This window comes from Haliotis rubra, unplaced genomic scaffold, assembly GCF_003918875.1.
Source record: "Haliotis rubra isolate DU_JTF1 unplaced genomic scaffold, ASM391887v1 Scf120, whole genome shotgun sequence".
Classification (NCBI taxonomy): Eukaryota; Metazoa; Mollusca; class Gastropoda; order Lepetellida; family Haliotidae; genus Haliotis; species Haliotis rubra.
This window is the reverse complement of record NW_025765115.1, coordinates 1,404,710-1,540,089: the sequence shown is the minus strand read 5'-3', so window position 1 is coordinate 1,540,089 and position 135,380 is coordinate 1,404,710. Positions and strand designations below refer to the sequence as shown.

Genomic DNA, 135,380 nt, shown 5'->3' with positions numbered 1-135,380 from the left:
GCTGTATAGAGAATATGAACGGAACTTCACTGTTTCAAAATAATGCGTACACTTATGGACTCACTTCAGCAGTACCACTACATGCTCAGTAGACTCACTTCAGCAGTACCGCTACATGATCAGTAGACTCACTTCAGCAGTACCACTACATGATCAGTGGGCTCACTTCAGCAGTACGGCTACATGATCAGTGGGCTCACTTCAGCAGTATCACTACATGCCCAGTAGACTCACTTCAGCAGTACCACTACATGATCAGTAGACTCACTTCACCAGTACCACTACATGATCAGTAGACTCACTTCACCAGTATCACTACATGATCAGTAGACTCACTTCACCAGTACCACTACATGATCAGTAGACTCACTTCACCAGTACCACTACATGATCAGTGGACTCACTTCACCAGTACCGCTACATGATCAGTGGACCCACTTCAGCAGTACCACTACATGATCAGTGGACTCACTTCAGCAGTACCATTACATTGTCAGTGGGCTCACTTCAGCAGTATCACTACATGATCAGTGAACTCACTTCAGCAGTACCACTACATGCTCAGTGGACTCACTTCAGCAGTACCACTACATGCTCAGTAGACTCACTTCAGCAGTACCACTACATGATCAGTAGACTCACTTCAGCAGTTCCACTACATGATCAGTGGGCTCACTTCAGCAGTACGGCTACATGATCAGTGGGCTCACTTCAGCAGTATCACTACATTGTCAGTGGACACACTTCAGCAGTATCACTATATTATCAGTATACCCGCTTCAGCAGTACCGCTACATGATCAGTAGACCCGCTTCAGCAGTACCACTACATTGTCAGTGGACTCGCTTCAGCAGCACCACTACATGATCAGTGGACTCACTTCAGCAGTACCACTACATGATCAGTGGACTCACTTCAGCAGTACCGCTACATTATTAGTGGACTCACTTCAGCAGTACCACTACATGATCAGTAGACTCACTTCAGCAGTACCACTACATGATCAGTGGACTCACTTCAGCAGTTCCACTGCATGATCAGTAGACTCACTCACTTCTAAGCTCAGTACCACTACATGCTCAGTAGACTCACTTCAGCAGTGGACTCACTTCAGCAGTACCACTACATGATCAGTAGACTCACTTCAGCAGTACCACTACATGATCAGTGGACACACTTCAGCAGTATCACTATATTATCAGTAGACCCGCTTCAGCAGTACCACTACATTGTCAGTAGACTCACTTCAGCAGTACCGCTACATTATTAGTTGACCCTCTCAAGCACTTCAGCGGTACCACTATATTTCATAAACCCTAACGGCAGTTCCCACAAAACAACCAAACAATATTTGATCAGGAACAAATTTTAATCACAGTAAGACCAAAGTCTTGCTTCACAAATATTTAGTGTCCATCTCATAAAGAATGTTCTGGTCATCAAACAAAAACTGGAATTTGTATGAACACACTCAATTATTCTTCAACAATCACATAACAATCTCTAAATGTCGTAGTGCATCTGGCGAACTCTTCTTGAGTATCTGAGTGACTGTTTGGTGAGATTTTGATCACTCTTAATGTCCTTCGTTCTGAGTTCTTTCCCAGGAGTCACCTTGGTCTTTCTCTCATCCATGGTCTTCTTCACACTATCCCCACAACCAGAGGGTGTGCTCCTGTTGTTCTGTGCAGGCTGGATCTTGGCCGGTACTCTGCTTTTGGTTTTTCCTGTATAGGGTCTTTGTGCCTTCTTCGGGTAGGCTGGAGGAGCTACCACTGGGAGACTGGCTTGTGCCTTGACTGGAGTTTGGCAGGTCAGAGATAGAGCCTGACGCCGGATGGATTTCAGCTGCCTGAGCTCTTGCTCCAGCTTCTTCTTCTGCTCTGCCTCCGCCTGTTTCTCATTCTCCCAGCTATTGGTGAGCTCCTCCAGCGTCTGTTTTAGTTCCTGCAGTTCGGCATGCTCCATTGTCAAACTGAGCTTGAAATTTAGATATTCTACTCTGAACTCCGCCCTCTCTTTTTCTGCTTTACGTCTCAGTTCCTGTTCACGTCGGAGCTCGCGGCTCTGTTGCTCATTCACCTGGCGCAGGTTCTCGTTTTCTTGGAGAAGATGGTCAAGAAGGCTGCGGAAAGAGACATAAATTGCTTCAAAACACATGTGTTATGATTATACAAGAGTATGCAACAACTGTCCTCAAAATGCCTTTCATATGATTGAATATATAATTTCATACTTCTGTTTGTAATATCTCCCCACAACACAGTTTATTCTCAGATTCAGGAGTACTGACGGTATATTTTCGGGCCCCTTTTGGATATGTTTTGCCACCGGAAAACAGAAATAATATCTAGTCGTTCAGCTTCTGCTTACCTCTCTTCCATATCTCCAACTTGAGCTTTTAAGTCCATGTATTGGGCTAAAAACAAAAAACACGAACTGTGTTAAACAAGTCCAACATCAGGACGTGATCAGTGACCTGAACGCAGATTCTCTTCAGATGTTTAGCATATTGATAAAGATTCCGCATCCACTTGAAACATTAGATTTGTAAATCTATGTGACTTACAAAAACGCATTCCAATTTATCTATTTGTGTTGTCACTCTTAAATAAATAATATAAAAAAACTTCAAATAGAGTAGACCGATGACCTACCAAGTAATTCAGTGTTTAGTTCCTTTGATCTAGGGCTAGACAAGGTAGAGGCCGCCTCGTCTTCCATCTCGAGGATGGGAGAGAGAAGTTTTCGTTGCTTCAAACGACCTTCCGTGCACAAAGCCATCTGTTTGATAGAAAAAAAATACATATTCTTTTTAAATTTCGAAATTTGAAGAATTTCCGTATAGATTGCTAAATGATATCTTTTGCACTTGTTATATGAAATTCCGTTTTTGGCACTTTCGGAAATGCCTCTCCCGACGAATGAGGTCAAGATTATTTAATGGCGTGTTTTTATTTTGGAAATGCAAGATAAAAAGCACATAAATAGTATAGTCTTTTCAACAGACTTGCTTACCTCGTCTGCAGCAGATGAAGCTCACAGGTATGAAATATCAGCAATCTTCAACAGTAATAGGCTGATGTTTATGACAAGCAACAAATGTACGTCTGAGCACAAAGACAATGCGCTTAGAACTGAGAACTTGGACTAGGAACGTCGTCATGGAACCATTCTATGACGTCATTGCTATTGTGACGTCACACACACTGTTTGCTTATCATGGACAACTCATTTTGAATGTAATGTTTCGGTTCCTGAAGTTCGGCATGCTCACACCATAGTTAAACGATCCATGAAAACACGGGTTAGAATTGTCCTCGGCAGCTCGTGCCTGTAAGAGGCGACTAACGGAATCGGCTGATCAGGCTCGCTAACTTGGGTGATACATGTCATCGTATCCCAACTGCATTGATCGATGCTCATGCGTTTGATCACTGGATTGTCTGGTCCATACTCGATTATTTACACACCGTCGTCATAAAGCTAAAATATTGCTGAGTGCGGCGTTAAACGACCAACAAACCAAAACCACGTGTCCCCCAGAGGATCCGACCCGTAGGCAATGCGTCATACGCGTATAGGGAAGTATAACTACTCAGGTCTGTGTGGTAACCCTATGGTAAAAGCGTTTGTTCATCACGCCGATGACCCCTTGTTCTATTCCCCATATGGGTACTATGTATGAAGGCCATTTCTGGTGTCCCGAGCCGCAATATTGCTGGGATATTGCTTAGAGCGGCGTAAAACCATAGGGAAGTATAACTAAGAGGCCTGCGGGGTAACCCCATGGTTAAAGCGTTTGCTCGTCACGCCGAAGACCTCTTGTTCGATTTCCCACATGGGTACAATTAGTGAAGCCCATTTCTCCTGTCCCGAGCCGCAATATTGCTGGAATATTGCTAACAGCAACATAAAACCATACTCATTCACACACTCATTATAACTACTACTTTCGTTTAGGTAAATGTGCAGTTCTAATTATGAACAAGTTTAGTTTGCTTACATGGCAGTCTATATCAAAACCAGAGGCCGTTCCCAGACTGTCTTTAATTAATTATACCCTGTCTCACAGTGCCTAATCCACAATATTTTCCTTAACGCCCAGCGGTTTCTGTAATGGGAGAGTTCTAAATGAAGCAAGTCTAGATCTCCTCAGGTTCAGGAATCTACGAGCTCACTGGCATCCTTGTCAGTGTAAACAGAGTTATTTGTTTCTTTCAAAATTATTGTTTTCAGAGACTAAGCTTTTGTCTAAAATAATTAGTGCATTGGTCGTTCTGATAAAACTGACAGTTAACTATCCCAGGCTTTGAAAAAGACAGCTTCAATGTATGTAAATATACGTGGCAGCCATCATATATGTGTACTTGAACACTGAGAAGGTCACACACTTTTTAATATGGATCTCCGAATGTAAGAGTTCGTAAAAATCTACCTTAGAGGACTTTGTACTTTAGACAATGGATATGAATGTCAGATAAAAGTCTCACTTTCATCATTATCGCTATGAAAACTGTCTAAAAATCCTTTAACGGCATGATACAAATGTTTGGTTCTCGACTAACACGCAACACAATAAGGGACCGTTCATAATAATTTATGGCTAGTGTGTGTGTGTGGGTGGTGGTGGTGGTGGTTTTGATGTGATGATTTTAACGAGAAGCATGTTCAATGTGAATTACCCCTAAAATGTATGTACAGAATATGTGACCCCCCTGCATGTCATGTACAAAATCAATGAACCCCCTCCCCTTCCCATACTTTCTAAGCATAATTTTAAACATGCTTTTATGAACAAAACTGCTGAACCCCCACCCACCCCTAGTACGTGTGTACAAAATTGATGACCCCCTTAAAATCATCATCACCACCACCAAACACATACACACCCAAAAAAACCCCAAAACCCAAACCCACCCACCACCACCACCCCACCACCCCAACCCCCACCCATTAATTATGAACGGTCCCTAAACACAAAAATATATTATTGCTCTGTGTGGAACATAATAAAAATGAAAGTTCAAGTTTAAAGGAAAAGCTAAGATATATGAAAAACCAAAGACATAATGAAAATATGAATGTCATATAGTTAGCTATCGTTTAAGCGACTCTTGAAGCCGTGGTATAAAGAGTAGTATTTGGATATTGGGTGCGCTTGCACCAAGGAGAGAGTGCCCATTTGAGACGGCAAAGAATGGGGGGAGTTATTTCCCTTTTACGGAAGTGTTGTAATCCGACAGGTGGCGCTTGCCGGAAGCACATGTGCAATAGTTGTTATTGCCACTCGTAATGACATATTGTGTAAATTAATACTTATATGAAGTTGATCTTTCACATATTGAAACAGAAATGATATAGCAATATGTAAGTATTACCTTCGTAGTTATGTTATTAATATCCTGTGGATATAATTAGTAATATTCTTATTTTCACCAACCGATATTGTTGAAATTCTGACAGCCTTCCATCGCAATACCGCGTGAGCCCGTTTTGATTACCTTCATTTAAAGCACAAGACTGTGTTATCTGTCCATAACTACTGCTGCTGTAACTGTAATGTAGTTGTACAACAACAGCGCTACAACTGCTACCCTTAGACACTCACATGCCCCCGAACAGAAGTCCGTAAATTACGTTGTATGTTTTGATGATATTCTACCCTTTCATATATATTAGAGACCAGCCTATTTCATTTATATTTATCAGTATTCCGATTGACCTCTGTACTGACACAAAATCTGACCAAAAATACAGATGCTCACTGAACACATGATTACTGGTTATGCAGCTTTTCACTTTGTATAAACCATTCTAACATTTTTATTCCAATTAAATATGTAAGGTAAATTGTGTTTATCATCTGTTTCAGTTCTAGAGTATTTTAATTTGGAAGTATACATCATCAATATGAGGACCAAGACACTGGATCAGTTAGCAGCGCTTCAGAAAACTCCCAGCAATGTTCGCAACATATGTATTCTGGCTCATGTAGATCATGGTAAGTATTGAGTTGGATACCTTGTTACATCTGTGTTCATGAATAGATGTAATGCAGTAGCATGTTCACCTGTTATATGGCAGCATTCTGTAACAGTGTAAATAATCTAGTCTGGACCAGACAATCCAGTGATCAACAGCATGAGCATTGATCTATGCAATTGGGACACTATGGCATTTGTCATCCAAGTCAATGAGCCTGACCACCCGATCCCGTTAGTCGCCTTTTACAGGGGTGGAAATAACCCATTGCCCGACGTCCCAGTCTAGTGTTTTTTCTGTCGGGCAAGCAAATTTGCATATCATGCTGTACCTGTGTCCATTTGACTTTCCAATGTTAATTATGTTGTTTACTTAAAAAATCAAGAAGAAAATAGGCCGGTATAGTGGAAAAATTATCAGGGCAAGTGATTTTACACGTGCCATTGTACCGGAGTACATCAGCAATTTTAAAGTTAATTCCACCCCTGCCTTTTGGAATTTATGACAAGCATTGGTTGCTGATTCTACCCCAGATCTTCGTGGTTGCTTACTTCAGAAGTACCCTTGCTTCTCAGATCATATTAGAAATACGTCTGTTGAACAAAAAAAATTTTTTGATCATGTCAAGTGAAGTTTATGAACTGTGATAAACAGCTGATTCGCATTGGCAGCAACTTAAGTCTTGGCATAATTTATCTCAGAGACCTGTGAAGGTCCGGGTTAGAATATTGATCTGATAACCCCAGTAAGCCCGGGATGCAGGCTTGCTGACTTGTTGATACATGAGGCCCAATTGCTAATGCTCATGCTGTTGATCACTGGTGTCTGGTCCAGACTCAGTTATTTACCGACTTATTGCTGAGTTGTAAAACTAAACTAACTTCGCTATATATCTCAGAAACATGTGGCAACAGACATTAATCACTACAGGATTTGATATATATATGCTTTCATGCTGTTGATCACTGGACAAAGTCTGCAATAGTCTCACCAAATGAATCTCAAGCCTTTCTATGTTTTGTGGTATTCACAGGAAGACAACTCTGGCTGCGCCCTGGTATAGCAATGGCATCATCTCCCATTGGCTGGGAGTGCGGACAGTGGAGGATGAAGGAGAGAGGCATCACCATGAAGTCGTGCCATTTCTCTCTTCTATCTCACAAAAGGTGGGTGTTGGTCATGTGTATATTTCTTTAATTAATCAATAATATGGATGTGATAAAAATCAATATACATCGACACATTTTGCTGCAATAGATCTCACCAAACATGCTTGCGTGTCCTATTTCTAAAACTTTATCGATTCAAAGGATGCTATATCCATCTCCGTCAAAGTCTTGATAGTAAAATTAGACCAGATGGCTGGATAAATAGATGTAGCTAGCTTTACTTAAAAATAAGAAACAGCTTTTGTGATTGGCTACACTATTTTGATGGACCAATCACCATGAAGTAATGCTATGAAAAGGCTGATAATTATATCTCGCTATCACAAAGGTTATCAATGTATATTTCTTTGGTGTATCGTGACACCAATAATATATATTCTACAATTAAAGTATTCATATGATTCATTTACCTATTACAGTGAATATGTGAATGTCTTGATTGTAAAATCAACCAACATGATGATTTCTGTATTGAATGACTAGAGTATTGAGTTCCATATCTTCTTGACTGTAGTGCATGCCTAAGTATAATGTGCACCTCTCAGGGATTCAGTATTTTTATCCCCCGGCGCACGTTTAGCACAAAGCAGGGGATATGGTATTACGCTCCGTCCGTTCGTACGTACGCATCGGTTCGTACGTACGAATTGAAATATCTTAAGAACCGTTGACTAGATTCTTTTCATATTTGGTACCTAGGTACATCACAGTATAAAAAAGGTCCCAGTCGGGTTTAGTGACCGTGACCTTCATTTCAAGGTCACACGGGCACTTTAACGTTTTACCTTTGCCAGCAAGATATCTCAAGAACCGTTTTCTGGATTTTCTTCATATTCAACACAAAGCTTTTCCTAGGGAAGACACAGGGCCCAGTCGATTTTGGTCACCTTCACTTAATTTTCAAGGTCATGGCGACACTTTGAAGATTTCAGCATGTTAACCTGCATGTAAAGATTGTCAGCGAGATGTTTCAAGAACAGTTCACTGGATTTTCTCCATAGAGAGGAACACCCAGGTGTACTCGGAGCACGTGCACAAGTGCCGAAAAAGTTATTGAATCATTTACCTGTGCTGTCTCCATCCTTTCTGTCACACCTGGCTGTTCCTTTCTTTGCACCCCTCCCTCGTAACAAATAGTGAACTGTGTCAAACTTTTAATGATAGTTTGTTAAACAACTTTTTTATTTTTAGGACATAGATTCTGCAAAAAAATCACAGAGTTGGTCTGATGTTTTGATTATGATCAGTGTTTCATTTCATCAGTGTTTTATATGTTTGGCAGTTTTCGAGTTAGATTGCACTTCATCGGACTGATTTTGAGCCAAACGGACTATAATGGCATGGCACAAGGATGATCTGTAGCATAAATTATGATTATGTTTTCTTTTTTCTATCATAGACTTGGGTGGTGGGGTAGCCTAGTGGTTAAAGCGTTTGCTCATCACGCCGAAGACCCGGGTTCGAGTCCCCACATGGGTACAATGTGTGAAGCCCATTTCTGGTGTCCCCGCCGTGATATTGCTGGAATATTGCTAAAAGCGGCTTACTCACTCACTCACTCTAACATAGACTGTTCACACAGTTACTAAGAAAACTATAAAACATTATGGGAAATAAAGTCGAACAATTCAATGATTGTTGAAAAATTGAACACATTTTTTACATGGGTATATGATATTGGGTCCCTTGTGTGATAGTCTAACCCTAGTTTACAAATTTGGTTGTATTTGTTACAGATGGCAAAAGTGTTGAGTCAGCGATGAATTTTCTAATGATTTAACTTCCTTGACCATGCTGACCACTAGTGAGGGACATAGTTTAGCTGTAGTAGTCCTGGTTGTAATCTGGCAATGCTTGCCACCATTACCTGTTCTGGACCTGTAAACTCCAGCATTTTGGAACCTGGCAAACTGTGTTCGGCTGTTGTTAAAAGCCACATTGAACATTCAAAGCCTCATTGTGACACCCTTGGTTGTGTTGCAGATGAGGACAAGTACCTGATTAACCTGATTGATTCACCAGGCCATGTAGACTTCTCCAGCGAGGTGTCGACGGCGGTGCGGCTTTGTGATGGGGCTGTGGTGCTTGTGGATGTTGTAGAGGGAGTTTGTCCGCAGGTACCGTCGTAGACCTGTCTTGTACTGTTTCTTATGTTTGCTTGTAGATTAACACAGCACTAAGCAATATTCAAGCTATATGGCAGCGTTTTGTATATAATCGAGTTTGGACCAGAGATTCTAGTGATCAACAGCATGAGTATCGATCTACACAATTGGGATGCAATGACATGTGTCATTAAAGTCAGCAAGTCTGACCACCCAATCCCATTAGCCACCTCTTGAGACAAGCATGGGTTGCTAAGGACCAATTTAACTCAGATCTTCACAGGCTCTGTCTTGTACTGGTATCCTGCGTACATGAGAGAAGACATACTCTCCATAATTATCAAAAACATTTTCCTTTCTTACTCAAACTAGGGGAGCTAACTCTAGTGGGCAGACTCACTAGAAGTAAACACATTTCACTGATTATATGAATGTGTAGTTCCATTTGATTAATGCAAACTAAGGGATGTAACTCTTTAATGTGAGCAGACACACTAAAAATAAACACATCTCGCTGATTATAAATGTATAATTCCATTTGATTATACAAACTAGGGGAGATAACTCTATAAAGTGGACAGACACGCACAAGACACACATATCCCTTGAATTTATATTGTCATTTCATTATTCAACCAGGGGGAGGTAACTCTATAAATTGGGCAGTTTGATATTAGCTACTGGATTGCACTATATGGTGTGATAACTGATCCTGCTGATATTCACTTCAAACAGACCCATGCAGTGCTGCGGCAGGCATGGCTGGAGAATATCAAACCTGTGTTGGTTCTCAACAAGATCGACCGACTTGTGCTGGAGCTGAAGATGTCTCCCCTAGAAGCCCACATACACCTAAAGCAGATACTGGAGCAGGTGAGTCTCAATGTTTGTCTTAAGAAGGAATTTCATTTTTTTTGCAGTATTCGTAGTAGCTGATTTGTACTTAGCCATTGGAACAGATCGTTGCTCCTCGAAAATACTTTCTAAGTATGTCTTGTGATATTTTGTTTCAGGTGAATCTCTTAACCAATGAGCTGTTTACATCCGAGGCCATGGAAAAAACATCTACAGTAAGTTGCATATTTTTCAATGTCAGAGGTCAAGGCCACAATTATTCTGTGATGTTTTTAAGGGTCTATTTTACAAAAGATGAGTGAGTTTGGTTTTACACAACTTTAAGCAATATTCCTGCAATTCTGGGGACACTAGAAATGTGCTTCACTTATTGTGCCCATGTGGGGAATCAAACCTCGGGCCCTCTGCATGATGAGCGAACACTTACAAAAGATGATATGCTGGACAAACGTAATGTGTGATGTCACAGTATTTTTTACATGTTTTTTCCTCAACAGGAAATTGACAAACTACAGCGCTCCACATCCAGAGAGGCTGACCCACAGGTAAGGCAGATTTATCAATGAGCATATCTATTGATGTCTAATGTTCTGCACAGTCTCACAGTTAAAGAATAATTTTTTAAAACCTTTTTTGTTATGGTATAAATATTGAAGGCATTTATATGTTATCTTTCAGAGTTTCTTCAGTGTTAAGTGAAAACGTTTGTTAACGATAGCACAAAGTTACGAGCTACGACTGGACCACCCTTGTTAATGGTCCTTGACATGTTCTCAGAGCTACTACTGGACCACCCTTGTTAACGGTCCTTGATATGTTTTCAGAGCTACGACTGGACCACCCTTGTTAATGGTCCTTGATATGTTTTCAGAGCTACGACTGGACCACCCTTGTTAACGGTCCTTGATATATTTTCAGAGCTACGACTGGACCACCCTTGTTAACAGTCCTGGATATGTTTTCAGAGCTACGACTGGACCACCCTTGTTAACGGTCCTGGATATGTTTTCAGAGCTCCAGAGCTACGACTGGACCACCCTTGTTAACGGTCCTTGATATGTTTTCAGAGCTCTGACTGGACCACCCTTGTTAACGGTCCTGGATATGTTTTTTTCAGAGCTACGACTGGACAACCCTTTGTTATTACCGGACCTGTTAACGGTCATATGTTTTCAGAGCTTTCTCGACTGAACTCACCCTTGTTAATGGTCCTGGATATGTTTTCAGAGCTAACTTGACTATACCACCCTTGTTACTGGTCCTGGATATGTTTTCAGAGCTTTAAATTCTGGACCAAAATGTTAACGGTCCTGGATATGTTTTCAGAGCTACGACTGGACCAACAAGTTTGTTAACGGTCCTGGATATGTTTTCAGAGCTGACTGGACCACCCTTGTTAATGGTCCTGGATATGTTTTCAGAGCTTTTCATGAGCTGAACACTAAAACTTGTTCACTATCCTGGATATGTTTTCAGAGCTACACTGGACTTTAACGGTCACATAGACTAGATCACCCTGTTTTCAGTCTCTTCTTGTTAACGGTCCTGACTACCACCCTGTACTGGATGCCTTTTGGTAGTTTTAACATTTCTGAATAAAATGACTGGACCACCCTTGTTAACGGTCATGGATATGTTTTCAGAGCTACGACTGAACCACCCTACTAGTGGTCCTGGATGGATGTTTTCAGAGCTACTTAAAACCACCCTTGTTAATGGTCATGGATCCACTTTTCACCCTGTTAACGGTCCTAGATATGTTGCTTTCAAGAGCTGAGCTAAATATTTGACATACTAACCACCCTTGTTATAATCATGGATATGTTTTCAGAGCTTCGACTGGACCACCCTGTTAACGGTCCTGGATATGTTTTCAGAGCTACGACTGGACCACCCTTGTTAACGGTCCTGGATATGTTTTCAGAGCTACGACTAGACCACCCTTGTTAACGGTCATGGATATGTTTTCAGAGCTACGACTGGACCACCCTTGTTAACGGTCCTGGATATGTTTTCAGAGCTACGACTGGACCACCCTGGAAGATGAAGATGAGAACATGGAGAACAAGAACATCTACTTCTCTCCGGACCAGGACAACGTTGTGTTTGCCAGCGCACTCGATGGCTGGGGATTTAGGTACAGGAACTTACATTAAGTTGTGGGTTTCAAACTATGCAAATCCTCAAAACTACCAATGGATCTCCTCAAAACTGATTACATTTAGAAGCAGAGTTCATGGTGGCTATTCAAACATGCCTTTTCAAAGATCTTTACCAAAATAGTTTAATCCTGTGGATTGTATTGCACCAGTATTAATGCCACTGGCAGCCTATCTGTTGTCTGTTGACTGTGAGGCTATGGTTTTACAGAATCTCTCACTTTGCTGAGCTGTGGGCCCAGAAGCTGGGGATGAGCAACAAGGTTCTACAGAAGACACTTTGGGGGGACTACTATCTCAATGTGAAGAACAAGAGAGTCATGAAAGGTGCACAGGTATGGGTCCACTTGCAATGTGTTGATGTTTTATGTACTTCCACAAAGGGGATCCCTGTTTACATCAGTCATGGCCACCTAACAAACAAATCTCCATCAGCTAGCCAAAGTTCGACTTGACCTGCAGGGCTGGATGACATAAAATCACCTAGGTCACACATTGTGACAACCACTTCTCTTAGATTAGAGAGGCAGTAGGGTAGCCGAGTGGTAAAAGCATTCACCCTGAATGTGTGAAGCCCATTTCTGGTGTCCCTGCCATGATATTACTGGAATATTGCTAAAAGCGGCGTAAAACTAAACTCACTCACTTTCTGGGTGTCCCTAAAATTGAGTGATATTATTTCAGCTTTAGAATATTGCTAAAAGCCTGTAGTAAAACTAAACTCTCACTCACTCATTATTTGGTTAGAGAGCTAAAATTGACATCATAGGCCTTATTTCAGCCATTTAGTAATCTCATAATGTTTGCTTGAAGCTTAATGTCAGTGATGCCAGTGAGTGAGTGAGTTGGGTTTTACGCCGCCTTTAGCAATATTCCAGCAATATCACGGCAGGGGACACCAGAAATGGGCTTCACACATTGTATACATGTGGGGAATCGAACCGAGGTCTTTGACATGACGAGCGACTGCTTTAACCAGTGGACTACCCCACCGCTCCAGTGATGCCAGTTGCTGTTGTTTGTGAAAACAGACATCAATTGATAAAAACTGATTTTGTTTTGTATTTCAGTCTAAAGGGAAGAAGCCATTGTTTGTACAGTTTGTGTTGGAGCAGATCTGGGCCGTGTATGATGCCATTGTCATATCAAGGTGAGGCATTTAGTGTCAAACACTTCTGTACTCTGTGATCAGATCTGTTAAAGGAAAGTCATCGAGTAGTAATGGATGTGTGTTTTATCCCAGAGACAAGGAGAAGACTGACAAGATAGTGAAGTCTCTGAAACTGAAGGTGTCTGCCCGGGACACCCGACACAACGACCCTCGCATTCAGCTACAGGCAGTCACATCTCAGTGGCTTCCTGTCTCATCAGCCGTTCTAGGTATGTCACAGTCTCCTGTTGCTGGCACCTTGCATGATTCTTTGATTCAAAAATACGGATGGGTCGATATGGATTTGGCTAAGAATATAAATGTCATGCATCATCTATTTGGTTAAATGCAATTCTCATTGTATTTGCACCTTAAGTCATTAAATGACTCTTCTTGACTTGCCAAATGTTCATATCAGTTCTGACAAATTTATTAAACATTTCACCTTCCCACCTGGAAAGCTTGCATTTGTTTTGAGATTACTACATACTTTGCTTGATATGTCTGAAGGTGTACAAGGTCTGTACTCCAATTCTGTTTTAAAACATTTTATAGCTTCACTGGTCGTGGACTCAATCTTACAGTGGTCTGTTTGACAAATATTGTTTTAGGAAAATATATTTCAGTTATACATTTTCCTTGAGGCTTTTAAGAAAATTGTTTTGAATGACTTGTTCCTTGTCAACATTGTACACTAATAAACAGGTTAGATATTTAGCATTGACTGTCTTAAACCAAATGTGCTTCCTGGTTGAGTAGTAGTGATGTCCCTGTTGCAGCTGTTGTTGTGGACACCCTGCCGTCCCCGCTACAGATGACGGAGGAGCGAGTAGAGAAGCTCATGTGCAGCCACATCCAGAGATTTGACTCCCTGCCAGAACAGACTCAACATCTGAAGCAACGTGAGTCATAGGAATATGGAGAGTGCCGTCTGCTCTCAGTCAGCAAAGGGAGACAACTTAATAAATTAGCTCGATCCATCCCGTTGTATTAAAGATTAGGTGGTTACATATAGAGACATTGATGATTGTGTATCATTGTGTACAGTGTGCACTGGTAAGATGGTGTTAGGCTGCTGTAAAAACCTGGAATATTGCAGACCACAGGACTACACAACATTTACACCGAGTTGAATGGGTGGCCACTAGGCAAATGTGCACAGTTGTGTCCCTTAGTCATTCCATTGCCAAGGTCATTGGAGTTTGTGTATTGTTCAGTGGGTGGAAGGGTATCCAAGTGGTTAAAGAATTCACTCGTGAAAACCCAGGTTCAATTCACCACATGGGTGTAATGTGTAATGCCCATTTCTAGAGTCCCCCATCATGATGTTGCTTCGATGTTGGTAATAAATGTGAAAACCATACTTGCTCAATGTACTTGTACTTGTTTGATGGAACCATTTTCTTGGGATTGGTAGTTGTCTGACAAGGTTGAATATGTTTGAATTTGTTGAAAGTTTAGTGTGCTTCTCACAGTGACATTGTTCCCCACATGGAAACTATGTGTGAAGCCCATTTCTGGTGTCCTCTGCTGTGATATTGGTTGAATATTGCTGAGAGCGGCATAAAACTGAACTCACTCACTCACAGTGACATTCATTGTGTACAAATAATGACAATAGAACTCATCTTTCTCTGTCCAGATTTCTTGTCCTGTAACCCTACAACTGACACTCCTGTGATTGTGTTTGTGTCCAAGATGTTCCCAGTAGAGAGATGGCAGCTGCCACAAAACAAACAGAGGTCAGTCATGCAAAGTCTCAATTGATTTATCGTATAATTTACAAAGAACTTGATTGAATGTTATTGGTGGATTTTTTATCCCTCAGGCTTTTTTTTGTACTCACACTGAAGAAAATAAGCAGTGTGTGAATATGAGAGTCTACTGCCCATTTATATATAACCACCCTGTTGGTTTTCCTCCATTGTAAATGTGCAGTGTTATTTCAGACCTCTAACAGAGGAAGAGCTTCAGATTAGGAGAGACATCGCCAGGAAAAGACATGCAGAAAAGATGGCATTCGAAGAAGGGAAGACAGACACCAACACAGAAGATTCGGAGACAGCAGATACTCCTCCAGAGGAAGGTAGAAATTTCAAACTCATTATTGGAGAGTGGGGAGCTATTAGAGAGAATGTTGAAGTTACATGGGGATTTTCTAAAGACATAATGTGCTATATTGTCCAGTAGCCATGTCAAATCTAAGTGTAAACATTGTACATGGTCAACAGAGATGCCAACCACTCCGAATTTGGAGGAGTTACTCCGATTTTTAAATACAAAATCCACACTCCGATTTGTCTATAAAAACTCTGATTTTTAGAAAATACAAATATGTTTATAAATTTAGAATGTTTGAAAGAATTTTTGTAATTTGTTCATTTGAGTTAAGAATTATCTGGTTAAGTATGCCCAGAGATTGTATATTTCCAGGCTAAATCTAAAGATTTCCACAGGGGAAGTCCCCCAGACCCCTACCATCAAACGCTCTCACACCAGAGACCATATAATAGATCTATTATATTATCTCTGCTCACACTCACCCCCACCTTCAGGGCTGGGGAATCGCTTTTAGCAAGGCATGACTCCACTTTCATTTGATTCAGGGTCGGCATCTCTGGTTCAAACATGTTTGTGTGGAAGCTTGTCAAAAATCATTAGGTAATGGTGAATGTATTTGTATTTCCTACGAAGAGATCTGTGAAATAGTCTTCTAAGGTTCTTTTACTGGAACATCTGTTTTTAGTCCCAGAAGCTGCAACAAATGGAGTAGCCATCGAAGCTGGCGAGGCATCAAGTGATCTGGGCGGACACGTGTTCATTGCCTTTGCTCACGTGTTCAGTGGCACAGTGAAGAAAGGCTGTACCTTGTATGTTCTTGGGCCAAAACATGATCCAGGGAAAGTGCTTGACAAGGTATGGAAGTCTGTAGCAAATAGCACATCGTTTTGTAGTTGCTCTTCTTGGGGTCTTGTTAATGTAGACGTTTTACATTTGCTTTGCAAAGGCAGCAATTTTATGGCATTAGGCTTTCTCCTCCAAATGGTACTGCATGAGGTAGTTTGAGGAATTCAGGAAAAAGCCAGGAAGGGAATGCACTTTCTTAGGGAATTAGCTAGAGACAAGCATCTGTTGTGAAGAAAAAAGTGTGAGTGAGAATGGTTTTGCTCCACATTGACCAATATTCCAGCAATATCATGACCATGGACACCAGGAATCGGCTTCACACATTGCATACATGGGGGCAGCATGATGGACGAACATTTTAACCACTGGGCTACCTCTCCACTCAGAGAAAACAGAGCTGATGTTAAAACACTAGAAGTGCCTTGGACTAGGTTGTGCTACATGATCTGTGTGTACTTTATGCTGTATCTAACCTGTTAAGAATATGTATTACAATTACTTGTGTTTTTAGTACTCCCTTGTTTATTATCATGGTGGAACACAAAAGTGCACAAGTCACAAGTTTTCAGCATGCTTCTGTTGTTTCTACAACTCACTACGTTGTACATCAGATAAAACCTGTGGTGTTGAATACATGACCTTTGTGTGTTTGTTGCAGCCTGACCTGGAAGGGGAGATAACCCCGGGGATGACTGTGCGAGACCTATCCAGCAGCCAGCATATCACCAGGTTCACTGTCAAGGACCTCTACCTGTTCATGGGACAACATTCTAGGTCAGTCTGGAGTTACAGGTCATACAAGGTACCCACAGACAACATTCTAGGTCAGTCTGTAGTTACAGGTCATACAAGGTACCCACAGACAACATTCTAGGTCAGTCTGTAGTTACAGGTCATACAAGGTACCCACAGACAACATCCTGGGTCAGTCTGTAGTTACAGGTCATACAAGGTACCCACAGACAACATCCTGGGTCAGTTTGTAGTTACAGGTCATACAAGGTACCCACAGACAACATCCTGGGTCAGTCTGTAGTTACAGGTCATACAAGGTACCCACAGACAACATCCTGGAGGTCAGTCTGTAGTTACAGGTCATACAAGGTACCCACAGACAACATTCTAGGTCAGTCTGTAGTTACAGGTCATACAAGGTACCCACAGACAACATTCTAGGTCAGTCTGTAGTTACAGGTCATACAAGGTACCCACAGACAACATTCTAGGTCAGTCTGTAGTTACAGGTCATACAAGGTACCCACAGACAACATCCTGGGTCAGTCTGTAGTTACAGGTCATACAAGGTACCCACAGACAACATTCTAGGTCAGTCTGTAGTTACAGGTCATACAAGGTACCCACAGACAACATCCTGGCTTAGTTTGTAGTTACAGGTCATACAAGGTACCCACAGACAACATTCTCTAGGTTACAGTTACAGGTCATACAAGGTACCCACAGACAACATCCTGGCTTAGTTTGAAGTTACAGGTCATACAAGGTACCCACAGACAACATCCTGGGTTAGTTTGGAGTTACAGGTCATACAAGGTACCCACAGACAACATCCTGGCTTAGTTTGAAGTTACAGGTCATACAAGGTACCCACAGACAACATCCTGGGTTAGTTTGGAGTTACAGGTCATACAAGGTACCCAAGCAGGGTTAGTTTAAGTTTCTGGTGAGTTGGTGTTTCAGTTGGTGTCTAGGTCTTGAATGGCCTATATGAGTTTCTAACTACATTTCTATTTCAGTTGTTTTCATAATGACATTTTCAACACAATTGTTTTTCTTCCTCTGTGGATTGAAGTTGTATCTGTGTTGCAGGTATTGGGGGCTTGGAGGACCACATCTTGAAGTCCGGCACCATTTCATCGACTGTGGCTTGCCCTGCATTCACAGAAATGTTCTTTGATGCCGACCCCATTGTTAGAGTCGCCATAGAACCAGCACACCCAGGTCAGGTTCTGATTAATGTTCGATCTTAGCCCCAGCTTACATTCAGATAGACCATATAGCTGGAACATTGCTGAGTGCGGCTTAAAACTGAACTCACTCACTCACTCATTCAGATAGAAAAGTAGGTTATAGGAAGGAAGTGTGCATGTGTAGTTGTACCTTGCAGTAGTTGTACCTTGCAGTAGTTGTACCTTGCAGTTGTGTAGTACACAGTAGTATTGTTATATCTGTATTGTGCTGCTGTAGTAGCATGTACCTTGCGTGTAGTTGTACCAATTGTGGCAGTGTAGCTACTGGGATTACATGCGTATTATTGTGCTGCTGTAGGTGACATGACATATGTATTGTGCTGCTGTAGGTGACATGACGTGTGGTGCTGCTGTATGACGTGTATTGTGCTGTTCTAGGTGACATGACATGTGTATTGATGCTGCTGTAGGTGACGTGTGTATTGTGTGCTTAGGTGACATGACGTATTGTGCTGGTGACATGACATGGCATGTGTATTGTGCTGCTGTAGGTGACATGACATGTGTATTGTGCTGCTGTAGGTGACATGTGTATTGTGCTGCTGTAGGTGACATGACATGTGTATTGTGCTGCTGTAGGTGACATGGCATGTATTGTGCTGCTGTAGGTGACATGACATGTGTATTGTGCTGCTGTAGGTGACATGACATGTGTATTGTGCTGCTGTAGGTGACATGTGTATTGTGCTGTTGTATGACGACATGACATGACATGTATTGTGCTGCTGTAGGTGACATGACATGTGTATTGTGCTGCTGTAGTGACATGACATGTGTATTGTGCTGCTGTAGGTGACATGACATGTGTATTGTGCTGCTGTAGGTGACATGTGTATTGTGCTGCTGTAGGTGACATGACATGTGTATTGTGCTGCTGTAGGTGACATGACATGTGTATTGTGCTGTTGTGACATGACATGTATTGGCTGCTGTAGGTGACATGACGTATTGTGCTGCTGTAGGTGACATGACATGCATTGTGCTGCTGTGGGTGACATGATGACGCTGTGCTGCTGTAGGTGACATGTGTATTGTGCTGCTGTAGGTGACATGACATGTGTATTGTGCTGCTGTAGGTGACATGACATGTGTATTGTGCTGCTGTAGGTGACATGACGTACTGTGTAGGTGACATGACGTGTATTGTGCTGCTGTAGGTGACATGACATGTGTATTGTGCTGCTGTAGGTGACATGACATGTGTATTGTGCTGCTGTAGGTGACATGACATGTGTATTGTGCTGCTGTAGGTGACATGACATGTGTATTGTGCTGCTGTAGGTGACATGACATGTGTATTGTGCTGCTGTAGGTGACATGACATGTGTATTGTGCTGCTGTAGGTGACATGACGTGTATTGTGCTGCTGTAGGTGACATGATGTGACGTATTGTGCTGTTGTAGGTGACATGGCATGTGTATTGTGCTGCTGTAGGTGACATGACATGTGTATTGTGCTGCTGTAGGTGACATGACATGTGTATTGTGCTGCTGTAGGTGACATGACATGTGTATTGTGCTGCTGTAGGTGACATGACATGTGTATTGTGCTGCTGTGTGTATTGATGACACATGACATGTATTGTGCTGCTGTTGTAGGTGACATGACATGTGTATTGTGCTGCTGTAGGTGACATGACATGTGTATTGTGCTGCTGTAGGTGACATGACATGTGTATTGTGCTGCTGTAGGTTACATGACATGTATTTTGCTACTGTAGGTGACATATGTATTGTGCTGCTGTAGGTGACGTGTATTGTGCTGCTGTAGATGACATGACATGTGTATTGTGCTGCTGTAGGTGACATGACATGTGTATTGTGCTGCTGTAGGTGACATGACGTGTATTGTGCTGCTGTTGGTGACATGACATGTGTATTGTGCTGCTGTCGGTGACAAGACATGTGTATTGTGCTGCTGTAGGTGACATGACATGTGTATTGTGCTGCTGTAGGTGACATGACATGCATATTGTGCTGCTGTAGGTGACATGACACGTGTATTGTGCTGCTGTACTGACATGACGTGTGTTGTGCTGCTGTAGGTGACATGACAGCTGTGATACAGGGCCTGAAGCTGTTGAACCAGGCCGATCCCTGTGTGCAGGTCCTGGTGCAGGAGACCGGGGAGCATGTCATCATCACTGCTGGGGAGGTGCATCTGCATCGCTGTATCGAGGATCTACAAGAGAGGTGAGACGAAGGGATGCTCAAATGGATATCTGTATCTAGATATCGCTACATTAAAAGTCAAGCTCTTTCATAGGTACAAATGTTACTCTTGGATTATTGTCCCCCGCTGCAACGGGGGACTGTGTATTCAGCAGCGTCTGTACGTATGTCCGTCCGATTCTTGTTAACATGATATCATATGAACTGTTGTATCCAATATCTTCACATTTGGTGACAGCCTACATAGGGGGATTACCCAGACACTAGTCGATTTGGTTGACCTTGACCTTATTATCAAGGTCACCACAAAACTTTGACCACTTTTCAAACTCTTGTTAACGTGATATCTCATGAACTGTTGAACCCAATGTCTTCAATTGTGTCGACAGCCTACACTGGGGGATCATGCAGACACCAGTCATTTCAGGCATCTTTTTTGTATCTATTTTTCAAAATTAATACTTGAAGGCATTGTTCCCTTGTGTGTCACATTTCCTCAAAGACTAGGGCTGAGAGTCTGGGGCAAAACATAGAATAGGTTTTGAGTAGTTTACACATCAGAAGAGACAGCAAAAATGGGATTGAGTGATAACACCATACAGAACCAGTTATTGATAATGCCACTGATCACTGGTTCAGATTGACCCTGTCATAGTGTTGTCTCAGGACAAAATACACATGAATCTACTGTTTGGGATAGAGGTTTGAGTGAAGTCCAGGTATGGGGTGGAAATATTTTATAACTTGCTCAGCATTATGATTTATATCAGAATTAACACAGTCACGCTAACACAAGTCTGGGTGTATGGTTAAGGGGAGGTAACTCATCACAACTGCTTCAAAGTTTCATCACCTCATTCTGAGTGAATGGTTTGGAAACGTTTATTTTATAAATTTTTGACAAAACAGCTGTTTTAGTCCTTTAGGACCTCAGATACCTATTAGTGCAACACTTCTGAGATGCATCTGGTCACTTTCAGATATGCCAAGGTTGAAGTGTCAGCATCGGCCCCTATTGTTCCTTTCCGCGAGACAATAATTGATCCCCCCAAAATCGACAGGGTCAATGAGGCTATTCAGGATCAAAACCAGCCAATCAAAGCAGCTATTACAAGAGAGGGAGAGACAGAGGAGGAAGATGCATTAGAGGAAGGTTTGATAGAGGTGTACACTTCAAACAGGAAGTGTGTGCTTCACGTACGTGCTGCTCCTCTCCCAGAGTCAGTCACCTGTCTCTTGAGTAACCACCCAACCATCATAAAAAGCCTGGAGCAGAACACAACTGCAAGATTCAGTGATAAATCAGAATGTGAAAGTGAAGTAAAAATGAACACAGCAACGATTGAAGCTTTGAAGGATTTGAAGGCAAAGTTGAAAAAAGAATTTGAACATTCTGGAGACTTTTGGAATGATGCTGTTGATCAGATATGGAGTTTTGGACCTCGTCGGAATGGACCAAATATTTTGTTGAACCGAATTCCAGGCTACCAGAGGCCATCGGTGTGGAGCAGCATTGAGAAATCTACATGCTCCATGCAGTGTCAAAACTTTGATAGCTCAGTGGTCAATGGGTTCCAGATGGCGACTCTGTCAGGGCCACTGTGTGACGAACCAATGATAGGTGTGTGTTTCGTGGTGGAGAAGTGGGACTACGTTAATGTAGAGAGTAGCTCAGTGAAATCTAGGACTAAGCGCTCAGGTCAACCTCAGGTCAATGGGGAGGTCAAGGTCAGTTCTAGGTCAAGGACTGCTGCTGACTGTGATGAAAAGCTCGACTGTGATTCACCTGAAGAGGATTCTCATGTGTCTAAACAGAAGCAAGTAGCGTTTGGTCCTTTCTCAGGTCAGCTGATGTCATGCATGAGAGATGGATGCCGTCGGTCGTACCAGGCTCAACCACAGAGGCTGTCAGTTGCCATGTACAAGTGCACAATACAGGCCACAACAGAGGTGCTAGGTAAGTTCAGGCCTAGGAACATACACAAGAACATGCACAGGAACACAGTAAGAAACATATGGAGGAACATGCACAAAAACACATGCAGGAACTTACATGTGAACATGCAAAGCACATACAGGAACATCCACACCTGCTCATCAACCCCTCCCACATCAGCAGAATACCCTGCATCAAATAATTTCCTTATACATTTGGAGATAAAAATGAATATTTAAACTACCAGATTACAGTTTTCTTCATAGTTCACCAGCATATACGAATATGTTCATCATGTCGTAGAAGTAGTAGCATGTTTTGCTGTACTTGTTTTCAACCATAGTCAGTATTATCTGTACTCTACTGGCTGTGGTCCTATCTCCTGTTAACACCTACATGCTGTTGGGCGGTGATGAGCCCAAGTCTGCAGCTGTTGTCAATATCTGGAATATTAACTTGAAGTGCTTGTGCTGTATTTTTTCCATGGCAAGACTGGGAATGTACCAGGAAATATCAATATGGTTGACATTGATAGAAATATTAACATACTGTAAATCATGAAATTAATGCGAGCATTTTATTAATGCAAAAAATGGGTCTGTACTCTTCTCGCATTATTATAATGACGCATTTCAGTCTGACCATGTCTACTTAATAAAAGACAGAAATCATAAATCTGTTGACACTACACATTACACCAACACAGGCCACTTCCTCATTACAGGTATCTCAAACCACATGTAATTATCACTGGTTACAATCACTGGTCATTGTTTAAAGTCACTCAAGCACATCAGCCAGACTGGACATTCTCCAGCCACGTGTACCTGGGTAGATGACTTGTGTCTTTCAAGTCGGATTACGTTTATACATGTTGTCGTAAGACAAGTAGTAGCAAGCAATCACGTGATCAAACATGGCAACGTAATCAAAACATCGTCAGCTTGTTTCCATTCATTGCTTAACAAGCTCAATTCAGGTTATTTGGTAAATAACAAGTGTGAAAAGAAAAAGAACAACACCAAAGATTCAGGGTGTCACATTTTATCATCAACACAGATTCCTGAGCTCGCATTAAGTTCGTGACGCATTTTAGACTAGACCCTCGCACTCACATTAAATTCGTGACGCATTCATTTCATGATTTACAGTATTTAGCATGCTTAGTAAATAGTTGCCCAGATAATATGGGAGAAAGCGTTATGAAAGGAGGCTCTATATAGATCTGATTTATCCTGAAATGGCTATTCTGTCAATACGAGATACCAACATTACAATATGTGTTTACATAATTATTGGCCATTCTTTCAAAACCACATCGTCAAAAATACAAGAAGTGTTGCCGAGATCTCCATGACAACCATTTCTCATCTTCCTTCTCCAGGTAAACTATATGCTGTCCTGGGCAAGAGAAATGGCCGAGTGATCTCTGAAGAGATGAGGGAAGGGACACAGATTTTCAGCGTACAAGCCACGCTTCCCGTCATTGAAAGTTTTGGATTTGCCCAGGACATCCGTAAGAAGACTAGCGGTCTAGCCAGTCCACAGCTGACCTTCAGTCACTGGGAGGTAGGTGCTTCTCTTACAGTCTTCCAATAAACAGGACAGTCTCTTCATCCATGATAGATCAGGAATTATAAAATAGTCGTCTCCCCACTACTTGATTTTCAAAAATTGGAAGCAGGCATTTCGGTGTCAAGTTATGGATTTTTTCATTCTTTATGGGTTCGTTTTATCCTTGAAAGCTTTAGTAATTAACAGGTCAGATGGTCTGGCTTGTTGACTTGGTTGATACATGTTATTGTATCTGAATTGCTTGATGGATCCTCATGATGTCAAGCACTGGATTGTCTAGTCCAGTGGCGTTAAACAACAAATAAACATTGTCAGTAGATGAGCGGAAGTCACCATGGAACACACATTGCGATTTACTTTCGTCTGTTGGCATTTGAGATCATGTGGGGATGAAACTGGGATCGTTTGTTTCTTAAGGCTAATGGAAGATGGAAAGCATGTTTCCATGTTCACTTTCCTTAACAAGGTAGCACTAGTAGTCCTATTATGTTCCTGTACATAAACAATTTAATGTCTTTTGCACACTTTCAGACCCTTGATATTGACCCGTTTTGGACACCTACAACAGAAGAGGAGTATACACACTTCGGGGAGAAAGCAGACTCCGATAACCGAGCTCGCACGTATATGAACAAGGTCCGCAAACGTAAAGGTCTGAAAGTCGATGAGAAGATTGTGGAGCATGGCGAGAAACAGAGAACCCTGACAAAGATGAAATAGTTGCCAACTGCTTACACTTCATGATCATCAAGGGACACGGGTTACATAGTTGTATATTTACATTGTTTAGATATGAAAGAACATATTTAATTGAAGTTGAATCTAAAATCATTGGATTTAGATAAGAGGTATGGGGAAAATGTCACATTTTAGAGTTATCTCCCATGGTTAGCTGCTTGAAACTTGAATGAACAACAATATGATGGCTACTTGAATAGCATAGAATCTTTAGAATCTTTTATTGTTCTATTTCGCAGTTTAAGGAAACAAGATGTTCTACAACTGACTTCATGTGAGTGGAATAACTAGCTAGACTAGTTTGTATCATCTTGTTTCCTTATGTTCCTGTAGATATTTGTAAGTGCTGGAATACAAGTCAACATACTCATGATCTGTTCCCGTAGACCAGCATTGTTGGGGTTTGTTTAAAAGAGAAGGATACAGGCAGTTCACCATTAGTTTCTTCCATCCTTGGAAATTTGGTACTTCAGTGGAGTGCTCATGGTGTCAGAGAACCCAGTACCCAATGCTGGTCATACTATAACCACCTTCTATGTAGAGTGTTCATGGTGTCAGAGAACCCAGTACCCAATGCTGGTCACACTATAACCACCTTCTATGTAGAGTGTTCATGGTGTCAGAGAACCCAGTACCCAATGCTGGTCATACTATAACCACCTTCTATGTAGAGTGTTCATGGTGTCAGAGAACCCAGTACCCAATGCTGGTCACACTATAACCACCTTCTATGTAGAGTGTTCATGGTGTCAGAGAACCCAGTACCCAATGCTGGTCACACTATAACCACCTTCTATGTAGAGTGTTCATGGTGTCAGAGAACCCAGTACCCAATGCTGGTCACACTATAACCACCTTCTATGTAGAGTGTTCATGGTGTCAGAGAACCCAGTACCCAATGCTGGTCACACTATAACCACCTTCTATGTAGAGTGTTCATGGTGTCAGAGAACCCAGTACCCAATGCTGGTCACACTATAACCACCTTCTATGTAGAGTGTTCATGGTGTCAGAGAACCCAGTACCCAATGCTGGTCACACTATAACCACCTTCTATGTAGAGTGTTCATGGTGTCAGAGAACCCAGTACCCAATGCTGGTCACACTATAACCACCTTCTATGTAGAGTGTTCATGGTGTCAGAGAACCCAGTACCCAATGCTGGTCACACTATAACCACCTTCTATGTAGAGTGTTCATGTAGAGTGTGTCAGAGAGGAACCCAGTACCCAATGCTGGTCACACTATAACCACCTTCTATGTAGAGTGTTCATGGTGTCAGAGAACCCAGTACCCAATGCTGGTCACACTATAACCACCTTCTATGTAGAGTGTTCATGATGTCAGAGAACCCAGTACCCAATGCTGGTCACACTATAACCACCTTCTATGTAGAGTGTTCATGGTGTCAGAGAACCCAGTACCCAATGCTGGTCATACTATAACCACCTTCTATGTAGAGTGTTCATGGTGTCAGAGAACCCAGTACCCAATGCTGGTCACACTATAACCACCTTCTATGTAGAGTGTTCATGGTGTCAGAGAACCCAGTACCCAATGCTGGTCATACTATAACCACCTTCTATGTAGAGTGTTCATGGTGTCAGAGAACCCAGTACCCAATGCTGGTCACACTATAACCACCTTCTATGTAGAGTGTTCATGGTGTCAGAGAACCCAGTACCCAATGCTGGTCATACTATAACCACCTTCTATGTAGAGTGTTCATGGTGTCAGAGAACCCAGTACCCAATGCTGGTCATACTATAACCACCTTCTATGTAGAGTGTTCATGGTGTCAGAGAACCCAGTACCCAATGCTGGTCACACTATAATAACCACCTTCTATGTAGAGTGTTCATGGTGTCAGAGAACCCAGTACCCAATGCTGGTCACACTATAACCACCTTCTATGTAGAGTGTTCATGGTGTCAGAGAACCCAGTACCCAATGCTGGTCACACTATAACCACCTTCTATGTAGAGTGTTCATGGTGTCAGAGAACCCAGTACCCAATGCTGGTCACACTATAACCACCTTCTATGTAGAGTGTTCATGGTGTCAGAGAACCCAGTACCCAATGCTGGTCACACTATAACCACCTTCTATGTAGAGTGTTCATGGTGTCAGAGAACCCAGTACCCAATGCTGGTCATACTATAACCACTTTCTATGTAGAGTGTTCATGGTGTCAGAGAACCCAGTACCCAATGCTGGTCATACTATGACTACGATCCTTGTTGAGTGGCCCTGGTGTCGGAGAACATTACATTATAGTTACAGCATTGTTCATTGGTTTTGGAAAAAATGTGAAATATTTAGTGAGGGATGAGCTAGTGGTTTTACATTTTCGACCAAACCGAGGAGCGGCGTTTTAACCAGCTTATGAATGAGTTAAAATGCAAGAAATATGTAACAATATGGAGCACATTGGGTATCTAAATATGAAAGTGAGTGAGTGGATGAGTTAATATTTATCGTCACATCGGCCATATTTCAGCCATATCGTGACGAGAACAATTAATTATTAGAGAACAATAAAAGTAGAAATTAAAAGCCTGCTGACGAAGAACAGTAACACTACCAGTGTATCACAAATATTAAAGTAAAACTAGCATGTTATCATAAAACGATATTATAAATAGAACAATATAATATAAAACATGCTATAGATTGCCAACAACTGAAGGTAGATCACCATACTAGGGACAGTTTGTAACTTATAGTACATTTGCTTCTTGCATGGAGCCTAGCTAGATTTACACCATACCTTCAGCTATTAGCAATTGTAGATAATTTAGCCATTAATTAAAATAACATATATACTACGATTAAAAATAATAGTAGGATTAAATTTACCTTGATTGCTTTGGTACTTGCGTACCCTCTCGGGAGGACAATAATTTTACAATACTTCAACCCCCTTTGAGGGGAAAATGTGAAAGAATGCATCGAATATATTTATGAATAGAATATATTTGATGACAAGTGAAGGACCATATACAACTGACATCATGATATATAAGGACCATATACAACTGACATGATATACATGGTCCAGGTACAACCGACGTCATAATATATAAGGTCTATGTACAACTGACGCCATGATATATAAGGACCATATACAACTGACATGATATATAAGGTCTATGTACAACTGACGCCATGATATATAAGGACCATAAGCAACTGACTTCATGATATATAAGGTCTATGTACAACTGACGCCATGATATATAAGGACCATATGCAACTGACTTCATGATATATAAGGTCTATGTACAACTGACGCCATGATATATAAGGACCATAAGCAACTGACTTCATGATATATAAGGTCTATGTACAACTGACGCCATGATATATAAGGACCATATGCAACTGACTTCATGATATATAAGGACCATATACAACTGACTTCATGATATATAAGGACCATATGCAACTGACTTCATGATATATAAGGTCTATGTACAACTGACGCCATGATATATAAGGACCATAAGCAACTGACTTCATGATATATAAGGACCATATACAACTGACGCCATGATATATAAGGACCATATGCAACTGACTTCATGATATATAAGGACCATATACAACTGACTTCATGATATATAAGGTGAGGTGAAATTGGGTTTAACGTCGTGCTTGAGAATATTTCGCTCATATGACGACGTGCATGCGTGTGGATGTGTATGTGCGGCTGTTTGTACTAGCCCAGACTTCAGCTGGTTTTATAGTGCTAGCCCACTGAGATACCATGCCGCAGTGAAGCATGAATACCCCACTCAGACACATTATACTGACTCCGAGCCGACCAGTCCTTGTTGTACCCATTAATGCCGAGCGCCAGGCAGGGACCAACAAGTACCATATTTTAACGTCTTTTGGTTTGACGCGGTCGGGGATCGAACCCGCGACCTTCCGCTCTCCGGGCGGACGCTCTAACCACTACACCACGGAGGCGGTCTGATATATAAGGACCATATACAACTGACTTCATGATATATAAGGACTATAATACAACTTACGTTATGATATATAAGGCTGAACACCTGTCTATGTGGCTGTGTGGGTTACAATACTGAACATAATATTTAAAGTTAATAGATACGACTCGCGTCTTGAAATTTTCATATGAAAAGAATATAACTGTAAAAATTCAGCAAATGCATATAGAAGGCAGTTTACACAAAGTAACTTGAAAGCCAAAGAGTAAAATCTCTAAGCAGGTGCAACGTGAAAGGGTTACTTCGTCAGTCACTCGCTGTACCACATTAACTTCCCTTCCACAAAGCCCTCACTAAAGAGCCATAATCAAATTATAATTTTCTCAGGTTCGTATCATCCCATCTCATTGTGGCCTCTCTTCAATTTAAATACCTATCTATTAAGTCGACTTCAATCTCCATTGGAACCAAATATGCTCGTTTGGGAATAAACTTGCCGGAGCACCAGTTATGTTAAGCCTGTGTATGAAATAAGGCCCGTCCGACCAACCGAGACGGTCTAGATTTCTGACGGACGGTCTAAATTTACAGCTAGCCAGCCCGAAGGTCTAGTAAAATTTTTAGATGTTCCATACATCTGAATAATTTCACCATATTTGGTCTGGTTAAATCAATTTTGGGCTGGCAACATTTTGAAGTTACCAGCCCTGATGTCTGGCTGGCTTTTTGGCTTATTTTATACACTGGTTAAGCTCATGTACATAAAGATATTTACAATCGCCACGGTGACTTTCAAAGGTTAGATGCAACTTCTCACGGTCTCTGGGGACTAGGACAGTTATCTATATTACGATCCTTTCCTCCAATAACTGGATGTCAAGGTTGAAAACATTGGGTCCGTTGCTCATGTTGCCCACACAATAGTACACCAGCCTGAACAAAGATAGACCAGCAGGACCAGGAAGAAGATGAGTTTCGTCACCTTAAGTAACAATGAAGCGATGACGTAACCAGACAAACATGAGACAATTCATGAATACATCACACGGTTTATGGATAACGACTTCTTTTTATTCTTTATGCAAAAAAAGTTTCAGGGCTAAGTGTTGTTCCTTCATCAGATGAACAGATAGAACATGTTTACACATTGCAAGGTGGGAAAATGTACAAAGATAACAATATAATCTTAATGTCAATTAGGAATAATGTACAAAGATCGCAATGTAAGGGCGAAGTCAGTGAGATTAACGGTATAACACTGCAAAGAAGAATATGAAGAATGAGTTTAGTTTTACGCCGCTTTTAGCAATATTCCAGCAATATTCCAGCAATATCAGGACGAAAGAGACCAGGAATGGGCTTCACACCTTGTACCCATGTAGGGAATCGAACATGGGTCTTCTGCGTGACGAGCGAAGGCGTTAACCTTTGAGCTACCCCACCGCCCCGAATATAAAGAGTATAAAGAATAAAAAGAAGTTGTTTTATAATCCTCACAAAAAATTAAGCAACAAGTAATTTCAGTGTAATATTTTTATCAATCTCGAAAGCGATTTTTGCCGACACGTTACTGAAAGGTAAATATTCAAAGAATATATAACCTTTAGTGACTGTCAAATTGATTTATCGGATAACATTGACAACATCACCCGAACACAACCACCCTCAGAAACAACATGCAAGATGTGTGGCATGAATGTGCTCCACTCTTCACACATGCACCCTGATCGGTGTAAACCTACCTGTAATCATTCCTCTGGTACACCATTCGGGTCCTAACTTTATTTTTATCTATGAAAATGCCAGTCCATGGATGATAATGCCCAAGACTAGAGTTGTTAACGATTTTGTTTAGATCAACGACATCACACATATGGATTGGTCTGCAAGGTCACTTGATCTTAATCCCATTGAACATTATTGGAAGTCGTGTTTACGGTCTCCATGTTCGCCCCCAGACTCTGGATGACCTTGAGCAGGCGTTACAGAGATAATGGCAGAACATTCCACAACAGCAACTTTAAAGGCTCATTTGGTCAATGCAAAGACGAGCAGAAGCTTGCATTTGTGCTCATGGTGATTATACGCGTTACTGAACACTGCTTCACTGTCCAAAACTGACTTGAACCTTAATGTTAACATTTTGCTCTATCAATGCAGCACATTTTGCACGACTGTTTCACGGGTACAAGCTTTTGATGATTTGAAAGTCTATTGTTGCTCACTACCATTTCATTTCATTTTGTTAATCGTGTGTACATATGTTGCACCTTTTCATTGCATCATTCCATGATTTGCAATTTCAATAAATGAAAATGTAATGAGACTACAAATTTGTGTTGCTTAACTTTTTGTGAGGAGTATATATAAAACGTGTCATGTATTCATATTCGTCCAACTTCTATATGCCTTTCAAAAACTTCAAGAGACAGTTCAGGTCAGTAAGTGCTCCGATAGCCAACAACGATTATACAAGAGGATATACATAAACATACAGGATGCTTTCAATAAAGATGAAGACGACCACACCCTCGAATGATTTAGACACTAAGTGGTAATATTATATGGAAATGTGTCCCAAACAATGGACAGATGTTTCAATGGATATATTTTGGTTAAAAATGTTGTACGCAATTTATATCACAGCTTGAAAGAGCATGCTAAACATCTCCACTATACACTTATAACATTTTGTTGTAGGTCAAGGTGACATATGAAACATTCACAGTGTCAATCAGTAATTTTGTCACCAGCTAATGGGATATATTTAAAAAAATAAAGTAGTTCTTTAGGATACGGTTGACGTTACAAAGGGGTAGGATGACTGGTACCTTTTTTCTCCCACACAAATCCTAGCTTCCCCTCCCAGAAATTTAAGCCAGTAGTCCCTTGTTTACAAAGAATGAACAAAAATGGTCTCGGTTTGTGCTGTCAATCATTTAGCTGCACAGAACTGTGAAATTGCTGATGGGAGGCAAAAAATATTAACTCCTTTTGAAAATTGTGTGAATCTTGAGATTTGTAAACTTTGTCCAAGTCAGAGAAAGTTTGGAAGAATTACATATAACACAGCCATGGCAAGAATTCTTACGTAAACACGCATCCTTTTCTTGGATGGCTGAGAAAACACTGCAGGAAAAGAATCCTTGAAAAGTCCCAGGGCAAATACAAGGCGTTCTCATGCACTGTGGAGGTGGATTGTGCAGTGTCGATGTGCCAGTGCTGCACATACGACGGAGGTGCAATTTGTACATATCCAGATCACAATCATATAACCTGCAAAGATCATCAGCTGTGCAACTAAAAAATAGGTCTGTTCTTTACACCAGGGGCACAGTTGTTTTAATGTGCAGCGGGGCGGTGGGGTAGTCTAGTGGTTAAAGCGTTGGTTCGTCACGCCAAAGAACCGGGTTCGATTCCCCACTTGGGTACAATGTGTGAAGTCCATTGCTTGTGTCCCCCGCTGTGATTTGGCGGGAATATTGCTTAAAGCGGAGTAAAATCCAACTCACTCACTGATTTCACTTCTTTTGCTCCAGTGTATCAGACAGATTAAGTAAGATTGCCCTAGTGTATCAGTGAGCTTCATTAGCTATGATAAACAGATTCTACGTATCCACACATTTTATATTACGCAATCAGTTCCTCATCTTTAATTTAACTCTACACCTTCCATGATCGACTTAATCTACGATGTGTAACTGCAACGTTCGTTCAGCATCAACTGACCTAAGTGTGCGTCTACCCAAATCAGTGAGAGAGTGGGGCCATGCGGGGAATCGAACCCGGGGTTTCGGCGTGACGAGCGAACGCTTTAACCACTAGGCTATCCCACCGCCCCTTACCCAAATCAAGTTTCCTCCGTAGCCCGACCCATATGATCGTGTTGATAGCGTCAGTGTTGGGTTGAATGTGGTAGAGAGTGTGGATTACACTTTAGGGGTCTATCCTTATCCCTTTGCCGGGTGAATGCATCTTTATATAATCCTTATTGTCCCCTGTCACGAGTCTGGAAGGGATATGGAATTGGTATGTCCTATTATCCGCTTCGCCCTCCGTCAAAACACAGACGGGGCATAACTAGGCTATATTTATTATATCAAAAATTGCGTATCTGCCTAGTACAGGATCTTGTGTCGTTTTGGATGAAAAAAATTCAATATGGATCAAATAATCCGGGTTTGTTTCCAAAGTGTAACATTAAAAAAATCAACTTGAACATTGCATTTCAGAATTTTCGATTCGTCTATTTTCTCGGTTTCCATGTCAATACATTTAAATCAAATTCAAAGTAGAGAAGTATATATATCTAGTCACGAATCATTGTAATTCGACATATACCGCTCAAATGATCATTTGGTGATTTTCATATTTCTCCAGGGCGGTGGGGCAGCCTAGTTGTTAAAGTGTTCGCTCGTCACGCCGATTCCTCACATGGGTACAATGCGTGAAGCCCATTTCAAGTGCCCCCGCCTTGATATTACCGGTATATTGCTAAAAGCGGCGTAAACCCCAACTCACTCACTCATATTTCTTCATTTTCTGTCTTACATTTGCATTTGTAATTCCCATGTCAAGAAGGGAAGTGGGAAGCCATGCGATCATTTTTCATATGTTATTATATTATTATGTTATATTGTTGGGATATTGCTCACTCCAAACTCTATTCTGATTTTACCCCTGATCTATTCATTGTCTCACTAGTCTACCGTCAAGACTATAAGTACCAGCCAGCCTAGCAGTATACCGATCAGTCTTGGGTTCAGTGTCATGTATTCTAAAGGCGGTCTCTTACACTCAGTGACACATCAAGGCGGGGGTATACGAGACACCGAGTCTTTGAATGACTTACTCTCTCTTTCATACGAAAATAGTATGAAAGTCGATGGAAAGAATATCATATGATTATGATAATGAAAGTCCTGGCCGGGTCGCATGTACGTTATCAGCACAATGTTCCGGCCCGTTAAAGGGTCTGTGGGTTGTCTTTATGACTATCTTAATGCCACGGGCAGTAACACTGATTGTCTGTACTGGCCCAAAACTGCTTCTTTTCAGGGCCGAAATTGTTTGGTCCCGATTTGCCCAATTCTAGATGTGCTCGAAATTAGTATTGTTCCAACAAGGTGCTGATCCCAACGGTATCTACATTTTTTCACTCAAGGATTTAAGCGTGTACTATTATATGTGTGGTATTTTGCATGTGAAATGCTGAGTGAGTGAGTTTGTTTTACGCCGTATTTAGCGATATTCCGGTGGTATCACAGTGGGGGACATTAGAAATGTATCATATCGTATCTAAGAGAGGAATCAGATCTAGGTGTTCCGTGCTTTAAACTCTTTTCTACAGGGTATTGATACTTTGACAGTAGTGTTCTGTTTCTGTCGCTATGTTACTGGAGGCGTAATTTGCATAAGCCGTATGATGCGTGATATTACTCAAATATTTTCCGAAGTCACAAACAGCTGTGAAATGAAATATTTGAAGTGTGTAATGTTCTGAAAGTGGTTGATGTAAACAAATCATTAAGCTCGTGCAGTCCCTCAAAGTTTCTGTGAAGCTCCGGGTTAGAATTGATCTTCAGCAACCCATGGTTGTCGTAAAAGGCGACTAACGGGATCGGGTGGTAAGGCTCGCTGACTTGGTTGACACATGTCATTGTATCCCAATTGCGTAGATCGATGCTCATGCTGTCGATCATGGGATTGTCTGGTCCAGACTCGATGATTTACAGACCGCCGCCACATAGCTGGAATATTGCTGAGTGCGGCGTTTTATAACAAAGCAACGAACTACCAACTGAAATACTTTAAAATCCTTTGTATTCTGCTACTTCCAGTTAGTATGTGTTATATCTCTTCATTAAGTACCAAGCAGCGATAGCTGAGTGCGGCGTTAAACACCAACCAACCAATCAAACTGAATGAACATTTGAATAAAATATTGATAAAATAAATCGCAAAAGTCAATCCACATACACAATGAATACTTGTTTTAACCAGTTTGCGTAAGATAAGTTAAATTTACACTTCGGTCGCATGATACCCGCCCCGTTGATGTTAGTTGCCAGGTGATGACTTGCATATTCAGAAACGAGGCGTTTGTCTACAGGAGCTCTTCATGTTGGTGTGTTTAGGTTGAATGCATCCATTTGATATATTGTGGGGCTAATACACCGACGTGTCAGCGTTCTGCATCTCAGTCCAAGCACAGTGTTTGTTGTCGATAGACAACCGACCGTTACTTTGGGTGGGGCGATATTACTTGCAAGGCCTACACTTAAGGGCTATACAAAAGCATTTATGAACATATGCATTGTCAGTAAATTACTGTTTAAGTCCTTATTGCACAATATCTAAAGCATTAGTATCCTTAGGTGCAGGGAATATGATATATTTATTATTAGACCAATGTCATTATTTATTATTAGACCAATGTCAAACGTAGAAACAGTGAAATATTGACAACGATAATAGTTTGTGGATATTTCCTAAATATTGTATCTTGACATCTTTTTTATACCAAAGGGTGGCCAGTAATTACCATTTTTAACTGCAAGTTGACTGGATTTTCTAAGTTTAATTTCAAACCCGTAAAAGCTGTTTGATTAATGTAAAATTGTCAAGATCCAGTGATAGATTTCTTATTCCTTAACAATGGGGCAGAGTCATCACAAAAAAAACACCCTTCATTTCTTTATTGTCAAATATTAGTCCATTAATTTCTTTTTCACTTCGGACTTTACTGTTTATTAATTCAGCACATCTAATACACAAATGTGGACTTAACTGAAATCCTTGTTTTGTGCCTCGGCTATTAGAAAAACAATTTGTAGAATTTTCTTTATTCATAACACAGGAGGATATATTTGTGAAACAAAGCTAAACATAACTTATAAATTTCTGAGGAAAATCCAAATTTCCTTAAGGAAATTTCTGAAAATGTGGATACCAAAGAATCAAACGCCATTTCAAAATCAAGAAAAATCATAATATGATTCAGTAATATCAGATATAAGTCAGATGTATATTCCAAACCTGTCTGCGACTCATGAATTAAATTATTTATAATCAACTTGAGTCTGTCTATTTTTGTAGTCAGTGTTAAGTAAAGTTATTGGCCTCCAATTCTTTAATAATTTTCCATTTTTATTTGGATTTTCAATCAGAGTAATCACTCCTCTTCTTTGAGAAATACTCAAACAGCCTTGCACTATTGAATGATAAATTGAGGATTTGTAAAATAAATTTATATCAGTCCAAAATTCCGAAGTGAGTCCATCAGAACCTGGGAACTTGTTAGACTTCATTTGTTTAAGTGCTTCAAATAGTTCATTTTCTGTAATGTCATTTTCAAAAACAAATTTATCAATATCACTAAGTTGTTGCAAATCATTATCAAAATAGGTATCAACATCTTCACATGAACTGTTTGTTTTGCTTTTTATAGATGGGAATAAAAGTTTTGAATTTCTTCAAGTATCTCATTTTCTCCAGAAACAGTTTGCCCATTTTCAGTCCATCATGTAACATAAACACTGTTCAAAGCGCCGTTAAAATCCATCTCACTCACTCATTCCCAAACCACTTTCTGGTAGAACAGCCAGGTGTGCGAGTTGCCCGTTTGAAATTGACATGGCTTGTTGATTACCTGGCTGTTCTACCAGCAAGTGGTCACCCATCGTAAAAACTAGTGGTAAATAACAGCAAAATAATGATCGTTTGTTAAAAAACTTAATTCTTTATTCGGGTGTCCAAAATTATGAGACAAATCATCAGAGTTGGTCTGTCGATTTCATGTGACTGTGCAAAATTTGGTTTTGTTACAATAATTAAATTTGAATTAGTGAGCAATTCATCGGTCTTTGAACTTTAGACCCGTGAAGGTCCGGGTAAGAATATTGATCTTCAGTAACCGATGCTTGTCGTACGAGGCTACTAACGGGATCGGACGGTCAGGTTGGTTGACACATGTCATCGGTTCCCAATTGCGCAGATCGATGCTCATGCTGTTGATCACTGGATTGTCTGGTCCAGACTCGATTATTTACATACCGCCGCCATATAGTTGGAATATTGCTGAGTGCGGAGTAAAACTAAACTCACTCACTCACTCTTTGAACTCTGAGATGTAAAAAAATCCTCATAAAACACCTGAGCATCGTAGACACCATGTCTTTGAACAGTAATTTCCAAAATTGCATCTCCAGCATTATAAACACTGTAACGCCAGTCTTCACTGAGTCAAGTAGTGAACTAATAAATTCCTCTCCACAGATTGCGTTTTACAAATTTTTGAATTTGTTTATGGATAAACAGACATAATCAAATTTATCGACATCAGTTTTCAATTACATAAAAAATAGGTTTGTATCTAATCTTGGATGCAACCGTTTTGCCAATTGTAGTTCTCCGTAGGCCAGCAGACCGTCCTCGTTTCTGGATGGGGCCAAGGTAAGTCGGTGTTACAGTACATATTTAATACTTGACAAAGGTTTTAATTGAAAACTCCGCCTGCAGTACCTGATCACCTATCCGTTCCTAAGGTCCTCTCCCAGATAAAAAAACCCACTACCGTTATATATGTGAACTGTTTTATAACTGTTTTGTTTCGGGTCAGTGACAACATTGATACGAAGCACAGACAGAGAAACACCCAATGTATGGGATGGGCAAGTTTAGGCTTGAAAAGACAAGCAAAAAGAAACTTACATTTATTTGCCTATACATTTCAAGAGCTAAAATTATTTGTATGTGTGCACGTACATCTATTGTTCGTCGCTACGAGTACATTCAATAGGAATGTTTAAACACCCTCTGAACCGGATCTGTATGTCTTCTACTCCATATAGCCATGTTATTTTTTACCATTTTTGTCAAGTTGTTAAGTCGATTAAAATATGTAGATTAAAGAATAGATAAAAGAAGCTGCTTGGCAGAATGCCATGTTCATTGTGCTGTATCATACAAAGTTCTATACGGTTAAACACAGAACGTCTGTTTGTCTGTCTGTCTGTCTGTCTGTCTGTCTGTCTGTCTGTTGTTTGTTGTTTGTTTGTTTGTTTGTTTGTTTGTTTGTTTGTTTGTTTGTTTGTTTGTTTTGTAACGTCGCACTCAATAATATTCCAGCTACTTGACGACTGTATTTAACTTATCGAGCCTGGACCAAACAATCCAGTGACTGACGTCACCTGCATCGATCTTCGAAATTATGATGACATGCATCAACCAAGTCAGCGAGCCTGACCACCCGGTCCCGTTAGTCGTCTCTTACGACAAGCATGGGTTACTGAAGGCTAATTCTAACCCGGATATTCACGGGTCTCCAGACGGATAACATTCAGAGTGATACATTCTGGACAACTAACTATTGCTTCAACACAACTATTTGAACTAATCGTAACACAGACAATGTAGTGCCATCACAACATCACCTAAAATGTAGATGTTTCTGTGCGAATTCACATTTTACTACATGTACAGTCAACTTGGCTTCATTGAGTTCTCTAGAAGGCAGGCATCCCCTTCAGGTGTTTGTCTCACTCCATGGAATGACTGATGACATCAGTAACGTAGGCTTCGGCACCCTCCAAGATGGGTTGCAATGCTATTTATGAGGCCGTCGAAGGTGGCTGAAGCTACAAATGGCATGACTTTGCATTAATAAAGTTGTTGGCTGGTAGTCTGACTGCTGACTTGGTTGGCACATGTAATTGCTTCCCAACTGCGTAGATCGATGGCCATGCTGTTGATCACTGCAATATATGGTCCAGCCTCGATTATTTACAGGCCGTCGCCATATACTATGATGTAGCCGGATCTTCACTAGTCGTTGATAAAGTCCACCAGGACTTAAAAACGCAGAAACCCGCTTGGCGCGCCCAGTCGATGAAATCTGCGAGTACCTTATTATTAGGTCGAACTTGCTGACGTACCTTTTTGACAAATTCTGTTGATGCAGTGATCATTCTTGGTATTCGGTAAAAGTCAGTCTTAGAATTCACGTGTTTTTATTCTGTATAGCGTATGTAACTAACATAGGGTGTCGACACAAGAATGCAAGGTGAACTCCAATTACTTACTTTGTTCAAAGATACCATTGTCAAGCATGAAATTATGTATTTACACTCCATAAAACATTTGATAAAGGCCCCGGGATGTGTGTGGGCGTTAACAAGGGGTGTGGTGTAGGCAGAATGAGTTTAATAATGGAACTAGTCTATAACTCCGTTCATACAGACGGTTCAAGAACCATGACGTGGAAGCAGAATGGTATGGTCCTTCCACATTGCCTGTAGACAAAAGGAGTACAGTGTTCATGTTACCGACGAATTGTATGGATAACTTACTGAAGTAAAACTATGCTGAGTCACGTATATTTCGCTTTTCATGTCCGACATCATCTTTATCTCCCTGCATGGCGTCATAATGTTTTCACTATGGGCGCAGCTTCTATGCAAAAGGTCAGCATGATGAGACCGGCTAATGTTCTGCTCACAATGTACATGACTCTGAATGTATTTCCGACTTTAGGCATCAATTCACACAAGACTATTTCCATCTACGTGACATATTTATATTTTATATCAATATATTTCCTCGTTGAAGCAAAATAGACTTACCAACATCTTAACATGTGCATTATTAAACCAACCAACTGTAACTACACCCAACCCTTTCAATTCAGATCAAACCAGATTGTATACGTGACATTCAGTCAACCACTGTTGGGAGATGTAACATTACAAAAGAACCTCAGCCCAATGACTCTCGTAAATCTACGTTAAGGTCTGGGAGTTAAGGTCCCTTTGCAGAACGGCCCTGAGCCCCGAATCAAAAGCGTTCGTAACATTACGACCTGTCGTAACTCTTTGGCTCATTAGTTTATCATTGGCTTACGAATGACGTAGTACTACGAACGTTCTGTTGATCGGGGCCCTGCTGTGCTACCGATCCTAACGTTGAGACGGTCGTACCTCACATACGTTAACATAAGTCTCGAAGACAATCGAAGCATTAAGGTGGCTTTGTGGACCTGGACCCAACTGTTACACCTGGGTGTATACTCAACGTGGATTCCGTAGTTACGCGCTCCCCACAGCCAGTAACACACAGTTAATGCCATTAGACTGCAATTCACACGGCATGTCGATAGAGATGTTTCTCCATCACTTCCACGCGAGTAAGCAGTGATGCTATCGTGCGTGAATCATGTTTATCACGCATGGATGACGGTCATGCCAGAACAATAGGCTCGTAGCCTTTACCTCTTTTTATTACCCACGGATCGCAGGTAGGGCCTGTTGTAATAACAGACAAACTGATAAACAAGAACATCTTACAAGAACGAAGCATGCATCGTACTATCACAAGCATGCATCGTACTAATGCTGGCAACTTTACGTACTGAAATATTTGAAGGGTAATCTTACAAAGAGAACGCACTCACTAACGGGGTTTTCTGCACATCAAGTGAATAAATGTGAGGGTTACTGTGAACCGATTGGGAGTGTATGCTACTGACTGGGTGGGTAAAGTTGATAAATATATTTGAAGTCAGGAGAGAGAGAGGCTCGTTATGGTATGGGCGATGAGGAACCTTCAGTTTATACACACGCGCGGACGCTCGCTCGCACGCACGCATGCACGCACCGGGATATAGCTGCATCACATTCTAAAATTTATATGTTAATGTGAACCCCTCCTTTTATAAGACGTGAGTTTGTTTTGGAGTTGGAAAAGAGTATTGATGCTCAAATAGACTTGCGGGTCTCTGGTGAAAAGTTTTTTGTGTTTAGATAATAATGGCAGTGGGGTAGCCTAGTGGTTAAAGCGTTCGCTCGTCACGCCGAAGACCCGGGTTCGATTCCCCACATTTGTACAATGTGTGAAGCCATTATACTGGTGTCCTCCGCCGTTATGTTGCTGGAATATTTCTAAAAGTGGCGTAAAACTAAATTCACTTACTGATTTTGTATACGCGTGCCAATCATTCCGTACCAATCAATCGTCGGGTCAGGGCCAGGCGTGTTAAATTGCATATCGATTCATTGTCAGAGTTTGATACCGTGAAATATCCAGTTCAAGTGTTCTGTCGTAACTGCGTTCGGGCGTCAGTACACCCTACTAATCGTATTGCCGTTCCATGTTGTCATGGGGCATGGGCGGATCCAGGAATTTTTAAAGCGGGGTGGGGTGGGGGTGGGGGTCGAACCCCTGAACACCCCACCCCACCCACCCCCATTGGCTCCGCCAACGCAAACAAAATCTTAAATGTGGTCTTAAGTCATTTTCGGGTGGGGGTGGGGGTGGGGCAACCAACCACCACCCACCCCGATCCGCCAATGTGGGGAATATAAGCTCGGACTCGACACCCACATGGTCCGTCGAGGGTCGCTAAGTCAAGGAGTGACGGGGCGGGCGACCGTGAATCCCCTAACTAGCCACATCACATTCATACACATATGCACGGTTAGTCAACATGAACAAAAGAAGGATGAATAAACGTGTATTCATCTGAGCTAAGGCTCAGAATATGAACAGAAAGTGCTAGACTTGGCGTGTTACGGAATATCTTAAGGACCATGGAATGGGTCACGTAACAGCCTGTGACACGTTGGAAAGCTGCCTTTTAACTAAGACAGTTGCAAGAATATCTTTTGAAAACTATACGTCGAACTGGAGTGAGAAAAATCAATGCTAATCCTGATATAGCTGGAATATTGCTGAGTGCAGCGTAAAACTAAACTCACTCACCCATTTATACAATGATTAACGCAACACCAGGTTCTATAATCACATAGGTTTACTCAACCCCTCTCTTCATTACATGGTGACTCGGGCTGGACAGGACAGGCTCTATACCAAGTGTTGAACTGCAACGATCGCGATGTGGACTATCTGCTGAAAACCGCTCATCTTTGCCCGTGTCGACGGTGTCTTCAAGTTAAGGTGTTCGAGCCTGCTCCGCCCTTGTCACATGTCACGATACAACATTTCTGATTCGTTCAAAGTTCCGTCATTCCAGGGTCTCGTGTTTTACCTCATGATCGGAGAATTACTGTAAGCTACTCATTCACCGTTAACTAATACTTTGACCCGTGAAGATCCGGGTTAGAGTTGATCATCAGTAACCCATATGGTTGTCGTAAGAGGCGACTAACGGGATCGGGTGGGTCAAGCTCGCTGACTTGATTGACACATGCATCCCATTTGCGTAGATCGGTGCTCATGATGTTGATCACTGGATTGTCTGGTCCAGACTCGATTATTTAAAGACCGTCGCCATATAGCTGAAATATTGCTGAGTGCGTCGTTAAACAAGTAACCAACTAACTAATACTCAAAAACCATTTTGCATTCTGCTACTCCCAGTTATTATGTTCTATATCTCTTCGTTTGATTTATTACCTAGCAGCGATAGCATCCATTCTATCTCGAAAGAGACGCAATTCTTAACAATGGGTTTGTTATACTTTTCTTGCTTAGAAGGAACATGGTCTTACCCTATAATAGTACACTTCAAAAACCACGATAACTCATATAAGTCGAAGCCCTTGCACAAGATCAGTGAACGACCTCCCAAGGGGAGATAACTCTTAGTAAAAGACTACATCGCCGGAAGGAGTTACATCACATGTGACACGCCCTTCCAAATACACCCGTGAACTCAGTATCTTGAACACGCACGTGATATATCCACATGCACGGCTTAACGAAATACAATTGTTGATAGGGTTCAGGTTCACGGTACATGTAATGATAGGATTGTAGTGTATTGTTGAAGATTAAATACATTCTGCATGACTGCCTGTCTTTGGTGAATGGGCATAGGCATGTTTACTTGGGTTATTCCGGTAGGCTACACACGAGCCGATTACTTCCAGCTTCAGTTGGCCGAGCTCAGCAGCGCCACTAGACTTGCACAAGTCTCTAAGGTAATATGTAATAGTTTAAATGCTAATATAAAAGAGATTTAAATGTCCCTCTAACAGACTGGGGTCCTTATTGCAGTGCACTTTCCACTTATCTAGACATGCCTCTTTGAAGGATAGAATTACTAGTCTATACATCCATGGGCTTAGCCTTCAGTACAGCCTTGGAGCAAGCCTACAGCGCCTTCACGAGCAGGTCCCATTAACGTCGTGTTTTGATTTAGGTGTAATTGAATTGTGGAACTGCGCTAGATTTTCATTTTAAGGATTGGTTTACAGCGGATAAATAACCTTCTGACGCCTTGACTGCAGCGTTAGGCTATAAGCCGAGTCACATATTCTTTAAACATCACGATCCCTTGATACAGTCGGTGTCAGTTTCTCCAGCCACGTCATCGTGGAGATGTGTCCTAAGAAGCTGTGCCCAAACGTGGTTGTTTATCTCAACACAGGGACACATAAATAACGCAGATGAAGCTGGAAGTGTGTCTCGTACATCATCTCAAAAACTACATTCTCAAAATATATTTTCCTTGTTCTTATTCATAAAATACGCGTCGACTGCAAAAGCAATAATTTTGTGTAGCCCATGAACGCTGAACCATATGAAATACATTCTCGCGTACACCCACGTACTTTGTCTGTGTGGAACCGGTCCTACCGAATTATTCTTATATGCATGCTCTTAGACCTGTTATCTTAAAGGTATCGTGTTACGAAAACAATAAATCAAATTGATAAACATTGTGTCATGATCCGATAAATATGCAAATGAGGTACCCGACACAAGTACATATTTAATCAGATTTAGTAAGCTTTGAGCATCTGAACAAAGCTCATTAAACGGTTACCGGAGGTGTGTGTGGGTGTTTGGGTACACAAACATCGCTTCCAAACATTTGGCACTGTATGATCAAGTCAGCATGGTATTGTACACAGTTTGTAGTCGTACCTCAGCAATAGACATTATGTCTTAAATATCTATTATCTTAAAATTGTTTTTTATATATACTGTATATAATAGAAATAGTGTTGCACCCTTTGTTTCTGAAGCGTAAATATTATATTCATGTATCAGTGAGTGAATTTAGTTTTACGCCGCTTTTAGCAATATTCCAGCAACATCACGGCGGGGGACACCAGAAATGGGCTTCACACATTGTACCCATGTGGAGAATCGAACCCGGGTCTTCGGCGTGACGAGCGAACGCTTTAACCACTAGGCTACCCCAACGCCCCGCATGCATGTATCAGGAATATAAAGCCAGATCGTCGCATAACTTACCGACTGTTTTGTTATTCCTGAAATGTTTACAACACACGATGGATGAGAGAGAGGAAAGCCTAAAGAGATGGAGGTTTGGGACGTTTATCCTATTCGGTGATTCACCCTGCACGGGTGTGGGTCTGGAAACATAAATTTAGGATTCGAACACCCGATTGGGTATCTCTCGGCCACGCATATGGTACACAACCCCATGCACGGTGAATTTAGGCACTCAGACGACTCCCGTAGCCCCGCCCCATCTATTGCAAAGTAGATATTACGTCATGTAATAAGTTAGTGGGGACTATGTCTGGGGTGTCCTCCCATTACGCAGACAGCCAGTTCGCAGACACCTTAAAACAACAACATTTACGGTTCAGTGAACAGATTATCTACTACCTGTTACCTGCACATTATATTGGAATAGTCCAAATAAAAACACAGGAACAAACTGAAGCTATATTATTTATTTTGAAAGATGGATGAAAAGACAGTAATTTGAACAGTTTATTTTCATAAACATTTCTAGTCTAACGGGAGTCGTCATCATCATATTGAAAAAATTAGCTTCTCTATTAGAAATTACGACACTGTTGTATCATATAAATCAAATAAAGACAAATGTGAACCTAAATATTATTCATATGGAATAAAGAAGTTATATGTTTTGCACACAATATTAAGATATATGACGAGTGCACTTGAGTACGATTTATTTAGAATAATTTTTTTTTAAATTACGCATTATGTCAATGTGGCCATGGATGTGAGAATGTTTTTCATTACTTCCTTGAATGTCCATTGTATACTACGTTATACTCAAAGACATAAACTGTTACAATCTTAAGAAAGTATTGCTAAAATTAGAACACTGATTGGTATTAATCGTATCTTACATGGCAATGCAGGTGTCTCATTTACTACAAATCAGAATGTTTTCAAATATGTACATATCTATATCTCTCCAACAAAACGTTTTCTCAATTAACTTCTGTTGTACATATGCTATTATTGGGAGGGGGCTTTTCTATCAATAAACACAATATAACCTCTCAGTGACAAACCTGTTTTTATATTCGATAGTAATTGATAGTAAAATCAATTTTGAGAAGAGATATCATTTATCATTTAATCGCAACAAAGTTCTATTTACCCACAATCAAACTTCTCAGTAACGAACTTGTTTCAGGCTCACCCTGCTCTACTCACAAGACAGTGGATTGTTCCATTATACCCGTAGGTGTTACCCTAATTAACCTTCTAGTTCAGTGTCTGCCAATTGGGTGTCTGTCAAATGGGTGTCTGTCAAATGGGAGATAACCATGTCTGGAGTTTATGCCTTCGGTTTGATCATTGGTCGTATGTCTGGTGAGGTATGGTCGTGTGGTGGGGTGTGGTCGGCTCTTGTGGTGCGATGTTGTGTGGTGTGGTGTGGTGGGCTCTTGTTATACGATGTTATGTGGTGTGGTGTGGTGGGCTCTTGTTATACGATGTTATGTGGTGTGGTGTGGTGGGCTCTAGTTATACGATGTTATGTTATGTGGTGTGGTGTAGTGCGATATTGTTTTGCGTTGTGGTGTGGTGGGCTCTTGTGCTGCGGTGGTGCGATGTTATGTGGTGTGGTGGGTGTGGTGTAGTGCAATATTGTGTGGTGTGGTGGGTGGGTGTGGTGTAGTGCGATATTGTGTGGTGTGGTGTAGTGCGATATTGTTTTGCGTTGTGGTGTGGTGTGGTGGGCTCTTGTTATACGATGTTATGTGGTGTGGTGTGGTGGGCTCTAGTTATACGATGTTATGTTATGTGGTGTGGTGTGGTGTAGTTTGATCTTGTTTTGCGTTGTGGTGTGGTGGGCTCTTGTGCTGCGGTGGTGCGATGTTATGTGGTGTGGTGGGTGTGGTGTGGTGGGTGTGGTGTAGTGCGATATTGTGTGGTATGGTGGGCACTTGTGGTGTAGTATGATGTGGTGTGGTCGTTTGGCGTGAAGTGGTATGGTGTGTTGGGCTCTTGTGGTGGTGTGTGATGTGGAGTCATTTATGTGCAGTGCGGTGTGCTCTTCTGGTGTGGTCGTGTGGCGTTAAGTGGTATGGTGTGGTCGTGTGGTGTTAAGTGGTGTGGTGTGGTCGTGTGGTGTTAAGGTGGTGTGGTGCGATGTTGTGTGGTCGTGTGGTGTTAAGTACTGTGGTGTGGTATGGTGTGGTCGAGTGGTGTTAAGTGGTGTGGTGCGGTATGGTGTGGTCATGTGGCGTTAAGTGGTGTGGTGAGGTATGGTTTGGTCGTGTGGTGTTAAGTGATGTGGTGCGATGTTGTGTGGTCGTGTGGCGTTAAGAGGTGCGGTATGGTATGGTCGTGTGGCGTCAAATGGTGTGGTGCGGTATGGTGTGGTCGTGTTGTGTTGTGTGGTGTGGTCGTGTGGCGTTAAGCGGTGTGGTGTGGTCGTGTGGCGTTAAGTGGTGTTGTGTGGCCGTGTGGCATTAAGTGGTGTTGTGTGGTCGTGTTGCGTTAAGTGGTGTTGTGCGGAATGGTGTGGTCGTGTGGCGTTAAGTGGTGTGGTGCGGTATGGTGTGGTCGTGTGACGTTTTGTGGTGTGGTGCGGTATGGTGTGGTCGTGGGGCGTTAAGAGGTGTGGTGTGGTGCGGTATGGTTTGGTGTGGTGTGGTGCGATGTTGTGTGGTGTGGTGTGGAGTGGGTGCTATAAGTTTTCACGTCTCCATACATCCAGACCGATCATATGATGTCAGTGTCAAGCGGATACTTTCTCTCCTTCAGACGGATTAGAACTGATTTAACTTAGAGTCTAAGCAGCTTTGGATTAAAATTATTACAATCAAGACTGAAACTGATAACTGATATCTGTTTGTCAATCTTTGTCCACAGGTCACAGGTGGGTCCGATGGGGGCGCCATGCGAGGCCGACATATATAATAGACATGCAGGGAGGTGCGCCAGGCCGAATTGCCGGTGTCCTTTGAAGTAATTCACGAGAATTATCATTGTTTTGACAGTATGGGGTCGGGCCGTCTCACCATTACAGTGAATTTAGTTCATGACGAGTTCACCACTTACTGAATACATTGTGTTTGAGTTTGAGGTCACCACTTAAGTTTATAAAACAAGTTCACCACTTATTGAATTTACTTTGGAAAGTGTTTGAGTTCACCATTTTAACTAATGCTTATTAGTGAACATTTTCCCCAAGAGTATAAATAAAAGAATGATACATTTACTAAACCATGCATTTGCAGTCTTGGCTCACGCACAGATAGATCTTCAGTTTATTCAGTCCCACCGTGGATGAAGAATATTTGTGCATATATTAGTCCTCCCCGGGCCCGATAGACACAACCGCTCACGGTGTCAGCATGGCGTAGGTACAAGTCACACAAGCAAAGCAGTGAAATTGTTACAAATATTCCAGAGGAGATATAGGTCTGAGATAAACGACGCATTTTTGTCTAGAATGTGAAAGAAACCCCAATTCTTTACTATGTTCCCAAACAGCTGTAAAATACTACCCCTTTTTACGTTATTCGAAATACCGGTTGAGTTTCACTATTTCAGTTATGCTCATCTTGTATCAAATTCAGGTTTCAAAAGAAATTCGGTTACTGGATCGTGAGAATATCGTGATTGCCGATAAGATTATATTTCTTTCTCTCACAGAATACCGCACATTCGTGAACCCGGCGAATGAAGCCGCCGTGTCGCGGGCCACATATTAAAGGTATATACAGTACAACACAACATAAGCACAAGAACGAAGAATATTGCTATCGTAGAAGTATCTAGTGCGTACATTCAAGCATCTCCATAGACGTAGCTGGTACGTACATTCAAGCATCTCCATAGACGTAGCTGGTACGTACATTCAAGCATCTCCATAGACGTAGCTGGTGCGTACATTCAAGCATCTCCATAGACGTAGCTGGTGCGTACATTCAAGCATCTCCATAGACGTAGCTGGTGCGTACATTCAAGCATCTCCATAGACGTAGCTGGTGCGTACATTCAAACATCTCCATAGACGTAGCTGGTGCGTACATTCAAGCATCTCCATAGACGTAGCTGGTGCGTACATTCAAACATCTCCATAGACGTAGCTGGTGCGTACATTCAAGCATCTCCATAGACGTAACTGGTGCGTACATTCAAGATTCTCCATAGACGTAGCTGGTGCGTGCATTCACGTATCTGTATAGAAGTGGCTGGTGCCTACATTCACGTACCTATATAGAAGTAGCTGGTGCGTGCATTCACACATCTCTATAGAAGCAGCTGGTGGGTACATTCACGTATCTATATAGACGTAGCTGGTGTGTGCATTCACGTATCTATATAGACGTAGCTGGTGCCTACATTCACGTATCTATATAGACGTAGCTGGTGCCTACATTCACGTATCTATATAGACGTCGCTGGTGCCTACATTCACGTATCTATATAGACGTAGCTGGTGCCTACATTCACGTATCTATATAGACGTAGCTGGTGCCTACATTCACGTATCTATATAGACGTAGCTGGTGCCTACATTCACGTATCTATATAGAAATAGCTTGTGCCTACATTCACGTATCTATATAGACGTAGCTGGTGTGTGCATTCACGTATCTATATAGACGTAGCTGGTGCCTACATTCACGTATCTATATAGACGTAGCTGGTGCCTACATTCACGTATCTATATAGACGTAGCTGGTGCCTACATTCACGTATCTATATAGACGTAGCTGGTGCCTACATTCACGTATCTATATAGACGTAGCTGGTTCCTATATTCACGTATCTATATAGACGTAGCTGGTGCCTACATTCACGTATCTATATAGACGTAGCTGGTGCCTACATTCACGTATCTATATAGACGTAGCTGGTGCGTACATTCACGTATCTATATAGAAGTAGCTGGTGCGTACATTCACGTATCTATATAGACGTAGCTGGTGTGTACATTCACGTATCTATATAGACGTAGCTGGTGCCTACATTCACGTATCTATATAGACGTAGCTGGTGCCTACATTCACGTATCTATATAGACGTCGCTGGTGCCTACATTCACGTATCTATATAGACGTAGCTGGTGCCTACATTCACGTATCTATATAGACGTAGCTGGTCCCTACATTCACGTATCTATATAGACGTAGCTGGTGCCTACATTCACGTATCTATATAGACGTAGCTGGTGCCTACATTCACGTTCCTATATAGAAGTAGCTTGTGCCTACATTCACGTATGTATATAGACGTAGCTGGTGCCTACATTCACGTATCTATATAGACGTAGCTGGTGCCTACATTCACGTATCTATATAGACGTAGCTGGTGCCTACATTCACGTATCTATATAGACGTAGCTGGTGCCTACATTCACGCATCTATATAGACGTAGCTGGTGCCTACATTCACGTATCTCTATAGACGTAACTGGTGGGTATATTCACGTATCTATATAGACGTAGCTGGTGCCTACATTCACGTATCTATATAGACGTAGCTGGTGCCTACATGCTGGTGCCTACATTCACGTATCTATATAGACGTAGCTGGTGCCTACATTCACGTATCTATATAGACGTAGCTGGTCCCTACATTCACGTATCTATATAGACGTAGCTGGTGCCTACATTCACGTATCTATATAGACGTAGCTGGTGCCTACATTCACGTTTCTATATAGAAGTAGCTTGTGCCTACATTCACGTATGTATATAGACGTAGCTGGTGCCTACATTCACGTATCTATATAGACGTAGCTGGTGCCTACATTCACGTATCTATATAGACGTAGCTGGTGCCTACATTCACGTATCTATATAGACGTAGCTGGTGCCATTCACGCATTCTATATAGACGGTGCCTACATTCACGCATCTATATAGACGTAGCTGGTGCCTACATTCACGTATCTCTATAGACGTAACTGGTGGGTATATTCACGTATCTATATAGACGTAGCTGGTGCCTACATTCACGTATCTATATAGACGTAGCTGGTGCCTACATTCACGTATCTATATAGACATAGCTGGTGCCTACATTCACGTATCTATATAGAAGTAGTTGGTGCTTACATTCACGTATCTATATAGATATAGCTGGTGAGTACATTCGAACATTCTTATCGAATATATAAAGGTGAGTGGTTCGTGTTGTAACTGTGTATCTCAGACATGTGACATATCAAATCGTCTAAGTACATTATGATTGTGTGATTGATGGTTGTATTGTTGTCACTTAGGCCGTACGTTTCAACCCATTCTCAGCCTAGAACCAACGACGTAGACACACAATAATAACTGTATGTAAGTTCGGATACTTTCTCACGGACACCGGTGATGTTGATATCACCATTAGGCGCTGATGGGTTTGGATGTTATCATGTGTGCTGTCAAGCTGTCTGCTTGACGCACGTTATAAACTCGAAATATTATTCCGTTGCATTGTGTTCACTTTAACGTTACAAAGATTTAACGTTAACAATGTTTCAAAATGCAATGGTTCAAAATTTTCACTTTCTATTAAAGTGAATAAAAACACATTATATTTGGCACCCTGAAGTTCCATGCCAGTTAAGGAAGCATAATTAGTTGTAGGAAATACTGCTGATATGAGTTGTCTCCCTTTGTGACCCTGTCCTACGAAGTCAACATGGCAGTGATATAAATAACACACCAGTAACGATAATGTTTAAAACATTGTCTCGTAACATGCTGAAACAACTGACACCGGAAAATCCATTAGGAACCACCGAATGTCTGAAATCAATATTGGGAATCATCTTCTCAATAACACTGTCAGTTCCAATGCCAAAATTATCAATTGTGTTCTTGAATCACATTTCTACCTGTACACTCACAGGTTTGAGACAGCCATGACGTCACTCTGGACTTTCATGTACTCATGACACAATTTGAATGAGTGAGTGAGTTTAGTTTTACGCCACACTCAGCAATATTCTAGCTATATGGCGGCGGTCTGTAAATAATCGAGTCTGGACCAGACAATCCAGTGATCAACAGCATGAGCATCGATCTGCGCAATTGGGAACCGATGACATGTGTCAACCAAGCCAGAAAGCCTGACCACCCGATCCCGTTAGTCGCCTCTTACGACAAGCATGGGTTACTGAAGATCAATATTCTAACCTTCGGACCTAATATTCGGACCTTCACGGGTAACACAATTTGACATTGTCAGGGTATTTCCTGAATATCCTCCACTGGATAGTATCCTTTAATATGGATTTGTACTCCTCTTTAGCAATAATTTCCCAAACATAATCCGTGTAATTATCACTCCCTTTTAACAAGGTATTTTCGCTAAACGAATATAAATCGTTTCATGGGAAATGACTTACAATATATACCGTTAGGTCGAAGATTGGACTCTTCTATGGCGAACATTTACTTAACTTTGTACATACATTTCTTACCTGTTTTAACCAAAACAAATGGCGATGAAGAAGCATAACATACAAATATATATGAAACAGAAAATAATATGCTTTGGGGTTTTTTTTCGTAACCGATCGGCAAGACGTGTAAAATCACTATCAACACTGCTTTTGTTCATTATTGTTCAGAACAAACTACAATGTGATCAATGACCCTGATCACTAGAGCACGTGGCCTTAGTACCAGGAAGTATGGCGCGATTGTCGTCCAGGAACCGACCCCAACACCACGATTGATGTCTCGAGTATTCTCAAGTATAGATGACTGAGAGATTAGATTACTTTCTGGTATGTGCTTCTGGTCTTTCGTTTAAGACAATGTGACAAAGAATGTGGGTATATTTAATGACTACTCCTTCCCAATTGTCATTAGCCTGAGAGTTAATTTCTCAACTTCGCGAGACTGCAGCTATATGACGGCGGGATGTGTACATGTATAACAGAATCAATGACCCACGCCGAGCTCAGAGTGAGTGAGTTTAGTTTTACGCCGCTTTTAGCAATATTCCAATAATATTACGGCGGAGGACACCAGAGATGGGCTTCACACATTGTACCCATGTGGGGAATCGAACCGACGAACGAACGTTTTATCCACTAGGCTTCCCCACCGCCCCCGAGGTCAGACTCACTGACTGACTGACTGAGCTTTTAGCAATATTCCAGCAACATCACGCCGCTTTTAGCAATATTCCATCAACATCACGGCGGGGGACACCATAAATGGGCTTCACACATTGTGCCCATGTGTCCCGAGGTCAGAACTATTTAAGCATGACCATCCGATCGATGAAGTCTTTCGACCTGCTTTTGTTGTTGGGGACCCTTTTTTAGCACTGAGTCCCTGCCTGGGCACTCAGTTACTTTTAATGAATCTATGAGTGCAAATTACTTAAAGTATAGTTTTGGTTTAACGCCGCACATAGCAATTCATGTTCCTGCTAAATAAATGACTCTGGTCTGTAAATAATCAAGTCTGTTAATCTAGTGCTTGACATCAAGAGTATCGATATGCGCAGCTGTGACGCGATGACATGCATCAACCAAGTCGGCGAACCTGTTAACCCAATACAGTCAGACCCTTATGACAAGCTTAAGTTGGTTTGTAATTTTACGCCACACTCTGCAATATCCCAGCTATATGGCGGCGGTCTGTAAATAATCGAGTCTGGACCACACAATCCAGTGATCAACAGCATGAACATCGATCTACGCAATTGGGATACGATGATATGTGTCAACCGAGTTAGCGAGCCTGACCTCCCGATCCCGTTAGTCGCATTTTACGACAAGCATGGGTTACTGAAGATCAATTCTAACCCGACTTCATGGGTGACAATGGGCATAGGGTTATCTCACCGAGTCAAGTTGAAGTACAAATATATTTTTAGTGTTCTTTTATGACACCATTGTTCATTGTTTACAGGGGAGACCGAAAGTCATGAGCGGGGAAACAAGCTGGATTCGATCGTCAAGAAGTCCGTAAACATCAAACTGTCTGATATATGGCTATTCTACTAAAACTATCTATGGCTCCTGGAATTAGCATTGGATTTTATTTGGGTTAATGATAAGTGCCTGTTATCTACAAAGAACAGCAATGAGTTTCACTTGACATTGCTTCTGGTCAGATCAGCTGAAGTTTACAGGAAACGGCATGAATCGTTTCAAGCTAACGCATCCACGAGCTCCCATTTTTTCTCATTTGTAACAGCCCTGTACATATCCGTATTGAACAGCTAGGAGACACCACGCTAATGGTCTGTTCTTTAGTGTGGGTGTCAGTTGCTAATCTGAAGCTACTTTCTGTTTTTATTTCTCTCTTTTCATCCCTGGCAAGACGATTGCCTCCTTTAGCTCTGTAGGATGACCTTCAATCGGCAATTGTATGGGATAACCGTACCTCAATCTTCATTAGGAACAACAGGCCAAGACAGTTGATGTATGTAAGGTCAGTCTAATCGTTCACAGGGACGGTGGGGTAGCCTAATTGTTCAAGCGTTCGTTCGTCTTGAAAAAGACCAGGGTTCGATTCCCCAAATGGGCACAATGTGTGAATCTCATTTCTCCTGATGCCCCCCGCCGTAATATTGCTGGATTATTGCCAAAAGCGACGTAAAACTAAACTCACTTAGTCATCTTGCACAACTAATGCTTGTTTTGGCGCGTCCTTGCCAAGGTGACGCAAAACATGTGGAAGCGAGGGCCCCGCGACTTCAGACATCACCTTACGGCACGTGGTTATCCCTATGAGCTGTGCTCGACTCAGCCAGACATCACCACGTTGTACAGTGCCTAAAGTGTGCAAAATGCCAATCGTTCACCATTTCATGTTCACAAAATAACATTTCGATGTAAAACCAATTTGTGTGGTCTGGACAGAATTTTCCCTAATTTTGTTGAAACTTATGCCGATGAAAAATGTGTTAACTTGGATTGCGTTACTCGCAATAGACGCCTGACACCCCGCAAACCTCACAGAGCCATAGGAAAAACAGCCCGCAGACGACATTATGGAGAGCAGACGACAATTTACAGCTTTTCGTCCCAAACGTGCAAGACATCAACTCTGAGCTGGGAAACCAGGATGGTCGCAGAAAAACGGAAGGAAAAGAAAGGGGTTTATGTTTCAGCATTGAATAGCATAATAAGTGTGATTGTAAAAGGTGGGTGGGTTTGATTATTCGCAGAAACCTTCCCATTGCACCACATTTGTTCAGTTCGAGAAAAGGTTACATGTAATCAAAATGTCATCCTGTGTCAATAAACCAGAGGGTTTAAATGTGGGACCGCGTGTCTGTTACATGGCATTATATTTGTGAAACAATTTCTGGCCACTTGGCAAGATAAATGCAGGGTAAAATATACCATTACATAATAACCAACAGTAAATGTGTAAGTAATGGATGTCAGTCCTTGGTACTATTGTGCCGCTTTCCATGGTAGTTGACAATTCTACATCCGTTATTAAAAATAAAATACAATGTGCACGAACTAATATCGGTTGTAGCGGCTAAAATAACAAATGTTTCATTACGAACATTCATGACAGTAATGGCTGTTGGTGAAACACGACACCGGATATAATAGGTTTTTGATCTAAGCAGTGGCCCAATCAGTATATTTCTGTAACATTAGCCAGGGGGTAATACAGTATTGAGCATGTGTGATAACATTTCACATCACACTTCTGACTTTACAGGCTATACAAACTGAAATATGTGTTTCTGATCTCTAATTCCAAAAGATTTATTTGGGGGAGTAACCTCATATTCATGAAGAAATAGCTGCTGCACATTTAGTGACATGTACCCCATCTTGTTATTTGTGGGCTTGGGAATAATGGGTTAGGAGGAAAACTTTTGAATCTGAAACTGATATCATTATCCACCAAAACATTGCACACTTTTAAAACAATACATTTTGGTCAATAAAGCTGGAAATGAGAACTGGAACTGTATTTGCTGAATTAGTCTTCATCGTATAGTTGTTATCCCTTTAGGTCACTAATGCAGGTCCTTGTATCCTGCTGGACACATGGGTCTGTAGGAGATGGTCCCTGTATCAAATGCGTTTGGGCTGACAAGATGGGGCAGATCATCTTCTGTTTGGCCAACACTTGCCTGATGCAGTAAGACTTAAAGTATATTGCATCTGAACTGGCTTAAAAAGTAAACAATTTAACAGTTCTTCTTGTATGTGCTACTTGCAGAAACAAGGCCATGTTTATCAGACTGTCAACAGATCAATAGGATCAAAATCCAAACTGGTGTAAAAGAGTAACTGACCTTGACTTTTGACATGACGTGACCTTGGACATGAGTGACATTAAGATTTTAACCATTTCACTGATTGAAAAGTGTTTTGTTGTTTCATTAATTTAACCAATAGTCTAGATTTGACTTAGACCTCAACTATTAGTTTGCTGAACTGGACTCTTACATCTCCCTGAAGAGATCATATGTATGAAGTTTGGTCAAGGTGTAGTGGCACAAGTTACAATGGCTGTTTTCATGATGGACCTTGACTAAATGTCAGTCTGTACTAGTAGTAACAAACATGAGGTTACTGTAGCTTGTTGGCAATACTTCAACACACACTTTTCATTTCATAACCTACTGTTTGATGTTTATCATTGTAGCTAACAATATTTATGATTTGCTCAGGAGTTCAAGGTAATTTTCCAGAGGTTGTGCAGAGCTTCAATTGCTGCCTGACACACACCTGAAATATTCCTCAGTCACAACGTCTGAGGATAATGAAGGGTTATGGCAAGTTCAAAGGTTTCAAGCAGCCCCTTGTTCATCTTCATACCTTCTTTTCTGGCAACACTAGATTGTTAGGGTAAGGTCTTCTTTTAGTCTTAGACATGGCATTGTCTGGTTGACATTTATGACTGAATTTTGTCCCAGTGTGCCTTTGGTGATGTCATTGAGGCCTTGTTTAGTGTTCTGGAGGCAGTTCTTGTTCCAAGCACCACCAGTTAAGTATTCCAAGAAATTCTTCAGAAGGCTGTGGACAGTCATGAGGATGTTTGTAGCAAGGGCTGTAATGAAGGGTGCTCAAGGGTACCTTTAAGCCTGTACCTTAATTGACCATCCATATGGCATTCAAAACAATGGTAGCAAGTACAGTGTATCCTCGTCATGACCACCCCCATCTGATGAAGTTGAAAATCTTATTTATACTGAGAAATATTTGGGGGATGTTCATTTTGCCTGAAAAATGAGCATGCATTTTCATAAACATTTCCCCTAAAATACTTGTGACCTGTAATTTTTTTTCCAGATTGTTTCAGGAAATGATTAATTTTTATTAAAACATAGTTCACTCTTGGATTTGCTGCAACAAATATTCTGTATCTCCTCAGAATCTGTGATTGTTAAGCAGAACCAACATCGATCTGTTGAATTCCCTTTTCAGCACACTAATCCATTCTCTTTCTAAAATCACAAAAATGACAAAACTCTTCAGTAAATAAATAATTATTTATTTTGACTCTTCATAAGAAATACATTCATTGTCAAAACACCAATGTTACTCTTCGGAAATTCTCCCATGTGGCACATACAATGTAAATCACAAAACATGTATGAATCATATACAAGAATATAACAGTGCAATCATGAGCAGAGTCCAGTGAAAAATGGACCACCATATATGTGATGCTACAAACCCCCAATATATCATCATCCCATGACAACACGGAATCCTACAACACTACATCAACCTTTTGTCACCCTATTATACTAAGTAATGTCCCTCCACGTCTCAATGTGAACTTTAACAAATCGATGACTTAAATGGCTATGTGTTACACATTTGAAGGAAAGGAAAAGAAAGTTTATTATTCAGAAATTATACACCTACAAATCATGGCTATGGACACCAGTTACTTCTAACTTTCCAAGAGTGAGTAAGAGAGTATGATTTTACGCCGCTTTTATCAATATTCCAACTACAATGTATGTCACAGCACGAGACACCTGAAATGGACTCAATGGCACCATGTGGGGAATCAAAACATGGAACTTCAGTATGATGAGCAAATGCTTTATCTACAAGGCTACCCCACTGCCCAAACTTTTCCACAAAGAGTGTTGAATAGGCATTCAAATTAACATGTGATGATAAAAACACTTCAGGTAAAATAATCCTTGATATTTGGCACAATTTCTAACTTCCTGTACATGGAATTCAGTTCAGGAAAATGTACAATTCCACTGACTCATCTAGAATTACTCTAACGACATATACAAAAACTATTGCTCATTCAGTCTATTGAACATCACCAATGTGTAGTAACACTTCCAAGACTATGCTACCCAGAAATACCTTGCTACATCACTTCCCCCTCATTTCTCATACATAAATGTTCTAGTTATTGTCAAAGCGAAGTCTCAACATGCTCAAAACATTCTTGCTATATATATACATATCTTTATACAGAAGATGCTTGGCCTGTGACAAACCACTATCAAGACTTTGGCATCAACAACTAAAGTCCTTCCTAATCAGGCATATAAAAGAAACTGTATCGACAATGAGCGAACCACAGACATTTGACAAATTTGCACACAAAGTATAAATCTTATTTCGCATGAAGATGATAAACAGTGATAACTGTGACTTGTATGACACGGGGTCTATTTCCTCCACAACCCAGTAACCAGCAGAGTTAACTGTGCACACAGGCCAGCAGTGGTATGAGGAAACTACAACTGGCCAACACTTCTATCATCAGATACCAGTCTGAAACCAGTCTGAAACAGGGAGATATCTTCCCTACAAGACACACTGGTGGCAATCATCTTTAATATTAGTACTAGTTAAACCTGACAAGAACAACCTCCTGTACATATTTGAAACCAGAAGAAATCCTAGCAGAGCAGACCCATGTTTTATAACTGCTACATAATGCTACATTGTGAAACGAATCTCATGCTAACTTAAAGAATGGCTGGGTCCTTGAAAAATTAAACACATGTCTGCCATAGCGTTAAGAATGAAAGACGACAAGAAGTTACCATGCCACAGTTTAACATATTCCAGTGAGCTTCATGTCACAGTTGTTCATCTGAAGCCATTACTGCTGTGTATGTAAGAGGCATGGCTACAGGTTGAGACTCTTGTTGACCTGTACTATAACATGAATCTGGGATAAAAGCTCATTTCCACTCAATATTTACACCCTCAGAGAAACCCTTGTTTGGTTTACAAGGAAGACTAAGTAATCATTTGTGACACTTTCATAGAGACTGTTTTAAAAATACTTCACACACCTCTTGACCGTCAATTATTCACAACCAAAACCGACACAAATGGATGGCACTGTAAGCTTCTCAAGATAAATTATGAAAAGAAAGAGTCAGAAATTCTATTACATGAAATGGAAGTGTGACCTAGCTGCTATGGATTAGTCATTTTGACAAGTATAGATCTTTGGAGAAATTATGATAAACTGGTGGCGAGGCCTTTCAGAAGTTGAGCAAGAGTACTCATATCGTAAAGAAAATACTTAACTGTACTATGCAAATATATTACAACTGCATGCTTGTTTCAATGGAACCATTGATACAAGATTATTTTCTGTTTTAGTGAAATCCAGATTTTAGACTGACTGACTGACTTAGTTTTACACCGCTTTTAGCAATATTCCAGCAACATCACGGCGGGGGACACCAGAAATGGGCTTCACACATTGTACCCATGTGGGGATTCGAACCCGGGTCTTCGGCGTGACGAGCCAACGCTTTAACCACTAGGCTACCCCACAGCCCCTCCACATTTTAGAAATGCTGACAAGGCCTTATGTAATGATGTGTGTCTGATACATGCTACTGATGTAATGAGAAGATACATTGATAAACATTTAGACAGAAACATCCCACTCTGAGACATTCATGTGTATATGATTGATGCTAGAGATGAATAACATTGCTTAAAGTGATTGAGACACAACTATGAATTGATGCACAACCAAGAATTAACTTGCATGAAGTTCATGCTTTTGCAGTTCATGCTGGACCCCCAAATAATATTTGGCTTATCTTTCAAGTACTTTAGACATATGCACATGAAAGTATGTCATTTTTTCAGCCTAAAAAACACATAACCATACTAACTACAACATATGAATCTGGGTATACAAACTTCATCAAATGAAAACTGAGACAGAAAAAATCTTTGTCACCTAAAAAAAATGCTTTTGCAACTTAAGGCCAGTCCAATTTTATTTCTTGTTTTACGGATCCACGGGTCGTATTTCTTAAGGATAAGAAAAAAAATGGGAATTAATTTTCCCCGCTCAAAATATAAAATCCTTATGTTTTTATTGGCCAAAAATGTAAACTTACAAGAAATTCTTTTTTGATTGTTTTTTGCCCCATAAACACTTCATACATTGCCAGAAGCAAAAATACTTTTAATATTTAGAAGGAATTTTTCTTTGACTGGTGATTTTATTATTATTTTTTTCCCCTCCTGCCTTTAGGTTTTCTGAGGACAAAATCTGTAAAACAAGAAATAAAATTGGTCTGGTTTAACCTTATAACAAATTTCTCTACAGGTTGTAATATGGAAGGAACAGTAAGTATGGTTCCTATGTATTTCTGCTTCCCTATGTCTACGTAATGCTGAGCAACACTAAAGCTGCCCATAGGCAACATGTACAGTATGGTATGGACTCAGAGAGTGAAGTACTCTTATTTACATCACATCCCATTCTGCTGGGTGTGTGCCATTAAAAAAAACACAACTCAAAATTATACCTGTGCCATAAATTGGAAAAAATACTTTCTTTATCCAATAGTTTTGTACCCAAAAGAAGGCATCTTTAATACCATATTCATACAATGGAGACAAGCTAGTGTCTCTCTTACTTGGTACTATTAATTCTGAGAATCTTCAAGAAAGAATGAACTTTAAACAGATTATTCTCTCCGAACATGCCAAATGTATATGTAGGTTATTTCATGCTTCTCTCTCAATGCTTCTTTTCATGAAAATCACATGGCTATCATCAACATTATAACATTAAAAGACTGACATTTAAAAATAATATGAATGCATTTCAATAATGTCAACCATTTGCTGCCTTATCATGTAAAGAGAAGCGTATACCAAATTGATGTCTTGATGAAACTTTAGCCTCGACTATCCATGGCGTTCTGATACTAAATACACCTTCAAGAGCAAGTTAATAACATTTGTAAATTAAAAATGGAATATGAGCACTTCATAATTTTCTCAATAAAAAAGCTTCAAATGAAGTATTTATGAAGTGACATGATTCTGATGTTGAAGTGGTTGGATGGATGGATTTAACATGTGCAGAGGTCTAGAGCTGTGCTAATTATGTACACATGTAAGCTGTGAGAATTCTCGAGGCAATTTACACTACAAAAGCCTACATAATGGACGTCTACATCTATGTCGTTCCCAGAGGCACACCATTCCAGTCATTCAAAGCTTTCGGTTCATCAAGAAATACTACATTCACAAAGCATAACATCGTGCACATTAATCACACATGAATGAAGATAACAAATAAACATCTTCCAGCATTTCATATTTTGTTCTGTAAATAACATTTGTTCCCCTTTTGTGGTAGCTCTACCACTCCCTATCATGGTAATGGATACACGATGTAACATTCTTGAGCAAAACGGGACAAAGCAGCATATGAACAAAATTCTACACTTTTACAAACATAAAAAACATCCATCAATATATCAACAGGCATGTATGGTCTTTAGTAGATGAACACTGAAGTTTGTGATGCCTGTAAAACGTCCACCTGTAAAACATCCCCTGTACAACCCCGCCAGAATCTGTAGAATACATGCAGAGCAAATTGCAATTAAGTCCCCAGTGAGATCCTAAGTTGGATGTTCATTAGGATCGCACATCCAGTGAATGCTTCTCGTGGCGCCGCATGATGTCGTCTTCATTGTACACTGTTTCAGCCATTTGCCACACTGACCCATAGCTCTGGGCTTTGGAGTTGATACACATGGTCATCTGGTTTGTCTCGAGACTAGCATCACACTCTATTGGGTGGAAAGCATGTGTCATTCCTGGGTCTATAGAGCGAAACACTGTGATATTGCTTTCAATGAATTTAGTGTAGAGGTCCACATCCTCTTTCCCCCAGCCCTCTATGCTGAGATCGAAGCCCCCTACTGACAGCATGTCACTGCGATACATGGCAGCAATGCCGAAGCCAAACTGTCTCCAGTAGCCTGTGTCATGATGGAAGTCATATGGCTTGATCAAACAGTTGTTGGGGCTGGGGCACGCACAGTGCTGACTGTCGTCCTGGCACACTGTCGTTGGGTCGAACTGGCTGAACACAATGGGGAAGTACACTTGGAAGCCTTGTTTAGTGTTCAGGCGAATTCGATTCAGGGCATCTTTCCTCAGAACAATATCCACATCTATGAAATACAACAATGCATCACTTTTGCATTTTGAAGCTCCCAACTCCAATCCCCTACCACGATTGAAAGCACCGTTTGCTTGTATGATCTCAATGTTATTGCCACCGTAATTCCTCTGATACTTCTGAAGCAGATCAATGCTCCGCTCCAAAGCCATGTCTTCCTTTTCACTGTTGAACAACACCACATGAAGACGCACATTTTCACCAGATTTAAAACACACATCCTCAATGTTTCGCATAAAGCGCTGAAATATTTTTAATCGTCCAGCAAGAGGCATTATAAAATGAATTGTTTCTTTTCTTTTGTCTAAAGCTTTCTGATCATCTGATCCACCAGCTATTTGCCTGAACAAGTTTATCACTTGCCCCCCAACACTTGGCCTCGGATGATATTTGGGAATCTCCTCAGTGAACAAAACATTCATAAAGGATTGCTGCAAATAAGCATGGCGACGCACAGGCACTGTCATTTTGCGGCCTTTGTGTTTGCGATATATGAGCAATAAGTCAAGAATGTAATCTGCCCCAAATAAAGGGTTAGTCCTCCTATAACCATACAGAATTTCTTTAAAATCTATAGTCCTCCCCCTCTGACGGGCGTTTTTATTCACTAACTGCATGACTTGCATGACAACATCATCCAAAGCCCCGGACAAGGATGCCTCCATTCCCCGCTTTGGATTCAAATGATTATGAGAATATATAGGCTTTTTCAAAAAGTCCCAAGTGAGCACCTCCTCCTCTGATTTTGGTGGGTATTTATTGAGCGAGGGCAAGATGCCCAGCTTGTTGTCCACGATGTTGGACTTCTGTAGTCCAAGCAGCTGCTCCATCATGGTCACCTCCCGGACGAGCCGCAGCTCCTTCTGATGCAGGTTCATGATGATGGTGGACTGGATATGGTTGTAGATACGGTACTGATACACTGGGTCCTTCACTGGGTGCAGGGTCACAGCCTTCTCAACCTCCTTGCTCTTCAGTGTCTTTTTGAACGATCCTTTGTCCTCTTTGTAGTTCTGGTATAGAATTTGTTGCATCTGAAACAAATGAAATTGGTTCATGTATACATAGCTGAACAGAAATACTGAAAGCCATTAATCTAAAATAGAAGACTAAAATTCCACTTTGAACAGCAAAGCATGCATCAGGATTTAAAACAACAACCAGCCTAAACCTCTTCACCATCTCTAACTACTGGGGTTCCTACAGTGTTTAAGTAAATAAGATATATCAAACAGCAGTTGTAAACATGTCTAGATTCACCTATTTTCAGTGCTGCATGTCGCCATATTCTAACAAATATTGGTGAATGGAGATGTAAGCTATTCTGCAGTCAAGCCTGTAAATCAGGTTCTTGTGACTTTGCATTGTATCGAATATCCGAGGCTTGGACTTCGCTGTGACCAGAACAATGAACACTTGACCTTGGGTCAGTCACTGAGGATAATCTGGCCTGTATGACAACAACTGTAGTCTGGTAAACACAAACCGTTGGACTGTTCAACAGTGGTTGGACATAAGTCTTGCTTCTTCATGACCAGGTATGCAACAAGTGAACATTGTGACAGAGCAACTCTTGCAGCAGGGAACATCCATCATAGGGAAAAATACTTTGGTTTCAGACACTAGGTATGTGGAGAGAAGAAATTGTCTCAAAACCATGGACCACCCTTTGCAATATGTGAGGAGGAGCAGAGCAGGAAAAGGGTTGTCTTCAAGCATATCTAAACAGGCCCTAACCAAATGCATTGGAAGTTGAAATAAACTTTTAGTCGAGGATAACCAAAAGCAGCTGAATTTCAAACTGCAATCAATATGTTGTGCAAGAGATGCTTACACACACGTACAGTGGTATACACGCAGAATTACTAAGCATGACTGAGTGAAATCAAAGTCCTATCTAAACATTTGATATTACGGTGAATGATGAGATGTAGATGATGGGAGCTGTATGAATGTTTTATTTGATGGTGTTGACAACATATCTTTCCCCTATCTTCAGAATTCACTTCAAGTTGTACAAGTCCATAACCACTAACTGAAGTCATTGACAAATTTCAATGAAGAAAAAATTCTCATTAAGAAAACAAAACATCTTCAGTATGTAAAATTTCCCTTGAAACCCCATGCTGTATCTACTGACACTGTATCCATAACATGTGAAACTGATCAGTTCTTCCCGTTTGTTTAAGGCTGTTAGCTACAGCTACACCAAGTATTGCTGACTGGGGACCTGTCTGTTGCATTTCTTTCCGAGCAATCACTCCAACAAAGCTGGCAATGTTTTCATTACAACCCTTGCCTCCTCACTTGACCTATGTTGGAAGGAATCCATGCCATAAGTTGTCTTGTGCCTACATGTGCTGTGTACAAAGGTTAGATGTCTTACACGTGGACACTGTATACAGGATCTCCACCATTCACCCACTTTCTTCCCCTGGGTCCAGATCCATAAAGCGTTTGTAGTGTAAAGAGCTACTGTACTATAGCATTTATCATAGGCTTACATATGACAGAGCGCAACAAACTGTGGATCAGGCCAGTGGTTACCATGCAAGTACTACCACACTTGTGTGTATCAAACTTAGGAATGATATCATGTCTTATGTAAATTGATGTAAAATACCAAAACTAATCATAGCCTAACACAACAACATGAATACTACTGAAAACAGTTTGTATACCCACTAGCTATGACAGGCAAACTGTAGACATGAAAAATTGGGTGCCTCTGAATAATATACATATGCAAAAAGCTTTTTCCGGTCTGTACATAATTCTTGCTAAAATCTTAAATATCTCATTAGGGCCAGTCAGTCTGTATAGAAGTACATCATTTATTAGAAAGATCACCCAGTTGAGTTAAAATACAATTCTTCATGATTTTGTTATCCGACACTATTTTCTCAAAGCCAACCATAACATGTCCAGTGCTGAATTCCTGGCCTAATGAGGAGCAGTCCAGCCCTTTAAATGTTGGGATAAGCAAAACTTGTGTAGAACTGTGTCCACTCAAGTCAACAATGCTGGCAAATGTGCAGCACATTGACGTCTGCTGGAAACACTTGGCCGTCTGCTCCTGGCCTACATCTCGGTGACTGAGGCACGGTACAATCCTGGCGATGTGATAGAAAACAGTAAAGAGAGCCCTAAAACTGGAGTGGGAGGCAAGTGACAAAGAATGCCTTTACTATTACATGGAAGCACATGGCCAACCCTTGCACTATCCACATGTGTGATCCACCTTCTGTTTGGCCTGGCCATTTGCTGCTTCCCTTCCACACAAACAGGATGGCCTACTTCAGACCCCTGCTGACAAGATGACCAACTACAGAACTGCACAGCTTAGAAGTCTCAAAGATAAATGGCAGATTCACCATGCCAGAGTATACTTATCTTCTCTGATGGAGTTAACAATACAACACTAGAAACACTGCCTTCAACACCTTCCATATATGGAACACATGGCATACAGAGCATTTCATCAGACATCCTCAAGCATTCAACACAAGTCTGTTTCTCCATACAAGTAACATTAGCTGCTACAATAGTCCTCACAGTCCTTGTACCATTTTATTTCCCCTTCCACCCAGCCCTTACAGTAATGTTAAAGCCATAGATGAAGTACTTCCAGATATAAAACTCCCTTCCCACTGTAGCTCCTTTTCAATTTAAATGTAGCTGCTTGTTGCATTAGTCTGCTACTTTTGTTGTTAAATACCTCACTCAGCAATTTTCTGGCTAATAATAATCAAATCTGGACCAGACAATCCAGTGATTTGACATCATGAGCATTGATCCCTACAAGTAGGATACAATGATGTGTCAACCAAGTCAGCAAGCCTGACCACCTGATCCTGATAGTCACCTCTTACAGCAAGCTTCGGTTGCTGAAGACCAATGCTACCCCTGTGAGTGAATGAGTTTTATGACACTTTTAGCAATATTCCAGCAATATCACGTCAGTGGACACCAGAAATGGGCTTCACACATTGTACCCATACAGGGAATCGAACCCGGGTCTTCAACATGACAAGCGAACGCTTTAACCACAAGGCTACCCCACCACTCCAATTCTAACCTGGAGGTTCACAAGAGCATTAGTCAGCTGTTTGACAGACACATCTCATACCACTTCCTTGTTATTCAACATTGTACAACACAGCCTTTGCTGTATATCCTGACATCAATCCAATCAGCAACCACCAAACACAGAGACTTATGATCACATATATCATACACCTGATAAGGCATCAGATTTATCTTTATAATACATGTACTGATAATGTTTTCAACCTTAAACACTGAGAGACAACCTGTCGAATCATGAATGGTTCCACATGTTAGGTAATAACTTATCGCATGAGAACATCACAAAACAAGCTCTTGATCATAATGTGCAACCTTCTAATACGGTGCATATTAGAACATCGTTCATAGCTTGACACAGGCCCTCTGTCTGCAAACTTAAAGAATATTCTTTTCACATTTTACACATTTTGGAGAGTTAGGGGTATTTCTTCCTCACCAAATGTGTATGTATCATTTTGCTTATCTCAACATGAAAGGCGTTAGACTTATGGCAAGCATAGACTTCTGCAACAAGGAAAACATAAAATTTCATTTCAATTTCTTCTGGGTCGGCCACTGCCCCTAAAACAATTATTTAGAGTTTACTAGAAAATTATGGAAGTAATGGAAAGTTCATATCATGGACATGTGCTTTTAATGTGATTACTTCAAAAGATTACTCACTTATTGCAGTGTTTGGAGATTGTTAAACTTACTTGATAGATAGGTTTTCCATCCGGTCTTAATTAGGGAACACTATTTCTTTAATGATTTCAAGGTTTTCTTGAGCTTAGCACACATGTTCCCTGATAAATACAGCTGTGTAGAGAGGGAGGTGCAGAATACATGCACACAATGAGTTTTGATGAGAACAAGGACCAAAGAAAATATCATGTCAGCGAATCTGTACTGAAGTATGCAAGTTACTCCTGTTATTATACTATCTGGTTAGAGAGAGGGAGTGAGTGAGTTTAGTTTTACACCGCACTCAGCAATATTCCAGCTATATGGAGGCGGTCTGTAAATAATCGACAATCCAGTGATCAACAGCTTGAGCATCTATCTACTTATCTGGTTAGAATGAGTTAGTGAGTGAGTGAGTATGGTTTTACGGTGCTTTTAGCAATATTCCAGCAAAATGGGGTGGGGGAGAGAGAGAGAGAGAGAGAGAGAGAGAGAGGTGAAGACACACCAGAAATAGGCTTCACATATTGTACCCATGTAGGGTGTTGAACCCGGGCCTTCGGCGTGATGAGCGAACACTTTAGTAAACCTATACTTAACAGAGTTGATACCAGGTTGTTGCTAAGAGTGGTGTAAACCTATACTCATAGGTTTACTCATTCTTAGCAATATTCCAGCAATATCACAGAGGGGGACGTTGGATATAGGCTTCACACATTGTACCGATGTGGAAAATCAGACCCGTGTCTTTGGCGAGACCAACAAACGCTTTGATCACTAGGCTCACTCCCTCACTATTACATAATGTTTTTGTGTTTTAAACTGCAACCCTTAAACGGTGACACCGGAAATGTTTCTTCAATAACATATATCCAGCAATAAAACACTATGCTTTTCTTTAAAACTGTTTTACATGCTAGTATATAGAATATAAGCTACAACTGAAATAACAAGTGACTAGAATATATCATGCCTGTTAAAACAAGCTTCAGATACAAATTCTTCGGATGACTGCCTCACAATATTTTGTCAGTTAAATGTCTATATAGATCCAAGTACACATGGTAAACTTAACTTCCGAACATAACACAATGAAGTACAAGTGGAACTGCAAATTATCATCTCTAGTGATGCTTCACTGCAAATTTCACAATCTCACTTACAAAAGTTGCTACCTCTTGTCTGTTCTCCTAAACAATGTATGTTTTTGACAGCACACAACATACAAACAGGAACTCAAAACTTGAACCCTACAATAGGGGTGGCTGACTATTAACAAAAAAAGGTTCATCAATTAGATGAACAATGTCAAAATATGAATGTTTATGAAGCACAATATTCCTTTTTTGTGAGTCAAGTTGAATAGGTTAACTGTGGCAACAATCAATGATAAATTACAGCAGGATGTGAACTATGTTTAACATTGTTCAGTAAGTATTTCCTACATTAGTAGAAGCTCTGCTCTATGTATTAGGCGGTTGCAGTGGAGTGAAGCCGCACCTGGTCAGCTATTATCTGGAAGGTTGACAGTTACATGTAACCATCCATCTTACCAGAGAATTGAGGCAACAACCTGGTATCAAGTCTGTGTCTGAGACATGGCAGAGACCTTTTGAGGTCACCTTGTCCTGCCAAGTCTGTGTGGAGCCATGACAGTGACGTTGTTTCGAGGTCACCCTGTCCTGTCAGGTCTGTGTGGAGCCATGACACTGACGTTGTTTCGAGTCACCCTGTCCTGTCAGGTATTTGTGGAGCCATGACACTGACGTTGTTTCGAGGTCACCCTGTCCTGTCAGGTCTGTGTGGAGCCATGACACTGACGTTGTTTTGAGGTCACCCTGTCCTGTCAGGTCTGTGTATGAGCCATGACAGTGACGTTGTTTGGAGGTCACCCTGTCCTGTCAGGTCTGTGTATGAGCCATGACAGTGACGTTGTTTGAGGTCACCCTGTCCTGTCAGGTCTGTGTGGAGCCATGACAGTGACGTTGTTTGGCGGTCACCCTGTCCTGTCAGGTCTGTGTGGAGCCATGACAGTGACGTTGTTTGGAGGTCACCCTGTCCTGTCAGGTCTGTGTGGAACCATGACAGTGACGTTGTTTCGAGGTCACCCTGTCCTGTCAGGTCTATGTGTGAGCCATGAAAGTGATGTTGTTTTGAGGTAACACTGTCCTGTCAGGTCCATGAAAGTGATGCTGTTTGGAGGTCACATAGTACTGAAAGGTCAGGAAGTGCACTTGCTGCCATGTTGTACCCGACCCTCAGCCTTTGGGAGCACCTGACACCAATGGAGAAGCCTACACAAAACATTCCAATAGAAACTTCTAAGAAACATTTTCTTTCAATGCCCTATTATCAGCATGTAAATCTGTATTATGTGCATGAAATGAGTGGATCTGTCGTTGGTAAGCACAACCACGCGCCCATGAGCACTCATTGTGTTAAGCTGGTCACTAAGTAGCTTCTACGACATGGCTTAGTTTGAAATGGTTCTGATCATTATTGAATACTAAGCAATAACTTGTTATTAATGGCTCTCGATACTGCTCTTGGTCAACACTCTCTTTAATAGTTGGCACCATTTCAAGCAAACATTCTGAAGTATATACCAATCCACAAGTATATACCACTTGAATTTTACACTACAGCAGGTACACGAAAGTCATGAACTCTAACAGTGCAGAACTACACCACCATACGTAATAAACTTGGAACCTTGAGTCTCATGTACTGCAACAGTGGCATGTGTTTGCAAGGAATGTGCAGAGCTTCATAAAGACAAAAGTCGCTTCACCAATTGTCCTGATGTACACATGCTCTTTATTGTAGATGAATATATCAAGATTCAGGATCTAACCTGTCCAAGGAGAAAGTTGATAACTTACAAGAAGCAGACTCTACCTGACATAACATTGTCTCCTGCCAAACATATTCAAAATAATAATCTTGCACTGACAACAAAATATCAGATTTGATATGAATACACCATGCCATTTAGCAAGTTGTCAAATATAATATGTTATATTGGGATTACCCTTTCTCAGTAAACTACATGTTCTAGTACTTTTGTCACATGTTATCAAGATCACTTACTTTGTACTCAAAGTCAGCCATTTAGCTTTCAGCCATTTTTGTGGAAGTAACGGTGGCTGATTAGGTTAGATTTCTGACATTGTGTGCTTGCAATTAAGTGCCTGACTCTGAAAGTGTGGGTTTGAATCCTTGATGGGTCTCAGCCTAACAAAAGTTCTAGAAGCAGTTCTTTACTGAGAAAGCATAATCCCAAATATAACATCTTATATTAAATTTTATGCACACTAATTCAACATGTGGATCCATGAGTCAGACTGGCTGACTGAGGCTGTAAGATCCAAAGCCTGCTTACTGCTAACAGATCACAGGTTTCACTTGTAACAACAATATGTGTAACACAGAAGGTGTCTGTACCCCTGGGCTGATTGTAGCTGCACTGTATACACTGTGAACAATTGGCCATGCAAGGAAATGCGTTAGACACCGGTGGAGTGACAGACAGTTGTTTGTCCTGTGCTTACTGCAGGTAAATCTAGACTTGCTACCAAGTTCATACATGTAGTGCACATGCTATCCTGGGCCTAGATTTTCGAAGCTCTCTTAGAGCTAAGATAGTCGTAAGTTAATGTTAATGAATGGCACTTACGACTTCTTAGCTCTAAGAGAGCTAAATCTAGGCCCTAAATCTAGACTTCCTGACTCCTACATATTGGGAGTGTACAATACTTACCCAAAATTTCAATCCCAGTATATATTCTCACAAAAGTCCATGCAAACACACAAAAAAATTACCCAAGAGACTTGAAAAATCATTTCGAAAAATTGTGAGAATCCTCTACACAACATGGCTCTGGACACAAAAGGTATGATGAACATGCCTGAAGTGATAAATGCAATTCACTCACAGCTGCTGGATCAATACTAAAACTGTTCATGCTCCACTGGAAAAGTCAGTTGAAGGGTCGTATCCATGCATCTTACACAATCAGATTTTTTACCTGCTTCCAAACAATTACAGGTAATTGATAGAAAGGTTTCCCAGGTGAGATTTTCGGCAGTGATGTGAAACAGGTCATGATAAGCAGGATGAGATGTGCAAGAGGATCTAACATCAGGAATAAATGCATGTATTAGGGATTAACATTAGATTGTGAATACACAATGTCATTTAGAAAGTGGTCAAATGTAACACATGTTACATATGTTACATTTGGGATTACACTTTCTTAGTAAAGTACAGATTCTAGTACTTTTGTTGGGTTGAGTCCCATTTGGGATTCGAACCCACACCCTCAGAGTCAGGCAACTAATCACCAGCATACAAAGTCAGCCGCCTAACCTGCTCAGCCAACACAGCTTCCAGATTGATATTTGATAATTTCATATTACTACATGGGAAGGGTTGTGTACGTCTCTTGACATGCTGATAACATGGAGCGAGGGTTGCTAGTATATACAAGTTTGCTATATACAAGTGGATATATACATGAAGCAGTATGTGCCTGGGGTCAGCACATACTAATGGTGGCTGTGCTCGTGCCCCGGAGCACCAAGTCTAACCCAAGCTAGGAGTGAGTGAGTGAGTTTGGCTTTATGCCGCTTTTAGCAATATTCCAGCAACACCACAGCGGGGGACACCAGAAATGTTCTTCACACATCGTACCTATGTGGGGAATAAAAAAAACAAAAAAACAAAAAAACAACCACACACCCCCACCCCGACCCCCCCCACACAAAATTTAGTTCCACAAACACCTGCAGGGGTGGAAATAACATTAAAATTGCTAGTGTCCTCCGGAACATTAGCACATGTAAAATCACTTGCCCTGATAATTATTCTTGTTGATTTTTTACAATAAACAACATAGTTAACATTGGAAAGTCAACTGGACACCGGTACAGTGTGATATACAAATTTGCTTGCCCGACAGAAAAAAAACACTGGACTGGGACGTCGGCAATGGGTTATTTCCACCCCTGACCCGGGTGAACATCTTCTACATATATCTTTGAATGAAACTGCTGCTAATTCTGCAATTCCCAGGATGTACCTACCCACCAGAGTGGGACCTCTTCCACATCCTATCCAATCCATCTTACCATCTATACTTTACCCTTTACACTGCAACAATGACAAATAACCCTCATCAAACAATTAACTTTTTAAAATGCCATCATGTTATGGGATAATGTCAACTCCCTAATGCATGGGGGCCACAGACATCATATGTTACACTTAGGTTAGACTTTGCAGCAAAAAATGCCGTAACTCAGTAATGTCATGCTGATCCATTGCAACTCTCAAACATGGGAGCAAGCCAGTCGGAGTGAGTGGGTGGTTGAGGGAGGGAGCCTGTGAGGTCATGTCTGAAAGTCTGTCTTCTCTAGCTATCATTTACTTTGCTACTATTCACTTTCAGCAGCCCTGACCCCATTATAATACATCCCCCTACCATCTCCAGATCGAAACTCATGGATTGTGTCAAGTCAGCCTTTTCAGTCCCTGAATACACTAGGGGCACATTAAACCATTGGGGATGACAGTCTCCTACTCCGACAAGAGCCTGGTAACCTACAGATCTACATTCCTAATTGTCACTGGGTTCTTAATGAATCACAATACTTTTATGTATGTCACACACTTCCACTGAAAGGAAGACTCATCATCAAAGGGGCAGTCGTCTCATGGCTTAATTTGCAATACCACAGCACTGTGCAACGTTTTTTAATGCTTTTATGTTTTTTTATTGTTAAATGGTCCGTTGATACACTGAAGTCAGAACTTTTCATGTGTATGGATCTTGGGTACGTACAGTTTCAAAGGATCTAATGAGCTGGAAGTCTTCCATCACTTGATTATGATTATTGTAACAGTTTTCCACAGTCTGTCCTTGACATGTGTTTGTTCAGTGTTCAGTGACAGACACAGAGACAGAGCTGGTTAGTTTCTTTCTATACTCACCTCTTCACAACATAAGACAACCAGAGACATAAATTTGTTTGTGATGCAGAGAAGGTACAGTATCATGTTTACTTCAAGCATGTCACGCGATAGAAATTTAATCAACCTTTTTTCAAAGAATAAATCTGATCTACACCGAGCATATGTATAAAACTGCTCCTTGTTGTAAGTATCCCACTTAGGACTGTGCCCAATACTTCCTCCACTTACAGGCTACATATACACATAGCATTGGTCTAAATCTCCAGTCCTGCCATGTCACTGTGCACACCCTGGCTAACGTGTGTTCTACACTGTCATATATACATCCATGGTTGTCTGACTAAACAATCTGACATGGTCGACTCTACTGGTACACAGCGAAACAGTCTGCTTATCAGTCATAACATCTGTAGACTGGTCCAGAGTCCTTTCAAAATTCATCTGTACACTAAGTCAGTCAGTTTGTCAGTCACCTGTTCACTGGTCAAGAGTCAGTTCGTCAGTCACCTGTTCATTTGTCCAGAGTCGGTTCGTCAGTCACCTGTTCACTGGTCAAGAGTCAGTTTGTCAGTCACCTGTTCATTTGTCCAGAGTCAGTTCATCAGTCACCTGTTCACTGGTCCTGAGTCAGTTCGTCAGTCACCTATTCAATTCACAACTATTATTAAAACAACAAGAAGACAAAGTCATCAATATCCCCTGCAATGGCAAAATACTCTTCATGATTATGTCTACGAGTTATGCTTATGTCAAATAATTAGGTGTGTATATAGAAAAGTGGAAGGAGAGTATTGAAAGGTTTTTAAAGTTCTGCTCCAGAAAGGAGCACTATCACCAATTTCAGTCTATGTCAAACTTGTTGCCCTGGAAATGCCAAAAATATTTTATTCAAAATTCTAAAACTACCAAAAAGGAACCAGGACACCACCAGACCAATCTATGTGCCAAGTTTGGTATAGAAATAGTGAACAGTTTTAGAGTTCAGCTCCGGAAAAGAGTACTACCACCAATTTCAGGCTAAGTCAAACTTGTTGCCACGGAAAAGCCAAAACTATTTTATTTAGAATTCCAAAACTACCAAAAGGCAACAGTACACCACCAGATCTATGTATGTGCCAAGATTGGTGAAGAAATGGTGAACGGTTTTAGAGTTCTGCTCCGGAAAAGAGCACTATCACCAATTTCAGGCTAAGTCAAACTTGTTGCCATGGAAACGCCAAAAATATTTTATTCAGAATTCCAAAACTACCAAAAGGCACCAGTACACCACCAGACCAATCTATGTGCCAAGTTTGGTGAAGAAATAGTTTAGGATTTAGTGTTCAGCTCCGGAAAAGAGCACAACCACCAATTTCAGGCTAAGTCAAACTTGTTGCCATGGAAATGCCAAAAATATTTTATTCAGAATTCCAAAACTACCAATACACCAGTACACTACCAGATCTATCTATGTGCCAAGTTTGGTGAAGAAATAGTGAACGGTTTTAGAGTTCTGCTCCGGAAAAGACAAATGTGCTCGGAAGGACGGACAGACGGACGAACGCACGCACGACGACTGACGGAGTCCATTTTAATACACCCCCCAAAACGCGTTGCGGGGGATAAAAATCATGCTGAATATTTGCTTTCTAGGTTTGTGCATATTTAAGGGTAGCTGAGAAATGACATGTTTCAGGCTAGTTCATCTGGATTTTAGCGTGTCTGCAACATTACACATAAAATAATAAACAGTCCAGTAATAACCATTCACTGCTTAAATCTAGTAATAGCTTCCAATATAAAGGACAGATTATGTAATATTCTAAGATGCTTTGATAAAAGATCAAAGGCACCAACAGTACTTTATCAGATGATAATGTACACTTTTTGCATTACGTCACAAATGAATAGGCATCACTGCGCCATTCTAATCTGCCCCCTCGTAATCGAACGTACCCTTAGTAACCAATGTCACGATGCATGTCAGTTGTCATCACCTCCTACGGTAAACTACTATCATAGAACCCCGTTCCTTGGTTTGCAGTTGCTTCACTCGGCTAACATCACTGGTGGAAACATTTACGTTTATATTTTTCGATGAACATAATGTCTCAGTTCGACTCACAATTAAACAGTGACATGGCAACATTCGCAATGTTTACAATCCCACAATGCATCCGTGGAGTGTTGCGTGATTGTCAGCTTCATCTGGATGTACTGATCTAAACTTATGTTGGTAGTAGAAATGCGACGCTCTTATTGCCCCATAAGGTTTACGTTAATCACAGGTGTAATTCAAATAATGTATTTAACCCAAACGTAAATCATCATCAAACTGTTTATCATTTGTTTTTCTGGTAACATGAGCCTTAATGTAGGGGGGCAGACGCATCAAAGAACAGCACGTCAGTTAGCCCGACGAGGGTTGTTAACTTAGGTCACAGACAAAGCTCTTCTGTTTGTTTTCTGCCCTTGATTTATCATTGGTTACTATTAAATTTGGCACCTTACAAAAGAAATACAGTTCGCTCTACCACCATGTATAGTGTAATAAAGCCCACTTTCGCCCTGGAAGTAATAAAATGTTAAAGCACTCAGATGCGAGCGTCCTCATGCTTTAACAATAATAATAAAGTGTGCTTTATTACACTATACATGGTGGTAGAGCGATCTGCATTTCTAAAATATAATTTAAAATGTGCTGATAACCTAAACCTTATACCACCACCAGGAGAAAGATTAAATATATCAGCAGGAGTGAATGACCCATGCCTCCTGATTTACTTCCTGAAAGAAATTACAGTGGCATAGGAAAACTGATAAACGGTCAGCCGAGCAGTTGATCATGTGTTTACCTTACATGTATTATGGGAGATAAGACACGCACCCTTTTACCTGTTTAAAAGAGCAACACACAAACCACTTCAGGCTCTGATATTGGCATGTGCAGTACATGTATCTAGGTCAGTACACCAGGGTAGACAGGTAAATACCTCCTACAGCAGCACTACACACACCACTAAAGGCTCTGATGTTGGCATGTACAGTACATGTATCTAGGTCAGTACACCCAGGTAGACAGGTAAATACCTCCTACAGCAGCACTACACACACCACTAAAGGCTCTGATGTTGGCATGTACAGTACATGTATCTAGGTCAGTACACCCAGGTAGACAGGTAAATACCTCCTACAGCAGCACTACACACACCACTAAAGGCTCTGATATTGGCATGTGCAGTACATGTATCTAGGTCAGTACACCCAGGTAGACAGGTAAATACCTCCTACAGCAGCATCACACACACCACTTCAGGCTCTGATGTTGGCATGTGCAGTACATGTAGCTCTGAGGTCAGTACACCCAGGGTAGACAGGTAAATACCTCCTACAGCAGCACTACACACACCACTTCAGGCTCTGATGTTGGCATGTGCAGTACATGTATCTAGGTCAGTACACCCAGGTAGACAGGTAAATACCTCCTACAGCAGCACTACACACACCACTAAAGGCTCTGATATTGGCATGTGCAGTACATGTATCTAGGTCAGTACACCCAGGTAGACAGGTAAATGCCTCCTACAGCAGCATCACACACACCACTTCAGGCTCTGATGTTGGCATGTGCAGTACATGTATCTAGGTCAGTACACCAGGGTAGACAGGTAAATACCTCCTACAGCAGCACTACACACACCACTTCAGGCTCTGATGTTGGCATGTGCAGTACATGTATCTAGGTCAGTACACCCAGGTAGACAGGTAAATACCTCCTACAGCAGCATCACACACACCACTTCAGGCTCTGATGTTGGCATGTGCAGTACATGTATCTAGGTCAGTACACCAGGGTAGACAGGTAAATACCTCCTACAGCAGCATCACACACACCACTTCAGGCTCTGATGTTGGCATGTGCAGTACATGTATCTAGGTCAGTACACCAGGGTAGACAGGTAAATACCTCCTACAGCAGCACTACACACACCACTTCAGGCTCTGATGTTGGCATGTGCAGTACATGTAGCTAGGTCAGTACACCAAGGTAGACAGGTAAATGCCTCCCACTCTGTTAATGAAACATAGATCACAGAATTGTTGATACAAGCTCTAGTTATGCTGAATGAAGCCTTTGAATGTGTGGCTGAAAAGACGGGGTTCACCATGAGAAGGAAAAAGCAAGTGGTTCATTTTGATGCCTATGCTATCTTCATAAATCAATGTTAACATCTTCCAAATAGACAATAACAGCAGAACCTCCAGGATACCTGAGTGCCTGACTGCCTCCCAAAGGCTATATAAGTGGAGGGGGCAAAAGAGAATCTCTACAAGCTCAACCCAACTTACAATGATAGCGTGCTATTAACCTGAATACATTTAGTTAATTTCCTTCAAAGTGGTTAATGGTGAACATCCAGGTGACGGAGCAATTACAGTATTAACTACATACATTGAAGAGACCACCTTCGTCACAACACAGCTGAGTGAATCCCAGAGATGGTTGTCAGCATTAAGATGTGTGAACTGTATCCGTCTTTCCCTCTCAACATCCAAACTCCCTCCACCCACAACCCCACTGGGTCACTACACTGACCCTGCTACATCCAGGAGATTAACTCTCACCCACAGTAACCCCACTATACCCACAGTAACCCCACTATACCACAGTAACCCCACTATACCACAGTAACCCCACTATACCACAGTAACCCCACTGCACCCACAGTAACCCCACTACACACAGTCCCCACTACACCACAGTAACCCCACTACACCACAGTAACCCCACTGTGACTCACAGTAACCCCACTACACACAGTCCCCACTACACCACAGTAACCCCACTACACCACAGTAACCCCACTGCGACTCACAGTAACCCAACTGTACCACAGTCCCCACTACACCACAGTAACCCAACTGCACCCACAGTAACACCACTGCACCACAGTAACACCACTACACCCACAGTAACACCACTGCACCACAGTAACACCACTACACCAACAGTAACCCCACTGCACCACAGTAACCCCACTGCACCACAGTAACCCCACTACACCCACAGTAACCCCACTACACCCACAGTAACCCCACTGCACCACAGTAACACCACTACACCCACAGTAACCCCACTGCACCCACAGTAACCCCACTGCACCACAGTAACCCCACTACACCCACAGTAACCCCACTACACCCACAGTAACCCCACTGTACCACAGTCCCCACTACACCCACAGTAACCCAACTGCACCCACAGTAACACCACTGCACCACAGTAACCCCACTACACCCACAGTAACCCCACTGCACCACAGTAACCCCACTGCACCACAGTAACCCCACTACACCCACAGTAACCCCACTACACCCACAGTAACCCCACTGCACCACAGTAACCCCACTACACCCACAGTAACCCCACTGCACCCACAGTAACCCCACTGCACCACAGTAACACCACTACACCCACAGTAACCCCACTGCACCCACAGTAACCCCACTACACACAGTCCCCACTACACCACAGTAACCCCACTACACCACAGTAACCCCACTACACCCACAGTAACCCCAACTGCACCACAGTAACCCCACTGCACCACAGTAACCCCTACTACACCCACAGTAACCCCACTGCACCACAGTAACCCCACTGCACCACAGTAACCCCACTACACCCACAGTAACCCCACTACACCCACAGTAACCCCACTGCACCACAGTAACCCCACTACACCCACAGTAACCCCACTACACCCACAGTAACCCCACTGCACCACAGTAACTACTACCACTACACTCCACAGTAACCCCACTGCACCCACAGTAACCCCACTACACACAGTCCCCACTTGCACCACAGTACACCACACAGTAACCCCCACTACACCACAGTAACTCCCACTACACCACAGTAACCCCACTTAATTACACAGTAACCCAACTGTACCACAGTCCCCACTACACCACAGTAACACAACTGCACCCACAGTAACACCACTGCACCACAGTAACCCCACTACACCAACAGTAACCCCACTGCACCACAGTAACACCACTACACCCACAGTAACACCACTGCACCACAGTAACCCCACTACACCCACAGTAACCCCACTACACCACAGTAACCCCACTGCACCACAGTAACCCCACTACACCAACAGTAACCCCACTGCACCACAGTAACACCACTACACCCACAGTAACCCCACTACACCCACAGTAACCCCACTGCACCACAGTAACCCCACTACACCAACAGTAACCCCACTGCACCACAGTAACACCACTACACCCACAGTAACCCCACTGCACCCACAGTAACCCCACTACACTCCACAGTAACAATTCCACTACACCCACAGTAACCCCACTACACCCACAGTAACCCCACTGCACCACAGTAACACCACTACACCCACAGTAACACCACTACACCCACAGTAACCCCACTAAACCCACAGTAACCCCACTGCACCACAGTAACACCACTACACCCACAGTAACCCCACTGCACCACAGTAACACCACTACACCCACAGTAACCCCACTACACCCACAGTAACCCCACTGCACCACTACACCAACAGTAACCCCACTGCACCACAGTAACCCCACTACACCAACAGTAACCCCACTGCACCCACAGTAACACCACTGCACCACAGTAACCCCACTGTACCACAGTAACCCCACTACACCCACAGTAACCCCACTACACCCACAGTAACCCCACTGCACCCACAGTAACACCACTGCACCACAGTAACCCCACTACACCCACAGTAACCCCACTACACCCACAGTAACCCCACTACACCCACAGTAACCCCACTGCACCCACAGTAACCCCACTGCACCACAGTAACCCCACTGTACCACAGTAACCCCACTACACCCACAGTAACCCCACTACACCACAGTAACCCCACTACACCCACAGTAACCCCACTACACCCACAGTAACACACACTACACCCACAGTAACCCAACTGTACCACAGTCCCCACTACACCCACAGTAACTCCAACTGCACCCACAGTAACACCACTGCACCACAGTAACCCCACTACACCCACAGTAACCCCACTGCACCACAGTAACCCCACTACACCCACAGTAACCCCACTACACCCACAGTAACCCCACTACACCACAGTAACCCCACTACACCCACAGTAACCCAACTGTACCAGTCCCCTACTGCACCACAGTAACCCCACTGCACCACAGTAACCCCAACTACACCCACAGTAACCCCACTGCACCACAGTAACCCCACTACACCCACAGTAACCCCACTACACCACAGTAACCCCAACTACACCACAGTAACCCCACTACACCCACAGTAACCCCACTACACCCACAGTAACCCCACTACACCACAGTAACCCCACTACACCACAGTAACCCCACTGCACCACAGTAACCCCACTACACCACAGTAACCCCACTACACCACAGTAACCCCACTACACCACAGTAACCCCACTACACCCACAGTAACCCAACTGCACCACAGTAACCCCACTACACCCACAGTAACCCCACTACACCCACAGTAACCCCACTGCACCCACAGTAACCCCACTACACCCACAGTAACCCCACTACACCCACAGTAACCCCACTACACCAACAGTAACCCAACTGCACCACAGTAACCCCACTGCACCACAGTAACCCCACTACACCCACAGTAACCCCACTGCACCCACAGTAACCCCACTACACCCACAGTAACCCCACTGCACCCACAGTAACCCAACTGCACCCACAGTAACCCCACTACACTCCACAGTAACCCCACTTACACCCACACAGTAACCCCACTACACCCACAGTAACCCAACTGTACCACAGTAACCCCACTGCACACACAGTAACCCCACTACACCCACAGTAACCCCACTGCACCCACAGTAACCCCACTACACCCACAGTAACCCAACTGTACCACAGTCCCCACTACACCCACAGTAACCCCACTGCACCACAGTAACCCCACTACACACAGTCCCTACTACACCACAGTAACCCCACTACACCCACAGTCCCCACTACACCCACTGCACCACAGTAACCCCACCACACCCACAGTAACCCCACTACACCCACAGTAACCCTACTACACCACAGTAACCCCACTACACCACAGTAACCCCACTACACCCCCACTACACCACAGTGTAACCCCACTACACCACAGTAACCCCACTACACACAGTCCCCACTACACCCACAGTAACCCCACTACACCCACAGTAACCCCACTACACCACAGTAATCCCACTACACACAGTCCCCACTACACCACAGTAACCCCACTACACCACAGTAACCCCACTACACACAGTCCCCACTACACCACAGTAATCCCACTAACTCTATATAGTGACCCTCAGGAGTTCCAATAATGAGGCCACTCATCTCAAGTTACACCACCAGCCCTGACAAGACAACTTCAGCTGAGGTAACATGCCATCTCTTTCCTTGCCTTCTGACTAAAGAACGTGACAGGTGGTTATTAATGGTAAAAGCTTTCCCAATGCAGAGCCACATGTGACAGTGTGCAGCCCTAGAACAACAATAGTACAAGGTTTCCTCTTGTACTGGGTAACCACTTACAGTGCTATATATAGTGCACATGAAGTGGACCTGCTTCATCATTGCATGGAGGTGAAACATCACAACAATGACCATGCCCCTGTGCTGTGGGCAATGTCAGATTGGAATTGTCTTGTCCTGTTCATGACACAACCAGAAAACTAATTCCCACCTATCTCCTCTACAGAATACGTTTCCACTAAAACAAACAATTTCTTCTCTTAAACAACCTTCTAAAAGTATTGCAAAAACAAACCTCTCCTAAACCACTCTGCAAGAGCTTCCAGTAAGTCCCATATTTCAACAAACAGACACTTTATATGAGTACTGTATTTTAGCCTGAGGGAATTCCATTTCAGGCTACTTCATGTCAAGCTGGCGCTCAGGGACTGTGTGATATACAGTACCTCAGCTACCACTACATACGCACTCTAGATGGCTGTCAGAAGAGTGGCACATGCATTTATTATAGACTTTAAACTAAATATTGCTCATAACACATTCTTAAAAAGCATAGAAGTTCAAATATATCTTGTTAATGATAAATTGTTCATTAATCTGTCTAATTGACAATACACACTTCAAACAAACTGTACTGCAGAATTGATATTTGGACAGTCCTAATAAAATCTATGAATACAAATAGATACTTTCCTCTCAGCATGACACCCCAAATCCCGAAGATCTGGGTATCTACTGAGAACAGTTCGTACATGACATAGCTGTTATATCCAATAATCCATCATACAAACAAAGTTTGGCTATCAATTTCAAGAAAATTCTTGACATTCAACAAAGAAAACTACATCTGTTCCTTTGATATAATAAGTGTACCGAGAAGACACTGATGCGAAAATGATGCTATTTTATGCGTCCATCTGTCAGGATATGTTTTGGGTTTCAACACTATGCGGTTGGTCTTTAACTCAGCTGCTTGAAACAGGTGTCAAGTAGATACCACAGAAATTATCACACTGGCAGAAAAACTACTCTGATATATTTCTCAGCAGAAATCCCAAGCTCATAAATGCTGTCTGCCTTGGTGACCGTGCTATGATTTAAGACAGTCCATACCTGGCTTGTTGGGTTGAATATGACAGTTAAAAATGGTCCAGTTATATTAGGGTAGCCTGTAAATGCTCTAATTCTACCGGTCAATCACAACAGGTCTGTCTTGTTTGGACTATGAATTCATATATGTTTCTTAGTTGAATATAATCATTAGCATTACAGATCATGATTTCGTTCCTATTTTCCTTTACTTTCGTTCCATATTTTACATTCCACAGATGACAGATGAGCACTGAATGTGATCATGGGATCTGTAGTGTGTCAAATGGCATACATCCAGCATATCCACTGACTCTACATCCAACACAACAACAGTTCCCCTACATCCAGCATATCCACTGACTCTACATCCAACACAACAACAGTTCCTCTACATCCAGCATATCCACTGACTCTACATCCAACACAACAACAGTTCCTCTACATCCAGCATATCCACTGACTCTACATCCAACACAACAACAGTTCCTCTACATCCAGCATATCCACTGACTCTACATCCAACACAACAACAGTTCCTCTACATCCAGCATTTCCATTGACTCCACATCCAACACAACAACAGTTCCTCTACATCCAGCATATCCATTGACTCTACATCCAACACAACAACAGTTCCTCTACATCCAGCATATCCACATCCAGACTCTCGACATCCAACACAACAACAGTTCCTCTACATCCAGCATATCCACTGACTCTACATCCAACACAACAACAGTTCCTCTACATCCAGCATATCCATCTGACTCCTACATCCAACACAACAACAGTTCCTCTACATCCAGCATATCCACTTGACTCTACATCCAACACAACAACAGTTCCTCTACATCCAGCATATCCACTGACTCATCGACATCCAACACAACAACAGTTCCTCTCTACATCCAGCATATCCACTGACTCCACATCCAACACAACACAACACATCCAACACAACAAACAGTTCCTCTACATCCAGCATATCCACTGACTCCACATCCAACACAACAACAGTTCCTCTACATCCAGCATATCCATTGACTCCACATCCAACACAACAACAGTTCCTCTACATCCAGCATATCCACTGACTCGACATCCAACACAACAACAGTTCCTCTACATCCAGCATATCCATTGACTCTACATCCAACACAACAACAGTTCCTCTACATCCAGCATATCCATTGACTCTACATCCAACACAACAACAGTTCCTCTACATCCAGCATATCCATTTATCATTAGTTACAACAACAGTTCTAAATCCAGTATATCAACAGTTCCTCCATAGGAAGAATAACAGTATATGGATGAACAACTTTTTCATTACAGCGAGAGCAATGTTTGGGTTTCTAACACCATTATCAATCTACTACAACTAAATGCCTTGCAAACAGGTTCCTCTACATCCAGAATGTCATACACAACAAAACCGTGGTCCTGTTGGAAACAACCATATTTTGACAATCATTACCTTGCAGTGTCATGCTTTGTACAGAAATATCTTCCACAAACCAAGCAATGTTTACACAAAGAAAATGTTAACAGAGACTATAGTATTTTACAGAAAGAGAGAGCATAATCTTTCCCTGCCATCAGACATTCAAACATGGGGAGAATCCATATTTTCCATCTGTTACCGTTTGGGTTGGCACCTACAGCTAGGGTTTTAAATAAGCAAATCAACAGAAACACTGCCCGGGATACCATGGAAAAAAGGCAATGAAATAATGGCTGCCTCTTTTCCAGTGTTACATCTGAGGCTACTATTCCAGATTGTCTGGATCAAATAAAACTTGTTGTGTTTGTGTGTGTATGAGAGCCTGACAACCTTTCGACCTCAAGTTGTGGGCATTTATTAGGCACTTGTTGGCGGTACAGTGCCTCCCAAAACTCCCAGCCAGATTGGTCAGGGTGTAGTAGTTTGCCACGTGGCCATGGTCACAAGGAGGGGGAACCAAGCGATGTGTCTGTAGATATGAGTTATGAATGAGTGTCCTAGAAGACTGGTATTCCACAGTTGGCTTGTTCCACAGGGCTTGGCCTTGCATACATGTTGTCAGAGAGCTTGGGCCTCCTAGTTAACAATCCTACAACTGACACGTGTTGTCACAGAGCTTGGGCCTCCTAGTTAACAACCCTACAACTGATACATGTTGTCACAGAGCTTGGGCCTCCTAGTTAACAACCCTACAACTGATACACATCAGAGAGCTTGGGCCTCCTACTTAAAAACAATACAACTGATACACATTGTCACAGAGCTTGGGCCTCCTAATTAACAACCCTACAACTGATACACATCAGAAAGCTTGGGCCTCCTAGTGAACAATGCTACAACTGATACACGTTGTCACAGAGCCTGGGCCTCCTAATTAACAACCCTACAACTGACACGTTGTCACAGAGCTTGGGCCTCCTAATTAACATCCTACAACTGATACACGTTGTCACAGAGCTTGGGCCTCCTAATTAACATCCTACAACTGATACACGTTGTCACAGAGCCTGGGCCTCCTAGTGAACGATGCTACAACTGATACACATTGTCACAGAGCCTGGGCCTCCTAGATAACAAACCTACAACTGACACATGTTGCAACAGAGCCTATAGTCAGCATTAATTCCACCAATACATTGTTTTCACAGAATTTCAGTCTCCCAGTGGCAAAATTGTGTACAAGTTTCCTACTTCCTTCTATGGCCCTTGGAGAACTTAACCCTTGAACAGGCAAACATTGTTAGACATGATCCTAAACATGGATGAATGGAGCTCACGATTAATCAGTTTCATGGTGTTTCATTTAATAGAAGTGGAAAAAACTGTGTGTTGTCGCAGTGTTCTCACGCAGTGAGTATGTAATATTGTCCATTGAATAGCAAGGGTCTATTAGAAAGTACCCTTAACACAACAAGGGTGTGCCCGGATCTGAGAACACTGAATACACACATAATTATTTTCAGCACACAGTATTTGTGAAGTAAAGTTATCAGGCCAAACATAAAAAGAAATGTTTCCCAAGCACTGGGTTGTAACCATAGTCCTGCAAACTAGTTACGGTTTTTGTGAAAGAAAAAATAGAAATTCAACTATTCTGCATTACATGAAGCTGTCTGCTATGACAACAGCCATTTAAAAGTTCTGTATGGACTCATCATTCGAGTTTTGAAAAATCTCCTCCTTTCTTCTCACTTTTAAGGCAAATGTGACAGAGAAACTGACAAACAAATTTATGCAGCCTTATGAATTTAACATAAACAAGTGTTTGCCACTAATATGGCAATATCCCCCGTCGCTAAAGAAGAACGAAATATTTATAACATATTTATTACTTTTTATTTTTTGGTCACATACAAGATGCCTGAAATGACTGGTGTCTGCATTAATCACCCAATGTAGGCTGTCAACATAACTGAAGACATTGGGTGCAATGTTTTATGAGATTTCGCGTTTACATAAACTTGAAAAGTGGTCCAAGTGACATGGTGACCTTGAAGATAATGAGATATCATGTTAACAAGAGTTTGAAAAGTGGTCAAAGTGTCGTGGCAACCTTCAAGATAAGGTCAAGGTCACCCAAATTGACTGGTGTCTGCGCAATCCCCCCAATGTAGGCTGTCACCACATTTGAAGACATTGGTTATGACAGTTCATGAGATATCACGTTAACAAGAGTTTGAAAAGTGGACAAAGTGTCGTGGTGACCTTGAATATAAGGTCAAGGTGACCAAAATCGACAGGTGTCACTAAATTTGAAGACATTGGGTACAATAGTTCATGAGATACCCCGTTAACAAGAATCGGGACGTACGTACGGACAGACATACAAACGGACGTACAGACGCTGCTGAATACATAGTCCCCCGTTTCGCGTTGCGGCGGGGGACAACTATGTGTTTTCACTGTCCAACTAAAATCTGATGAATGTGGGGTGCCCTCAGATCAATTTAGTTTATTATCAAAATGGTACTCGGCAATGATACGGAGCCAAAATAAACTTTTATTTAACTCTTTCAACACCAGTCAACAAGAGGCATTTACTGCCATGACACCGGTTCCCAGAGACTCTGAGGTCATAGATGAAACCTATGTTTATGAAGGAAATTATAAGCTTGTAAAACGTTATTGCTACTACATCCCATACACCATTTAAAAGATCTAATCCTACTGTTGATAAATATGAAGTTTATTTTATAATATTATTCAAATAATACGACAACTTAAATAAATTTATATTTGAATGAAAATGCAAGCTTACATTTATAACGTCCAGATGAACCACGAAAGGAGCAAAAACTATGGCGATTTTTTTCCATTTGTGACATGTCATAACATGCCCGTGCCTTTTTCTTTAATATTTTCATTTTACGTAATAAGAAAATTATTATAAAAGATTTCTTAAACAATATGTATGGTCATTAGCCTATTTCCCGATATCTGTGGCTTTCCACTCAGTAAAATGACATAACAACTGAAAATACCTCCGTTTTGGAAGCTTCGTATGAATAACATCTTGCCGACAAATCGTTTGATGTCGGGCATCGTTTGAAAGCTCTGAACATCAACAATATCACTGTACCCTTGCGAAGAGTATTTTCAGTTGTAAGAAGCGATTTTATTGGATAAAGATTGGTTTCTAATGGCGCTTTTCGCCAGAGTCTGCTATAAGGGTTGTGATTGGTCAAAATCAGACACGTGACCTAAGGCAGCCAATCATATTCACGGCAATGGATACCGTCCTGAAATAAACGAAAACTTTCAGATTTGGACAAAAGTTTTGGGTAAAATAATGCTATTCTGAACATATTCAGCCTGCGAAATTTGCTACCTATACGTAAATTATGGAACTTATTGGACGTATTGTGCTAGAGTTATGACCTGTGACAAAAATGCTTCAACGTGATGTATTTTCGCATTAAACATCGTGTCCGAGCGTGAAGATTGAGGCGAGCGAGAAAATGTCACTTGTCAGTGACTTGACTTGCATTACATGATGCACAAAAGATGGAAATAGTAATTTTATATGCGTTTGACAACGTTTATGAATGCTGTTGTTGATTTTATTCATTAGTTTATTCAATTTATTTAATAATTTCCTCGAAACATCGTTACTTTGCTCTTTGACAATGTTATTGTGGACCCGCTGCCGAAGCATGTGTCGAGAATCGTTGTTTTCAATAACATTCGCGAAAAATAGTTTATAATTTTAATTCTGCTGATAATATATGATAAATTGAAATTTAATAAGTGTTTTCAGACATTGTGAAATGTGATAGATTTGATATATGAATCAAAAGTCAGGTAGGTTCCTAAAATTATGTCTCATTTTGACGTGACTACTGCCTGGCCGATTAATCGGCCTCCGGTGTCTGGTTACTCATAACGTTGTGGCCGATTATTCGGCCTGCGGTGTTGAATGGGTTAAGATATCTTAAACAATATTTTCTAAAATGCATTTCAGGTATGTCAACATTATTAAAAAATAACTGTCTTCACCGTAAACAACCAGTAAAGTTATTCCACATGACCTAGTTATCAACATACTGTGATGGACAGTCAAGAAGATAATTCATCACTAAAAGCATGACATCACATTTCAAGTCTGCATTTATTATGAAAGTATATGTGAGGATGATTACTTTCATTATGACTAAGCAAAGAACAGAATCACACACAATCAAATCCTGCCTGCTGTGTGTCTGTCTGAAAGCGTCTCTGACTTCTTCAGCCTTTTACCATTTCCATGCACACAGAGAACATGCTTGTACTCCACAGCAAACAGGATTGGGTTTCATTCCAATCATTCAGCCCTAGGCAATTACAAGCAGGTAAAGACCTGTGTTTACAAGTGTGGCTCCATTAAGACAGGTAGCAACTCAATACAAACAGGCCCCCAGTTTGCAGAACAGCAGCTTTCTAAACAGTTTCAGTATAGTGCTGACGTACAGACACTATAGAATTTTGGAAGTCATCAATGTGAACAGCCTCGATCTCCCTCTAAGGACCAAAACAGATAATCAGTTGTCAACAGTTTTCAGTCATTTCATAAAATTACACTGATCATGCGTAACTGCAATGCTGACACGTTACTCTACTCATTACCTTCTTCTCTTGACGTCATTTAAGGGCATTGAGGATCATTGTGTTTGAAAAATGAGCAAAAATGTATTATTGGGAGCATAAACAAGATGACTAAATAAAAACCTTGAACTACATGAAGCTGAATTATGTCTCCACATCAAATGCCACAAAATACCACAAACTATCTCCTTTGTCAACCATTATACCATTGAACCCGGACTCTCTGTGGCTGCCACACCTGTAATTCTTTACACTGAACGAGGAAATAACATTGGGGACCACTCAGCTCATGTGGGTACTGCCCAAACAACACGGCCTAAAAGGAGAAAATGAGAATGAGAAATTCAGTTGACAATGAAAGAGTTCAGCAGGTGCAGGGTAATTGAGCAATTAAGTAGGTTTGGATGAGGACAGATGATGCTGGAGGGGCATGGGTCACGCTGTCCGGGGTGTCAGCCCTGGTGCTGACGGTGAATAGTGACATACAGCCACAACAAATCAGACTGAACTCTGAACTATATCACTGTATCATGTGCAGGGCTACCACTACACCAGTCAGTCTCACAGTCGCTGAACCACATTATTTTCCCTACTACCTAGCCCTCATACAGACCCTGAAGCGAATTTATCCAAGAAAGCCCATGCAAGTCTAGAAAATGTGGCAAGTCTAGATTTCTCAGGGCTCCTTTTCATTATATCTTATATTTGTTACTACGAGCATTTTTTCTGTAAAATATGTTTATTTCAGAGACTTGTTATTACTCTATAGCCCAGGACCACTGTATACACTATACTGTCAAAGCAGGACCACTGTATACGCTATACTGTCAAACCAGGACCACTGTATACACTATACTGTCAGGACCACTGAATATACACTATACTGTCAAACCAGGACCACTGTATACGTATATACTGTCAAACCAGGACCACTGTATACTGTCCGTCAAAGCAGGACCACTGTATACACTATAATGTCAAAGTAGGACCACTGTATACGCTATACTGTCAAACCAGGACCACTGAATACGCTATACTGTCAAAGCAGGACCACTGTATACACTATAATGTCAAAGTAGGACCACTGTATACCATACTGACAAACCAGGACCACTGAATACGCTATACCGTCAAACCAGGACTGTCAGCAGGACCACTGTATACGCTATACTGTCAAACCAGGACCACTGTATACACTATACTGTCAAAGCAGGACCACTGAATACGCTATACTGTCAAACCAGGACCACTGTATATACTATACTGTCAAACCAGGACCACTGTATACACTATACTGTCAAAGCAGGACCACTGTATACACTATAATGTCAAAGTAGGACCACTGTATACGCTATACTGTCAAACCAGGACCACTGAATACGCTATACTGTCAAAGCAGGACCACTGTATACACTATAATGTCAAAGTAAGACCACTGTATACGCTATACTGACAAACCAGGACCACTGAATACGCTATACTGTCAAACCAGGACCACTGTATATACTATACTGACAATGCAGGACCACTGTATACGCTATACTGTCAAACCAGGACCACTGTATACACTATACTGACAATGCAGGACCACTGTATACACTATATACACTATACTGTCGAAGCAGGACCACTGTATACACTATACTGTCGAAGCAGGACCACTGTATACGCTATACTGTCAAACCAGGACCACTGTATACACTATACTGTCGAAGGAGGACCACTGTATACACTATATTGTCAAGCAGGACCACTGTATACACTATAATGTCAAACCAGGACCACTGAATACGCTTATATACTGTCAAACCAGGACCACTGAATACGCTTATACTGTCAAACCAGGACCACTGTATACACTATAATGTCAAAGTAGGACCACTGTATACGCTTATACTGTCAAACCAGGACCACTGAATACTTATACTGTCAAAGCAGGACCACTATATATGTTACATTGTCAAAGCAGGACCACTTTATATGCTATACTGACAAAGCAGGACCACTGTATACACTATATTGTCAAAGCAGGGACCACTTTATATGCCATACTGACAAAGCAGGACCACTGTATACACTATACTGTCAAACCAGGACCACTGTATACACTATACTGTCAAACCAGGACCACTGCATACACTATACTGTCAAAGCAGGACCACTGTATACACTATACTGTCAAAGTAGGACCACTATATATGTTACATTGTCAAAGCAGGACCACTTTATATGCTATACTGACAAAGCAGGACCACTGTATACACTATATTGTCAAAGCAGGACCACTTTATACGCTATACTGACAAAGCAGGACCACTGTATACACTATACTGTCAAACCAGGACCACTGTATACACTATACTGTCAAACCAGGACCACTATATATACTATACTGTCAAACCAGGACCACTGTATACACTATACTGTCAAACCAGGACCACTATATATGCTATACTGACAAAGCAGGACCACTGTATACACTATACTGTCAAACCAGGACCACTATATATGTTACATTGTCAAAGCAGGACCACTGTATACACTAAACTGTCAAACCAGGACCACTGTATACACTATACTGTCAAACCAGGACCACTGAATACGCTACACTGTCAAAGTAGGACCACTGTATACACTATACTGTCAAACCAGGACCACTTTATACACTATACTGTCAAAGTAGGACCACTTTATACACTATACTGACAAACCAGGACCACTGTATACACTATACTGTCAAACCAGGACCACTGTATACGCTATACTGTCAAAACAGGACCACTATATATGTTACATTGTAAAAAAAAGGACCACTTTATATGCTATACTGACAAAGCAGGACCACTGTATACACTATACTGTCAAAGCAGGACCACTGTATACGCTATACTGTCAAACCAGGACCACTTTATATGCCATACTGACAAAGCAGGACCACTGTATACATTATACTGTCAAACCAGGACCACTGTATACACTATACTGTCAAACCAGGACCACTTTATATGCTATACTGACAAAGCAGGACCACTGTATACACTATACTGTCGAAGCAGGACCACTGTATATGCTATACTGTCAAAGTAGGACCACTGTATACACTATACTGTCGAAGCAGGACCACTGTATACACTATACTGTCGAAGCAGGACCACTGTATACACTATACTGTCGAAGCAGGACCACTGTATACACTATACTGTCGAAGTAGGACCACTGTATACACTAAACTGTCGAAGTAGGACCACTGTATACGCTATACTGTCAAACCAGGACCACTGTATACACTATACTGACAATGCAGGACCACTGTATACACTATATACACTATACTGTCGAAGCAGGACCACTGTATACACTATACTGTCGAAGCAGGACCACTGTATACACTATACTGTCGAAGTAGGACCACTGTATACGCTATACTGTCAAACCAGGACCATCGTATACACTATACTGTCGAAGCAGGACCACTGTATACACTATACTGTCGAAGTAGGACCACTGTATACACTATACGTCGAAGCAGGACCACTGTATACACTATAATGTCAAACCAGGACCACTGAATACGCTATACTGTCAAACCAGGACCACTGAATACGCTATACTGTCAAACCAGGACCACTGTATACACTATAATGTCAAAGTAGGACCACTGTATACGCTATACTGTCAAACCAGGACCACTGAATACTCTATACTGTCAAAGCAGGACCACTATATATGTTACATTGTCAAAGCAGGACCACTTTATATGCTATACTGACAAAGCAGGACCACTGTATACACTATATTGTCAAAGCAGGACCACTTTATATGCCATACTGACAAAGCAGGACCACTGTATACACTATACTGTCAAACCAGGACCACTGTATACACTATACTGTCAAACCAGGACCACTGCATACACTATACTGTCAAAGCAGGACCACTGTATACACTATACTGTCAAAGTAGGACCACTATATATGTTACATTGTCAAAGCAGGACCACTTTATATGCTATACTGACAAAGCAGGACCACTGTATACACTATATTGTCAAAGCAGGACCACTTTATACGCTATACTGACAAAGCAGGACCACTGTATACACTATACTGTCAAACCAGGACCACTGTATACACTATACTGTCAAACCAGGACCACTATATATACTATACTGTCAAACCAGGACCACTGTATACACTATACTGTCAAACCAGGACCACTATATATGCTATACTGACAAAGCAGGACCACTGTATACACTATACTGTCAAACCAGGACCACTATATATGTTACATTGTCAAAGCAGGACCACTGTATACACTATACTGTCAAACCAGGACCACTGTATACACTATACTGTCAAACCAGGACCACTGAATACGCTACACTGTCAAAGTAGGACCACTGTATACACTATACTGTCAAACCAGGACCACTTTATACACTATACTGTCAAAGTAGGACCTCTTTATACACTATACTGACAAAGCAGGACCACTGTATACACTATACTGTCAAAGCAGGACCACTGTATACACTATACCACTATATATGTCAAAAAAAGGACCACTTTATATGCTATACTGACAAAGCAGGACCACTGTATACTGTCAAAGCAGGACCACTGTATACTTTATATGTCAAACCAGGACCACTTTATATGCCATACTGACAAAGCAGGACCACTGTATACATTATACTGTCAAACCAGGACCACTGTATACACTATACTGTCAAACCAGGACCACTTTATATGCTATACTGACAAAGCAGGACCACTGTATACACTATACTGACAAAGCAGGACCACTGTATACACTATACTGTCAAAGCAGGACCACTGTATACGCTATACTGTCAAAGCAGGACCACTTTATATGCTATACTGACAAAGCAGGACCACTGTATACACTATACTGTCAAAGCAGGACCACTGTATACACTATACTGTCAAAGCAGGACCACTGTATACACTATACTGTCAAAGCAGGACCACTATATATGTTACATTGTCAAAGCAGGACCACTGTATACACTATACTGTCAAAGCAGGACCACTGTATACACTATACTGTCAAAGCAGGACCAATATATATGTTACATTGTCAAAGCAGGACCACTGTATACACTATACTGTCAAAGCAGGACCACTGTATACGCTATACTGACAAAGCAGGACCACTGTATACACTATATTGTCAAAGCAGGACCACTTTATATGCTATACTGACAAAGCAGGACCACTGTATACACTATATTGTCAAACCAGGACCACTATATATGTTACATTGTCAAAGCAGCCTGCTGTATACACTATAGTGTCAAACCAGGACCACTATATATGTTACATTGTCAAAGCAGCCTGCTGTATACACTATACTGTCAAACCAGGACCACTATATATGTTACATTGTCAAAGCAGCCTGCTGTATACATATCAATAACACAGGGTGAAAAATGTTGAGAAGCGCTAGATTATATTCTATGCCATATTTACTACCTCAATGAATCTCAGAGGGTAAACTGATTTCAGACTAACTGCAAAGGAAGAGGCCCATAAGAAGGTGTTCACAATGAAACCATCCGACTCAACGACACAGGCAATATTCTTTTGTAAGTGAATTTTAAAAACTTTTCGTTACAAAGATTTTTCTAATATGTAACCTGAACAACAGTTTACAATGGCCCATGTGTTAAATAACCATGATTATAGTTGAACATACTCTGTATTGCTGTCTCAGACAGGGTTGCAATCTGCAGTGAATTGAATGACTCACTGTGGAATCTCATGACTTGAATAAGTCCAGCTTAAACTGTTCAGTTTTTGGACAACTGGGGAATTCCTTTGAACATGATATCTAACTAGCAGCCACAATACCAAGGACACGGCATGCTTTGGTTTAACTGACACAGGTAGGTATGCATCTGAAAATAGGATCAAGGAGTGACACACTGTCTTATGCATATTAAAACTGACTTATCAGTATATAACCCACTGTATCATGTGTAAAACACTGTTTTGATCATATATAACACTGAATTATCAGTAAATAACACTGCAGTAATGAGTGAGTGAGTTAGTTGTGTTTTACACTGCTTTTAGCAATATTCCAGCGACACCACGGCGAGGGACACCAGAAATGGGGTTCACACATTTTACCTATGTAAGGGAATCGAACCCGGGCCTTTGGCGTGACAAGCGAATGTTTTAACCACTGGGCAACCTACCACCCTAACACTGCGGCATGTGTCTAAAGACTAACGCTTAGTCTCTGAATATATATATACTGTTGATTGTAACAGATAAGACCCGTGAAGATCCGGGGTAGAATAGGTCTTCAGCAACCCATGTGCTTGCCATAAAAAGGCGACTATCTTGTCGTAAAAGGCGACTAACGGGATCGGGTGGTCAGTTTCGCTGACTTGGTTGACACATGCCATCGGTTCCCAATTGCGCAGATCGATGCTCATGCTGTTGATCACTGGATTGTCTGGTCCAGACTCGATTATTTACAGACCGCCGCCATATAGCTGGAATATTGCTGAGTGCGGCGTAAAACTAAACTCACTCACTCACTCATTGTAACAGATAAGCCCAATTAAATTTAAAAGGAACCCCAGGGAGACCAGAGATCAAGCCTGAACCCAGGGAAATCTAGACTTGCTTCATTTATGGTCTTAGCATTGCAGGGAGGGCTAGACTGTAGGGAAAATAATATGCTTCAGGGGCTGTGAGACGGACTCTATGTATCTACAACGCACTGTCTCTTGAGTAAAAACCACTGTATAGTGTATACAACACGCTGTATTATGGGAATATAAAGCTCCATCATGAGTGTTCTATCAAGACCACTGTCTTCAGCATCTCAAGCAAAAGCTTTGACCACAGGCATACCCGACTATCTTTTTCTCATCAGCATATGATGGTAGTGACTTCTAATTTCACTACCATATTGACATGTAAATGGCATAAAAAACATCAAATATTACATAAAAGGATTTTTAGCACAATGTCACCAATTTCAGAATCGTCATTTGTGTTTAACAAAATAAAAATAAAAATATCACCAACAATGGGGTTATGTTTAATGGTTGTATTATGTTGGGATAACTCACTTTTTAAAAGTTTCCAAATGTTGGTTTCTTCAATGCTTTCAATACATAATGTTGTTAGCAAACTATAACGTTTAGAACAGAGGATGCATTCAGAATATGATCATATACTGTAAATCAATAAAATAATGCGAGCTACTTATTAATGCGAAAAATGCGACTATATCTGAAGCGCATTAATATATCTCGCATTATTATATTGTCTTTTGCACTCGATATCATTATTACTAGTATTTGGGTCACGATAACCCAGTGAACAAAGACGAACGATTGATTCACAAAAATTCCTTTATTGACACAATAACATCGACATTATATTATATCAACAAGTAAAATACATTCTGGGGAAGAAAGATTGAGCACTAATTAGTTAAGTTGTATTACAGTCTTTGAATAAACAGTCTAGTTTACATGGTTTGAACTCACTGGACCACGTCCAGCAGACCTGCCAACTGCCATCCACGTAAGATTACCTCACGATTTCTGCCTACCTTTTCAATTGCTCTCTGCATCCAACGTTTGTTATCGTCTTTTGTCTTGAGATTAGCTGCCACTTTGTCGGCATACCACTCAGTGAATTGTTCCTTCATTATCCCTTTCAACTCTCCGTTCACTGATAGGTCCATCGGCTGTAACTCACCAGTGCACCCAGCCGGAACAAAGCGAACTTCAAAATGTTTCTTTTTCAAAGTTTGAAGAAACGATTCGCAACGATGTGCGGCAAAACAATCGAAAATCAAGAGCGATGGCAACTTCAATTCCTTTTTCACGTTCCTTTTTCACTTTGACGAAACTACTTCCCCTATTTCTGTAATGAACTCTTCCCGTTTTGTGTCATAATCAGATGGTAGTTTCCTGGCAGTAGCTGGATCCGGAAGACCGACAGGTCGACGCTTAGTGACAGTTACGTACTTCAGCATAATTGTTATGTGCAGTATGATGCATGATACATCTTCCAAACGCTTTTGTATGATACTACTATTGACTAGCTGAGTTTGAAATGTCACACACTGAGATCATCCTGTCTACTGTCAATTACTGTAAACGTAGTATATTTCGTGCAGGTTTTATTTTCGCGCAAAACATTTTAGCGCGAAAATTTATACACCGCGAATAAACCATAACACATCAAGTTTGAAGACAGAAATCTACGGGAATCTTAAAATGACGACTGATAGTAGCATAAACAATCATACTTAACTGTCACTGTAATGGATTTCCCAAAACATAATTAAATAATGAGCCAAATCCCATTGCCGAATTAGCGAAAACAGCAATGTGTGTTGTGGCCGCCATGGAAATTGGTCACATGACAGATGGTTTGATACAAAACAGATTACCATGAAACGACTCGAAAGAAATAATACAGCAGTATTTTATTTATTCATTTAGATACAAACGTATCATCATGAAGCTTAATAGTCACTTAACACTCAATCATCTCATTCACAACAACCCGCTTGTTTGAAATCACAAAAGCTTCATATACAGTATAAGTTAATTCACAGATCGTCAGAATTCGAACATAAGACTGATGTGTTTTTCATCTCTTCCGGGAGTAAACGGGTTACTGTGTACTAGTATATCGCACAGATAGGGATTTCCTGTGAGTAAGCAATAAACGCCGCCTGACAGGTTAAGCCACTCTGTTTGTTTTCACTGCTATTAGTGGCGGCCAAAGAGACAGCTGGCAGTTCCGGCAATTACTGATTGCGCGAATAATTGACCGCGCGATGTAGTCTAAACTGTCAATTCCGCGAAAATTGCACCACGCGAAAATAAGTACGTTTACAGTAATAGTACTAACAGTTGAAAGGAAAGCCGTCTTTGATCCAAACGCCCATGTGTTCGTGGAATTAAGATGTTTACACTAGAGTCGGATTAAATACTAGTATAGTATTTCCCAAAGTTGTGAGTGTAGTCATTAGTGAGTATAGTCATTCTGGTCAACCATTTCCTGATTTGCCTCCTCGCATTAATAAATACACGCATTTTCGTTTTGAGGTTTGCACTCGCATTATTTAATACACGCATTAGTTTGTTGATTTACAGTACCCAGTGCTTCAGAAAGGTTCATGAGTTAGGATATTAACTGACTGAAGTTAGGTCTTAATCAGTTTTCCATTTGGTGATCACATAGACAAATGTGCCATTAAAATTTGCTAGTCAAGAAAAAAGTCAACATGACATGTCTCTGGCAAAATCAGTGTCTGGGAATAGCCAACATATCAAAGCATCACTTCTATTAAAGGTCACATAAACCCTAGGGGGTACAAATACATAAATCACTAACTGGCATCGTTATAAATGAAACCCCGTCATTAAAACTACTCATTTCGACCTTTAATTGACTTAAATCGACCTTTTTGACAACAGTGCACAATTCTCACCCGCGAACGAAATTTCAACCAATCAGAGCGGCGCGACTCTGTGACGTCATATGAGGAATAGCTTTGAGGGCCGATGCAGAATTCATCTACATTTTAGGGGTTAAATTATCTTGTTTACAGGCTTGTATAAACCTGAAATCGTGACAATTGTTGTGGAAAATAAAAGCTATATGTTCTCACAATCTACTGTCATTTAATTGTGTCTCCTGCTTTGCCTAGTTTCCGAAGTTACAACTTGTTTTCATAGACGATTCTGTCAAAATCGATCGGTGTCGTTAGGCCCTATTTGTATAATGACTGATCCAAATCGATCCCATTTCTGTGTTTTTTTACCTCGATATTTAATCATGTCATGTAAAAATCTGTTTGTATTCTCAAAACAGTGTCGGCCCATAAGTTTTCACATGCAATACAGCAGTTAATACTCCCTTGTTGTAACTCGTGTTAGGTGGTATAAACCTACACATGTTATTTGTCATCATTCACTTGATGGTCAGTTAATGAATTTATAACAGGTATAATTAGTGGTAACACACTTAGATTACCCGACAAAGGTTCCCATTTGGCATTTCTTGTGTCTGGAGTAAATATTCAACATTATAAACATCGATCAAAGGATTAACCGATAACACGCTGATTGATTAATTACTTTTGTCTTACACAGCCGAATTGTCAAAAGGTAGTGTTTATGTATGTAGATTTACTAATCTATACTGAATACACTCTGTCGTGGTCGGTGTTCGTGTAAAACAACGCCCTTCTTTCAAAGGATTAACCGGCAATACATTGATTGATTGCCCATTATTGGCTAACTAAATTACTGTTTTTAAAGAAAGGCGGACATTATGCAATTAGTTGCCAGGTGTGCTATCTTGGTTGACCAATGAGACTATACACCAATACCTGAAAAGATTTATCACTTTTTCGTGATATTAAACTGTTAAAAGACACATCATTTGGAACAGTTTTGTGGATATTGATGGATACATTCCTCGAACAAGGTAATGGCCTGATATTGTTCCTATAACTTTAATCTGTTTTAATTTTAATATTTGCATTTTGATTTTATTCATTTGTCGTAGCATTCAACAGTATCATTGTTTTCGCCGTGAAGTGTAATGAGTCAGACAACATGCACTAGGGTGTGTGTGCGAATTATGATTCAAATTGGCAAACTATAAAATGTCTAGATATTACAGTTCTGTTATAAATTCACTATAAATATCAGCAGATCGTTTGCTTTTTATTTAGTTTCAAAATGCATACAAGTATGATAATAAACTAATTAGGATTATAAGACCAAATATAAAGACGCACATTGACTAGTATCTACATACTGGTGAGTAGACATTAACCATGGGAATGTAGCAAGAAATTTATCGCTAGTATTGTGACTTCGACCCCACCTCGCTTCCGTGGAAGAAATCGTTATGTTATAAATTGTGTCATGCAAAATCCGCTTTGGTTATGATTCCAATACATATTTAACTACGAGTAGAAAGTAGTCTTGATTATCTAACTTGATGAAAACAAACTATAATCTCATTAATTCTAACAGATTTTTTTATTTTTAAAATGGCGGCTACTCTGTCGGGAACATCCGCCAGTCTGAGGATAAATGGTATTTAGGTTTGTTTTCACCGAAGTTACAAAATCAAAACTACTTTCTACTGGTAGTAAAATATGTATTTTATTGATGGCCAATAGGATTTTGCATGACATAGCGTATAACATAACAATTTCTCTCCTGGCAGCGAGGTGGGTGTCAATATAATACTACTTACAATATTATTGTTACTTCGACCACAACCTCACTTCCGGAAGAAATCGCTATGTTACAAGTTGTGTCATAGAAACTCTTTATGGTCATCAATCATATGCATATTTTACAACAACTAGTAAGTAGTTTTGATTCTTTAACTTCAGTGAAGCGATCTGAACACAAGTAAGATATCGCTTCAGGCTTCCACAACGCCGCCAAGACTCACAAACATAACCGATTTAGCACGAAACCGCGGGTCCTGTGGAAATCTGTGCATGGGGACACCATCGCCCGACCCTAGGAGCAATTGACGACAAAGCAACGATTCGCATGTCATCGCTTGATGTCGAAAATCATCAAAATGATGAGCGTGCTACACATTTTCTATACAACTAACTGAAAATCGTTCCTCATATGACGTCACTGCAGTGCTCTGGCGACAGAGTTACGTAACCTGTCTGTGGTTTCGTTGGCGGGCGAGAGGGAAGCAGGCGACTTTTTGGCCACTTTTAATCGCTCGGTATTAATTAACCACAAGTTTTTAAAGAATAAATTTGGTGTTCCGCATAAGACTAACCACAAATCTTTCATATGTAATGGTTAAAAGAGTAACAAAAAACAAAGTTTAGTGGTTCTTTAACAAAGTCAAGTCCAAACAACTTCAAAGACTGACGTTTATTTAGTCCCAGAACTAAAACTATCTTTTTAAATAAAAAATTAAAAAATCCCAATGGACTCCAGAACAATGCTAAATCCTACAGCTAGGGAATCTAGACTTGCCAAACCATTATCTCTAGACTTGAGTAGGACTCCAATTTAATTCATTCTCTAAGGTGTAGTAGATGTCCTTGCCAACATGCTTACATATATGATGATATACATGTACAATAATATAATATTGTTATTCAAAATACTGATTTCAGTCTTTGTTGGAGAAAATTGGCATCATTGAAAGTCACATGGCCAGACATTGCTTACATTCTTAACGCATAGTTGGTGACTTTATAATGAGCCTGAAACTACATGATCTCTGGTAAACTCTTGTAAGCTTTGCTGCAGTTTTACAGCTTATCACACCCATAATGAACATGACACAATATAGTCCCAGTTGTGTGGACTCAAAACAACAGACAAAAGCACCAAACAGGAGTCAATGTTCATGGACATCAGCTTAAAAAAGTATTTTATTCTTTCCAAATCCCATACCATGTTTTCACAAAGAAAGCTGTGACTTGAACCTTGAAAGCTGCAAAGAAAGTGAAATTCAAACACTCTTTTCTTTACTGGATTAACAAAACAATTCTGCATTAATCTGGACCAAATCACATAAGTCAGATTATGCTTAATAAGATATTCACTTAATGAATATTGCAGTGTCAAATAATTGCTAATCCATCGTTTCCAAACCCCTCCAAAGTGTAAAGTTCCTCATGGATAATGTGTGTAGCTAAGATTAAGTCAGACATACATGGCTGAATGAAAGCACATTATAGGCATCTTAAATGATGCATGGTCTTCCACTGTACTGTTTCCAAACACTGAGAAACATAACAGCTGATGCTGGGATGAGGTGTGAGTGTAATACCCAACCCTAATTCTCACAAATGCAAATCCAGGAGGCAAGATTAAACTGATGAAACGCTGATCTTGACAAACAGGCCGTTTTGGTTGTGGGATTGGTGGAATCCAGAGCCATAGCCTGATGTTCTAAACTAACCGACCAAGAGGAGTGTAATCACAATCCCTGGTATCCCCAATGACACAAAGTTGGACAAAGTTTCCCTCAGGCAAACATTTAACTAGCCATAAGTTCCAATACCTACAACAGACAGGGGAATGGCCTCTTTGATTTGTAGGGTCTAAAGATTACTAGATACTGGAATGCCCATCCATGGGATTTGGCTTTGTGCAGTTTTAGATCTATTTGTTACTGTATCTCAATTCATTTCTGTTGACTTAAAGGATCATTTGAAACAAATGTGAACATATGGTATGTGTCAAGCGGCCTGAATGGAAGTGGCACGGAATGTGTAGGAGTGGGTTTCAGGGAACAGTTCAGTTTCATGAACAATCACAGTAAACTACGCACATGATCAACTCTTAAGCACATGATCAACTCTGAAGGACGGGTAATTTTTGTTCAGTATAACCTTTGTTCATTATTCACATTTTGAATAAAATACACAGTAACTGGCGGTGAAAATAAGAAACAGTTTGTTTTATGTAAGTAATTTTAAGCGTGTTTGTTATGGAAGTTTACTGGATTTAGGTAGCCAATGTAAGTCACTTAACTGACACGGGGTGGAAATAACTTTAAAATTGCTAGTGTACTCCGGTACAGTGGCACAACGTAAAATCCCTTGCCCTGATAATTTTTCCACTTTACCGGCCAATTTCCTTGTTGATTTTCAAATAAACAACATAATTAACATTAGAAAGTCAACTGGACACTGGTACAGAGTGATATACAAATTTGCTTGCCCGACAGAAAAAAACACTGGACTGGGACGTCGGGCAATGGGTTATTTCCACCCCTGACTAATCAGGAAATTACTGACTTTGATGCATAAAACTATAAGATGGTGATAATCCATAATCAAATACGTGACATCTTACATTTGAACAAATGACATCCCAGATATTTGAAAGCAATAACTGATCAAATCTTGTGGAAATGTGTACAGAAAGGAAACTTTTGTCTGGTTAAACCATGTTATTTTAAAAGGTAATTCACAGTTTCCATTAAAATCTAGAGCCTTGGCTCTTGCAATCATATAAACCCTACTGCAAACCCAGTCTCTAACCTGTAAAAAGACAACTTCAGTTTTTCACTGAAGGTTTGAGATAACAAGCATGTCTGGTGTGACTGCCTCCCCTTGTGTAGTTCATCCCTTTCATCTCTGTGTCCTCCTCTCTGCACTAGCAGCGAACCAGGACACAAGGTGATAAATACCGCCTCACTTGCTGTAGAGGTACCACTATCCTACAATGACAATACCTGTAATAGTTGGCCATTGCCACCTTCAAAAAGAAGTGTCCCTAAAAGCTAGACTTAAATATATCCCAAATTTAGGGATTCCAGTCCGGGAGAGGGATTCTCAGGAGAGTCTCCGGAAGTGGCGAGCAGTCGGACATATGCAGGCCATTTGTTCAATCTGGCAAGTGTAGTGATTCATACACACCGCCAGACTTCACCAGGTAACAATGGCGTTCAAATAAACCCACGGTTCCTCTCCCTTCAAGTTGGGGGAAGCTGGGATGTGTCCGGATGGGGTGCAGTCAAGTAATCTGATCTTCTTGTCTTCCAGGCCCCTCGTCCTGATGCACACCCTGAAACCAGGGGTACATGGGCACAAGCACCTGTACAGGTCAGGATCATTACAGCTTATTGACATTCACTTTTTACATTACCCCTCTTGCCAAATCTGGTACATTTGTCTTTTATAACAATGAGAACAAGTCCTATTTCATCCGTGCGGCTGACTCACGTTACCACAGGTGGATAAAAACAAACAATACCAAACACAGGTCAGACATTTTCTACAACTTACACAGACATGTTTCTACAGCTGTGAACACTTTCCTTACAATTTTTCCCAAGGCCAGACTAAGTCTCACAAATGCAAATTATACAAATCAAATTCACAATGAAACTTGTCAGTTCCATTTTCAAAATATGACACTATTCTTTCAGCCCAATGTGATAGTCATCATAATTCCTAGACTTTAAACATAATATCACATCACTTGCCCAGTAATATTGACAGAATTAATCACATTCCATCAAAAACATGCCATACATTTTTGCTGAAGCTTTTCCAATTTGATCCCACTAAATGCGTGAGCCCTGACTTGTGCCAACAAATGTTTTCCCTGTACGATGGTGGCAATAGTGAAGACACGGAGACACGAAGACACAAAGCCACAGATCTGATCAAATACGGGATGTTTGAAACAGACTTTATAAGGTGGGTTATCAGGTACTGTGCGTTTGTTTACAGCCCTCAGAATGGCAGACAAAATAAACATGACATGATCGGTTGAGTTTCAGCTCGTCTGCCTGTCCTACTGCCTTCCTTATAAACGTAGTAACAGACAACTTGGACACTGGATTGATTGTTTGCATTATCCCTCATGCACAGTTCTAACAATTCTACTTAAAAACTGCTCAACTTCAAACATTTGTTTTTCACTAAGTACAACAAACTTGAATGTTGGTTTCCAGGAATTAACGTTTTTAGGTAACAAGATTAATATCAATCTCAATACAAGGGCTGTTTCCCTTGAAATGCTTTCATTGAAGAAAAATATCAAATTAGACTTACTGTAGATATCATATATTTTATGACATAGCTAATCAAGAAATATACCTGAAAAAGAAATGTATCTGACCCCCCCAAACCCACAATTAATACCTTTGTCTGCCTTACATTTGTAATTTGTGGTTTCCTGGGACAAGGCTCTGGGACAACAGTTTTTGGACAGGGAAGTGAACAGTTCTTACAAGTTTTCCATCTGATAAATCAACTTTCCTGAAATTTTACAGCTCCTGCTAATATAGAACAGACATACTCTACTAGACATCAAATGCATACTCCAAAAATAAGCAGCATTACTATCCTGATGAACATTATGAAATACAAAAAACACTGTAAGAGTTGAAAATTCTAAGTGCTGCTGACAGAAGTATAGAGTCTTTTTGTCAAACATTAACATTTGAAACTTCTCTCTTATGAGATCCCAAACTGGACATTCACTAACCCTACATCATATCCTAATTCAAAAATAGCTATGGGATCTTAAGGATGAACAAGTGTTTGAGGAGAAAAAGTCCTCCCCCTCCTTGTGTCCTGAAAGTAACACCTCTTCAATTCCCAGTGAATACTGCCAAACACTGACTGAATCAGGACCTTGGCAGGATTTCATGAACTTTCCAAACTCTATTCTTCTGTAGCATTACCAAAGTTGACTGCACTTGACCAAACTTTTAGAAATTATCTTTGGGCTTCACACATTGTGCCCAATTTGGGTCTTCATGAGTCAGTCTACCCCATGTCCCAGATGAGTCAGTCACTCCATGTCCCAGAACGTGAATGAATCTGAAATCATGCCATCTTGTTGAATGCAGAGGAAGTTAACTTGTCTGTTCATTGAATTCAGATCTATTCTTTCATTCAAGCAGTTGTTATGCAAGTAGACGTTTGAATAATCTCAGACAGCGAGCAGACATTCAATGAGGCAGCACCTTGGGGCAAGCTGCAATCATAAATCTGGAAGCAGAAGGCCACTGCATTGACACAATACATACAAGAAGCCTCGCCAAGTGACTTATAATAGATTGAACTGAAGATAACTATTTACTGCATTTGAACAACGACATGTGCATTAACATGTATGTATGTGGTTACTCTTGGTTGCAATGTTTGAACAACAAGTTACTGATTTATGACAACACAGAAATAGGATGACATACAACTACCCTTGTGGTGATATGGACAATACAACTACCCTTGTGGTGATATGGCCAATACAACTACCCTTGTGGTGATATGAACAATACAACTAACCCTTGTGGTGATATGAACAATACAACTACCCTTGTGGTGATATGAACAATACAACTACCCTTGAGGTGATATGGCTTATACAACTACCCTTGAGGTGATATGAACAATACAACTACCCTTGTGGTGATATGTGGTGATATGAACAATACAACTACCCTTGTGGTGATATGACTAATACAACTACCCTTGTGGTGATATGAACAATACAACTACCCTTGTGGTGATATGAACAATACAACTACCCTTGTGGTGATATGAACAATACAACTACCCTTGAGGTGATATGAACAATACAACTACCCTTGTGGTGATATGGCCAATACAACTACCCTTGTGGTGATATGAACAATACAACTACCCTTGTGGTGATATGGCCAATACAACTACCCTTCTGGTGATATGAACAATACAACTAACCCTTGTGGTGATATGAACAATACAACTAACCCTTTGTGGTGATATGAACAATACAACTACCCTTGTGGTGATATGAACAATACAACTACCCTTGTGGTGATATGAACAATACAACTACCCTTGTGGTGATATGAACAATACAACTACCCTTGTTTATGAACAATGGCTACCCTATGAACAATACAAACTACCCTTGTGGTGATATGAACAATACAACTACCCTTGTGGTGATGCCAATAGAACAATTGTCAATGAACAATACAACTACCTTTGAGGTGATATGAACAATACAACTACCCATTCTGGTGATATGAACAATACAACTACCCTTGTGGTGATATGAACAATACAACTAACCCTTCTGGTGATATGAACAATACAACTACCCTTGTGGTGATATGAACAATACAACTACCCTTGTGGTGATATGAACAATACAACTAACCCTTCTGGTGATATGAACAATACAACTAACCCTTCTGGTGATATGAACAACTACCCTTGTGGTGATATGAACAATACAACTAACCCTTGTGGTGATATGAACAATACAACTAACCCTTGTGGTGATATGAACAATACAACTACCCTTGTGGTGATATGAACAATACAACTACCCTTGTGGTGATATGAACAATACAACTAACCCTTGTGGTGATATGAACAATACAACTAACCCTTCTGGTGATATGAACAATACAACTAACCCTTCTGGTGATATGAACAATACAACTACCCTTGTGGTGATATGAACAATACAACTAACCCTTCTGGTGATATGAACAATACAACTAACCCTTGTGGTGATATGAACAATACAACTAACCCTTGTGGTGATATGAACAATACAACTAACCCTTGTGGTGATATGAACAATACAACTAACCCTTGTGGTGATATGAACAATACAACTACCCTTGTGGTGATGTGAACAATACAACTAACCCTTCTGGTTATATGAACAATACAACTACCCTTGTGGTGATATGAACAATACAACTAACCCTTCTGGTGATATGAACAATACAACTACCCTTGTGGTGATATGAACAATACAACTACCCTTGTGGTGATATGGCCAATACAACTAACCCTTCTGGTGATATAACCAACAGAATTGACCTTGTAGTGTATAGTTTCCACTGCTCATACATCTATCATTACTTTAAATAAAACCATATTGTGATAAAACTCTTAGTACACGTATGTATATATTTCATACTGCTAATTTCCCATAAAAAAAATCCCCAAAACTTTGGATTAAGCTGCAAGCCAATTTAATTATCAGTGGTCCTGGTAAGGTGAAATCACTTAATCTATATATACAAATCTGTTATTTTGGGTTTAATCAAGGAATGTTGAGAATCGTTGCCAAGGTTTCAGAGCACTAAACTCTGCCTTTGATTATGATGGATTAAGTGAATGTTTGATGTGCACGGTATAACGTCAGGATAAGTTGGCAGTTAATATTGCTGCACACTACAACTTATCCAATGTCAGAATCCACTGGCATGTGAAACCAGATTGTCATACCAGAAGATGGGTCAATATTTGCACATATCATTTTCTTGGCCAAGAGCAGTTTCAGCAGGAAGTCAAATTGTCTTCGATTATCATCAGTTCAGTGTGACTGAGAGAAGTATTTGGTCTCGACATTCTAGCCAGCTACTGCTCAAGAAAGCCCCAATTTCATACATCAAGTAAGAAGAGAGTTAACACAACATCCCTTCTGAAACATTAATAAGTTTGCTGAATTAAATTATTTTGTGCTTCCTCTACAATTTCAGACAGTGATTTAGCTGGTGTAGAATTTCTGTCAGCTGTTAAGAAGCTTGTTTATGTTGCAAGTATGTGATATAAAATTCTGTGTTTATGCAAGCACAGAATTGCTTGCTTCCACTTGCACCCCTGTGTTCTATGAATGTTGCTTCCACATGCACACCTGTGTTCTATGAATGTTGCTTCCACATGCACACCTGTGTTCTATGAATGTTGTTTCCACATGCACACCTGTGTTCTATGAATGTTGCTTCCACATGCACACCTGTGTTCTATGAATGTTGTTTCCACATGCACACCTGTGTTCTATGAATGTTGCTTCCACATGCACACCTGTGTTCTATGAATGTTGCACTATGGAGAGTTGAGCCTTGACTGGGACTGGAGACTTGATGAGCTGTACATGCTCCCAGTGAGACTGGGACACACTGGGACACACTGGGACACACTGGGACACTGGTTTGCTCAAGGTTTGGTTTACATGCTGTCCTATTCCCTCCAATACTTTCCACCTGACAGAGAGGGTGGTTTGTCTCCAAGTTACATAAACTTGGTCAGGATAAAAGCAGCAATTTGGACAATATTTGGTGGCAAGGGAACACCGGCACATGGAGCTGAGGCTAACATTGCCAGAATTTCGCTTCTTTCCTTCAAAATTCTGGTAATGTTTTCTGTGTGGAGTTTTTGAACAGGCAGTGCTTTCACCTGTAAAATGTGAAATATGCAGTATTGGAAAGCATTGTTTTCATTGAGGACTTGGTGTTTGGTTGATGCACATTGGAAAATCCATTTTCATTACCATTGCGGATCTTGTAACATTTCTGAATATAAGGGCACAAAAGGCAATCTGGAAGGAAATGATCTTGGAGTTTTAACATTTAACAGACTTCTTTTCATTAAAATTAGGACAAACTTGATATTATTTCAGAAGCAAAGACTTCATCCATTTTCAACACAATGATGCAAGCATTATCCTGAATATTTGTACCTGAGAAGACAAATCTGGTCCAAAAGTAATGAGATATTTTTGGAGGGTGAGGAGATTTTGCTTATTATGAAAAACATTTTGTCTTCAAACAATGGAAAGCATTTTCAAATCACTGATTGTCTTTTCACAAGTGATAAGAAATATGTCTAAAAACTCTGGTGTTGTAAATCACTGTTTTCAAAAGAATAATAATTTTGTCTGGAAAAATTAGTAATTATGTACTATAAGCAAAGTTCATGTTGTCAAAATGGGATTAGCAACACACATCATTATAAGCAGCTGATGCAAAGCTCCATGCAGTGATATAGGAATCAGTTATGTAACATTAGAGAGTGCATGTATGCAACCTGCTGTCCACCTATCTGGTATTGTGTCTTGAGACACAGGCTGCAGTCCAAGTTGTGCCCCATCCACTGTGTCCATCAATCTGGTATTGTGACTTGACACACAGGCTGCAGTACAAGATGTGCCCCATCCACTGTGTCCATGTACAGTACAAGATGTGCCCCATCCACTGTGTCCATCAATCTGTATTGTGACAGGCTGCAGTACAAGATGTGCCCCATCCACTGTGTCCATGTACTATCTGGTATATTGACTTGACACACAGGCTGCAGTACAAGATGTGCCCCATCCACTGTGTCCATGATGTGTGCCCCATCCACTGTGTCCATCTATCTGGTATTGTGACTTGACACACAGGCTGTACAAGATGTATCCATGTGTCCATCAATCTGGTATTGTCTTGACACACAGGCTTGTTGTATGCTACCTACCTAATGTTGTTACTTTATACACACAGGCCCCAGCGAGGTGAGAGTGTCTGTGTATAGCCACCATGTTGTCAATGTCTGGGTGTTGACTGTGTGGGGAGAGATGGACAGCCTATTGATAGAGGCGGGCAGCCACGATAAGAAACAGACTTGTTCAGTTCTAAGGAACCCCGAATTCAGAAGGCCATATTACTGTGAGGTGTGAAAATGGAAAAAGTCAATCGTAATAAGTCCAGTGCTAACCGTCACAGCTCTCTAAAGACTACCCTGATGGCTGGGGAGGTTTTGAAACCATATAGTTACAACCCACAAAACACTTGTATTGAGGGTAGTGGTGGTCCGATAAATTGAAATAATCAAAGATTGGTCACAGTTACTAAACGACCAAGCAATCAAACATGTTTTCTCACAATCGAATGAAAACCAGTCTTGGAACACTTGTTAGCATCAACAATATTTTTCACAAGGTTGATTTTGTCTGTGTCATTAAATTTACATTTCATAAGCACTAGAAGCTTGTTCCAAGTCATGACTGAATATATCTTAAAGAATCCAGGAAATCTGTGTTCCTAACATACTAATCATCCTTTAAATATGCGAAATTGGCAAATAGATTTTGTGCAATTTGCAAAAAACACAAATTACATGCTTTTTCTATATTTTGTGTGTGTGCATTAACAAAGATAACAGGACCATTTGATAAATGACGCTAACCAATTATTTTCGATGATTGATCGGTTGTAATGGACCAATCATCTATTATGAGATTTTAACCAAATCCCAACACTAATTGAGGGCCCCTAAATATATTCTATTGATAGGTACAACATTGACAGACAAAAAGGAATAATATAGTTTTATCAATAAAATCAACTGCATAGGCTATTGAAAACAAACAGCAAGTGCTCCTAGACAGACCATTTTGATTCTCAAGATCAACTCTTTTTCTAATCATGATGATTTCATGAAATGACGGGTGGAGAAAAGTAGCATCAAATACCATCATTGTTTTTTCTTCTGTCACTTCAAAAGATGAAGCCAGCCTTCCAAAGTGATAATGTAATCAGGTACAGACACAATAATGGTACATAACATGATAGAATTAATACAGGCCTACCAAAGAAAACTTTCCCACTGTGCAGAAAAACGCAGAAAAGCCCACATTAATCGTGGAAATAGCAACATAAACATAATACCTCGCTACTGAAACAGTGAAAACGGCAACTTTAAATCGCTAACACTGCATCATAAAACGAGGAGCCCGCAACTTCGATTTTGCGCATGCGCACATGGAAGAGGAAGTCTCGACCGCATGTTGACATTTTCCAGCTTGGACAAAAGTTACATTTCTTTTTAAGTATTTCTGTTGTGTTATTTGTCATTTATCATCATGATACTTGTGTGCACACTTGTATAGTTTACTTTCCATTCGTATGAAACAACTGACAGCCGCATTATTTCACATATTTAATACTTTTTTACGCTGGTATGATTCACGGTTGCTCGGAAATTGGAAAGAAGCCCGGATTATAATGCACATGCGCAGTAGAGGTCAAAGTTCGCTGATTACTATGAAAGCTATGAAAATGTTGCAGTTTCATAGTTTTTCGTTGCAGTTTTTACTGTTTCAGTAGCGAGGTAATGTGTTTATGTTGCTATTTCCACGATTAATGTGCGCTTTTCTGCGTTTTTCTGCACAGTGGGAAAGTTTTCTTTGGTAGGCCTGTAATATATCCTCTCTAAAGTGACTCTTCATGTGCAGTGTCCTCATCCATCTAATTCGGAAGCTGCCCCAGTGTCATCAATGTGGTTAGCCAGAAACAACCACTAACATATGTAGTGGAACATGAAAGGCTCTGCCTGTGAAATGATTCAGGAAACAAACAGTTCATTCAGGAGCCCCTCTCACAACATGGGCAACACTTATCTGGTACTGTGAGGTTGTGATGGCTTAATCTTCCCTTGCTGCCTGACCCAGATAAAAACTTTGGCACTGCCTGCAAACTCGGTCAAAGTGGTGATCACTCCAATGGGGAAGCTAAAGGTGAGGCATCATTTCGTGACTGGAGGTTCACGGGAAGTAGAGATATTACTTATCAATACACACGTTTTCTATTAACAATGCTGTAAACTTAATGACATTAACACCCCAAACAAATCACTGCTCTCCTTAACTTGGGTTGTCATTGGTTACCTGAATAGGATCTTCGGACCATTATCAGTAAGTGCTCAGAAACAGTTCTTGAAAATGAAATGACTTCTTTCACAGCTATTTACTGATTCAAATAGACATATGTGGTGGAGACTATTGATACTGGATATATTTGATAATGTCAATAACACTAACATATGTTCCTGGGAATGTCGTAGAACCTCAGACAATGAACTGATGAGCTGGATGGTACATGTACCACCTCTGGCAAAGAACAGATCACCAGTGTGTGCACTGAAAATAGTTGTACAATGACAGTTCTACTGATAGTTGCCACTCTGTATCAGGTGAGTCTAGGTGTTACCATGTCAACCACCTGTCACTATGTATCAGGTGACTCTAGGTGTTACCATGTCAACCACCTGTCACTATGTATCAGGTGAGTCTAGGTGTTACCATGTCAACCACCTGTCACTATGTATCAGGTGACTCTAGGTGTTACCATGTCAACCACCTGTCACTTTGTATCAGTTGAGTCTAGGTGTTACCATGTCAACCACCTGTCACTTTGCATCAGGTGAGTCTAGGTGTTACCATGTCAACCACCTGCCACTATGTATCAGTGAGTCTAGGTGTTACCATGTCAACCACCTGTCGCTTTGTATCAGGCCAGTCTAGGTGTTACCATGTCAACCACCTGTCACTTTGTATCAGGTGCGTCTAGGTGTTACCATGTCAACCACCTGTCACTATGTATCAGGTGCATATAGGTGTTACCATGTCAACCACCTGTCACTATGTATCAGGTGAGTCTAGGTGTTACCTCGTCAACCAACTGTCGCTCTATGTATCAGCTGAGTCTAGGTGTTACCATGTCAACCACCTGTCACTTTGTATCAGATGAGTCTAGGTGTTACCTCGTCAACCACCTGTCGCTCTATGTGTCAGGTGAGTCTAGGTGTTACCATGTTAACCATGAGTCATGATGTAACCATTCGACCACTGATAATCAGTACAGAGGTTTCTGGACAATGTGTCTTATTTATGTTTTGTGCACTTATCCCTATTTCAGGTTACTTAATCATTCATCGTTCTCATTTGAACCCAAACGGACTGTAGATGTAACCATTGCTCTTTATGTATCATGTGCGAGAAGGTGTGGTCGTGACGCAGAGGGTCCCCAACATGCATAGCAATATTTCTATTGAGCTTTCAACAAGCTCCACTATGGTCAATGTTGGGGTTAAGGTGTGTGAAGCAACGTTGAGTACATCTATAGATAAACCTACCCCGTCCCCCTATAGACAGTCTGACCCACTAGCTGCAGCTGCTGTTGGCTAGACAACTGTCATTAAGTTCAGGGTGGGCGAGGAAATAGCTGCCCTTGTCCTCCCAACCCTTTCATTTCAGTAACCTGATCTGCAGCGTGACAAATCCAGTAGAAAAATGAACAGTTTGGTGATTGAATAAAGCGTTTACCAAATGTCAGAAGTTTTGTGTGTAAGTGCTTCACATGGGGCTGTTGTTGATTACATCAGTGTGTTTTTCCCCTGAAACCCAAGTCCATGTGTGCAGTCTGGAAACATGCCGTCACACACATTAGCAAATAAATCAAGCCAGATTGTCTTCTAAAAGCCCCACATCAAAAGTCTTCTGTGACAAGTTCGCATGATACATTTCAAAAATAATTTTTCTGTCTGTTATTTTCTTTCAGCCAGACATTGTTTTTCAGCATTTCTGATCCTTAACAAATCTTGAGAAAACAGAAAATGGAACACCAGCTTTAATGAGCGGCATATCAGACAATGTCTGCACAAGCAATTTGTGTCCTCACTTCTAAAGGGAGTCATATCAGAGCCTTTTGACTTTCTTCATTCATACATGGTGGAGCCATAATAATCTCAGCAAGATACATCAGAGGAGACAAGTCCCCATGATCCGAGCTGGAGGAGACAAGTCCCCATGATCCGAGCTGGAAGAGACAAGTCTCCATGATCTGAGCTGGAAGAGACAAGTCCCCATGATCTGAGCTGGAAGAGACAAGTCTCCATGATCTGAGCTGGAGGAAACAAGTCCCCATGATCTGAGCTGGAAGAGACAAGTCCCCATGATCTGAGCTGGAAGAGACAAGTCTCCACGATATGAGCTGGAAGAGACAAGAACCCATAATCTGAGCTGGAGGAAACAAGTCCCCATGATCTGAGCTGGAGGAGACAAGTCCCCATGATCCGAGCTGGAGGAGACAAGAACCCCATGATCTGAGCTGGAAGAGACAAATCCCCATGATCTGAGTTGGAAGAGACAAGTCCCCATGATCTGAGCTGGAGGAAACAAGTCCCCATGATCTGAGTTGGAAGAGACAAGTCCCCATGATCTGAGCTGGAGGAGACAAGTCCCCATGATCTGAGCTGGAAGAGACAAGTCCCCATGATCTGAGCTGGAGGAGACAAGTCCCCATGATCTGAGCTGGAGGAATCAAGTCCCCATGATCTGAGCTGGAGACAAGTCTCCATGATCTGAGCTGGAGGAATCAAGTCCCCATGATCTGAGCTGGAAGAGACAAGTCCCCATGATCTGAGCTGGAGGAGACAAGTCCCCATGATCTGAGCTGGAAGAGACAAGTCCCCATGATCTGAGCTGGAAGAGACAAGTCCCCATGATCTGAACTGGAGGAGACAAGTCCCCATGATCTGAGCTGGAGAAGACAAGTCTCCATGATCTGAGCTGGAGAAGACAAGTCCCCATGATCTGAGCTGGAGGAAACAAGTCCCCATGATCTGAGTTGGAAGAGACAAGTCCCCATGATCTGAGCTGGAGGAGACAAGTCCCCATGATCTGAGCTGGAAGAGACAAGTCCCCATGATCTGAGCTGGAGGAGACAAGTCCCCATGATCTGAGCTGGAGGAATCAAGTCCCTATGATCTGAGCTGGAGACAAGTCTCCATGATCTGAGCTGGAGGAATCAAGTCCCCATGATCTGAGCTGGAAGAGACAAGTCCCCATGATCTGAGCTGGAAGAGACAAGTCCCCATGATCTGAACTGGAGGAGACAAGTCCCCATGATCTGAGCTGGAGAAGACAAGTCTCCATGATCTGAGCTGGAGAAGACAAGTCCCCATGATCTGAGCTGGAGAAGAAGACAAGTCCCCATGATCTGAGCTGGAGAAGACAAGTCCCCATGATCTGAGCTGGAGAAGACAAGTCCCCATGATCTGAGCTGGAGAAGACAAGTCCCCATGATCTGAGCTGGAGAAGACAAGTCCCCATGATCTGAGCTGGAGGAGACAAGTCCCCATGATCTGAGCTGGAGGAAACAAGTCCCCATGATCTGAGCTGGAACAGACAAGTCCCCATGATCTGAGCTGGAAAAGACAAGTCCCCATGATCTGAGCTAGAGAAGACAAGTCCCCATGATCTGAGCTGGAGAAAGACAGAATGAGGACATGATCCAGAAAGAAATGATTGAGGATGCACATTAAGATGACCACTGATATATGAAAGCACACATTAGTGTTTGCTAACTCAAAAACAACTTAAGTCCATGTTCTAGACAATCAGACGTACTCAGGTCAGTTAAAATATTTTATCATATTCTGTGCAGTTTGAATATTTGAAGATACATCTATCCACACCAAAATTTCTCAAATAACATAACCATGATAACTGGACTGAATACCTTTGGGTCAGTATTTCTGTATACTCCGAAGGATTAATTTCTTTGTAGATCACCACCACTCTCCCATAGAAGTGTTTGATAATAAGAAAACTGATTCACTAGATATATGCATTCTGTGTTTTGAAATCACTTGACACTCCTGTAGCTCACTTGGTACAAATACATTCACAGGATATACTCAATAAACCATTATTTATTCAAGAATCAGTTTTGTTACTCTTACAATATATCGCAATACGCAGTGGTGATATATATCCCGACAAGTGTGCAATTCCAAATTTTCAATACAGAAGCAGACAGAAGCATTGCACGAATTGAAGCTCATAAATAGAACAAAAAGAAGCTGAGGATCACGACCAACCATGTTACATCTTTGAGACTTGGATGTTGTTGACAGACTTGGACTGTGGAATTACGGAAAAAATTTAAGAATGTTTGGCAATATTTTAATATTAAACACACAATAAATATTGCTGTTTGAAACAACCTGATATACCAAGCATTTAAAAATAATATTTTGATATGTGTCGTGGAAAAAATGAGTGAGAGTGAGTGAGTATGGTTTTACGCTGCTTTTAGCAATATTCCAGCAATATCACGACAGGGAAAACCGGAAATTGGATTCACACATTGTACCCATGAGTGGAATTGAACCCAGGTCTTCGGCGTGACGAGCAAATGCTTTAACCACTGGGCTACCCCACCCTGGATAGAATGAACCTCAATAAACCAATATACCGATAATACCGGAACTAAATACATGCTATGTGTTTCTCTATACCAATAAATTATATTATTGAATGAGTATTGTCTCCATCATTGTATAACATCTGAAAAAACATCAGTGATCATTAACCACACTCAAATATTTTCAAATAGATTTTAGTTCTTGATGTCTGAAACTCAGACATTCATTCTCTGAATTCAACAGGACATTATAGCTGATATATTTGTTATTTTCCTCAAATTAGTCCATCAAATATTATGCATTTCAAATGAACCCCTGACAACAAACTAGAATGCAAATATTATTGCTAACAATATCGGTTTCCTGTACAGGGCAGCTATGGAGTTCACCAAAATTCCTCACACCATTTTGTAAAGATCTCTGTCAACCAGATATTATGTGTCTGTGATGCTTGCTGACAAAGTAGACCGAAGCTGAGACCTGACTAACCAAAAAGTGGGACTTATCATGGCACATTGAGACTTCTCAACAGCGTCAGAAACACCGTTACAAGAAGCAACACAATCTTGTGAGAAAACAACTCATTCAAAACAGCAAAATTCAAATGTTGCTGCTTAAGCTAAAAGCGATCATGAACTCAACTCCACAACAATTCAACATCTAATAAACGTAAATGTGATAACATATCCGACCTAGATATCAACAACAGCAGTCTTCTGGAAATCATATGTTCAGAACACTCTGATGAAACAAATTTTCCCCTTGAATATTTCCCCTGGCCTGAATGCAGCGGATCACATGGTCGTGTTGGGAAGCTGTGCCCCTCTCACCATGGGGCAATGTCAAGAGCCTGCGAGGGGATATCTGACACACAGTTATCAACAAGACAAATAATCCTTCATGTTCCTGGAATAACTTCAGCTTAGTTTTCACCTCCTATATACAAAAAGGTTACTGACGTCTTCAGCATGTGTGAAGATGCACCAAACTTCACCTCGCCAAGTCAGCACTGGTGTTATCATATTGTTCCATTTAACACAGTAAACAGAGCATGTCCTAGATATCCTGCTGAGCTAGTTTTTTCTGAAATCTATCGCTTCATCTCTTCTTCCTTAGAATTACACTACAAACCCATGCAACCTAGTTTCAGAGAATGGACATCCCCCACACTTATACAGACTGTACCACCAGTGTATTGTCAAACTAACTGAACAAACAGCCAATTCAAACACTCAAACATTTCATTTCAAATCCAAACTGAAATGTATGATAAACTCATACAATTTTCTCTACATTAGATATCAATGATTACCTACACAAAGTGGGTCAGACAATTACATGTCGTGTCCATAAACACATGATAAAGTAAAAGAGAGTTAGTATCTGCCAGTGAATGTTTTTGCCACCCTTTCAGGATTTTTTCCCCATTTTGTTTTCTTTGTTGGTTAACACTACACCCAGAAATATTCTAGCTATGACAGGGTTCTTTAAATATTCAAGTGAGGACTGTGAAGTTGGGTAGCCTAGTGGTTAAAGCGTATGCTCGTCACACGTGTTCGATTCCCCACATGGGTACAATTTGTGAATCCAATTTCTGGTGTCACCTGCCATGATATTGCAGGAATATGGCCAAAAGCAGTGTAAAATTAAACTCACTCACTCAATCAAATCTGAACCAGACAGACAATCCAATGATACAAAGGAGGCAATTCAAACAAACAATATCCACAATAAACAAAGTCTTTAATAATTAGCATCAGGTGTCAACTCATTGAACCCCCTGACGTACAGTTAGCCCACCTTATATTTACCACACATAACAACTTCAATGGTGACACTGTTATTGAAGTAATGGGTGTAGAATGGGATCTGTTGACACATGGACATATGAATCTTTTCCCACAGTTAGAACACAATTCACTTGTGGATCTCGGGGGTGAGTGGAGCAGGGGGAAGGGACAGAGACATATTAGCATGTGCCTTTCCTCAGCAAGTATTGCCTGTAACTGAGATAGCAAGAAAGTATTTCCTGCACACGTTCACTTCACAACTATGCTATTTTCCTGGCAGAATGCAAGCATTATATCACATGTCAACTGTTTGAACTGGACAGTTACTGTGACTATCAAGCTGACTGTGCGATAATGATGGGAGTTAACTTTTAATGTGTTCAAGCCAGACTCTCTCTGTGCTCTACCATGTTACATAAGTTAGTTCAGTTGGTCCCAAGAAGTACAGGATTTTCAATCATATTAAGGTTTGACTTGGATCAGGTGATCAAAAAATAAAATGTTGACCTGGCTTGGGTGGTTAGAGTGTGATAAATATAAATTCTAACTTATATTGATAATTTATTGTTTTTGCAGCTTGTGTCATATAAATATCTCTCAGATAATTTTAATTGTCAGCAGAGCAAAAACACTGGCAAAAAACATGTAAGGCCCTAATCCTTTCTTTGATAACGGTGTTAGAACCTACAATGTCGCCTCTAGTGTAATAAAGAAGTTGTTCATCCATATACTGTTATACTGCCCTTCTAAATGCCTGTCAAAGAAGTTACATTGTTGATTCATTACTGACACAAGGAGACAACATAAGTAGTCAAATCATCCTGTTGTGTATGTCTCAAGTATATCCGGGTACTGCTAGTAATCATACTAGTAATAAGTACTAGTATTAGTACTTCCATCTATTCTAACATTTCCAACTGAATAAAACATGTCTTCTGACAATCTAATGGGTTGTTGTCAACTCCTACAGATATCAAGGGCCAACTTGCACAAGATTATTATTTCACATGTATTTCTGCGCAAAATTTTCATTTTGATGGGCTGAATATTTAAAGCTCATGAGTGAGAGAAACTATGTGAGTAGGTTATGTGCGAGTTTGAGCTAGTGACATCATATGGAAGGAATGGGTGCAGGGTACATATATTTATCCACCAACAGAAACTAACATGTTAAATCCACAATAATTACTTTTTACTAGACCCACGATTCCTCCGTAACCATTGGACAACTATAGACACAAGAAAGACAATAGACTGGAAATGTCAATTTTTTACCACAAGTCACTGGACAATACACTGGATGACCACAAGTTACTGGACAATACACTGTGACAACACACTGGATGACCACAATTTACTGGACAATACACTGGATGACCACAAGTTACTGGACAATACACTGGATGACCACAAGTCACTGGACAATACACTGGATGACCACAATTCACTGGACAATACACTGGATGACCACAAGTCACTGGACAATACACTGGATGACCACAAGTCACTGGACAATACACTGGATGACCACAATTCACTGGACAATACACTGGATGACCACAATTGACTGGACAACACTGGATGACAATACACTGGATGACCACAAGTCACTGGACAATACACTGGATGACCACAAGTCACTGGACAATACACTGGATGACCACAAGTCACTGGACAATACACTGGATGACCACAATTCACTGGACAATACACTGGATGACCACAAGTCGCTGGACAATACACTGGATGACCACAAGTCACTGGACAATACACTGGATGACCACAAGTCACTGGACAATACACTGGATGACCACAAGTCACTGGACAATACACTGGATGACCACAAGTCACTGGACAATACACTGGATGACCACAAGTCACTGGACAATACACTGGATGACATGAACATGATGAAACTGCCTTTGTCCAGTACACTGACATGTTACTAGAGGTGTGATGGGGAAGTAACCAGGACCACAATAGTCACACACACTATCTTGAAGAGCTTCTTTGTGTAGAATGCCTTAACTCATCACAAACACGTTAATACATCAGGTATTCATTTGTATAGATTCACTGCACTTACAAAGGCCATCAGGACGTAAAGTCTACTTGGGTAGAGCATCTACATCAACATCTCTGAATGGAAACAGAGAGATACGTGATGTCTTCAATACTCAGATTCATGTCAGAGCTTGAAGCAAATCGCTGTACATGACATCGCTGTACAAACAGAACCACCATTTTCAGCAATAACTTGGGTTCAGCATCCGGTCCTTGACACTGCATCCACAATCACCATTTTCAGCAATAACTTGGGTCTCAGCATGGCATAAAAAATTGCATGCTCAAAAATTCGCATTACAAAGTGGTAACTGTTTCAAAATTAACCTTCATTTTACATTTTGACATTTATGAAGCAATGAAATTAAAATTGTAATTTCTGGATTGTATTAGTAATATGAAACATTTGTCCTAATAAAGGGTGGCATACTGTTAACTCATCTAGACTTGCCCATTGTAAGGATAGAATTGCAATATATTCATGGACCTACTGTTCAACACTGCCCTGGTGAAAGGCTAGTCATAAATCTGTGTTGTAGTATATGAGATTATTATGAAGTGAGTGAGTTTAGTTTTATGCCGTTTTAGCAATATTCCAGCAATTTCATGGCAGGGGTCACCAGAAATGGGCTTCACACAATGTACCTATGTGGGGACTCAAACCCGGGTGTTCGGCATGGCGAGCGAACGCTTTATCAACTAGGTTACCCACTGCCCCTGATCACTATAAAACTGGGTCCTCATACATATGCCTTGATAACAAATGTGTGTATATTTGAACTAAATCTTTCCAAAGTCAATGTGTTGGTTGGTTGGTGTTTCTTTTCAATCTGCTGCCATCACTTGTCTATCTATCATTTGTCACAAATCCTTCAACACCTCTGCATAAAACATGTCTGTCCCAACAATCATCAAAACTAGTACAATGCTCTAAAGTCTCACTGGATGCTTCAATTAACTGCATTTTTGGCAAAAAACACAGATTTTTCCTTTACATGTTTACCATCATGCAGAAAGCTGCCATTGCCACTGTGAGAATGAGACCACTGGCCTATTGCTTGGGTGGGAACTGGGTTCCAGTTGAAACGGTAGCCTGGTTCAAGCTGAGTGCACTGCCCGACAAGTGACAGATATTAAACATCATTGCTGGTGTTTAATTTCCCATGCATGTCACATGTCATGTTTTATCAAAATTCTCCACAAAACTATGTGCCAAACCCTGAAACAAACTTAACGGCCTGGAAAAGTTCACTTTGAAGATATCACTTGGGAAACTTTGTTTCAGGTTTCTTATTTGGATTTTAATGACATAAACATATGGTAATCCTAAAAACCAACAGTCATTGTTCTGTTTCTTGTAAAATGTGAAAATCATTAAGATCTTCTGTAGTTCAGGTAGGAAATATTTTCAACTTACCAAAAAATTCAGACTTCCATGTTCCTGTCTAACCCATGTCTCATTTAACTTTAATCACTTCTAGATTTTTTTTAATAACTCCAAAAATATTTTCCTCAGTTTTACTGTTTTAGCCATATAAAGAATTCATGTACATAGATCAAGGCATCTAAATAATGAAGTTGCGAGATTGCTGAAATTGCACAAAAGATATGATGTTGCAAATCAGAAAACTTGAACCCATCATTATTGTCACTGGTCATGAATAAGCAATTTTAGACTAGAATACTTTGGAAATCAAAATCAAAACATAATTAATATTGCGCTTCCTGACATCAGGGGTTGAAAAATACCATTGCCCGACGCCCGGGTCGAGTGGAATTCTCTGGTCGGTCGAATACGGTAAATATCCACATTAAAATTTACCGTTGTACAGTGGTGCCAAACTACAGAAATGTTTGGATATATGCAATTGCTACCAACTAATGTCTGTGTTTTATTTTCCTAGCGTATTCTTAGAAAAACCTGCATTGTATTTCTTCAACTGCCATTTGCAATGTTTAGATTTATTAGCTGTTATGTTGTTTATAATTGATAAAAATTATTTGCAAAAGAAACTAAATTGTTAATTGGTCAAGTGAAATTAATATTTGATCAAGTGGATTTTGAAAGTTTACTGGACCTGTGTCCAGTGGAGCTTTGAAAAAAATTCAAACCTTGGACATTTTTTGTAAACCTCACTAAGGAATCTTTTCGAAGTCATGAGATTTTTCTTTGCATCAGCATAAAGCACTACATATCCAGACTGTCACCTAACTTTACCGTACATATCCTATGGCTTCATCCTGACCTAATTACTCAGTTTTCTTGCTTCATGTACCCAGTCACCAATCAGACACATCAAACACATAACAGGGTATAAAAACAGTTATCATGTGACACATTATCCCCTACACTGACACTGATGTATTGCTGGTGACTGAGTAACAACACCAGTTTATGGCAGCTCAAATAACACTCCACTCAATATTTAATTACTTACACATGAATAATATTTCCTCTTTTATTGAATCGCACAGTCTGTGTAATTTTCCAGTCTAAATCCTCCAATCCCAGTTCACTCCCTGAACCTAAACATGTCAGAGAAATATGCATCAACAAGATAAGCCTCTACACCATGATCAACATGTGCTGTCACTGCTGCAGCAGCAGCAACCTCATCGGATGCAACAGTTGTGGGACCAGTCACAGTCAGCATACTCTTGTCACATCATGCTTCGTTAGTACATGTAAACACTTGCACAGTACAATGAATTACAGGCTACCTGGTGAATGAGTGAGTTGGGTTTTACGCCTCTTTCAGCAATGTTCTAATCTGTCTCACAGTCCCTGAACCACATTATTTTCCCTACTACCAAGCCCTACCTACAGTGCTAAATCCCTAAATGAAGCAAGTCTATATTTTCTCAGGTTCTGAATCTTTGGTCTCCCTGGGTTCCTTTTCAATTTATATGGGCTTGTTTGTTACTATCAAAATTATATATATTCAGAGACTAAGCGTTAGTCTAGCAATGTTCCAATACTGTCGCAGCGGAGACACCAGAAATGGGATTCACACATTGTGCCAATGAGGGGAATCAAACCGGGCCTTCAGCATGATGAACAAACGCTTTAACCACTAGGCTACCCCACTGTACAAGGTTATACCTGGTGTCAGTGATAATCATTTAGATCATACAACTTGGTAACTGACTTGCAACACAATTTCACATCTGACAGATTCTCCTTTTCCCCATGTGATTCAAAATGCTACTCTTAATCTGGAACCCAGTGCATTTAACATAAAGCTGAGTGAGTTTAGTTTTACGTCGCTTTTAGCAATATTCCCGCAATATGACGACAGCGAAATTGTACCCATGTGAGGAATCGAACCCATGCCTTCGGCATGACAAGCAAACGCTGTAACCACTGGGTGACTGGGTAACACTGCTCCCTTTAACACAAAGGCCTTAACTGCTCAGTAAGATTGAAATATAAACTATTTTATCCTGCACGATAATTAGACAAATGCTACAGTATTCATGTGTTCTGTGCTGGGCAATAAGCAAGTTATAATAATGCGCGTCATCATAATGTTCTAGCCTCCATATGCAGTGTGTACACTGAAAACATTAACACTGTTATTCAGGACATTAGATCAGTGTGCACACGTTTTTCATTTTCAGCTCCCTGAGAGAATCCAACCCAAGCTGCCATGTCAGGTGTGAGAGGTTATATTACAGTTATATTACCATCTCATTTAACAGGGTATCCATTCTTACACCTGGGTGAACAGAAGCAAACTTCAAACAAGTCGCATGCCAAAGAGACACAACATGAACTCTGTGCTTCAGTGTTGGGCAAACCCAGAAACTCAGTGGAGCTGCCAAATGGGTCACCCTCATTCAACTACCAACTGTGACCAACGTTCTTAACTTCCCCTGGTTTGTGGCACACACTGTGCACAGGGCCATGTATCACCAAACTGTGTTATTATTATTATAGTCCATGATTTTACAAAACATAAATGTTACATGTATGAGAGATGTGAAGGTTGAACATTCTATAGTCTCTGGATGCCATGAATAGCAACTTAATCCCTGATAGCGTGATCACTCACTCACTCGATTGATTTCACTGAATCACTCACTCGCTCACTTACTCAATCAAGAACAATAGTTCCGCACCCATCCTGAACTTTTAGGAGCAAGAATAGGCTTCACATACAGCCATACTTGGAACTAAAAGTGGGTGATCATTTTTCACTGCTTGGTCCGCTAGGCTACCCCAGCTAGAGTACATGGGGTCACTACCGTTCATACTGTGTCCCTTTACCACTACATCTCAATGTACCTAGACAACCTATCAAGGACGATGATGTAAAATTACTTCAGGTGGAAGGGAATGCTTGCATTACAGTGTCATTACTGAATAACAGTTTGTACTGCAGTGCATTGAGTTGTGACGTCTAAATACAGGCATATCTTGCCGCTTCATGTATTAACTGTGCTTCCAAGCATGCAAGGAGTATTTCAAATTATGCTTGAATGATTCCATCTTTATATACCCACCGAGACAACAACTGAGACACAATGTAAGGGAGCCTGACCACCCGATCCTGTTAGTCACCTTTTACGACAGGCATGGGTTGCTGGAATGCACTTCTAACCGTGAAGATCACAGATCGAAAGGAAAAAAACTTAATGAGTCAGTCAAACTATGTACATGCAGGTCCCTCACTACTATCTCCCTCACAACTACTGGTAGTAGCAGACTACCCAGGTGCGATCCTATGTTGTTATCAAGCCTGTGGTCATGCTTAGTCATGTATGCTTCTCCTCTCCAGGCACAACATGGTACAGTGGCACATGTAAAATCACTTGACCTGACAATTTTTCCACTGTACCGGACGTTTTCTTGTTGATTTTTTAAATAAACAACATAATTAACATTGGAATATCAACTGATATCAACAGAAACAAGTGTAGAAGTGAGCACAACTCACATACCCCCTCTTCCCACTTTGGGACATGGAAATGATTGCTATTGATATATATAATGTGACATGGATCAGCAGCTCACAAGACTTTTTCCTTGACTCTACTAAACTTTATATACATGTTAGATAATAGTTTTGCCATGTACTGATTACAGTAATAATTTATGGAAACATTATTTTTTTGTGTTTTCCGTGGAAACCTGACATACAATTGAACTTGACTGTCTCATGTTGCACACAATGAAGTGGACGTAGATGAAGATTTGTTATCTTTTAGCACATGGCATATCTGTGGGTCATGATTAACTTGTGTATTAAGTTTGGTGAACCTAGCATGTATTGTTTCGATGATATGCTGTGGCCAGGTAACCATCAAACACATTTTGCACCAGGTCATGTTTCCATGGAAACAACAACAAAACAAATTCTGAAAAAAATTAAAATAGCAAAAGGCACATCAATTGGTAATGATTAACATGTGTGTGAAGTTTGGTGAACCTAGCATGTAAACTTTAAGAGATATGCTCTGGACAAAACCATCAAACACATTTGGCACTAAGTCGTGTTTCCATGGAAACAGCAAAAAAAAAAAATTCTGAAAAAAAATTTTAAAATAGCAAAAGGCACATCAGTTGGTAATGATTGACATGTGTGTGAAGTTTGGTGAACCTAACATGTAAACTTTAAGAGATATGCTCCGGACAAACTTTCGGGAAGGAAGGACGGACTGACGGACAGAATGAAGGACAGAATGAACGCTATATAACCCCGTTGCTTCGTAGCAGGGGTATAATTACTTCAAACTTATATTTACATCTAGAGTTGTTATAATTCAATGCATGAGCTGACATGAATTTCAAGTAGGCTTATGTAATTGTGTAGGTCCTGTAAGGCTTCAACATCCATTACATCTTGTTTTTCATAATATGAGTGAGTGAGTGAGTGAGTGAGTGAGTGAGTGAGTGAGTGAGTGAGTGAGTGAGTGAGTGAGGTTAAAACTGTTTTGAAGAATTTTACCACTTTGGTTGAACCCACTTACAAAATATATGGTGTTGACAAATAGTCAGTAGGATTAACTGTGGTTCCTTTGAGTATTTAAACTGTACACCCTGTGAAATATGGTGAGGAGGATAAGCATTTTACACAGAACTTTGTATCAATATACACACAAAATTCCTTCTGTACAGAAAAGTGAGTGAGTGAGTGAAAGAAAAAATATTTCCCCCATATCGTAACATGATCAAAGTTACATGTATATAATTTTTTAAGAAACAAACTAAATGCCAAAGAACTACTATATCCCAGATATACAAAAATAGGTGGTGAAATTTCAAAATATACTACTAGTCGACAACTATAATGTCTATCAGCAGCTACAAAAGTCAGACCCTATACAAGAGACTATGGGGACCTTAGAAGGAGTTACACCATATCTCAGGCTTCAGGCGACAGTCAGCAAGATTATGAGTGTGTCAGTATGGTTTTACGCCACTTTTAGCAAAATTCCAACAAAATCATGTCGGGGGACACCAGAAATGGGCTTTACACGTTGTACCCATGTGGGGAATAGAACCTGGGTACTGAGCGTGATGAGCAGACACTTTAACCAGAGGGCTACCCCACTGCCCCGTCAACAAGATATGACAAAAGTTAACTCAACAAGTATACTGAGAACAAAAGTATTGCAACATTAATTTGCAAAAATGATCATAAATGTCTTTAATGACTTTTCAGGGGAAAATGGAGAGGAGTAATTGAATAAAGTGATTAATACAAATATCATCCCTGTGATGGTGTTAATCCTGGGTGATAAACCTTTATAAACTAAACTTTATATACATATGGGTAAAAAGGAAAATTTACAGTATGCCTTTTTGTAACTATTATACCAAATGTTATGCAATGTTTCAAAAGCCACCAGAGCCATTAGATTAACCTGTTTTAGTGATTCATGCAGCGTACAATATATCACATATGTTTACATTGTATTGTGTTGTGTGCAACTATGTGCACACTCTGTGCAGTCAGAAATGTAGGGAGAATATAATTATAATGCAGGCTGACTCACATAATAAAGTAAGACTATTTGAAAATAGGAACACAAGGTTTATACAAGCTAACCTACATACAATGTTAAAAAACAATGACGATTAAAGTGCTCCTCTTCATAGCTCCAGAAATATTTGGGACACTTTTTCAAAAGATGAAAGATTGATTAAACATCAAGTTTATCCTTTAGGCTAGTCTGTCTCACAGTCCCTGAACCACATCATTTTCCCTACTGCCTAGCCCACCCTGCAATGCTAAAGCCCTAAATGAAGCAAGTCCCCAGGTTCTCCCAACTTTCTGGGGCTCCTTTTCAATTTAAATAGGTTTATTTGTTACTATCAATATTATATATATATTCAGGGACTAAACATTAGTCTACCTTCAGGCATGAAATTGACAGGTGTTCCTCATAAAATATCACCAAATATCATTGCATCAAACTGCCATAATCCTTCACACTGTAGAATGCTATCATCCTGAACACAGCAGATATAATGGATGGCTCCACTGGTGATTAACCTGCCACTGGGGAATAAGCAAGAAACAGCATGCCGTAGTGTAAGCTTTATCACAACCCCTGTCTACTTTACAGAAAATATACTGCCTATTAGGAGAATGGGATTTCAAATCCTAGCATTGTTAGGCTGGTCTCTGTAGCATTTCACACAAAGGCTGGTGTGTCATCCTCATTCAGTAACTTCTTCCAAGAACTACAATGGGTTTATCAAGATCTGCTCAGCATCTGATGTCCGGCCTAAGCCAGCAGTATTTCATCTGATATATGCAATTTGAATTCAAATTTTATCAATTCTTCCAAACTTGACATAAGAACAGTAAAGAGCACAAAAATACCAATTTGTTTTTTGCACAATCTGTATTACAATTTACTCGTGAAGGTCCGGTTAGAATATTGATCTTCAGTAATCCATGCTTGTCGTAAGAGGCGACTAACGGGATCGGGTGGTCAGGCTCGCTGACTTGGTTGACACATGTCATCGGTTCCCAATTACGCAGATCGATGCACATGCTGTTGATCACTGGATTGTCTGGTCCAGACTCGATTATTTACAGACCGCCGCCATATAATTGGAATATTGCTGAGTGTGGCATAAAACTAAACTCACTCACTCACTGTATTACAATTGCACTTATTTAGCAATCCTAACTAGATCCCTGGAAAGAGGTGGTTGGGTGGTTGAATGTTATTTTGGGACAACATGTATATAATTTCTGACTAGAAAAGGGAACTCTGAAGACAATGAACAACCAAAACAACCCTGGAATGTTCAAATGTAGACATTGGTAGCCTTGCTCCAAGGCTGTACTGAATGCTGAGCCCATGGATGTATAGTAATTCAATACTCCAGAGAGCCAAGTCTAGATAAGTGGACACCAGTCTGTCAAAGGAACATTTATATTTTTAGAAATTATCAGGCCAAATAAAAAAAGTGTTGTGGTTCCGATTACACCTCTTTAAAATTTAGGGTAGGTAGGTCGGAATTATTTTTTTTTACACTTTTTTTTTAGAAGTAAAGTACAGACTAATAACACTTTTATCAATGTGTAATTGTTTATTCAATCAAGCTTGTGGCCATCATATTGACTTTCTCTATCAGAATGACAGATATTTGTCGGTGCTGGCAAAAAAAAAAGGTATCCGAAAGCTTATTTCATTCATTCCGCTTAAATTAGGGTCGGCACCAGAATTCAAAGGTCGGTCGGGTAATCGAAACCACAACATTTTTTTTAGGCCTCATTTAAACTATTAATGATTCCCTTAGAGACTTGTGCAAGTCTAAGATACTGGGAGCAGTCACATATATCTCTGAGATGACCTACAGAAAATTTGGTGTTTGATACAAAACCACAACAAATAATACATCATGATTAGACCTCCACTACAAGCCCCACGACAGCATGTTCAGGTGACCTGTGCTGACCCACAAAGCAATTAACTCTATTATATTATCATACTGTTATCAAGGTAGTTATTTCAGGCCCTGGGCCCAAGACAGTTATTTCACAGTTGACTGCCCTGTAATTGCAGACAGACACATGCATGCTGGAATGCTTATCAGCTATTGATGTGTGATGTTCCAAACTTTCTTCCACAGCAACTGAACAGTGTATGATTCCTGTACCCTCATGCCAGGAACTCAGTATGTCCCCCACCCCCTCCCCATCATGCAGACAGACAGACAGACAGTGTAATGCCAGAACTCCAGGCAGGAAGGAAGAATAAACCATACAAAGTCATGTTCAATTCAGACCCATGTAGATCTCGCTTAGAATTGATCTTCAGTAACCCATGCTAGTCGTAACTTGGAGGCGACTAATGGGATCGGGTGGTCAGGCTCGGTGACTTGGTTGATACATGTCATCGTATCCCAATTGCGTAAATCGATGCTCATGCTGTTGATCACTGGATTGTCTGCATTATTTACAGACCACCAGTATATAGCTGGAATATTGCTGAGTGTGGCTTTAAACTAACTCACTCATGTCCAATTCACCATTGGTGAACCTTTCCAACACTAGAAGTAAACCAATGCCTCCAGTATCCATCTATGTTGGGAGGTAATGTGATGAACATGTCATATTCAGATAACTTTTGAAAGCAATCAACAGATATTTGAATGGCAGCTGGATTAACCATTATACTCTCCATATCCTCTGGGGAACAATCCCTCAAGAGCAATCACAATATTTTCTCCAGACCAAGCATTGTGACCAGTCCCAAAAAAGAAAAATATAAATGTAAATAAACATTTATTGACACTTATCCCATTGACAATAAATAACCCCAGCATCAGTGTCAATGTTGATGACTATCCAGCTTCAACACAACCCTTCATGACCAGGTGTTCCAACCTAATCTACAACTCACATAATAGTTGTTTAATTAACACTGCTAATTAGGTGTAGGTATCAAGCCTCGGGGGTTCATTAAGACTCAACGGGAACTGTATAAAGTGATAAATAGTTGCTACAGACTTGTGTTAATCTCCCAGCTGATAAGCCGAGGGTGTGAGGTACACAATGCTAATTGAGGCCCCAGCCGCAGGTGAAAGGTGTTATCTTCGCGGCCAAAAGCTGTTTCAATTTCAGTAGCTACGTGCTGTGACTACACAGGAATTAATCACTCAAATAGACATAGTTGACAATACTGGTACAGTTTACACCATCATAAAACAAATATTCCCAACAAAACTGAAGATACATAAATAATTCGCAAACCAATCACATTTTGTTTATGGCACTTGCTGTTTATGAGGCCATTCAGGTCTGCTACTGTGGAAGTTCAATCTTATGACACCCTAGCTCTTAAATTTTTACCTCACCTCACTTCACCAATTGCATAATCAAATGTTCATGATAACAATCACTGGATTGTCTGGTGCAGACTTGATTATTTACAGACTGCTGTCCTCCATGTGGGATATTGCTGAGTATGGTGTTAATCAACAAAATAAAACGAACAGAACAACAGAAATTGCAGACAGAAATACAGACAAGATGATGTCTCTACCAGTCAAACATTTATATTTTAAATATGTCACAGCAAATAAGACAGGTGAATGAGGCAAGACACATATTTTAAATATGTCACAGCCCTTCACCACTGACCAAACTGACCAAACACGGGCTTTCTAAATTAACATTCCAACAAAACATACTGTGCATAATTGATTGCTTAATCTCTCAACCACGAACAAGCAAGTGCACTGATTATTTAAGGGAAGTGTTGATTGCACTCAAATTATTTAAACTGCTCTGCAAAGAAACAGACAGATTACCTGCTCATTGACTATGTTTCAGAGACCAACAGTATGTAGACGTAATAAATAACGAAGGATATCAGACCAAATCCTTAACATGGAAGAACAAAAATAAAACACTGGGCAAACAAATTAGTATTACCTCATAAGACTACAATGTGCTACAACAACAATACACCATAACATAGGCGAATATTACAAGACTCAGAGATGCGCAACCAGGGTGTACCAAAATAGGGAGTGGATACAGAAAAATATAATCATCCCAAATGGTGACAATAATAAAGTTTCCATAATTAAAATAATTCATTAATCTATTTGTTTATAAACTATATTACATTACTTACAGGCCCTTCATATTTCCTGAAAGGACCATTGAAGTTAGTAAGCGTGAGTCTTACTGACCCACAGCTTTACCAGGTCAAGGTAAAACCCTGTGTGGAATATACAAGAAAGATGAGAAATACAAATGAGACACACCCATAATATGAGACTGACACTAGAGAACATCAAGGACTTGAAAACGTGTACTGCATAAGAATACAACATTCATTTAGGAGACCCACTTCTTCAGAGACAACTGAACAGCATAAATATCTTTGTCCCCAAACATATGGGGTGTTGTGTCAATAATTACAAGGAAAATTTCTTTGACCAGACAATACAGTGTTCAATAACATGACTATCTCAGTATCTGTTACACACAGTGGAAAATTCAAATTATTACATAAATTTGAACTTTGATAACTATGGCTTTATTTCACTGGCAATATCCTTTTCAATTTCATCTGAATAATTGTGTTTCCCTCAAAGAACATGAAAACAGAAAAAACACCTGAAGACGACATTGAATTATTTGAACAACTAACCAAATTCAAAGTTGCACTAGTAAATCAATGCCACTGTTTGATTTCCCAGAACTCAAAATGAAGCACACCCTTTACATTGGTTAACCACTGGTGGGATTCATAACTCCCATCCAGGCTGTCACAACCAAGAAAAGACTGGGCTGAGATTGCAAAACAAATATGTTACTAATGTACATAGTCACCTGGGTGGAAAGAAACCTAATGGTTCAAACTTGAAACATTGTCCCACATATGTCTAAGGAAGGATGTGAGCCAGTTAATGACAGTGAACACAATTATTCCCTACTTCTTCTATACAGAAATAAGGTTCATGGTGTAACAAAAAAAATTCCCTTCCATATCTTAAAATGTGTGCAGACCGCCTCTGTGGTGTAGTGGTTAGAGCGTCCGCCCGGAGAGCGGAAGGTCGCGGGTTTGATCCCCGACCGCGCCATACCAAAAGACATTAAAATATGGTACTTGTTGGTCCCTGCCTGACGCTCGGCATTAATGGGTACAACAAGGACTGGTCGGCTCGGAGTCAGTATAATGTGTCTGAGTGGGGTATTCATGCTTCACGGTATCTCAGTGGGCTAGCACTATAAAACCAGCTTAAGTCTGGGCTAGTACAAGCAGCCGCATATACACATACACATGCATGCACGTCGTCATATGAGCGAAAAATATTCTGAAGCACAACATAAAACCCAATTTCACCTCACCTCACCTCACCTCACCTAAAATGTGTGCAAGGTGGCATTTTAATTTTTAATATTGCTGTGTGCCCCTTTGTCACATGATGATATACTCCCTTACCCACGAAACATTCATGCTTCATATGAGTTACACGCCTGAACTGATGCCCTGAATAGTTTTTTTAAAAAACAGATTTTCCTTTGTAGGCAGTTATGTAAACAGGAGACTCAAGGCAATAGGACATCTAATGATTACCATGTGATGTGACATTTTTCTACATCATTACGATATTTGAATAAAATCTTGGAATACATTCATTCAGTGTCTTAGAACATGAACAGATCTGAAATTCTGTCAATGAATCTACTTGGAGACAATAAAGGCTGGGTGTTTGATTGTGAGGCAGTGAAAGTGAGGGCTGAAAACGGAATAATTTATTTGCTGCGGCCTGACAGAAGTGTATGACTTGAGTTTATGTCCTTCCAGCTCTGTGCCTTGGCAATCATACTTTCTCAGTGGTTGTTTATGTATGAAACAAGCCCAATCCTCATTATGGAAATGAATCTGGCAGATAAGCAAGAAACCGTGTTGACACTGACATGATTGGGCACACACCCAGACTCGGCACTTCAACTGAATGAAAGAACTAGGAAGCCTAACCTAACTCACAAACTCATATAATGGGAAGCAATTGACGCATACAAAACTTATGTTTAACGAATGTAAATAGTATTGATACTTCGTGTGTACAAGGGAGATGCCTACATTTTCTCAGCGGTAACTCACTTGATAACTAGGCAAAGCATACATGAACACACATCTCCTTTTGATATTGTGAGAAAATGCAGCTTCAAATTTAAAAGGCTGAATTTTCAATACAACATTCCACAAAGAAAATTCTCCATCAGTAAATTGTTGCAAAGGTGCGAATGGCTTGCTCGTCAGCAATCACAAGAGGAAGACAAGGTTAAAAATAATACATATTTTCCTTATCAGTTGATACTTGAAACTACAATCGAAAGGTTGTGCTGATAGTAAACAAGGATCATAATGCTCACAGTTTAATGCATTGCATTGCATGTATATTGCTGTACATTTAAATATTCTCATACTAAAAAGGTATTGATTCAAGGTATGATCTCAATTTTTTAAAGCAACATATGTTGGTTATCTACTATCCACAGAGCAAAATTGTCTGCAAAAGGATTTTATGATTTCAGTTCTTAAAATGAAATCTGTGTTTAATATTCATGCAAAATATCCGAGTCATTCCACTTAATGAAATGTAGCAATGTGAACTATTATCCATCTACTGTTAAATGTAAGACTTGTACTAATAAATTTACAAACTGTGGTGACTGAATGCAAAAAGTAGCTTAAAGTACTATATTCAGAAAATATATAACAAACATGTAAAATCTTACCTCATAGGCCCAGGTGCATTGTATTCCAGCATACTTTCTGACACATCTTCCAATTTCTACATCTTCATGAGTTGTATACAAATTCTGAAGACAGTTGCTCACGTAAGGAGCCATTCGACGAAGAGTTTCACGACTAAATATCATTCCAGGTCCACCCATACAGAAATTTTCTGTTGCGGTCAAACTAAGAAGACCCAATTCTTCTGGTTTTCCAACACCTGCTTGGCCAATGAATTGAGGTTTGGAGCTATTTATCGATCGAAGAAATTTATCAAGTTTGTCCCCCTTGACAAAAACGTCATCATCCGCCCTGACAAACCATTCATATTGATCAAGAAAATGATCATGCATATATTTTAACATCATGAAGGACTTCTTTTGGGGTGGATAGGAATCATCGACATTTGGTAATGCAACAACAGGTACTCCATGTTTGGATATGGAACCTTCACTTGAGAAGAATCTCACCTCTCCATTAATGGTATTAACCCAAGTTCGATGAGCAGCTAGCCCTCTTGAATCAATAAATTTTTTCGCTGTCATGATTCCAACGAAAACAAAATTATTTGTGGGGTTTTCATTTTGTTGCCCGTCAGATGTTTTGGCCGCATTGTCATCTGGGGAATTGCTGGTTGAGAGGCCAATCTCTTCGCAGCATATATCTGGTAATCCACATCGCGAGAAAAATTTATTTTTGCAATAATTTGAAAGTAATATACCCGCAAGGAATCCCACGAGCAAACAGGTGGCATAGGTCTTAACAATTCCATAACGCTTCCTTGCCATAGTAGTTCCCAGTTCGCCATGCATCTGTCAAGATGTATAAATCAAGAGATGTAATACTACAGAAGCTATACTGAAATACAACTTAACGCGTGTCCAGTCTGACATGTAATGATATATGATTACGCAACCACTTGATTCTCTCTCTCACGGAACACGTGTCTCCCACAGACATGATCAAGGTCTATTGACACTATATCCAGTCGTATATCCGTTAAATGAAACTTCTCATCCACATTTCAGCTGATGCGACACATGCACTGGGCAACACAAAGCGACTGGCTCGTAGTCTATCTTCTAAGATTCCATTCAGAAAACTTCACCAAGTTCGAAAACTTTTTGGATGAGCTGAAGTACAACAACGACATATATCAGCTCATGTTTTCGCGTTCTTCGACCCTTTCTGAAACTTTCAGGCGTCCCATGGTCGCTGAGTAGACGGTCACGTGTATTCCAAGAACTTTCGGCAACTTTCTGAAACTTTTCAACGTGTCGATATGGCAGGAGGGGGCAAAACAACCACTCCCCGATTCCCTCCCAAACCACGAAAGTGTACGGTCGAGCACGCGAGTGCAACACGTCAAAACTCTTATCAAGTCATCCTGCCCTAGCACTGGCCAGTCTACCCGATTGAAAAGCCAGAGGGGTGTTAGCTTCTTCACAACCAGCCGACTTCAAATGGGCGCATGCCGATGGGATCCCACCCGTCATTGTCAACAGCTAATAATAAACCACTTTGTACGCTTCAGTGACTCGCTGCTGCCGCCGCTGTCACGACCGACCCACTTTGACTTCGGCTCTCTCCGTATTTGAACGGGGAATGCCGATCTGACACATGCTATAACCCGTACACCTACTTATCTAATATATTTTTGAAAAATATTCTACCGATACGTGGATACTTAAATGGATGTGTGGTTTTGCTAAATGCATGTTCATTGTTTTTTCCTCTGTGTATTGCTGTAGAAAACTGCTTTGTTAGGGATTATGGTTTGGAAACCCACTACCCATCACTAACGCATTACCAGTAGATGAACACATGACACGTTTTATGGGTAACAACTTGTTTTTATCCTTATCACGTTCGAGAGATAATTCTTGCTAATTAATAATCATCGCGTGTCATATAGTTATTTTCGTTCAACTTTTAAATGCCCTTCAAGAACTGCATTACCAGTAGATGTGCGCAATCAATGTTTGGATGCCTCAAACAATGAGAACGTTGAACAAGAAACGTGAGGCAATAAACAAATGTTCCAGTAACATATAGCGAGTAAAGAGGATTTATTTAACTTGAAGAAAAATGTTTTCGTCTTTCATTTACTTTTTTTAAGAACGGATCCATTATTCTTAACTTTATGGGTTTCAAACAGAATGTATGCAGTCATCGTTTTGTATCCCAGCTAACATTATAAAGTATTTTCCATTTCATTCTAATCGTTCTGAAGCCATTTGATCTTACGATAAACAAATTAACTTTACGTTTACGTCTTTTAGTTTTTGACATCTGTCGACCTTATTTCATGAAAGATAAACGAATGAACAAGTGACATATTTTATGGTATACATGCTTCAGAAAGGAAAAGTATACATATAAAAAAGTAAGTATATATTGGCAATACAATACAAACCTATATATATATATTAAACGTGCTTCACGTGTAATTTCATTTTCTGCAAAATTGTATTGATTATTGGAATATACTCATAATTGATTACTGACATATATCATACATTCATAGTCTATTCGATTTCATTTGGACTAACCACGCAATGAAACAAAAACTAATTGCATAAGGTAAACAAAGATGGTGCCCCATTAGAAATCACGGCACATCACCACAGCGGTTGTACATGGCAGAAAACATTTCCAAGTAATAATAGTAAACTATATTTTTCTTTGACTTTACAACGAATATTCTTTTAATTGTACATTTTGAC

The 135,380-nt window shown here is 40.7% G+C and overlaps 2 protein-coding genes across 4 annotated transcripts; one reads left to right on the top strand and one right to left on the bottom strand.

Moving 5' to 3' along the window:
• The first annotated feature begins 5,254 nt into the window (after window positions 1–5,254).
• Window positions 5,255–25,218, top strand: LOC124263399 (elongation factor-like GTPase 1). Of its 2 annotated transcripts, XM_046698027.1 has the most exons (20): window positions 5,255–5,370; window positions 5,876–6,004; window positions 9,138–9,271; window positions 9,995–10,132; window positions 10,273–10,329; window positions 10,612–10,659; window positions 12,133–12,251; window positions 12,485–12,608; window positions 13,344–13,423; window positions 13,517–13,653; window positions 14,203–14,325; window positions 15,066–15,165; window positions 15,373–15,509; window positions 16,170–16,339; window positions 16,989–17,154; window positions 18,158–18,289; window positions 20,364–20,511; window positions 21,471–22,447; window positions 23,811–23,995; window positions 24,533–25,218. In XM_046698027.1, exons 2-20 carry the CDS (start codon window positions 5,914–5,916, stop codon window positions 24,719–24,721), a joined length of 3,255 nt encoding a protein of 1,084 aa, XP_046553983.1. In that variant the 5' UTR covers window positions 5,255–5,370; window positions 5,876–5,913; the 3' UTR covers window positions 24,722–25,218. The 2 variants fall into 2 exon arrangements, with proteins under 2 accessions (XP_046553983.1, XP_046553975.1); XM_046698019.1 differs by lacking the exons at window positions 5,255–5,370; window positions 5,876–6,004 and adding an exon at window positions 7,019–7,151.
• Window positions 25,219–57,936: 32,718 nt separating this feature from the next.
• On the bottom strand, window positions 57,937–134,200 carry LOC124263383 (chondroitin sulfate synthase 1-like). Of its 2 annotated transcripts, none has more exons than XM_046698001.1 (2): window positions 132,657–134,200; window positions 57,937–62,335 (listed from the first exon to the last, which is right to left on the bottom strand). In XM_046698001.1, the coding sequence occupies exons 1-2, from the start codon at window positions 133,464–133,466 to the stop codon at window positions 60,752–60,754; spliced, it is 2,394 nt and encodes a 797-aa protein (XP_046553957.1). In that variant the 5' UTR covers window positions 133,467–134,200; the 3' UTR covers window positions 57,937–60,751. The 2 variants fall into 2 exon arrangements, with proteins under 2 accessions (XP_046553957.1, XP_046553965.1); XM_046698009.1 differs by lacking the exon at window positions 132,657–134,200 and adding an exon at window positions 69,876–69,927.
• Window positions 134,201–135,380: the final 1,180 nt, after the last annotated feature.

What these genes read in the sequence shown, in the direction of transcription:
- LOC124263399 (XM_046698027.1), top strand. Translation starts at nt 5,914, where the DNA reads ATGAGGACCAAGACACTGGATCAGTTAGCAGCGCTTCAGAAAACTCCC. An exon ending in CCATGGAAAAAACATCTACA is followed by an intron (nt 10,330 to 10,611) that starts GTAAGTTGCATA and finishes TTTCCTCAACAG; the next exon opens with GAAATTGACAAACTACAGCG. An exon ending in TGTCTCATCAGCCGTTCTAG is followed by an intron (nt 13,654 to 14,202) that starts GTATGTCACAGT and finishes TCCCTGTTGCAG; the next exon opens with CTGTTGTTGTGGACACCCTG.
- LOC124263383 (XM_046698001.1), bottom strand. Translation starts at nt 133,466, where the DNA reads ATGCATGGCGAACTGGGAACTACTATGGCAAGGAAGCGTTATGGAATT. An exon ending in AATGCACCTGGGCCTATGAG is followed by an intron (nt 62,336 to 132,656) that starts GTAAGATTTTAC and finishes CATTTGTTTCAG; the next exon opens with ATGCAACAAATTCTATACCA.